Source organism: Mobula birostris, chromosome 13 (genome assembly GCF_030028105.1).
Source record: "Mobula birostris isolate sMobBir1 chromosome 13, sMobBir1.hap1, whole genome shotgun sequence".
NCBI lineage: Eukaryota > Metazoa > Chordata > Chondrichthyes > Myliobatiformes > Myliobatidae > Mobula > Mobula birostris.
Window position 1 is genome coordinate 31,226,994 of NC_092382.1, and position 108,045 is coordinate 31,335,038.

Sequence of the window (108,045 nt, forward strand, 5' to 3'; positions counted from 1 at the left end):
GGTGAGATTATTTTTACGAAGTGGGGCTAATGTGTCTTTGAATTCTCTTCTTCAAAAGAAAAGAGAAGCAGAGTTTTTTTTCGTGTTTAATTCCGCAGAGCACATATTCTTGACTGGCAAGTGAGTGAAGTGTTGCAGGCTGTGGCCGGTTTGGGCCGCTGAGATCACAGTTCAGTCGTGATCATAGAATCAGAGAACAGCGGAACAGAACTGAGAGTCCGAACGCCCTGCTACTAAGTCAACAGGGCCAGCATCAATCTCAGACAAACAGGCCCTGTGTAATTAATGTTTACATCGTTTTCTATTAGTCAATGAGGAGAAACCGTTGATGTATACGCAAAGTAAATACGCTGTCAGACAAATTCACCAGCGGGAAATGATCCAAATCTCATATGATGGTGCTGTGATCCTGCAATTTGTTTCCAGTCAGTGAGTAATAAACTGAAGGAGAAGGGTATCCTTATCTTGTTAACGACTTTGACTGGTAGTTATCTCTGGGAGATGGTAATCTTGGCACAGCCGCTCCCGAGTTGTCCATTACCCTAATGTTACAACTGCGGACAACTGTTAACGATCGCATTTAAATGGGCCAATTTAAAATCAGAGCAGGTCCAGGCTACGGGGGCACAGTTAAATCTGGGAAAGGGATTGTCCACTGTTCAAGAGAGAACATTATTCCAAATTTATAATGTTTCATCAGATTTGAGAGCGCCCTTCCTTCTGCTGTCTCTGTGCAATAAACCCACAGCGATCTTTGCCCTGAGCTGTCGCTGGAGTTTATAATCTGACAATAAACTGGGCCCAAGGTGAACAATAACTGAAAGCGACGGCACCAACCGAACGGAACCGGGATGCGAGTAGTGATTCCTCTCTGGAGGTGGTAAAATTTCTCGCACTGAAGTATTAATTCTGGGTCGGACCACAAGTTAGAAAGACTCATTCAAGCAAGGTGAATCTTTGTGTGGTTTAACAAAATCGTTGTGGAGGAAGGTGTGGCGTTACATGCCGAATAGCGTGAAGTTCAGGTTTATGAGCGTGTTACCAACTGAACATTGCTCAGGGTGTGTTCACTTACTGTTAGAGTCCATAAAATTCAGATACTCGGATCCCCTGAAACCAGACCCATGAGTTCTGCATCAGGTAGGAACATGGACTGTATTCGGCAGTGTTATGGTATTTTAATAAGCACACTTGTAACGACAGTATTACTAATATTTCTACTATATCAGTATTGTCATTGAAATTGCGCGGCTGTACGGATCTGTGTGCTCGATTATTTTGTATGTGTTTTTTTTTTAGCTAAGACCAGGTAGATCTGGCAGTGATATTTATATTAACAAATATTGTGGTAATTCTCACTGGCCGTAGATTAAAATAGCAAATTCTGCACTCATTAGGCACTTTGCTATGAACTTCCTGTACCTAATAATGTGGCCACTGAGTGCACGTCCAGGGGATTCTGCTGCGTTCCCCGTCCGCTTCAATGCTGACCACTGCGCTGTATTGGCTGGTATTCGATAAAGACGGGGATTTTATTGTATTCGCTGTTACTGAGATGAAGGAGGGGAGATTTTATCCACTAGTGGTTAGATAAATGAATTGAGTCCTTGCTGGGGACACTGAACATCACGCGGAGTCTAGACAGGAATGTGGAAAACATGTTTGCTGCTGTAGGGGGAGATGAAACAGGTGAAGATAGATGAGGTTATTTTACTGAGGTGGAACTAGTGTGTCTTTGGAATTCTCTTCCGCAAAGGGAAAGAGAAGCAGAGCTTTCTTTCAATGTGTTTAATTCCACTGAACACAGATTATTGACAGTCAAGGGAATGGTTTGTTCCAGGCGTTCGCAGGGATGTGTCACTGAGATCACAGTGCGCCTGTGATAATAAAGAATGGCGGAACAGGACAGAGGGAGCGAATGTCTTATAACTATTTAAACATGCCAGCAGCGCACTCTGAGAGATCAGAGAAAAAGTGAATTTAATGTCTGGTGTTTCTCCATCGATCTCAGACGAGGAACGGTTGATGTATTTGTAAAATAAGTGCGATGCCAGGCAAATTCGCCATCGGGAAATAATCATAATTTCTTATGATTCTACTGAGACATGGTAGCTTGTTTCCAGAAAGTGAGTAATAAACTGAAAGGGAAGGGCGTTCTATCTTACTGTTGAATTTCACCGGTTGTTATCTCTGGGAGGTGGTTATCTCGGCACAGTTGCCCCCCAATCGGCCCATTACTGTAATGGTACAACTGCGGCCTTCTGTTAAAACTGGCTTTCTAAACAAGCTGACATTGACTTACCTCCTTCAGGCAGCACTTACAGAATGCCCAGTGTTAAAAAAAAGCAAAAAATACTCCAAATGCATAGTATTTTACAAGAGTTGACGGCGCCCTTCCTTCTCCTCTCTGTGAGTAACAAACCCACAGCGATCTTTGCCTTGAGCTGTCGCTGGAGTTTATAATCTGACAATAAACTGGTCCCGAGGTGAACAATAAATTAAAGCGACGACACCAGCGGAACCGATCCAGGATGCGGGTTGGGCTCCCTCCCTGGGGCAGATCAAATTTTCCAGACAAAGGCAATCATTGCATGGCGCACTGAAGTCGTACTTTTGGCTCGAACCACATGTTAGAAAGGCTCATTCAAAGAAAATGAGTCTTTGCGTTTTTCACTACAAGCGTTGTGGAACAGGGTGCGGCGTGACACGCTGAATAAGCTGAAGTTCAGGTTTATGAGCGAGTTATCAACTGATCATTGCTCAGGGTGTGATCACTTACTGTTAGGGACATAACATTCAGATGCTCGGATTCACTGAGAACAGACTCGGGAGTCCAGCACCAGGTAAGAACAGGAACTGTACTGGGCTGTGTTATGGTGCTCTAATAACCCTATTCGTCACGGAAGTATTTCTAACTTTTCTACCGTATACATACTATCAGTTGCTGTTCCCGGGGAAGCTGAAGCAGGTGAAGATAGATGAGGTGGAACAGTTTTCAAGGGAAACGACACGCAGAGTTTTTTTTTCCCAATATGTTTAATTCCGCAGCGCACAGATTCGAGAATGACAAGGCAGTGAATTATTCCAGGCGGTCGCAGGGATGTGCCACTGAGATCCCAGTCCTGTTGTGAATGGCGGAACAGGACTGAGGGGGTGAATGTCCGGTTACTAATTCAACATACCAGCAGAGCACACTGAGAGATAAGAAACGCAGTGAATTTAATGTTTTTTTTCCCCATCGTTCTCTGAGGAGGAACGGTAGAAGTATTTGTAAATAAATGCGATGCTGGTTGATGTATCTGTGAAGTAAATGGTTTGCCAGGTAAATTCGCCGGCGGGAAATGATCATAATTTCATACGATTGCTGCTGTGACATGGTAACCTGTTTCCAGTCAGTGAGCAATAAACTGAAGGGGAAGGGTGTCCTTATATCGCTGTCGACTTTGGCCATTTGTTATCTCTGGGAGATGCTTATTTCGGCACAGTTGCTCAGTTACTGTAATGGTCCAACTGCAGACAACTGTTAAAAATGGCTCATTATAAACAGGGTGACCTTGAAGTCAGCTCCAGGCAGAGGGGGCACAGTAAAATCTGGAGAAAGGGAATGCGTCCTGTTCAGAAGAGAACATTATTCCAAATACATAATATTCCATCAGAGTTCAGAGCGCCCTTCCTTTCCCTGTCTCTGTGCAATAAAACCAGGGCGATCTTTGCCCTGAGCTGTCGCTGAGGTTTATCATCTGACAATAAACTGGTGCTAAGGTGAACAATAAATCAAAGCGACGGCACCAGTGGAGCGGACCAGGATGCGGGTTTTCTTCCTCTCCGAAACAGTTCAAATATTCGAGAGAAACGTAATCTTTGCACCGCTTGCACTTAAGTATTAAATCCGGCTCGGACCACTTGTTAGAAAGACGCGTTCAAGCATAATGAGTCTGTCCGTGGTTTAACACAAGCGTTGTGGAACAGGGTGCGGCGTTACAAGCTGAATAGGCTGAAGTTCAGGTTTATGAGCGAGTTATCAACTGAACTTTGCTCAGTGTGTGTTCACTTACCGGTAGGGATATAAAACTCAGATGCTCAGATTTGCAGGAAACTGAATCAGGAGCCTAGCAACAGGTAAGTACAGAGACTATACGGGGAAATGTTATGGTGTTTTATTACGATAGTATTTCTCGTGTTTCTACCAGTTCAATATTGTGGATTAACGGATTCGTGTCTCTTTTTTTTATTCTGTGTATTTTTTTTTCATTGGCAAAGACGGTGTATATCTGTCAGTGATAAAATAAAAATCCCAGCAATAAAATTCGCCGGCAGTTTAAGTAAATATGGAAGTCTGCTCTCAGTGGGCATTTTACTTTGTACAACTTGCACCTAATGGTGTGGGCACTGAGAGTGTTCGGGGTCTCCTGCTGCTCTACGCCGTCCAAAATCAATGTTCGGCGTTCAGTGACGCCCTTCTGCACCCCGCTGTTGGGCGCATGGTTATTTGAGTTACTGTCGCCTTCCTGTCAGATTATATCAGTCTGGCCAATCTCCTTGATCTCTCTCATTAACAAGGCGTTTTCGTCCGCAGAACTGCCGCGATTTTGTGCGTGCAAATCCAAGGAGAAGGGCATCCAATTTGATAACTTTTTCGCTGTTAAAATAAAGAACTATATAAAGGAAATGTGTCATATAAACAGATAGTATTTAAAATGATTAGCAAACTGAGGAACATCTGTAGCGGCCAATTCTAACCAAACCAAGTTGTTATTGCCTGCGATCCCCACGGACTTGATATACTTGTATGACGCGCCCTCGGCTCCAATAAAGGTTGTTTCAAAAGTCAAAGGCATGTACTCGATCCTTTATTAGCGATCAGCAAACGTACAACCTTGAAGCAAAGACGCGTACAAGTACACAAGTGTAACCTCAGCGTAAACGAGCCGATGATTGCAGAAGATACGCCCCCCGGCTGAATACTGCGCCGAACAAAGCATAAATATGTAACTGATCCCTTCGCGTTTACCACGTCGCCACTGATGCGACAAGTTACCATAAAAAGCATCATAAATACACAACGCAGAATACAATGCAGATAGAGAACAGATACGTGGCTCCTACAGACAGGCTCAGCTCTGATACGGGGTTTTCCACCTGGAATATTAACAGGCTGTCTGTTTTGTTGAATAATTCTAGTATTTTGTTTATTTATTTTAAAAGCGTTTTTGTCAGCTCGCTCTTTTGGATGCATGGCGGATCTACATTGTGTTTAACAAGTGTCATGTAACTCTGATAATGGCCATCTGAATGCTCAAAGAAATCTTGACCGGAGTTTAGGCATTAATTATGTTCTTAAGGTCCTGCTGGAGAAACTATAGTGCTTCAGGACGAAATGTCGCGAAGTTATGGGTGATTCTGCGTTGTTCAGGATGTCAGAGGGTTTCTATATAGACTCAAACCGCATATTGCCAGAAGCGTCAACGTCAGGCGATGTTAAACTGAAATGAGACGGGGAGAATCAGGTGTGACTGAGAAACCTGTATAATTCAGTGACGAGAGGAATAGGTGTCCCATTTGTCCATTACTCACCATAGCACCACCAGTGGTAGGAGGACCAAAGCAGTCTGCTCAGCCTGTCTAACCATTCCATTGACACATCACTCCCGGTCCAAGACACAGGATTGGTTCCTAAAACAGAATTGCCTACAATATAGCGAGCAGATACCCTGGAGAATCCTGGCCCAGTGTACAATCCATGGAGAGAGTGGAAATGGACATTGTGTGGCTGTGGGTAGCTGGCCGCGGGTAGGTCAGGCCATGTCGAGTGTTCGGTGGATAGGCCCAAGATGTTTGGAAGAGAGCGACTCAGTTAAAGTGCTTTCATTTACACCTCAAATAATATCTGAATTTTCTGTTAATCTTGTTTGTTACAAAGCAGAAAAATCTGACCAGAACTGTCCTCAAAATGGATAACGGAATGAGCAGTGGAGGAGTTCCAGTGACGTCAACATCGGGAAAGGACACGGGTATGTTGGCGAATTATTTTAATTTATAAATATTGCCTTGACTACGTGTCTGGATTTAATTCAATATCGGCAAGTCACAAAATATTTGTGAAAACTGAGCAGAGAGATGAGAGAGAGAGTTACCATCTCTGGGGGAAACACAGTCACACGTGGAAGGGGTACAATTACCGTCTGCTCCTGCTCCTCCAGAAGATTGAGATACACATTAAAACAGTGAGGTGTTCCAGAGCACAGGAATTCTGCAGATGCTGGAAGTTTCGAGCAACACAAAGACACACAAAATTTTGGCTGAACTCAGCAGGTCAGGCAGCATCCATGGAGAGGAATAGACAGTTAACGTTTCAAACCAGGACCACAAGGAATAGAAAGTAATCTGACAATATCCAGAATTTCTGCCCCTTCATTTCCAGTCTGATGAAGGGCCTTGGCCCGAAACGTTCATTGTTTATTCTTCACCGTAGATGCTGCCTGGCATGCTGAGTACCTCCAGAAATTTGTGAGATATCCCAGAGATTTTCCGAGGAAGGGGTTGACCAGAATTGCAGAAAGTAACCCAGGGCAAAGCAGTGGTGATGGGCAGTACCAGGAGAGTGATGGTGATGGGTTACTACTGTATATTCTCAGCAATAGGCAGAGTCCTTTCCAAACACGGAGGTATATTCCCGGGGACACGAAAGAGCAGCCTTCCACAGATGGAACTATACCCCCTTCTATACCCCTGGTGCCCCCCAACACGCACCCCCCGGCCCAAGCCCTTTCCTCTCCCCCCCCCCCCCACCCAACCAATGTATATATATTTGGACTGTATTTGTTGATCTTGTGGGCACATGGCCAAGTGGTTAAGGCATTCGACTAGCAACCTGAAGGTCATGAGTTCGAGTCCCAGCCGAGGCAACGTGTTGTGTCCTTGAGCAAGGCACTTAATGACACATTGGTCTGCGATGACACTGCTGCCAAGCTGTATGGGTCCTAATGCCCTTCCCCTGGACAACATCAGTGTCGTGGAGAGGGGAGACTTGCAGCATGGGCAACTGCTGGTCTTCCATACAACCTTGCCCAGACCTGCGCCCTGGAGTGTGAAGACTTTCCGGGCGCAGATCCATGGTCTCGCAAGACTAACGGATGCCTTTATTATTTGGTGATCTTTAGGTTCCAGAGAGAAAGTTGCTGCCCAATATGGGGTCGGTAAATTCTTTAATTTTTGCCATTGTGCTTCACAGGTCCGGGCTCAGTGATCACCGAGCTCCTGGCAAGCTGGAATGATTCCCAGCTGCTGCAGCTGACGGATTTCTACCGGGACAGGCTGGAGCAGGCGATGGAAGGAGGGGTGCACGAAGTGAGCCTGGGGTTAACGGCCGAGAATCAGTTCAGTGGAGAGGAACATCGGGTGAGTGGGAGGGAGAATGTGTTTGAATGTTCACACGTCACAGGACTGATGGGTGTCGGAACTCTGACTCAGCGGATAATAAAGCATAAAAATAAATCAGAAATGAATATATATAATTCTTAAAACTGTGAATTTGAAGGAATGATTAAAAAAGGTGTAAACACTCCAGTGGCGGCTCAATGTTCAGAGCGAGGGGAGCCGGTAACAATTGTATGAGGTAGCAGTAAAGGAGCTTAAATGGAAATATGGTAGGAACTTTCATCCTGGGAAGACTGTACAGCGTGACAGTACGATGTCAGTGAGAATTGGGACATCATCAGTGCTTGCCGCAGGAGCTGGAGTGTGTTCTGTTCTGGGTGGAGATGATTGTGTTACAATCTGTAACTGCACAGTGTGGATCGGGGAACACTGTCATGTTGTAATGTGCAATCACTGAATAAACCTCCACCAGAAAAGGCAAAGGAAAGGCGTCAGGTGTCAGCCGGTAATCCGCTGTCATGTTGGACACTGGCCGACTGAGGAAATGAATCACAACATCTTTTCTGCAATTTATCTGAGACTGTTCGCTCTGTTATAAAAATCTTCCTAACTTCTTCATCAGTGATCGTTATTTTCTGATTTCTGTTTACACCATCTAATCCAGTGAGGAATTATTTATGGATTTTGACTGCTCAGTGTGATCCCGTTACAGAGCACATCATTTATTTCTCATTCTCTGTGTGAATCTGTCAGTCCCCAATATGTTCACTGTTACTCTTCACAGAAAATCTCTGATCTCGCTGATAAGGGAGAGCGGGCGGACAGTTCTAAACTCCTCCTGAGCCTGGTGATGGAGAAAGGCTCCCGCGCCCGGAGGGTGATGTGGGAAACCTTTGTGAAAATGCAGATTGGTGTCCCAAAGTTGGACAAAATACTGAAAGAAATACAGATATATGGTGAGATAATATCAGAGATTAATTTAAATTTGGATCACACACAGCACACTTTACAATTTTAGAAAAATGACTTCCTCAATTTGTTTAAATTCATCAGGTTGTGATCCCTCCCATCGACCAATTCCAGCTCAACTTTTACTAGAGTTTCTCAGTGAGCTGAAAGGTAAGTGACCGTGCATTGAACATTGCAGAGTATAACACAGGAATAAGCCATTAGGCCTATCATACTGTGCCAAACCAGCTGAGAAGTAAATCAAACGTACCCAAACTCTAACCTCTCCTTCCTACACCATGTCCATATGCGTCCATCTTCCTTACATCCATGTGTCTGTCCAAACGTCTCTTAGAAGTCTCTAACAATTTGCCTCTACTACCTTACCATGCAGTGCATTCCAGGCAGCCACGACTCTGTGATTAAAAAAAAAATATTCCTCACATCCCCCTTAATCCAACCCCCTCTCACCTTCACTGCAGGCCCTCTAGTGATAGACATTTGAATCCCCGGAAACCGATTCCCTCTGTCCACTCTGTCTAAGCCTCTCATAATGTTGTCAACCTGTGTCAGATCCCTCGGCCTCCGATGATCCAGAGAAAGCAATTCAATTTTCTCCAGCCTCTCGTGATAGCACATGCCCTCTGAACCAGACAGCATCCTGGTGAATCTCTTCCGCACCCTCTCTAAAGCCTCAACATCCCTCCGGTAGTGGGGCAATCGGAACGGTACGCAATGACCCAGATGAGGCTGAAGCAGAGTTTATAAAGTTGAAACTTGACCTCTGTTTCCACCAACGGTGGTACTTTACGTCGGGCGGTTAAGTTGTTGAGCCACAAAGATCTGACCAGGTAAATGTTGGCACTGTGACAGAGAACACAGTGAGATACAGGGAAACGTGTTTGCTAGAGGGAGAGTTTTCAAAGGACACTTTGAGGAAAGGGGCAGAGAGCTGGTGAGTTTGACTAAAGTGGTCACACCGCTCTGGGACCTGCAACTACAGATCCCCACCGGAGTCTGGCTGGAGAAGGGGGCGATCCGGAGAATGGGAAAAAAAAAACACACGAAAAAGTCAAAACCTTCTCTTGCCAGCCACTGTCCCCTCCTGAACAGCCTCATCCTTAACCATTTTCTAAACTCCCCCAGTTCCTGCAGATTATCTTTTCTTAGAGTTGGGCGTCCACTGAAGTTCCAGTCACAGAATAGTAATAATAGCATCACTTTAATTAGAAAAGCAGGTAACATCCCAACCGGTCTGTTCAACCACAGAGCAGCATATGAACACCGCTGTGTTCACATCTGCACTCCCCAGTACAAACACTGTTACAGTGTTAGAGAGGGTGAGATTGGGGGACAAATTCCTCAGCTCAGTCTACAGAAGCTGAAATTCCTGTCTGCCGGTGTTGTGTGATGGATACTGTGGAAGGGTGAGAGATGGGAATTAGGACAGGGAAACCGAGAGTTGTGGGATCGCGGCAAGGAAGGTGAAAAGGACTGATATTATCTGTAAATAATTTTACAATTTGTCAAATTGTGACCTTCTGCATGGGAAGCTCACTACATGCATAAACCCATCACGTCAGAGAAAATAGAGCCTGGGGCAGTGCATGGGCTCAGAGATTGTGAGGCTTCATCATCGCAGACTGAGTTGGACAGAGGAGAGAGCGTAAGAAAGACAAATATCACAAAACTTATTAACATTGCATCAGCCCGTGTTTCACTGATTATTCGAAGCTCTTAACAGAAATATAAGGAATCTCGGCCAGAATCCTGGTTCAGACTCTTTCATTTACAAGAACAAATCCCAAAGACAATAATTTAAATCTGGGACCAGAGATAGACGAATCAGGAAGTTTACAAACTACTCACGTCTCTGCCACCTCTGTTAATGATGTTCCAGTCCACACCCGGTCAATGAAACCCCTCAGTTTCCCTGCACCATGGGTTTGGTAAATCGCCACAAGCTTGTTCTTCACTAATCCTCATGTTGTTTGCCGAGGGAACAGACATGACAGTGAATTTCCCACAACCATTTTGGAATATCAAACAGATACACTCCCTGATTATTGAAGAACATCATTTCTCCCATTCCCACACTCTCTAAAGTAAATATGTCCACAATCAATGATTTCCTACGCTCCCAATCACAGCCAAATACATTGAATGGAAACCCCATACATCCTGACAGCGTCCCGACACACTGTGAGACACCACATACCCCTGACAGGGTCCTGACACACTGTGAGACCCCAGACGTCCCTGACAGGCTCCTGACACACTGTGAGACGCCACACACCCCTGACAGGGTCCTGACACACTGTGAGACCCCACACACCCCTGACAGGGTCCTGACACACTATAATACCCCACAGACCCCTGACAGGGTCCTGACACACTGTGAGACCCTACACAACACTGATAGGGTCCCGATACACTGTGAGACCACAAAAGTCCCTGACAGGGTCCAGACACACTGTGCGACACCACACACCACTGTCAGTGTCCTGACACAATGTGAAATGCCACAAGTCCCCGACAAGGTCCTTACACACTGTGAGACACCACACACTCCTGACAGGGTCCTGACACACTGTCAAACCCCACACACTCCTGACAGGGTCCTGACACACTGTGAAACCCAACACACTCCTGACAGGGTCCTGACACACTGTGAGACCCCACACCCCCCTGAGAGGGTCTTGACACACTGTGAGACCCCACACACCCCTGACAGGGTCCTGACACACTGTGAGACCCCACACACCCCTGACAGGGTCCTGACACACTGTGAGACCCCACACACCCCTGACAGGGTCCTGACACACTATAATACCCCACAGACCCCTGACAGGATCCTGACACACTATGAGACCCCACACACCCGTGACAGGGTCCAGACACACGGTGAGACACCACACACCACTGTCAGTGTCCTGACACAATGTGAAACACCACAAGTCCCTGACAACGACCTTACACACTGTGAGACACCACACCTCCCTGACAGGGTCCTGACACACTGTGGGACCCCACACACTCCTGATAGGTTCCTGACAGCCTGTGAAAAACTACACACTCCTGACAGTGTCCTGACACACTGAGAGACCCCACACATCCAGGACAGGGTCGTGACAGAGTGTGAGATCTCACACACCCCTGACAGGGTTCTGAAACACTGTGAAACCCCACAAGTACCTGACAGGTTCCTTACACACTGTGAGACCCCACACACCCCTGACAAGGTGCTGACACACCGTGAGACCCAAAACACCCATGACAGGGTCCTGACGCACTGTGAGACCTCACACACACCTGACACTGACACACATTGAGACCCTACAGACCCCTGATAAGGTCCGTACACACTGTGTGACGACACACACCCCTGACAGGGTCCTGACACACTGTGAGATGCCACACACCCCTGACAGGGTCCTGACACACTGTGAGACCCCACATCCCCTGACAGGGTCCTGACTCACTGTGGGACCCCACATCCCCTGACATGGTCCTGACACACTGTGGGACCCCACACACTCCTGACAGGGTCCCAAAACACTGTGAAACCCCACAAGTTCCTGACAGGTTCCTGAAACACAGTGAGACCCCACACACCGCTGACAGAGTGCTGACACACAGTGAGACCCCATTGACCCCTGACAGGGTCCTGACACACTGTGGGACCGCAGACAACCATGACAAGGTCCTGACACACTGTGAGACCCCACACACCTCTGACAGAGTCCTGACACACTGTGAGACCCCACACACCCCTGAGAGGGGCCTGACACACTGCGAGACCCACCACTCACCTGACAGGGTCCTGAGACACTGTGAGACCCCACACACGACTGACAGGGTCCTGACACACTGTGTGCCCCCACACACCCCTGACAAGGTCCTGGACACTGTGAGACCCCACACACGACTGACAGGGTCTTGACACACTGTGAGACCACACACAACCCTGTGAGGGTCCTGACACACTGTGAGACTCCACACAATCCCCTGACAAGATCCTGTCACACTGTGAGACCCCACACACGCAAAACAGAGTCCTGACACACTGTGAGACCCCACACACCCCTGACAGGGTCCTAACACACTGTGAGACCCCACACACCCCTGACAGGGTCCTAACACACTGTGAGACCCCACACACCCCTCAGCGTGTCCTGACACACGGTGAGACCACACACAACCCTGTGAGGGTCCTGACACTCTGTGAGACCCCACACAACCCAGGCTGGGTCCTAACACACTGTGAGACCCCACACAACCCAGGGAGGGTACTGACACACTTTGACACCCCACACACCCCTGAGCGTGTCCTGACACACGGTGAGACCCCACACAACCCTGTGAGGGTCCTCACACACTGTGAGACCTACCACTCACCTAACAGGGTCCTGACACACTGTGAGACCCCACACAATCCCCTGACAAGATCCTGTCACACTGTGAGACACCACACAACCCTGTGAGGGTCCTGACAAATGGTGAGACCCCACACAACCCTGTGAGGGTCCTGTCACACTGTGAGACCCCAGACACACATAACAGGGTCCTGACACACTGTGAGACACCCCACACACACATAACAGGCTCCTGATATACTGTGATACCTCACACACTCCTGACAGGTGACTGACACACTGTGACACCCCACGCACGCCTGACAGGGCCCTGACACGCTGTATAACCCAACACACCCCTGACAGGGTCCTGACACACTGTTAGACGCCACACACCCCTGACAGGGACCTGACACACTGTGAGACCCCACACACCCCTGACAGGGCCCGAACATGCTGCGAGAACCCACACACACATGACAGCCTTCTGACACACCTTGAGACCCCCAACTCACCTGACAGCGTCCTGACACACTGTGAGACCCCACACATACAACTGACAAGATCCTGTCGCACTGTGAGACCCCAGACACACATAACAGGGTCCTGACACACTGTGAGACACCCCACACACATAACAGGCTCCTGATATACTGTGATACCTCACACACTCCAGACAGGTGACTGACACACTATGACACCCCACACACGCCTGACAGGGTCCTGACACACTGTATGACCCCACACACCCCTGACAGGGACCTGACACACTGTTAGACACCACACACCCCTGACAGGGTCCTGACACACTGTGAGACCCCATACTCCCCTGACAAATTCCTGACATTATGAGACCACACACACCCCTGACAGTGTCCTGACACACTGTGAGACCCCACACACCTCTGACAGGGTCCTGACACACTGTATGACACCACACACCCCTGACGGGATCCTGATACATTGCGAGACCCGACAAACACCTGAGAGGATTCTGACAGATTGTGAGACCCTACACACACCTCACAGTGTCCTGACACACTCTGAGACACCACCCACACTTGACAAGTTCCTGACACACTTTAAGTCCCCACACACTCCTGACAGGTTCGTGACACACTGTGAGACGTCACACACCACTGACAGGGTTCTCTCACACTGTGAGACCCCAGACACACATAACAGGGTCCTGACACACTGCGAGACACCCCACGCACATAACAGGCTCCTGATATACTGTGATACTTCACACACGCCTGACAGGGTCCTGACACACTGTGAGACCCCACACAACCCTGAGAGGGTTCTGACACAATTTGAGACCACCAATTCACCTGACAAGGTCATGACACACTGTGAGACCCCACACAAACAACTGACAAGATCGTGTCACATTGTGAGACACGACGCACATATAACAGGCTCTTGATATACCGTGATACCTCACACACTCCTGACAGGTGACTGACACACTGTGAGACCCCAAATACAACTGACAGGGTCCTGACACACTGTGAGACCCCACACACACCTGAGCGTGTCCTGACACACTCTGAGACCACACACAATCCTGAGAGGGTCCTGACACACTGTGAGACCCACCACTCAACGGACAGGGTCCGGACACACCGTGACACCACACACACACCCCTGACAAGCTCCAGTCACACTGTGAGACTCCACACACGCAAAACAGGATCCTGACACACTGTGAGACCGCACACAGCCCCCAAAGGGTCGTGACACACTGTGAGACACCACAAACGCATCACAGGGTCGTGACACACTATGAGACCACACACATACCTGGCCGTGTCCTGGCACACTGTGATACCTCAAACACTCTTGACAAGTTTTGGACACACTGTGAGACCCCACATAACTCTGAGAGGGTTCTGACACACTTTGAGACCACTAACTCACCTGACAGGGTCTTGACAAACTCTGAGACACCCCACCACACCTGACAGGGTCCTGACACACTGTATGACACCACACACCCCTGACGGGATCCTGATACATTGCGAGACCCGACAAACACCTGAGAGGATTCTGACAGATTGCGAGACCCCACACACACCTCACAGTGTCCTGACACACTCTGAGACACCACCCACACTTGACAAGTTCCTGACACACTTTAAGTCCCCACACACTCCTGACAGGTTCGTGACACACTGTGAGACGTCACACACCACTGACAGGGTTCTCTCACACTGTGAGACCCCAGACACACATAACAGGGTCCTGACACACTGCGAGACACCCCACGCACATAACAGGCTCCTGATATACTGTGATACTTCACACACGCCTGACAGGGTCCTGACACACTGTGAGACCCCACACAACCCTGAGAGGGTTCTGACACAATTTGAGACCACCAATTCACCTGACAAGGTCATGACACACTGTGAGACCCCACACAAACAACTGACAAGATCGTGTCACATTGTGAGACACGACGCACACATAACAGGCTCTTGATATACCGTGATACCTCACACACTCCTGACAGGTGACTGACACACTGTGAGACCCCAAATACAACTGACAGGGTCCTGACACACCGTGAGACCCCACACACACCCCTGACAAGCTCCTGTCACACTGTGAGACTCCACACACGCAAAACAGGGTCGTGACACACTATGGGACCATACACATACCCAGCAGTGTCCTGGCACACTGTGATACCTCAAACACCCTTGACAAGTTTTTGACACATTGTGAGACCCCACACACCCCTGACAGTCTCCTGACACTCTGCGAGTTCCCACACACCCCTGACAGGGTCCTGACACACTGTGAAACCACACGCACACCTGACAGGGTCCTGACATATTGTGTGACCCCACACAACCCTGAGAGGGTTCTGACAGAATTTGAGACCACCAACTCCCCTGACAGGGTCATGACACACTGTGAGACCCCACACATACAACTGACAAGATCCTGTCACACTGTGAGACCCCCCACACACATAACAGGGTCTTGACACCCCACACACAAAACAGGGCCCTGACACACTGTGAGACCCGACACACATAACGGTCCTGACGCACTGTGAGACCCGACACACACATAACAGGCTCCTGATATACCGTGATACCTCACACACTCCTGACAGGTGACTGACACACTGTGAGACCGCAAATACAATTGACAGGGTCCTGGCACACTGTGAGACCCCACACATACAACTGACAAGATCCTGTCACACTGTGAGACCCCACACACACATAACAGGGTCTTGACACCCCACACACAAAACAGGGCCCTGACACACTGTGAGACCCGACACACATAACGGTCCTGACGCACTGTGAGACCCGACACACACATAACAGGCTCCTGATATACTGTGATACCTCACACACTCCTGACAGGTGACTGACACACTGTGACACCCCAAATACAACTGACAGGGTCCTGACACACTGTGAGACCCCACACACACCTGAGCGTGTCCTGACACACTCTGAGACCACACACAATCCTGAGAGGGTCCTGACACACTGTGAGACCCACCACTCAACGGACAGGGTCCGGACACACCGTGACACCACACACACACCCCTGACAAGCTCCAGTCACACTGTGAGACTCCACACACGCAAAACAGGATCCTGACACACTGTGAGACCACACACAGCCCCCAAAGGGTCGTGACACACTGTGAGACACCACAAACGCATCACAGGGTCGTGACACACTATGAGACCACACACATACCTGGCCGTGTCCTGGCACACTGTGATACCTCAAACACTCTTGACAAGTTTTGGACACACTGTGAGACCCCACATAACTCTGAGAGGGTTCTGACACACTTTGAGACCACTAACTCACCTGACAGGGTCTTGACAAACTCTGAGACACCCCACCACACCTGACAGGATCCTGACATACTCTGAGACCCCACACACCCGTGACAGGGCACTGATACACTGTGAGACGCCTCACACCCCTGACAGGGACCTGACCCACTGTGAGACACCAGACACAACTGACAGGGTCCTGACACACTGTGAGACTCCACAAACACTTGACAACATCCTGACACACTCTGAGACGCCACACATCACTGACAGGATCCTGACACTCTGTGAGACCACTGACAGGGTGCTGACACTCTGTGAAACCCCACACACCCCTGACAGGGTCCTGAGACACTGTGAGATGCAACACACCATTGGCATGGTCCTGACACACTATCAGGCCCCACAGGTCCCTGACAGCTTCCTGACACATTGTGCGACCCTATACACCTCTGACAGGTATTTGACACACTGTGAGATCTCACACATCCCTGGCAGGGTCTTGACAAATTGTGAAGCACCACACATCCCTGACAGGGTGACGATGAGAGGGGAGGGGGAGCTGTGATTCCCTGACCCGTTTCTCTCACAGAATGCCCACTATCCTTTCCTCCATCTCCAGATGCCACATCAACACTGGGGACTAAAAGTTTCTTCCACAGGTAGAAAATGACAGCTGTGACAGTAGAGGGAGTTTGTCCAGTAGGGGACAGTCGGGGGTCAGTGAACTACCAGGGTAATACTCACCTTCACAGCACAGTTAATTGTGAAATGTGATGATCTGGTGTTTATCTGGACCAGGCCTCTCTGTCCAGTCAGGGGTCTGTTTATCAAATTTACTGTTCGAGCATCCATTGATGAATCCAATTCATGCAAGAACTTTGAGCTAACTCTTGTGTGCTTAAATACTGAGTTCTGAGTTCAGACATCTGACAGTTTGTCCACTGTCTGTTCCCATGGAAGATGTTCAGCAGAAACACAAGGAGACTCTGCGGGCACAAACTGAAACACTGAGAGTGAACACGATCCTGATGAGGGAGAAGGTGAAGGTTTTCCAGCTGGTTGATCGATACGCTGAGCTCACAGTCATTTCTACTGTTCGAGATCGGAGACTGGTGGAACATGAGCTGCTGGCAAGAGGCAGAGACCACGAGGAGTGCAGAGAGGAACATCTCCGCGGAGAGCTGGAAAAAATCCGGACTGATCAGCTGTTCCAGAGCAGCTTTTCCCGGAGTAAATCCAAATCCAGGAGTTCGGCAACAGTGGCCGGAGTCGCGGGGATCGGGAAAACAACAATGGTACAAAAGATTGTTTATGACTGGGCCACAGGGAAAATATACCAACAATTCCAGTTTGTCTTCAGTTTCAAATTCCGGGATTTAAATGCAATTAACCAGAGGATAAACCTGAGGGAACTGATTCTGGATCAGTATCCTTACTTTGGGAATATCCTCAGAGAGGTCTGGAAGAACCCAGAGGGATTGCTGTTTATATTCGATGGTTTGGATGAATTCAAACACAGAATCGATTTTGCTGACAGTCGCAGAGATACAGAACCCAAGCACCAGTGCCCAGATCCCGAGTGGTGGTGTGAAGTGTCTGACATTGTGTACAGTTTAATCCAGGGCAAGCTGCTCCCAGGGTGTTCAGTGCTGGTGACCACCCGCCCCACTGCGTTACATTTATTGGAAAAGGCAGAGATCAGTGTCTGGGCTGAAATCCTGGGATTTGATAGTGAGGAACGGAAGGAATATTTCATCAGGCATTTTGAAGATCAGACAGTGGCAGCAGCTGTTTTCAAACACGTGAAGGAGAACGAGATCCTGTACACCATGAGCTACAACCCCTCCTACTGCTGGATCCTCGTTCTGGCACTGGGCCCCTTCTTCACACAAAGAGTCAGGGACCCGCAGCGAGTTCCCAAGACCATCACCCAACTGTATTCCTACTATATTTACAACATCCTGAAAAACCACGGCCGTGAGATTGGGAACCCCCGTGATGTGTTTCTCAGGGTTGGTCAAATGGCCTTCAGAGGAGTGTACGATAAGAAGATTGTGTTTACAGATGGAGATTTGATCAACTACAATCTGCAGCCTTCCCAGTTCCTGTCCGGGTTCCTGATGGAGCTTTTGGAGAGAGAGGATTCTGCCCGGAGCGTGGTGTACACATTCCCACATCTCACCATCCAAGAGTTTATAGCTGCAGTCGCACAATTCCTGAATCCACATCCCGGAGATATCCTGAAATTCCTCACTGAAGCCCACAGCACGACAGATGGGCAATTTGAGGTATTTCTCCGCTTTGTTGCTGGTCTCTCCAACCCAATGACAGCTCGGGGCCTGGAGGAGTTTCTGGGCCCATTTCCTCATCAAACAACCTGCCAGGTGATTGACTGGGTGAAGGAGGAGGTTAAACGGCAGAGTGGAAACACGGGGAGTGTAGCTGGTAAAAGGAGCCTCCTGAACACATTGCACTACCTGTTTGAGTCTCAGAATCGTGGACTGGCTCAGGCCGCACTGGGATCTGTGGAAACACTTTCATTCAGTGGAATGACACTGACCCCGATTGACTGCACGGTCCTGTCTCATGTCATCGGACTCTGTGATACAATAAAACACCTCGACCTGGCTGTCTGCCACATTCAGTGTGAAGGAATCCAGCGGCTGGGACCCGGGCTGCACAAGTGCCAGGAGTTGAGGTAACTTGATTTATCTCTCACTCTGAACTGTGAAACTGTCCAGTTGTGTTGTTTCAATGTAAAGGGATTTGGGTAAAACTGTGATAAATACGATTGTGAAGAATTGTGACAAATGCCATCACCCTTCGTCCTGTGGGATCTCTGTTCCCCATCCCCGTTCCTCCTTCATCCCTGCCCCTCCCGACCCTCTCAGGTCAGGAACACGTTTCTAAACATCGGGGAATGAAACAGGATATGTGGAGTTTACAGGGTCACACCGACAGACTAAATTACTGACATTCGGTGAATACCCTGGAGCTGGACAGTGACGGACATTGACAGTGATGGGAACTCCGATCAGTGATTTACTGCAGGGTTTAATGTTTCCTGAAATATCCGAGTGAGAGAAATTCCCTCAGACCCGCGGTTTGAATCACTTTGTTCATCAATTTGTCTGTTTGTCTTTAGACTGAGTTTTAATAAACTGGGAGATTCAGGAGTGAAACTGGTGTCTGCGGCTCTGAGGAACCCGGAGTGTAAAATACAGAAACTGTGGTAAGTACCAGACCGTGGGAGATTGTGTTTACAGTCACTGGGTGTCTGACACTGAACATTAATGTGATCAGTAATTGTGTTACTGATAAACACTGGGGATTTGTACCGTCTCCTGTCTCTCTGTGTCCTTCACCCTCACTCTCTCTCATCTCCAGGCTGGACAATGTCGGTCTCACTGATTCTGGTGCCGAGGATCTTGTCTCCGCTCTCAGTACAAACCCATCACTGACGGAGCTGGACCTGAGTTATAATAAACTGGGAGATTCAGGAGTGAAACTGGTGTCTGCGGCTCTGAGGAACCCGGAGTGTAAAATACAGAAACTGGAGTAAGTACCAGACTGTGGGAGATTGTGTTTACAGTCACTGGGTGTCTGACACTGAACATTACTGTGATCAGTAATTGTGTTACTGATAAACACTGGGGATTTGTACCGTCTCCTGTCTCTCTGTGTCCTTCACCCTCACTCTCTCTCATCTCCAGGCTGAGGGATGTCGGTCTCACAGATTCTGGTGCCGAGGATCTCGTCTCCGCTCTCAGTACAAACCCATCACTGACGGAGCTGATCCTGAGTTACAACTCGCTGACAGACCGATCTGTCCCCGGTCTCCGCCGCCTCATACTGACCCTCCCGAGTCTGGAGCGGATCGGGTGAGTGTTTGTGTTAATGTTCAATGTGATAAAATATCAGCGGATCCGCGGGTTTTCTGGTGATATTTGTCTGTGAGTGTTGTCCCCTGTTACTGACACTGTTGTGTAATCTGTTTATTTCGTCTTTATTCTCCCATCTGTTTCAGGCTGGGGAACAATCTGTTCAGTGAGACCGGGAGGAAGGAACTGAGATCTCTGCAGGAACCCAGACCCAGACTGACAGTGACCGTGTGAACATCTGAATGTGTGAACATCCCCGCCCGCGGGATGCCGACAGTTTGGCCGATTCCCCGCCCTCCCCTTTAACCCCACCCCACCTTCCCCTTACCTTTAATGTCCGCGCGCCAGGTTTAATTCCCAACCGTTTTTAACGGAACTAGCTTCAGGCTCGCGCTGTGCGTCGCTCTCTGGTCTCCCGTGGTGACGTATTTCCGCCTCCTGTCCAGCGGCGCTGCTTCTGCCGGATGTGCGGGTTCGAGACCCCGGGGAATGACACAGACAGGAAGAGCCCGGGGGCCGGGGCTCAGTCTGGGATACCGGTGTCCCGGGTTGGGATTATCCTGGGAGTACGTAATGCTGGCTGGCCTGCTGCGTTCACGGGCAACTTTTACGTTTCATGCCGGGGAATTACACAGACAGGAAGGACCCGATGACGGCCGGTTTTCTTCTGAGACACGGGTGACTCCTGACCGGCGTGGAGAACTTCACTCACATCAGCTCCAAACTGATTCCACAACCTGCGGACTCACTTTGAAATAATTTACAACTCGTGTCATTATTATTTAATATTTTATTTGCACAAATTTCCCTTCCTTTGCACGTTGCTTGTTGGTTAGTCTTTGTTTTTGTATAGTTTTTCATAAATTCTGCTATATTGATTTATTGTCCTGTAAATGACTGCAGTAAAATGAATCTCGGGGTAGTATATGGTGACAAATAAGAACTTTGATAATAAACAACACACATCAAAGTTGCTGGCGAACGCAGCAGGCCAGGCAGCATCTCTAGGAAGAGGTACAGTCGAGACCCTTCGTCAGGACTAACTGAGGGAAGAGTGAGTAAGAGATTTGAAAGTTGGAGGGGGAGGGGGAGATCCAAAATGATAGGAGAAGACAGGAGGGGGAGGGATGGAGCCAAGAGCTGGACAGGTGATTGACAAAAGGGACATGAGAGGATCATGGGACAGGAGGTCCAGGGAGAAGGAAAAGGGGGAGGAGGGGGAACCCAGAGGATGGGCAAGGGGACAAAAAAGGGAAATAATAAATAAAGTCCCATCACACACTCGTGGGGTCAGACACAGCATGAAACTCCCTCCACACCATCCCATCACACACTCCCGGGGTCAAACACAGAGTGAATCTCCCACCACACCGTCCCATCACACACTCCCGGGGTCAGACACAGAGTGAATCTCCCACCACACCGTCCCATCACACACTCCCGGGGTCAAACACAGAGTGAATCTCCCACCACACCGTCCCATCACACACTCCCGGGGTCAGACACAGAGTGAATCTCCCACCACACCGTCCCATCACACACTCCCGGGGTCAGACATAGAGTGAATCTCCCACCACACCGTCCCATCACACACTCCCGGGGTCAGACACAGAGTGAATCTCCCTCCACGCCGTCCCATCACACACTCCCGGGGTCAGACACAGCGTGAAGCTCCCTCCACGCCGTTCCATCACACAATCCCAGTGACTCCCTTGTCCATTCGTCCCCCCCACATCCCTTCCCACCGATCTCCCACCCAGCACTAATCCTTGTAAGCGGAACAAGTGCTGCACATGCCCTTACACTTCCTCCCTCACCACCATTCAGGGCCCCAGACAGTCCTTCCAGGTGAGGCGACACTTCACCTGTGAGTCGGCTGGGGTGATATACTGCGTCCGGTGCTCCCGATGTGGCCTTCTATATATTGGCGAGACCCGACGCAGACTGGGAGACCGCTTTGCTGAACAACTAAGCCCTGTCCACCAGAGAAAGCAGGATCTCCCAGTGGCCACACATTTTAATTCCACGTCCCATTCCCATTCTGACATGTCTTTCCACGGCCTCCTCTACTGTAAAGATGAAGCCACACTCAGATTGGAGGAACAACACCTTATATTCCGTCTGGGTAGCCTCCAACCTGATGGCATGAACATTGACTTCTCTAACTTCAGTTAATGCCCCACCTCTGCTTTGTACCCCATCCCTTATTTATTATTTATTATCATTATTATTTTTCCCCATTTTTCTCTCCCTTTTTTCTCCCTCTGTCCCTCTCACTATAGTGGGTTCACCTCCCCTTTCTTTTTCCCTAGGCCTCCTGTCCCATGACCCCCCCCCCTTCTCCAACTCTGTATACCGTTTGCCAATTAACTGCCCAGCTCTTGGCCCCATCCCTCCCCCTCCCCCTCCCACTTTCCAATCTCTGACTATCTCTTCTTTAAATTAGTCCTGACGAAGGGTCTCGACCCGAAACGTCGACTGTACCTCTTCCTAGAGATGCTGCCTGGCCTGCTGTGTTCACCAGAATTTTTGTGTGTGTTCCTTGGTTAATGTGGCCGCCAGGGATGGAGTGAGACACTGACTTACAATGGTCACAGTCGCACACAGAATCTATGGCGAAGGAACATGCGGTGCCCGTGGATACAATCCCGGGATCGAGTGTCTTATTGATTATAATAACAGTATTTTAATTTGTGTTTTATATAGTCTTGGGTATTTCATGTATGTTTTAATTCTAATAATTTTGTCATTGAATAAACTAATGTATATATCTCAGATATTCACACATACACATATACATGTGGGTTTTGGGGAGGAGGGGTGAGGGGTTTGGGAGGAAGAGGAGTGACGGGACGAGGAGTGGACTGATGAGACGGTGACCGTGGCGAAGTCATTGACTCAATAGGGGACGAAAAGGGGAGGCGAAAGTTCCTGTCACAAACTGGTGGTGACGTGGATAAGATAGAGTCGGGGTGAGGAGGAGTGAAACGACAGGAAGGGAGCGGGAGTGATCTGACCAGGAAGGAGGGAAAGTAATGGGACGAGGTGGGAGGGGATCTGATGGGACGGGAAGGGAGGGGAAGTTGCAGGACCAGGAAAGAGGGGTCTGAAAGGAGAGGGTGGGCAGGAACAGGATGGGGCGTGTGGGGGAAGGGTGGGTGATTTCGATCCTTCGCAAATAAGACGGACGGCAAGAAGGAGAGCGCGGACAGGGGAAATGGGGAGCGAGAGGTCGAGACGCGATCTGGGCTGATGGGACGGAGAGTTGAGTGTCTGAACGGAGGGAGAGGGGAGAGACTCACTCAACGAGAGAGGGAAGGGATCGGGTGAGGGAGCGAAATTTCCCATCGGACAACGTTCACCACCCAGAATGTGTTGGATGGCAGGAGAAAGGACAAGGGGACGGAGAGGGGAGGGTGTCAGGAGTGATGGAGTGAGTAGTGGAGAGACTCACAGGGTAACTGAAAGAGAGGGCGATGAGGAGTTGAGATTGAATAAACAGGGAGGGAAGTGAGTGGGAGGTGAGGAAAAGGGTGTGACTATTTCTACGATGCTGGGAGAGCGGTTTCAATGATAACCATCACAAAATGGCCACCAGCCAGGGTGAGAGGGGCGGTGATAGAGGGGACAGAGAGCGGAGTGTGTCAGGAGTGACCGGATGCCGCGGGTGGGACAGGGCGACTCGTAACAAGGGAGCTTGAACTGGGGGGTTCCCACGGGGAGGAATGTGACCACGGGAATGTTACCCACCAACCCCCACCCCCAACTCCGTCTCCAAAATCCGGCCTTGATTTTCCTTTCAGGCCGCTCGGCCCGAATCCTTTGGGCTGTCCCGTGGAGCGGGGAACGTGTCGTCACTGGGGCCCGTCAGAGGCCGGGGTGGGCGCCGGTTCGCTGGAGAAGATGGAGGCGAGGTCCGGCGGTGCGAGCTGGTTAGCGTGGATCACCACCATTCTCTGTGGGTGGGGGAGAGGGAGGGATCAGATTGAGGAGGGGACGGGAGAAAGAGAAGGTGAGGAGAGGAGACAGGATCCACTACCCACTCCCACAGCCTCTCTCTCCCTCCGTCCCTCTCTCCACACCCTCTGTCCCTCCATCTCTTCCTCCCACCTCTCTCTCCCCCTCCCTATCCTCCTCTCCCCACCCCTTTCATTCCTTTTCTGCCCCCATCTCTCTCTCTTGCTCCCTCCCATCTCTCCCCACCCTCTTTCCATCTCCCCCCATCTCTCCCACCCACGTCCCATCCCCCGCCGCCCACCCCCCCCAGGTGCACAGGAAGATCCCACTCACCACCGGAGGCCGCACGGCGCAGCACTCGAGGTTCCTGCAGTTGACGATGGCCGTGAGGACGGACATCACCAGGGAGACCAGGCAGTTCACCAGCAAAATCACCGTCACCCCGCTCACAGACCTCTGCCAGACGGAGAGAGGGAGACATGGGGTGAGAGAGGGAGAGAGAAGGGCTCGGGCCGGGGAAGAGAGAGACAGAAGAGGGGGGAGAGAGGGTAGGGTCGGGAGCGGGAGTTTGGGGTAGGCGGAGGTGGGAGACCCAGACGGGGAGGAAGAGACTGGGGGGCGATGGGTGAGGAAGAGAGGGGGTGGGTGGGAGAGAGATGGGGAGAAAGAGGAGAGGCGGCAGAGAATAGTTGATAAAGGGAGAGTCAGACGGGGGGGAGAGAGCGGTGGAAGTCAGAGGGTAGAGAGAGGTGGGAGGGAAATGTGAGAGGCTGGAGATGAGAGAGGTCGGACAGGGAGGGAGAGAAAGGTGGAGAACAGAGGGGGGAGAGACGGAGAGGGGATGAGGGACAGAGAGGGGTGAACGAGGCAGAGGGGAGAGAGGGGGTGAGAGACGGAAAGGGGGAAAGGGGGGTGAAAGACAAAGTTGAGCAGAGAGGAGAGATAGAGTGTGGGAGAGTTGAGAGTGTGAGAGAGAAGAGGGGTAGTTCCGAGGGAGGGGTGAGAGGGGAAGAGATAGTGAGGGGGGGGAGTGAAGAGGGAGAGATGGCCGGTAAGAAGGAGGAGGGGAAGAGTTGTTTGGGTATGGGGGTAAAGTCGGGGGAGAGGGAAGGAGCGCGTTGGGTGGGGAGAGAGGGGGAGTGTGGGAGAGGGAGATGTGTTTACAAGTGTTGGGGGGAGTGGAGAGAAATCTCTGGTAACTCCTGTCTCGGGAATGTAGCTTTCTCTTCACGGAACACATCAGGTTTCGGGTGACGGTTCCCTGAAAGTGGGGAGACGGAGAGGGGGTGACAGGGGTGACAGGTTTTGGGTGACGGAGAGGGGGTGACAGTGGTGATGGAACACACCAGGTTTCGGGTGACGGTTCCTTGAAAGTGGGGTGACGGGGAGACGGGGCGGTGAAGGCGGCGTTCGGCATCCCCGCCATCGTCGGATCGGACACCGGGAACAGGAGACCGGAGATCCTGGGGATTTACGGGGATGTCGCCGGGACTGGAGGGACTGAGTTACGGAGAGAGGTCGGGCGGGTTGGGAATTTATTCCCGGGAGTGTCGGGGTGACCTGACAGGGGTGTGTAAAACCACCAGGGGCACAGACAGGGTGAACGAACACAGACATTTCCCCAGGGTCGGGGAATCGAGAACCAGAGGGCGCAGGTTTTAGAGATTTAATAGGGGACTCCGAGGGGAAACTGTTTCACCCAGAGGGTGGCCCGTCTGTGGAAGGAGCTGCCGGGGGAGGGGACGCTACAACCGAGGGGAGGGGGGGTTCTGAGGGAGCTTGGCGTGGAGGGAGGGAGCGCTACCGGGAGAGAGGAAAGCGTCGCGGGAGAGGGGAAGGCCGAGTGGAGATCTCCGGGGGTTGAGGGGGTGTTGAGGGCTGGTTCGCCAGTGTATTGGGTGTGCGGGGCGGGGGGCGGAACACTCACCATCCGGCACCCGGTGTAGCAGTACCCGATGCAGGGGAAGACCCGGACGGTCAGCGAGTACAGGATGACGGCGGGAGTGCAGGCGAGAGCGCAGATCACATTCGCGACCAGGCAGGCGATGGTCTGTCGCAGAGAGAGAGAGAGAGAGAGAGAGAGAGAGATAGACTGAGAACGACAGAGAGAAGGGGGTGGGGAGGGACAGTGATGGGACAGAGAGAGATAACGGACGGGGGGGGGATGGACGGAGAGAGAGAGAGAGACTGGAAAGGAGGAGAGCGGCGAGAGGAAGGCAGGAAAACGAAAGGAAGAGCGGATGGGAACAAGGGAGAGAGAGAGAGAGAGAGAGAGAAATTGGAAGGGAGAGGGGGAGAAAGGTGAAAATGGAGAGGAATGAGAGAGTGTGAATGAAGGGAGGAGGGACAGAGAGGGATAAAACCTGAGAGGGGGGAGAGAGAGGTGGAGGGATGAGAGAGGGGAGGGAGGGGGGATGGGATGAAGGGGGGGATGGGATGAGAGGGGGATGCGATAAGGGGGGAGGGGGGATGGGATAAGGGGGAGGGGGGATGGGATGAGGGGGGGGATGGGATCTTAAAACTATGCCCTCCCCTCGTATTAGCCATTTCAGCCCAGAGAAAAAGATTCTGGTTATCAATATGATCAATGTCTCTCATCACCTTACACACCTGGATCAGGTCACAGAAAATACGTAACAGAAAATGGAAAGTTGTAAGACAAAACGGTTTTGTCAAGGGAATTTTTTGAGAGCTGCAACGGAACTGGTCTATCGGAATGTGTAAGAACTTCGGGTAATTAGAAGTCTACAGCCTAGAGAATAGAAGATGATATTTGTCTGGAAAAGTACTGAGATCTTGAAAGGTATAAATCGGGCATTTTTTTTTCTTCTGTCGTTGGGCAAGGTCTCTTATGCTGGGTTACAACATAAGATTTGAAGATAGAGACAAGGACATGGAGAGAGAGGAAAAAATACCGTTGGCATCTGCGTTTCTATGCAGCACTGTGTTGTATAGAGTTGCACAGTGATTGCGACACATATGTTTCGACTGTACCTCTTCCTAGAGATGCTGCCTGGCCTGCTGCGTTCACCAGCAACTTTGATGTGTGTTGCTTGATATTCCAGCATCTGCAGATTTTTCGTGTTTGCACAGTGATTGGTTGGGAATATTGTTTTGTCTCTTTTTTATATGTATCGTTATTTTTTAGCTTATTCATAATATGAATCCGCTGAAGCAATATCTTTTAACCTGTACTACGTGTACCGTGCCTGCTTTGCGGTACCTTTGCTGCTGAAACAAAAATGCACAAGGGACGAATTTTAAAATATTTTCGTCACGCATTGGTCTAGTCGGCAGGGTTGACCACAATGTTCCAGAAATAGCATGACGTAACCGAAGGGAAGACTGAGTTTAACGTAGTGGAGTGGACGGACAGCAGTCATGGATTGGGAGAACCGGCCAACATATTGCCCGTAAGTTGCCTTCCCGTGAGTTAAAGTGCAGTAATATCAATATCAGGGTATAGTCTCCACTGTGTTAAATAATAATCGGTTTTCTGATCAGGAGACGAGCAAGGATACGGCCTTATTGGACATGCTGTTGAAAATTAGTTACAACAGGTATCAGAAGCAGAGCACCGACTGGCTACCCTCACCTCGAAAGTGAGGGCACTAGACCAGCGAAACACCACCTTGACACAATCTGTAAAATAAGCCCTCGAAGGGCTTGACAGAGGTAACAAAATACAGCAAACCGCTCGGACAGCATATTGATGAAACTCCTCTGCTCCCTCGTCAGGGCCTCCATGTCCATCTGCAACTGCAGTCCGCCGTTTAAGGTCAACAACTCGACATCTGACCAGAAAAACGCCTTATGCCTTGTTTGGCTCCTCATTTACTTGGATTGTCATTTCAGAGAGCGATACATTTGCACCACGAGATGCCCCTGTTCGTAAATGATACAACTGTTTACTGCAGGCCTTCAATTAATATTAGAACTCCCAAGTGCAATACCTCACCTCCTAACCTAATTTAAATCCATCTGCCATTTCTCTGCCCATAGCTGCAGGTAACGCGCTACATAACCGGGGTGTACGGGGTTTCAGGGAGGAGCAGCCCCTCTGGTGCGAAGACCTGTCCGACCTTACGGGGCAAGTTTTCCACTTTTGGTCCCAACCAGGTTCAGATAAGGACGAACTTCGGTGTTCTGATCTGTATATTGTGGAATCTGTGGAAGGTTCAGGACGCTGTGTAATTTACCCAATTTATCCCGCACGTTGGAAACGGTTTCTCGGCTGCACAAACTCACTAAGCCCGGTGCAGCTTAACACGCTCATTGCTTCTTGCACTGATTGCTTCTTACATTCGTTGCTTCTTGGTAATATTTCGTCATTGTTGCTGATGATACCAAGCACTGTAGAATATGGCAGTGCAGACGTCATTCAACAATTTGGAGAGCAGCGGTCTGAGTACAAAACCCTGAGTGGGTTTGGAGAGGGGTGATCAGCTCTCAGCGTAATGGAGCTTGTGATGTTTCTGCCAACACGGACTGGGTGGGGCTTTCGGTCAAGAAGTTTAAGCTCCAGTTACAGAGAGGAGTGTTGAATCTCAGCGAGGGTAGTTCACCCACCAGCCTTTGAGGGATGATCGTGTTAACGCCGAGCTGAGATATGTGAACAACATCCTAGCGTACGAGGCATCGTCTTCTCGGTGTGACGAATTGGGTAGAAGGGCAAGATCATGACAGCATCAATGGAACCGTTTGAGCGGAAGGCGAACTGGAAATGATCCCATGTAACCGCGCGATATTTTATACGACCCATTACCACCCGCTCAAAGCACAGAATTACTGTTGAATTCAGAGCCACTGGGCGTTATCATTTAGCCCAGTTACCGTTGTTCTCCTGGGCACCGGAATCATGGCGGCTGCCTTGAAGCTTGAAGAGACAGTGGACTCTTTCGGAGAGATATAAAAGTTGTCTGTTAAGTCTTCTCTTTCCTGGGCCACATGGCCCATTGGCCACTAACTGGGTAAATTGTCCGACTCTGCGGATTTGCTTTGTATTTCCCTCGGTAGTGTCCTCCTCACCTCGGCTGCGGCCAGACAGAGTCCCTGTTCCTCTGGACAAAAGGAGGCTTTTCTTTCATTGTTCAATTGGTCAAATCGTGCATTGAAACGTGCATTCAGCCTACCAGAAATGGAGGCGACGCAGTTATTGACCTGTAGGGTTCACGGGTAATCTGTTCTGGTGTGTGTACCTTGTCACGTGCTCCGCGTGGCCCTGGTGTCACAGAGGAGTCTGCGCATTTTCTGTGCGCACTTCCGCATCTCCTCCCTGTTGCACGCTATCCGCTCTCATGCTTTCTGCAGGTTTGTTACATGGGAACATGAATGTTTAAGGGCAGACAGATTTGAGAAGGACAGAATTAGCTGGAACAGAGAAGCAGGACATGCTGGCAATTTCCCTGAGCAGTGGAGACAGGATCAAATAGAGTAGTTGCTGGAAATAGCGAATGCTTGCAGGAATGTGAAAATCACGGCAGTCCCGATGATTCGTATTTAAGTACTTCTGGACAGATATTAGAATCTCAGCAGTACACTTTCACTGGCTTTTTATTCTACTTGGGAGCAACGAAATAACCTCGCGCATAAAACAAAAAAAAAAAGAAAAAGAAGCACATCCGAAGTTGCTGTTGTTGAGAGAAATTGCGTTTAACACCATCATCCTCTCAGTACGAATCAACAAGCTTCAGACTTGGGCTCTGCACGTCTCTCTGCAACTAGATCCTTAGTTTCCTTAGCGGGAGAACACAGTCAATGCAGATCAGTACAAACGTTCTTCCTCGCTGAGACTTAACCCAAGCACACCAGAACGATGTGTGTTCAGTCGAATGCTGCACAATCTGTCATGTCTGTGTATGTGTATCTAAACATAGCCACAACATCTGTTGATATATTCGCATGTGCTTATGTACTTTTATTGGTAGAATCACAGCTGACGGCGAAAATTGCAAATACTTGTAAAATGTCATAAACCTATATGTATGTGTACATCCCGTGAGCCCTTTTCCCGCTCCCATTTTACCGCAGCTCTGCAGACTCTGCGGGTTTGTTTCCGAGGCCCCGCCCCCAGCTCTGGTGACGTATCAACTACAGTCCCGGCTTTCCTTCAGTTCTGTGTGGAAGCAGGTCGGCGGCGGCGGATCGTCTGCGGGGTCGGGATTGGGAGAGGACCATTACCCCAAGGGTCGGGAATCCGGGAAAGGATCCATTCTCCGTCCGTGAAGGCATCAAGTTCTCATTGGTGAGTATTGAAACTGGTCTCAGCGTGCTCGCCTGTTATCGGGTAGTGATTCCCATTCACTTCTCCGTTCTGGCGGCCTCTCCACGCTTGCTGGTGAGAACATACCGGGGTCGGCCCGCGAAGTCGGACTTTCACACCGAGCCGCATGAGGTGAGCCGCCGCTCAACCCCTATTGCTCTGGTCCTAGCAGCGGAATGAGGTGGTGATGCCGGGATTAAACCCATCCGTTGTGATATATTCCGGGAATTTTACTTCCATTACTCGCCTCGGTATCGGATCCAACGTTCATATGGATCGATAACTCTTTCACTTAATTACAGGGCTTAGGAAGCGTCCCTTCGGCTTGTTGTGTTTTTGCTGTCAGTGTTGCTTAAGCAGAGTAATTGCACCTTCGGGACACTGTTCCACGTATACGTTTCACCTTTATCCCGTTCAGACAAGACAGTGAGATCGAGGTCTGTCGCGACCTTTCGTTGTGGGATGACATCGTTTTGTTTTTGTTGTTGAATCCTTTCCACTGTTACGACATGCCGAATCGCAGCCAATATCTATAACCCAAATAATAAGGGAAATAAGCCTTTTCCATTTTTCTGGGTTTCTGAATAATTTGTAAACTTCAGTTAAACATCACTTCAGAATCCGTTTATTATTATCATGTACGGAGATACAGTCAAAATCCTGTCTTAAATACTATTCATTCAGATCAACACATTACAACAGTTCTTCGAGGCAATAATAGGGTATTATAAAGCACTTTTGCTGCAGAGAAAGTGCAGTGTAGTTCGGCATACGGTGCAAGATCAAATGGAGTTATATTCTGAAGTCAGGAGACTACCTTGTCGTAGTGGGATCAATTCAGTTTGCTTCTAACAGCAGCGTGGAAGCGGTCCCTGAGATCTGGTCGATGTGTTTTCCATGTTTTCAAGTCTTCAATGTGGGTGAAAGGCGAGAATGCCCAGGGTTATAAGGATCTTAGATAATGCTGTCTGCTTTATCGATGCCAAAGGAAGTGCACGCACAGTTCAGGGAGGGGAGTCTGGCTTCTGCCATGTCCTCAGCTGTGCCCACGGCTTTCTACAGTGTCTAGTAGTCAAGTGTAGAGCAGTAGCCGTATGAAGTCGTTATGTATCCCGATGGGATACTTTTTATGGGGTGTTAATAAGGTTTGAGGAGGGGTAAAAAGGATAAGCCAAAGTTATTGTTATTTGATCTACAAACGTAGTTTTGTCATTTTCGTGTTTTTATATCGTATTATGAGCTACTATTTAGTATCTGTGTATTGCTGAATGACCACCAGTGATTGTCCTTGATCCCTCACACACGTTGTTTCATCTCCTCATTCATACACATCTTGTGCAAATTCTATCCAGCCCGTGACTACCTTCCTCAATGTCATATCAGCAATGACTCCTCTATCCTTTCTCTTACCTTGCACCGTTTATCTCGTTGAGCTTCCCAGGAATCGTTTTTTGTTAGCTGGAACTACCAGAGGTTTAATTGAATGCCGCACCTGGTAGGGTAAGAGCTACAAGCTACAAGCCCAGGGTATGACAGAAAACATTCCAGCATGGGTAAAGCAGTAGTTGATAGGCAGGAGACAAGGAGTGGGAATAAAGCGAGCCTTTACTCTTTGGCTGCGGGTGACAAGTTGTGTTTTGCAAGGGTCTGAGACAGGACCGATTCTTTTTAGCTTGTATGTCAATGATCTGGATGATTGGATTGAAGATTGTTGCAATGTTTGCAGACGATATGGAGAGAAGTGGAGGGGCAGGTATTTTTGAGGATGTAGAGAGGTTACAGAAGGACTTAAGAAGATTAGCAGAATTCGCAATGACGTGACGAGTGAAATATAGTGTCGGGAAGGGCATGGTCATGCACTCTGGTAGAAGAAATGAAATGGTTTCCTTTTCTTTTAAATGGAGAGAAAATACAAATAACTGAGACGCAAAGGGGAACTTGAAAGACCTTGTACAGCATTCCCTAAAGGTTAATTTGCAGATTGGGTCTGTGGTGAGGAAGACAAATGCAATGTTAACACTCATTTCAAGAGGACTTGAATATAAAAGCAAGAATATAACGTTGAGACTTCATAAAGCACTGGCGGGGCCTCACTTGGAGTATTACGAACAGTTTTGGGCGGCTTATCTTATATTGGATGTGCTGAAACAGGAGGTGGTTCAAAGGAGGTTCACAAAAATGATCCAGGATTCAGCGGCTTGTTAAATGCGGAGCGTTTGATGACTCTGGGCCAATATTCACTGGAACCCAGAAGACTGAGGGGTGACCTAAGGAAAAACATATCGAGTGATAGATTGGCTGCGGACAGGACGCTTCCTCTGCCGGAGTAGACTAAGGCCTGACGTCACAGCTTCAGAATGGAGGGACGCCCTGTTAGAACGGGGATGAGCCGGAATCTCTTTAGCGAGAGAGTGGTGAATCTGTGGCACCCTTTGCCGTAGGCAGCTGCGGGGGCCGTTTATATGAATATTTGAAATAGTGATCGAAGGATTCTTCATTGGCCAGGGATTAAATGGAGGAAGGTAGAAGATTGGGGCTGAAGAAAAATTGATCAGCTGGGAGTAAATGCTAGGAGCAGACTAGATGTTCCAAATGGCCTAAATCTGCTCCTATATCGATGCTCTTACAGTGTAAAAGCAACTATTACTGTTCTAGAGATTTACTTTTACAAAATTGCTGCAGCGTTATTATTTGTCCCAACGACCCTCGCAGCATGTGAGATTATTTGTTATTTCCATTTAGGTTTATTTTCGGTTCATTATCTTGAATATGTTTCTTGCATTTGTAGCTTTTGAAAACATTGTTTTGAAATGGACTTCGGTAGAATGCTCAGTTGTGATTTACTCCCCTACAGCGCAGAAACAGGTCTCTCAGCCCATCTAGACCGTTAAGTTTTCTGCTTGGGCCATCCACTTGCACCCAAATCACAGCCCTCAATACTTCTCTCATCGATGTACCCGCGCAAACTGCGCTGAAATGCTGCAAATGAACCTGCATCTACCAGTTCCGCTGGGAGCTGATTCCACATTCGCAACACCTTCTGAATGAAGTAGCTCTGATCTGATTCCCCTTAAATATTTCAATTGTCACCCTAAATTCATGACCTTACCAAAACTAAGGGGAAAATACCTTCATGCATTCACTCTATATAGACCGTTATAATACGGTATACCTCTATCAGGGGCTCCCAACCTGACGACAAAGGACCACTCGATTAATGGAGGGGGACCTTGGCGTAAACAAAAGGTTTTGGAACCCCTATCTAACTTGCTGCACCAATCCCTGAGAAGCGAGATTGTCCAGGGCTGTGAGGTTATGCTGGCTGCTTTGCTGAATCAGCGGGAAGTACAGACAGAGTCCATGCAGGGAGGTTTGTTTCTGTGATATGCTCAGCTCTGTCCACAGTTCTCTGCAGTTCTTCGCAGCCATAGGCAGAGCAGTAGCCAAATGAAGACGTGAAGTATCCTCTTATGGTACCTTGATGAAAGTTGGTGAGGGGCAAAGGTCATAAACCAAAGTTCCTATTATTTCTTCTATCTTCGTCATTTTAGGATCTTTCATGCATTACTATGAACTATTAATTCAGTATCCGTGTATTGCTGGAGGAATAACAGTGATTGCCCTTGATCCCTTTACCCCTTGTTTCCATCTTCTCATTCACTCCCAACTTGTTCAACATCTGTCAAGCCACTGTCATTCCACCTTAATATCAACCATCTTGTTCAACCGCTGTCCAGTCTGTATCCCACCACCTCAATGATCTATATCAACCATCTTGTTCAATCGCTGTCCAGTCTGTATCCCACCACCTCAATGATATATATCAACCATCTTGTTCAATCACTGTCCAGTCTGTATCCCACCACCTCCACGATATATATCAACCATCTTGTTCAATCGCTGTCCAGTCTGTATCCCACCACCTCAATGATCTATATCAACCATCTTGTTCAACCTCTGTCCAGTCTGTATCCCACCACCTCAATGATCTATATCAACCATCTTGTTCAATCTCTGTCCAGTCTGTATCCCACCACCTCAATGATCTATATCAACCATCTTGTTCAATCACTGTCCAGTCTGTATCCCACCACCTCAATGATCTATATCAACCATCTTGTTCAATCTCTGTCCAGTCTGTATTCCATCACCTCAATGATATATACCAACCATCTTGTTCAACCTCTGTCCAGTCTGTATCCCACCACCTCAATGATATATATCAACCATCTTGTTCAATCGCTGTCCAGTCTGTATCCCACCACCTCAATGATCTATATCAACCATCTTGTTCAATCTCTGTCCAGTCTGTATCCCATCACCTCAATGATATATATCAACCATCTTGTTCAACCTCTGTCCAGTCTGTATCCCACCACCTCAATGATATATATCAACCATCTTGTTCAATCTCTGTCCAGTCTGTATCCCACCACCTCAATGATCTATATCAACCATCTTGTTCAACCTCTGTCCAGTCTGTATCCCACCACCTCAATGATCTATATCAACCATCTTGTTCAATCGCTGTCCAGTCTGTATCCCACCACCTCAATGATCTATATCAACCATCTTGTTCAATCTCTGTCCAGTCTGTATCCCATCACCTCAATGATATATATCAACCATCTTGTTCAACCTCTGTCCAGTCTGTATCCCACTATCTCAATGATATATATCAACCATCTTGTTCAATCACTGTCCAGTCTGTATCCCACCACCTCAATGATATATATCAACCATCTTGTTCAATCACTGTCCAGTCTGTATCCCAACACCTCAATGATATAAATCAACCATCTTGTTCAATCACTGACCAGTCTGTATCCCAAAACCTCAATGATATATATCAACCATCTTGTTCAATCACTGACCAGTCTGTATCCCGCTATCTCAATGATATATATCAACCATCTTGTTGAATCTCTGTCCAGCCTGTATCCCAACACCTCAATGATATATATCAACCATCTTGTTCAATCACTGTCCAGTCTGTATCCCACCACCTCAATGATATATATCAACCATCTTGTTCAACCTCTGTCCAGCCTGTATCCCATCACCTCAATGATATATATCAACCATCTTGTTCAACCTCTGTCCAGCCTGTATCCCATCACCTCAATGAGAAATATCAACTATTTTGTTCAACCTCTGTCCAGCCTGTTTCCGATCAGCTCAATTATATAAATCGGCAAACTTGTTTAACCTCTGTCCAGCCTGTATCCCACCACCTCAATGATATATATCAACCACGTTGTTCAATCTGTCAGTCTGTATCCCATCACCTCAATGATATATATCTGTAATATTTCTTCTAACATTTGCTTTCATTGTGATGTATTTTCTTGCCACTTTTACCTCACAGAATCTTCCAGGAACTTTTTTTTTTTTTAACTAGAGCTACCGGAGGGTTAATTGAACGCAGCTCAAGGCAGGGTAAAAGCAGTCATTGCAATTTTTAGTTTCACCATTACAAATTGGCTGCAGTGATAATTCTTGCCATAATGAAACTCACAGCATGTGATGTTGAGTTTGTTATTTCTCTTTTCGGTTATTTTCAGTTCTTTAACTTTTGGGTGTTTCTTGCATTTGTAGCTTCTTATGATAATACTCTGGAATGATTAAATTCTTCTTGGAAATGGACTTGTGTAGAACGTTCAATTTAGATTCATTCTCTTACAGCGCAGAAAGACGTCTTTCAGCCCATTCGTCCGTGCCATTCCCAGCATGGTCCCATCCACATGCCTCCATACCATACTCTTCCATAGCTCTTTCATCCATATAGATGTAAATAACTATTCTTAAATACTGATCTGCACCGACCACTTCTGCTGGGAGATGTTTCCATGGACCCCTCGTTAATGGTAGTGTTGTATGATATTAAAAAGGCGGGTACCACAGCTGGAATCTCCGCTCATTTTCCTGTGCTCCAGGAAATCAAGTTCTAAACTGTTCAACCAACCCATGCCATCATTTCCTTAACTAGCAGCAACATCTGTGTAATTTCCCCTGGACTCTTTCACGATTATTGAGTTTTTTTTTTCAAGTAACTGATCGGAACTCCACAGAATTCTGCAAATTCGGATACACAGTGTCTTTTACAACTTTAACGTTAACATCCCAAATCCTCTTATTAAGGCCATCTCCTGTGCCTGTGGGCATTTTATATATCTCTGCCAGCATTCGCGCAGTTTCATCACTAGCGTTCCAAATGCACATGGCAAACAAGTTGTCATGCTCTAGACATTTACCTATGCAAATTCACCTCAGGAGAGCAAGCACCTGTTCTGTAAACTGGATACAATCTATGACTTGACTCATGTTTCCTCACTTCTATCGTCTTTATATCTTTCTCCAAAGTACGTGCAGACTCAGATAAATCCTTCAAGAATTCCCCCATCTTGTAAGGAAACAACAGATTTTCTCATTTAATTATACGGCCAATAAATAGTTTGTTATTCGTGGAAATGTGCTTATTACTCTGGTTGTTTACAAAGTTTACAAGAATGATTTGTGGAATTAAAAGCTTTATGTATGTAGTACCTTTGCTGTCTCTGGGGCTGTTCTCAAGCAGGCATGGGGCGCTGGTAGTAGGAACCTCATTGAAACATAGCAGATACTGAAATCTCAATGGGGTGGACGGATGAAAAAGTTTTCATCAGCAGTGGAGTGTAGGAACTGAGAGGATAACCCCACAAGCCATTCAGTTTTATCTGTAAATCTACTCCTCCAACATTTTATCCAGTAGCAGGGTCCGAACCTGGCTGTATTGTCAACTGCAGTTTTATGTTATTTGAAGGTACAGAAATTTGACAGCATTTTGAGTCGCTTAACTAAGCAAAGACAGAAACCTCATAAGTATCACCTCAATGTAATGCCTTTTCAGAATAATACATTACCGACGTTTGAAGCAGACTGGTCATATTCAACAAAGTGCTTTATTTTGGACCAGCTTCTGCACTGCTGAAAGTTCTGTGGAGCTGCAGTTAACAGCAGATTTACTGGATGCACCTCGACAGGGTTAAAACAACAACTGGCATTTTAGTTTCACCATTACAAAATAGCAGAGTGTTCAGTGTTCGTTGTGGTCATAAGGAAATTCAGAGCATATGAGGTTGAATGTTACTTCCTTTTTCGTTTACTTCTGGTGGGCCTCTTCCTCAATCACCAGGGTAACAGCCCACCAGAACTGCAAGGAGTGTTGAAGATTTTTATCACTCTGTAGTCAGAGCCGTTTAACGGAGAGACAATGGCCTCAGGATTCAGTGTGGATTCGAGGAAGCTTTGAGAATTTTCTGTATGGAATATACGATGTCTGTGTTGAAATACAGAGATGACTAATGAATATTGAGATTGCATTTGGTCAAATCTTTTCAGGATGTCACAAACATCCTGCAATCGGTCAATAGCTGTGAATCAAAAGAAAAGACAAATCTGCTCTACTGAGCTTCCAGGGCTATATTTACTATTAACTGTTAAAACATGTTCTTCCTGTTCCACAACGGGAAATGTGGCGGCTAACTAACCTGGTCTAGATCTCACTTACCAATAGAATAATCAACACGTATGTTCAATTCAGCTGTGGAGACAAGTTGAAACGTATCCACGTCCACGTTGTGACCCAAGGCCTGGAGTTCAACCACAATCTCCGTCCGGGCAAAGGTTGTTCAGGGTCCAGTTCAGACATGAGTTTTTCAGGAGTGTTAGTTTGTCAACCGGGAACAGCTGAGACACTGCAGCACATTGCCTGTAACAAAGAATTCTGGGAGTGCTAGGCCATGGTTGTAATCCTGGGATGGGGATGCCAAGAATATGGAATTTGCAGTGTTTGAGTTTAAAACATAAAAACATAAGAAATAGGAGCAGTAGTAGGCCATCCGGCCCATCCGGCCTACCCCGCTATTCAATAAAATCGTGGCTGATTTGTCCGTAAACTCAACTCCATCTACCTGCCTTTTCCCCATAACCCTTAATTCTTACAATGTTAAATCTATCTAACTGTATATTATACATATTTAGTGAAGAAGCCTCAACTGCTTCCCTGGCGGAGAATTCCACAGATTCACCACTCTGTGGGAAAAAAAAACAGTTTCTCCTCATCTTCGTTCTGAATCTTCCCCTGAATCTTGAGACAATGTCCCTAGTTCTAGTTTCACCTACCAATGGAAACAACTTTCCTACTTCTACCTTATCTGTCCCTTCCAAGCTTCGCCCGAGTTTATTGCTTCTACTGATGGTGCTGGAGATTTCACCTTCCGCAAGGTAGCAGAAGTTTCGGACAGATGGGTACGGGTTGCGGGGAATCTCTGATTACACCATCCTGTGTGAGACGTGGGGAAGATGTGCGAATCTCTTGGGGGTGGGTTGGGATCCCGTGAGGACGGGTCCTGGGATACCACACAAGTGTAGACACATATATAATGGACCCATCGATCAAGCTGCCCGGGCGTATCAGGTGATGAATTAGTATTTATGTTCTCTGCTCAGATGTTTGGGTCTGTGGCTCATTTAGAAGCAAAGAAGAGAATGAGTTGCCATTCCCTCCACCACAGTGAGTGGCTGTGAGTTAATGGGCTGTTCCGTGTTTGCAGCAGTAAACGTTGGTCCGGGGTTTAGTGTTCAATCCAAGTTTGGAAAGTCCCTCACACTGTCCCCTGTCTGTCAGCTAGTGAGAGTCAAATAGAAACTCGAGAAGGAGAAGCTAAACTCAGAAGTATCCATATTACAGTGGTGTAAATGGAATTACAGAGGCCTGAGAGAGGAATTGGACCGAATTGTTTGGAATTGATCACTTACAGCAGAGCATCAATTTGTGGGAAGTTAAAGGGTCGGTAAGGCTATAAAAACAAACAGAAGGCAACAAAAGTTGTTAAGAAGGTAAAGGAGGAATACTAAAGTAAAAAAGCTAATAATATTAAAGAGGTTACTAAACGTTTATTCAGATACATAAACTGTGAAACAGAGACACGAATTGATATCACAACGCTGGAAAACGATACTGGAGAGGTAGTAAAGGGGGACACGTCATGGCGGACGAACTGAATAAGTATTTTACACCAGTCTTCATGGAGGAAGACACTAGCAGTAAACTGGAAGTTCCAGGTGTCAGGGGGCATGACGTGTGTGAAATTACCATAACTAGAGAGAGGTCTCTTGGGAAACTGAAAGGTCTGAGGTTAGATATATCACCTGGACGAGATGGCGTGTACCCCAGAATTCTAAAAGCGGTGGCTGAAGACATCGTGAGACATTAATAAATTTATTTCAAGAATCACTAGCTTTTGAAATGGTTCCGGAAGAGTGGAAAATTGCAGATGTCACTTCACTCTTCAAGAAAGGAATGGGGCAGAAGGGTGCCAATATGCCAACTTGTCTGAGCTCAGTATTTGGGAAGATATTGCAGTCGATTATTAAGGATGTGGTCTCAAAGGACTGGGAGACCCGTCATAAAATAGGTCATGATCTTGCCGGACAAATCTGACGGAGTTCCGTGAGGAAATAACAAGCATGATAGACAAAGGAGAACCGGTTGATGCTGTGTATTTGGATTTTCAGAAGGTCTTTGTAACGCTGCCACACATAAGGTTGCTTAACAAGCTACGATTCATGGTATTACAAGAAAAATTCTGACCTGTATAAAGCCGTGGTTGATTGTAAAGGGACAAAGCGTGGGAATAAAAGGAACCTTTTCCAGATTGCTCCCGGGTACCAGTGATATTCCACAGGGGTCTGTGTTGGAACAGATTCTTTTCCGTCGTTTGTCAATGATTTGGACGATGGAATTGATGGCTTTGTTGCAAAGTTTGCAGACGGAATGAGGATAGGTGGAGGGGGATGTGGTTTTGAGGAATTAGAATGGCCACAGATTAGGAAACTGGGCAGAGAAATGGAATACAGTGTTGAGAAGTGTATGTTCATGCACTTTGGTAGACGAAATGAAAAGGTTAGTTACTTTCAAAATACAAAAGAAAACTGAAGTGCAAACAGACATGGGGGTCCTAGTGCAAGAATCCCTAAAGATTAATTTGCAGGTTGAGCCTATCGTCAGAAAGGCAAATGCGATATTAGCATCCATCTGAAAAAGAATAGAATATAAAACCAAGGATCGATTGTTGAAACTTGATAAAGCACTGGTGAGGCCGCACTTGGAGCATTGTGAACAGGTTTAGGCCTCTTAACTTCGAAAGGATTGTGCAGAAGCTGTATAGGGTTCAAAGATTGTTCACGGAACTGACTCCACGACTGAAAGGCTTGTCATATGAACAGCGTTTGATACCTCTGGGCCAGTATTCACTGGAATTCAGAAGAATGAAGAGTGACCTGACTGAAACCGATCGAATGGTGAAAAGACTTGGTAGAGTCGATGTGGAAATGATGGTTCCTCTGCTGGGATAGTCTACGAGCAGATAACACTCCCTCAGAATAGAGGGGCGTCCTTTCAGAACGGGGTGAGCAGGAATGTATTTTGCGAGGGAACATTGAATCTGTGGAAGTTTCTTTCTTTGCCACAGGTAGCTGTGGAGGCCAAATCTTTGTGTATATTTAAGACGGAGGTTATTAGGTTCTTTATTGGTCAGGGTATGAAACTATGTGCTGAGAAGGCAGGAAATTGGGAATGTCAGGAAAATTGGATCAGCAATGAAGAAAGTGCGGAGCAGACTCGAAAGGCCAAATGGCCTAATTCTCCTCCGACATCGTATGGACGAAGGGAGATAGAACATAACATCACGGGATCTTGCTCTTTGGAATCAAATGTTGAAACATTTTCCTGAACCTCCTTTTAACCCTCTCTATTTCTAACGCATCCTTTCTCATGTTAGGGGCCCAAACCTGCGCACAATACTCTAAGTGACGGAGGAAAGGGAGGTTGGCGCACAATAGAAAAAGCTTGGAGACAGTGAGATAGGGAGGATAGGCAGGTGATAGACAAGAGACACGCTCAGTCCGATGGTTTGAGTTGTGTCTATTTTAATGCGAGGAGTATCATGAATAAAGCGGATGAGCTTAGTACATGGATTAACATTTGGAGCTATGATGTTATGGCTATTACAGAGACGTGGATGGTGCAGGGGCAGGGATGGCTACCTCAAGGGCGTGAATTTACATGTTTCAGAAAGGATAGGGAGGGAGACAAAAGAGGTGGGGGCGTGGAACTGCAGATCAGAGAGAGGGTCACGGCTGCAGAAAAGGACGAAGTCATGAAGGGTTGTCTACGGAGTCTCTGTGGGAGGAACTTAGGAATAGGAAGGGGACAATAACTCTACTGGGTGTTTTTATAGACCACCCAATAATAACAGGGAAATGGAGGAGCAGATAGGGAGGCAGATTCTGGAAAGCAAAAATAATAACAGGGTTGTTGTGGGAGATTTTAATTTCCCAAATATTGATTGGCATCTCCCTAGAGTGAGGGGTTTAGATGGGGTAGAGTTTGATCTGTGTGTCCAGGAGGGTTTCTTGACACAGTATGTAGATAAGCCTACACGAGGAGGGGCTGTACTTGATCTGGAATTGGGAAATGGTCTGGTGTCGGGTGTCTCAGTGGGAGAGCATTTTGGAGATAGTGATCACAGTTCTATCTCCTTTACCACAGCATTGGAGAGGGTTGGGAACAGATAATGTTAGAGAAAAGTTTAATTGGAGTAAGGGGAAAAACGAGGCTATCAGGCAAAACTTGGAAGCATAAATTGGAAACAGATGTTCTCAGTGAAATGTACGGAAGAAATGTGGCAAATGTTCAGGGGATATTTGCGTGGGGTTCTGAGTAGGTACATTCCAATGAGACATGGAAAGAATGGTAGGGGACAAGGTGCGTAGTGTACAAAGGCTGTTGTAAATCGAGTCAAGAAGAAAAGAAGAGCTTACGAAAGGTTCCATAAACTTGGTCATGATATGAATATGGAAGATTATAAGGCTAGCAGGTATGAGCTGAAGAATGAAATTCGAAGAGCTAGAAGGGCTATGAGAAGGCCTTGGCAGACAGGATTAAGAAAAACCCCAAGGCATTCTACAAGTATGTGAAGAGCAAGAGGATAAGATGTGAGAGAATAGGACCAATCAATTGTGACAATAGAAATGTGTGTATGGAACCGGAGGAAATAGCAGAGGTAATTAATGAATTCTTTGCTTCAGTATTCACTGTGGAAAAAGATCTTGGAGATTATACGTATGACTTGCAGTGGACTGAAAAGCCTGAGAATATAGATATTAAGAAAGGGAATGTGCTGGAGCTTTTAGAAAGCATCAACTTGGATAAGTCACCGGGTCCAGACGGGATGTATCCCAGGCTACTGTTTGAAGCGAGGGAATGGATTGCTCAGCCTCTTGAAATGGTCTTTGCATCATCAACGAAGACGGGAGAGGTTCCGGAGGTTGGAGGGTTGCGGATGTTGTTCCTTTATTCAAGAAAGGGAGTAGAGATAGACCAGGAAATTATACACCAGTGAGTCTTACCTCAGTGGTTGGTAAGTTGATGGAGAAGATCCTGAGAGGCAGGATTTATGAACATTTGGAGAGGCATAATATGTTTAAGAATAGTCAGCATGGCTTTGTCAAAGGCAGATCGTGCCTTCGGAGCCTGATTGAATTTCCTGAGGGTGTGACTAAACACATTGATTAAGGTAGAGCAGCAGATGTATTGTACATGGATTTTAGCAAGGCATTTGATGAGGTACCCCATGCAAGGCTTATTGAGAAAGTAACGAGACATGAGAACCACGGGGACATTGCTTTGTGGATCCAGAACTGGTTTGTCCACAGAAGGCAAAGGGTGATTGTAGACGGTCATATTCTACATGAAGGCCGGTGACCTGTGATGTGCCTCAGGGATCTGTTCTGGGACACCTACTCTGTGCGATTTTAATGAATGACCTGCATGAGGAAGTGGAGGGATGATAAATTTGCTGATGACACAAAGGTTGGTGGTGTTGTGGATAGTGTGGAGGACTGTCAGAGGTTAGAGCGGGACAGTGATAGGATGCAAAACTGGGCTGAGAAGTGGCAGATATAGTTCAACCCAATAAGTGTGAGGTGGTTCATTTTGGTAGGTCAAATATAATGGAAGAATATTGCATTAATGTTAAGACTCCGGCAGTGTGGAGGATCAGAGTGATCTTGGGGTCTGGAGTCCATAGGTCACTCAAAACTCCGACGCAGGTTGACTCTGTGGTTAAGAAGGCATACCATGCATTGGTCTACATCAATCACGGGATTGAGTTTAAGAGCCGAGAGGTAATGTTGCAGATATACTGGACCCTTGTCAGACCCCACTTGAAGTACTGTGTTCAATTTTAGTCGCCTTACTATGGGAAGGACGTGGATATCATAGAAAGGATGCAGAAGAGAATTACAGGGATGTTGCCTGGATTTGGGAGCACACTTTGTGAGAATAGGTGGAGTGAACTCGGCCTTTTCTCCTTGGAGCGACAGCGGTTGAGCGGTGACCTGATAGAGGTGTATAAGATAATGAGAGGCATTGATCGTGTGGATAGTCAGAGGCTTTTCCCCAGGGCTGAAAGGGCTCGCACGAGAGGGCTTATTTCAAGGTGCTTGGAAGCACATACAGAGGAGATGTCACGGGTAAGGTTTTTACGTAGAGAGTGGTGAGTACGTGGAATGGGCTGCCGGCAGCGGTGGTGGTCGCAGAAACGATAGGGTCTTTTAAGAGATTCCTGGATGGCTACATGGAGCTTAGAAAAATAGAGGGCTTTGGGCAAAGCCGAGGTAGTTCCACGGTATATGTTCGGCAGAGCTTGGTGGGCCAAAGGGCCTGTACTGTGCTGTATGTTTTCTATGATTCTATATGTTGCATAATCAGGACTTCATAAATTCTCAAGAGTTCATCATTCCTTTTATATTACAGTCCTCTTGAAATGAATGCAGAGATCGCATTTGCTTTCTTCACCACCGGCTCAGCCTGTATATTAATATGTAGGAAACTACACAAACTCTCCCAAGTCTCCTTGCACCTTTTTAAAATTATTTTTGGCCCAGCTTGTCCATTATCTCCACACAACTAAACTGGGAAATGTATTATTATTTTACAGACAATTTCTTCACTGTCTATTACATCCCATCTCGGTATAATCCACTTATTTGCTGCTCTCGTTTGCCATATTTTCATCGGTATTCTCTATCATTACTATCAGTGCCAAGCACCCAGTCGCTTTCCCTGCAGCACCTGGCGAGTCTCAGCCTGTATTCAGAGAGACAACCATCTGCAATCTCTGTCTTCTACTTGACCCTACGCACCTTTCCCTTTTGGACCAGCCTTCCATGCAGAATAATTTGATTAGACATGACCTGCCAGTCTGATCAATAAGCCCAGTCTTTCGAAATACTATCAATTCCATTTCGTAAAATACCTTCCAAGGACATACCCAAGACTGATGTCAGGATCGCGTGCATATTGTATCCCTTCGAGCCTTTCTAACACAATTGTGGAAAACCAGCTCTCCTCCCATCTTCTGGCATATCACCCACAGCTCTGTGCATTTTACATGTCTCTGCCAGATTTCAAGCAGTTTCTGCACTGACCTCCCACAGGGTCTGAGGGAACACCTTGTCAGGCCCTGGGGATTTATCCATTCTAATTCAGCAAGCACTTGTTCTGTAATCTGTATACAATCCATAACAAGGCTAACATTTCCAGATTTCTATAGTCTCTGTATCTGTCTCCGAAGTAAATACAGGCAAACAAAAACATTGAAGATCTACCCTATCCCATTCGGTTCCTTGGCTAGATAGCACGCTAATCTTTTTTGACAGTTAATTGGGCAGTAAGAAACAATACATTTGGCTCAATAAACTATTCCGCCACCAAATTGTCTGTATCCATGGAAATGTGCCCATTACAGTTGTTATTTACAAAGTTGAGAAAAGTGATTCTGGAATGAAAACCTTTATGTATGAGGAGCAATTGGTGTCTCTGGGCCTGTTCTCAATGGAGGGGTGGTGACTCTCGGAACAGGAACCTCAATGAAATCCTGAGGTCTGGATAGAGTGAATAGGGTCAACAGTATTCAACAGTAGGGGAGTCTAGTAACTAAGGTCACAATTTCAATCTATTCAATTGTATCTGTGTACCTTCCCTTCCATCATTCTGTCCAGTAGCAGTATCTGAATTGAACCTGTATCAATGCCTGGGGTTGATCATAGATATAAGCTATTTGCAGACACAAGAATATGATGGAACTTTAACCACTTAATCAAACAAAGAAGTAAACTTTATGGTTATCACCACAATCTATTCTGTGATATTTTTTTTAAAATATCCCGTAGTTGCCATTTGGACCGGATAGGTCGCATCAAATAACATGTTTTGATTTTGGAACAGCTTCTGCACTGCAGGAAGTTCTGTAGGGATGGAAATACCAACAGATTTACTGGATACGCCTCGAGATAGGGTTAAAACAGCCACTGAAATTTTAGCTTCCCCATTACAAAATGGCTGAGGGTTCAGTATTCATCTTTGTCATCATGAAACTCAGAGCATGTGAGTTGTTCCTTATTTCCTATTTTCAGTTAGTTCTGCTGATCCACTTCCCCCATCACCAGGGTAACACCCGCCAGAGCTGCAAGGAGTGTTGAGCATTTTTATCACTCTCTGGTCACCGCCCCTCAGTGACCTCAGAAACCGGGGTGGATGTCTGGATGCCTTGAGCATTCACTGTACGGAATATATGATGTTTCTATTGCAATAAAGAGATAAAGAATTAATGCAGGGATTGCATTTATGCAAATATCTTCAGAATGTCACAAACATCTTGCAGTCAGCAATATTTGTGATTCACAATGACAAAAACCCGTACTGAGTTTCCAGTGATTTATTTTCAATTTTATATTAAAAGCATTTTCTTATTGTTTCACTATGGGAGATGTGGCGGCGAATTGCATTGATCCAGGTCCCGCTCCGCAATAGGACAATAAACATATGTGCTCAACTCACCTGCTGAAGACAAGTTAAAATATGTTCCCACCCACTGGTGACCCATGGTCCGGGTTCCCCGCCCAGTTAAAGCATCATCAGCTTCTAGGTCTATTATGGGATGGATAGGAGTGTTAAGTTTAGAACTGGGATTAGACGTCTTGGGGGTGTTGGTGCTTGGGCTATAAGCCTGGGATGGGAACTGGCACAGCGTTCACCTCTGTAATCTGTTCTGTAATCCGTATCTAATCTACAAAAAGACTAACTTTTCTGGATTTCTATATTCTCTGTATCTCTCTCCCAAGTAAATACAGACATACAAAAGTCATTGAATATCTACTCCATCCCCTTCGGTTCCTTGTCTAGATACCACGCTGATCTTTTCTAACAGTTAATTCGGCAGTGAGAAATATTTGGCTCAATAAATTATTCTGCCACCAAATTGTCTGTATCCGTGGAAAAGTGCCCATTATAGTTGTTGTTTACAAAGTTCACAAGAGTGATTCTGGAATGAAAAGTTTTATGTATGAGGAGCACTTGGTGTTTCTGGGCCTGTTCTCAATGGAGGGGTGGTGACTCTCGGAACAGGAACCTCAATGAAATCCTGAGGTCTAGATAGAGTGGATAGGGACAAGATGTATTCAACAGTAAGGGAGTCTTGTAACTGATGTCACAATCTCAATCTATTCAATTGTATCTGGGTACCTTCCTTTCCATCATTCTGTCCAATAGCAGCATCTGAATTGAACCTGTATCAATGTCTGGGGTTGATCATAGATATAAGCTATTTGCAGACACAAGAATGTGATGGAATTTTAACCACTTGATGGAACAAAGAAATAAACTTTATGGTTATCACCACAATGTATTCTGTGATATCTTTTGTAAATATCCCATAGTTGCCATGTGGAGCAGATAGGCCGCATCCTACAATGTGTTTTGATTTTGGAACTAGCTTCTGTACTGCTGGAAGTTTTGTAGAGGTGGAAATACCAACAGATTTACTGGATGCACCTCGAGATAGGGTTAAAACAGCCACTGGAATTTCAGCTTCCCCATTACAAAATGACTGAGAGCTCAGTATTCATCTTTGTCATAATGAAACTTGGAGCATGTGAGTTGTTCCTTATTTCCTATTTTCAGTTAGTTCTGCTGAACCACTTCCCCCATCACCAGGGCAACACCCACCAGAACTGCAAGGGGTGTTGAACATTTTTATCACTCTCTGGTCACCGCCCCTCAGCGGAGAGACAGTGACCTCAGGAGTCCGAGTGGATGCAAGGATGCCTTGAGCATTCACTGTCTGGAGTTTATATTGCAATAAAGAGATAACAAATGAATGTAGGGATTGCATTTATGCAAATCTCTTCCGGATGCCACAAACAACTTGCAGTCAGTAATGTTTGTGCATCAAAAACACAACAACCTGTACTGAGTTTCCAGTGATTTATTTTCATTTTTATATTAAAGGAATTTTCTTATTGTTTCACCATGGGAGATGTGGCGGCGAATTGCACTGATCCAGGTCGCGCTCCGCAATAAGATAATAAACATATGTGCTCAACGTACCTGCTGGAGACAAGTTAAGATATATTGCCAGGCGCTGCTGACCCACGGCCCGGGTTCCCCGCCCGGTTAAAGCATCATCAGATTCCAGTTCTGTTATGGGATGGAGGGGAGTGTGAGTTTCAGAACTGGGATTAGACGAGACACTGCTGAATATTACCAGCAGGAAAGAGTCCTGGGAGTGTTTTTGCTTGGGCTATAATCCTAGAATGGGACTCCAGGATTACGGAACTGGTACTGTTCTCCACAGAGATATTACAACTAAACATATCTTTACCTTCCTCGCTCGCACCCCGCCTTCTTCTTTCAACAGGGACCACTCTCTCAACAATTCCCTTGTTCATTCATCCCTCCTCTCTAATCTCCCTCCAGTCACTGATCCCTGCAAGCGGCCTGAGTCCTACACCTACCCGGACACCCCCTCCCTCACCTCCATTCAGACACAAAACAGCCCTTCCAGGTGAGGTAACACTTCACCTGCGAATCTGCTGGGGTCACCTATTGTGTCCCGTGCTCCCGATGCGGCCTTATTTACATTGGTGAGACCCGCCACAAATTGGGAGACCGTTTTGTTGAGCATCTCTGTATCATCTGCCACAAGGGGGACTTCGCAGTGGCCAAACATTTTAATTCTGATTCCCATTCCGACGTCTCGATCGATGGCCTCCTCTTGTGCCGAGATGAGACCGTCCTCGGGGTGGAGGAGCAGCACCTTATATTCAGTCTGGGTTCCCTCCAACCCGACTGAATTATCCTTCCAGTAAACAAATACCCCCCACCCACTTCTCTATTCCCCACTCTGAACTTTCATTTCTGCTCACCAGCCTATTACTTCCCCCTGGGTCCCCTCTTTCCCTTTCTCCCATTGCCAAATCTCCTATTCTTTATTCTCCAGCCCTTGACCTGTCCATCACTTGACCTCACCGATCACCTTCCAGCTCGCCTCGTTCCCCTCCCCGACCTTTTTATTCAGATCACTTCCCCTCCTCCTCAGGAATGAAAAAAGGCTCGTGGCCCAAAATGTTGACTGTTTACTCTTTTCCATAGATACTGCCTGTTATGCTGAGTTCCTCCAGCATTTTGTGTGTATTGTTTGGATTTCCAGCGTTTGCAAGCTTTCTCGCGTTTAAATATGGTAATTACCGTAACAATTATGTAGGCTTTGTTCAGATTTTACCTCCGTCACCCGGCCCGGAATCGGATCCAAACTTCACCATGATCGATGCCTGGTGTCGATAGTAGTTTTACATAACTCCAGCCCACCGGAAGCGGCCGTTCGGTCTGTTGTGTTCTTGCTGACACGAGGGTTAAACAGAGAAATCGCACCCTCGGGACACTGAATCACGTGTATGAGTAGTTTCATCTTTCCCCGTTCAGACAGGACAGTGAGATCCAGATCTCTCACGTCCTCTCGGGGGACTGGGAAGTTTATTTCCATCTTGTTTCCATGACTACGACTTGCCGAGATGCTGACAGTGTTTTCCGATAAGTGTCCCTAGTAATGAGAGAATTATGTCTTGTTCATTTATCCGGGTTTCTCGGAATTGTGTACATTCCCTCCAGAATTTCCGAAGGAGCAACCCGGGCTGTCTAATATTCCCACATGAATAAAATGGGGAATCTTTATTTTGTTTTACATGTACAGAAGTAGAGTGAAAATCGTTTCTTCGGTATTATCTACACAGATCAATACATTACAGCAGTACATTGAGGTAAAACGATACCAGAGTGTGACAACTCATTCTGGTTACAGAGAAAGTGCAGTGCCGGTAGATATGTGGTGCAAGGTCAGATCGATTTAGACTGTGAGCTCCATCTCATCCCGCTGGGGAACATTCAGTTCGCTTATCACAGCCGAATGGACACCATCCCTGAGCCTGGTGGTATGTTTCTGTTTTACTTTATCTTCGCCCTGATGGGAGGGTGAGAAGTGAGAATGTTCGGGGTTGTGGTGATCTTTCATTATGTTGGCTGCTTTACTGAGGCGGTGGGAAGTGTAGACTGAGTCCATGGAGGGGAGGTTGGTTTCTGTGATGTGCTCAGCTGTGTCCACAGTTCTCCACTACTTCATTCCGTTAAAGGAAGAGCAGTAGCCATGTGAAGATGTGAAGTACCGGGATGGGATACTTTCTGCGGTGAATTGATAAAGTGTGTGAAGTAGAAAAGGGCATACACCAAAGTTCTTATTGTTTGTTCTGGCTTTGTTATATTGGAATCTGTTATCTACTAGTGCGTACTATTATTTCAGGATCTGCGTATTGCTGGAGGACCATCAGAGATCGGCCATGATACCCTTCTCCCATCCGGCTCTATCTACTCACCCCCTGCCCAACTGGTTCAACCTCTGTCCAGCCTGCATCCCATCACCTCAGTGACATATATCAACCATCTTGTTCAACCGCTGTCCAGCCTGTATCCTACAACCTCAATGATATATATCGACCGTCTTGCTCAATCTCTGCCCAGCCTGCATCCCATCACCTCAGTGACATTTATCAACAATCTTGTTCAACCTCTCTCCAGCCTGTATCCCACCACCTCAATGATATATATCAACCATTTTGTTCCACCTCTGTCCAGCCTGTATCCCACCACCTCAATGATATATATCAACCATCTTGTTCAACCTCTGTCCAGCCTGTGTCCTACAACCTGAGTGAAAAAATATCAACCTTCTTGTTCAATCTCTGTCCAGCCTGTACCCTACCACATCAATGATAAATATCTACCATCTTGTTCAACATCTGCCCAGCCTGTATCCCATTGCCGCAATGATACATTTCAGGAATCTCTCTTTCAAACTTTGCCATCATTGTGAAGTTTTTTTTGGCATCTTTTCCAGGATTTTTTTTTTGATAGTTAGGACTACCAGAGGTTTAATTCAACACAGCACGTGGCAGGGTAAAAGCAGCCATTTCAATTTTAGATTCACTGTTACAAACTGGATGCCGTGTTAATCTTTGACAGAATGGAACTCATAGAATCTGATGTTGGGTTTATTATTTTCTTTTTCTGTTTTTTTTTTGCAGTGAGCCACGTCATCCGTTTCCAGGGTAACAGCCCGTCAGAGCTGCAGCAAGTGTTGCACTTTTTATCGCTCTGTGGTCACCGGCTCTCAGCGTAGAGACAGTGGCCTCAGGAGCAAATGTAACAGAGTGACAGTGGGAGGAAAGGATGCTGTGAGCATTGACTGTATGGGATGTATTACACCAGGGTCAGGATGAACTGAGGAACTAACAAATGGGTTGGGGTGGGGTGGCATTTAAAGTTTAGGGTGTTGCTGATATTTTACAATCAGTTACTATCTGTGCATTAAAATGAAGAGGGAGAGAATACTACAGTTGCAGGAAATTTAAAGTAAGGAGGAGAAAATACTGGAAACGCTCAGCAGATCGGCAGCACCTTGCACAGTCTCATTTCTGAAACTGGGTCTCCCACCATTTGTCCTTTCAGAGATGTAGTCTGATCTACTGAGTTCCCAGCATTTTCTACTTTATAATTTTACATTTTATTCCTGCTACACTGCAGGAAACATGGCAGCTAGCTATGCCGGGCGAGATCCCACACAGCAAGAAGATTGTAATCAAATGTGTTTGGTTTAGCTGCTGGGGACAGGTTGAAGTGTATCCGCATCCTCCATACAGACCGGGGAACCAGCCGGAGCCCCGGCCCCGGCAGAGGGTCATGAGGTTCCAGTTCCACCTTAGTTTGTGAATCGGAAATGGCAGGAACACCCACAGCAAATCGCCGGCATCAAAGCGTCTTTGTACGGGTGATAATATTGGGCTGGTGACTCTGATGATATGGAACTGGCAGTATACGGGCTTCAGTCCAGGTTGGTAATTCGACAGCCGGGATCGGAATTTTCTCAGTCCGCAGTGAACCTGAAGTCTCGGGCGGTTGGACATGGGTTATGGGGAAATCACCGTCTCCACTGCCCAACAGGACAACATATCTGTCAAGTATTTTTGGAGATTATTTAAGAGTTAACTAGGGAGTTTGGTGAATTAGGCCAGTGATGTTGTTCTTCTGAACTTTGGTAAAGTCCGTAGCAAGATCCCACATGGCAGCTGATCTGGAAGGTTCGGTCACGTTGGATTCACGGGGAGCTGGCGAGGTGGATTCACACTGGGCTCGAGAACAGGAAGCAGAGGGAGATGATTGAAGCTGGTTTTAGCGAATGGAGGCCTGTGACGAGTGGGATGTGTGTGTCAGTGTAGAGACCTCTAAAATTCATTATTCATGCCATTGATTTGTATGTATGGCACGATTAGCAAGTTTGAATTGAATTGAACTAAATAGAATTGATTTCTTACATCCTTCACATACTTGAGGATTAAAAATCTTTACATTATGTCTCGGTCGAAATGTGCAACGTGCAATCAAATTAATTTATAATAATTTGTAGTAAATTGAACAGTCCATACAATATAGAGTATACTCAAATCAGCGTGAATTAATTAGTCTGATGGCCTGGTAGAAGAAGCTGTCCCGGAGCCTGTTGGTCCTTGGGAATTGGGATATAAACCGTTTTCTTTTTTACAGTCTAAAGGCCACTGCTAGGTTTTCCAGATCTGCTGGCAAATTGCATGCAACACTTTTACATCATCACCTTTGAAAGTTTTAAACAATTCAACTGGACTCCTGTCACATCCTGTAGCCTTATTATTAGCAACGTTTTCTATCGCCCATTCGACTTCACTTTCCAGAATGTCCGGCCCTATATCGTCGAGGGAGTCACGGCAGGTGTCTTCCTGTTGGGATATTTCCTGTACAATTCTTCAGTATATTTCTGCCATCTCTTTTTGATGTCTTCTGCTGTAAGGGCTTCTTTGTCTTTTACTATAGTTATTTTTGCATGAAATGTTCCTTTGATTTCTCTAATCGTCTTGAATAGATCTCTTGTTTTTCTTTTTCCAATTCTGTTGGATTCTTCAGCTTCTTTGCATTGCTCCTTTAAGTATGTTTCCTTACTTCTCCTTTCTATCTTATTCAACGTTGTGTTTATTTGGAGGTGTTTGTTTCAATCTCCATTGTCCTTCACTTCTCTTCTTTTCGCTGCTCAGCTTCCACAGGAATCTATTTTGCTTTCCTGATCTTTTTTTTGTTTGCAATACTTTTTGTTGGCACCTCTTGTGAAATGCTCCTTGCTTCTCTCCATAGCTCTTCTGGTTTTCCCTCTACCGGCTTTAATCCATGAATCTGTTCTTCACCTCCACTGCTTATTTTTGAGGGATGCTATCACCATCAAACTTTGCTGGTACGTTGGTTTTCCTGGCACTCTTCAGTTTCATTCTGAATATTGCAATATTGCAGCTAATGGTCTGAGATTGTCGTAGGACAGAGGGACCGAGGAGTCTAAGTGCACAGTTCGCTCAAGGCGGTGACACGGGGTGGTGAAGAGATGTTTACCACGCCGTCCTTCAACAGTTAGGGTGCTGAGTGCAGGAGTTAGGATATTATTTAATTTATTTTGTTTATTGAGATACAGTGAGACACGCTGCTCATTTAGTCCCCCAATTTGATCCTAGTCTTGTTACAGGGCAATTTACAATGACCAACTAACCATTAAGACGGTTGGGGGTTGGGGTAGCCGGATCACCTGGAGGAAACCCATGCGATCACGGCGAGAACCTGCAAACTCTGATTGGCAGCGGCGGGAATTGCAACTGGGTCGTTCGAACTGTAACGACTTGTGTTACCACTATGGGGCCGTTGTATAATTCATTGGTGAGACTGTGTTTGCAGTATGAAGTATAGTTCTAGCCGCTATATGTTTGAAAAGACTTGGTTAAAGTGGAAAGAGTACAGAGAAGACTTGCGAGTGTGCTGTCCCAGTCCTCAGTGCTGGAGGGAGGATGGCCACTCTATGACTTTACTCCCTGGAATGTAGGAGACTGAGCAGCGACCTCACAAAGTGTTTTAAATTTGAAGGGCAGAGTAACTGACTCACTCTGTTTTATTTGTGTAATTCAGATCATCGCCAGCAGGTGGTGCTTTCTTCCACCCGGACGGCAGACAAGCAGCCGACAATCAACCAACTCAGTCAGAGTCAGAATGTACACAGGTATGTTCACTGGACTCTTTCTCATTAAAACTCTGTCATCATGGTACACGCGTAGTCAAATGTTCAGAGGAATAAAGGTAGGCGCTAAATGGGCGCAGAAAAACTGTCATCATTGATCCTACTGGTAAAGCGACCTTGAGCACTGGAACAATTCACCAGGCCCAGCGTGGGGAATCACTCTGTGCAAATCTTCACCTGAGTGAAGGGGAAGGAGCTCCTGAAAATACAGTCGGTGTGGGTGAAACTCAGAGAGGAATACAACAGCGGGCAATGTAACAGTCCAGGCAGCAGACAGCCGGTGAGAGAAACAGATGTTTCTTTAGGAAGGGCAATGCTGAATTCTTCCCGGATTTTCAGGTTGTTGCTCAAAGGAGATGAGGGAAGTTTCCCGGTGTCTGTTTTCTGTTGTCGAGTTAAAGAATGTTATATTGTGGGAGAACAGGCTGGGTGCGGGGGGCAATGAACAGGAGAAATTTTAAACAGGGAATCTGGGAGAGGCTACCGAGGCAATGAATGTCCTTGGTGAATAAGGTTAAAGTAAATCAAGAGGGTAAGTAGAGAGGGCAACGCACGCAATGATGGAGGAGCTCACAGGTCAGGCAGCACCTATAGAGGGAAATGAACAATAGACGTTCTGGGTTGAGGAATCTTCAGCGGAGACTTTGTACATTGAGTTCAGTGTTGTCTTGGACACATAAAATAGAGAAGGACTGGAGGAGCATTCTTCTGGGCGAAGGTCTGTGACCAGTAGTCTCCGCAAGGATCACTGGCTCGCTATGCGTCATATGGGATGTAAGTAACTTATTACTCAAAATAATTCTATATATAGAAACACATAGGCGGACTGATTCGTTGATTTACAGACTCGGCGGAGTTGTGTAAATTGGGACTGTTGTCAAAATGTTCAGCATCCAATTAGAAATATGAACGGAGAGACACCAAGTACAGATAGTTCGGGCAAATGCGAGGATTTGAACCTTGGGAGGTCAAGTTCCCGAACGAAGTGTGCAGTGAATGCTGGGGCGATTAGGAAGGCTGATGTATGGACCGGTCTTGTGATGGATGTGCATAGCTTCCTGAAAGTGACAACATAACTGGCAGCGTGCTAAGGACGGGTTGAGGTGTGAGTATGTATTTTTTAAAGTTGTTCTGTAACTGGATAAACTTTGGTTAAGAGACAGTCTCGGTAATGTGCACAAATATGGTAGCCATATCATGAGAATAATGTGGAGGGTCTGGCGAGGGTGCAGACGAGTTTCATCACGATTACAGAATATAATCAGTTACCCAGATTACAGGATATTGGCGGCCAGGAGAGGTCGAACAAACCTGGATTGCTTTTTTGGAGTGTCGGAGTCTGAGGCCTTATCTCAGAGAACTTCATAAATTTACGAGAGGCACAGCACACTTCGATAGTCTGTGACTCAGTGCAAATATCAAGCACTGGAGTGAATAGGTTTAAGGTGAGGGGGTAAAGTTTAAAGGAGATTTAGGACGCATGTTTTCCACAGAGAGTGATCGGTGTCTGGAATGAGCTGCCGAGGGAGGGACTGGAAACAGATACTCAGCAGCATCTGAGAGGCGTTTGAACTCATGAGTAGGCCGGGAACGGAGGGATATTGACCATGTTCCTGAAGATGGGATTGGTTTAAATTGGCATCGTGTCCGCATACACATGGTACACTCTACTATTTTATGCTCTGTGACTGACTACAGATCTGAACTCCGCAATCTCCGCCTTCCTGTCAAATTGTGAGGATCACCAACTGTTCCTGTTGACGAGATTCTACATGGAGCGACTGGAGCAGGCGATTGAGGAGGGTGTGGAGGGAGTCGGCTTCATGTTAATGGCCGAGGATCACTTCACCGGGCGAGACTATCACGTAAGTGGGAGGGATATAGACTAACTGTAGATTCTACTGAATCAATCACGGACCGACAGAACGGGCGCAACGGCACCTCTGGGATATTAAAATCCTGCAATGCTTGTGGTGAGCATCAGGAAAAGAATTTTGGTTTTCAGAAACACTGAACCTTCATTTACCAATATAAGCCTCTGTCCAATTTTCTGAACACATTCACTTTTAGACAGGTTAGGATACAGACAATGATTGAGAGCTGATTTTAGTGCTGTGATACTTGACGGACATTGCAAGTAGACAGAGAACCACTTTACACCATTCAGTCTGACATCACATCATGTTCCCAATGCTCGACCTTAATGGCCATTCACCAGAATCTTTTCATTACCCGCGGGCTTCCCACAAATCTAATATATACTGATTTATTTCTCAGATCATTCTCGAGTCAACCTTCAACCCCATCGTCAATTGAACAGGCAGTGCTGAATATCGTCTCTCTTTTCAACAACTGACGCTCTTGCTTTCGATCAATATCCCAACATGCCTTATGGTTCAGTTACCTTCTGTTTCTTGTCACTGTTCCATTTGGAGTCTCTAATTGCTACAGCATATACTGTTAACACTGGGAACTGCAAAATAATACGATTGAAAATAGTCCAAGAACTGCAGCTAACACGGAATTACCAAGAAACTCCTTTCTAATGGTCCTCGTGTTACTGGGGCGCATTCACCTATAGCTTCGTATATATAATTATCTGGATAGACAGGGTATGATTAGGGACAGTCAACATGGATTTGTGCGTGGAAGGTCATGTTTGACAAATCTTACTGAATTTTTTGAAGAGGTGCTAGGAAAGTTGATGGGGTAAAGCGGTGGATATTGTCTATATGGACTTCAGTTAGGCCTTTGACAAAGTTCCACACGGAAGGTTAGTTAGGAAGGTTCAATCGGCAGGTATTAATATCTAAGTAGTAAAATAGATTCAGCAGTGGCTAGATGGGAGATGCCAGAGAGCAGTGGTGGATAGCTATTTGTCAGATAGGAGGATGGTGTCCAGTGGTGTGCCTCAGGGACCTGTACTAGGCCCAATGTTGTTTGTCATATATATTAATGATCTGGATGATGGGGTGGTAAATTGGATCAGTAAGTATGCAGATGATACTAAGATTGGTGGAGCAGTAGATAATGAAGTAGGTTTTCAAAGCTTGCAGAGAGATTTGGGCCAGTTAGAAGAGTGGGCTGAAAGCTGGCAGATGGAGTTTAATGCTGATAAATGTGAGGTGCTACATTTTGGTAGGACTAATCAAAATAGGACATACATGGTAAATGATAGGGCATTGAAGAATGCAGTAGAACAGAGAGATCTATGAATAATGGTGCATAGTTTCCTGAAGTTGGAATCTCATGTTGATAGGGTGGTGAAGAAAACTTTTGGTATGCTGGCCTTTGTAAATCAGAGCATTGAGTATAGGAGTCGGGATGTAATGTTGAAATTGTACAAGGCATTGGTAAGGCCAAATTTGGAGTATTGTGTACAGTTCTGGTCACCGAATTATCTCAACAAAATTGAAAGAGTACTAGAATGTTGCCTGGGTTTCATCTCCTAGGTTACAGAGAAAGGTTGAACAAGTTGGGTCTTTATTCTTTGGAGCGTAGAAGGTTGAGGGGGGACGTGATAGAGGTATTTAAAATTATGAGGGCGATAGATAGAGTTGACGTGGATAGGCTTTTTTTCCATTGAGAGTGGAGGAGAGTCAAACAAGAGGACATGAGTTGAGAGTTAAAGGGCAAAAGTTTAGGAGTAACAGGAGGGGGAACTTCTTTACTCAGAGAGTGGTAGCTGTGTGGAACGAGCTTCCAGCAGAAGTGGTTGTCATTTAAAGTTAAATTGGATAGCTATTCGGAGAGGAAAAGAATGGAGGATAATGGACTGAGTGCAGGTCGGTGGGACTAGGTGAGAGTAAGAGTTCGGCACGGACTAGAAGGTACGAGATGACCTGTTTCCTTGCTGTAATTGTTATATAGTTATATGCTTACCAGACTGAATTTTAGTGAAGAGCCACACGTTATTCCTATCCCTAACATTCCACATGAGACAGCTTGTCATAGTTTGACTTAGCCATAGTCATCGAACTCTACAGTACAACAACAGGCTCTTCGGCCCATCAAGTCCACACTGACCTATTATATGTCAAGTCGCATTGATCTGCACACCGATTAGATGCATCCATACCCCTCTCATTCATGTACTTATCCAACTTGTTTTTAAATGTTCAAATCGAATGCAAATATACCACTTCCGACGGCAGCTCGTTCCGGACTCTCACCAGCTTCAGAGGAAGAAGTTCTCCCTCAAATTTTCTTTCATCTTTCCTCCTTGATCCATGACCTCTAATTCCGGTCTCACCCAACCTCAGTAACAGATGCCTGTTTGCATCTACTTTATCTGTACAATTTATAAACTTTTTTCCCTCTATCACATCTCTTCTGGTCCTCCTACACTCTATGACAGTCCTAACCTATTCAAACTTTCCCTATATCTCAGGCCCTCAAGTCCTGACAAAACCTTGTATTGTTTTTCTGCACTCGTTCAATCATATTGATATCGTTCCGAGAGGTAGGTGCTCCCATTGCTCCCAATTAGTCCCTGCAAGATCAAATTTGACATAGTATTCCAACTTCTGTCTTCAATACTTTGATTTATGAAATCCCATATTCTAAAGTTTTTAGCAGGACATCTACCTTTGACAAAACTTTTAAGAAATTTTGCATCGGTATTCCCTGATACCTTGTTTTTACCGCACCGCTCAATGCCCAACCAGTCAATGTCTTAATGTTATCGTGGCTTGGCCTCAAATAGTGCACACTTCACACTTGTCTTCATTAAATTCTATCTGCCGAACTCCATTCCACTTCTTTCCAGCTGTTCCAGGTCCCGCTGCAAGCTCTGATAAACTTCCTCGCCATTAATACGTTGATGTCATCCACAGATTTGCTGACTCTGTGTACCACATTGTCATCCAGAGCATTTATATACAGTATATGACATACAACACCAGGTCCAGTACAGATCCCTGAAGCACACCACTGGTCTAAGACCGCCAGTAAGTCAAGCAAATTTCTACACGAATCCAATATCTAAACTAACTTACTACCATGTCATGAATGCCAAGCAATTTAATCTTATTGACCAGGCTGCCATGAAGGACCTTGTCAAAGGCCTCGCTGAAGTCCATGTATACAACATACACTCACTTGCCTTCATTACTCGTTTGGTAACGTCATCGAGAAACCATAAGACTGGTTAGACAGGATATACCAGGTACAAATCAGTGTTGACTATCCCTAATGAATCCTTACCCATCCAAATACTCATATCCAGTCCCTCAGAATACCTGCCAATAACTTTACCATCACTGGTGTTAGGCTCATCAACCTGTAATTCCCTGGCTTTTTCTTACAGCCTTTTCAAACACCAGAACAACATTATCTACCCTCCAATACTTCCACATCTGACGTTCTAAATATCTTTACTGGAGCACCTGCAATCTCTGCACTCACCTCAGACAATTACGAAGGAAAACCTTGGGGATTTACCCCCCTAATCTGACTCAAGACAGAAACCACCTCCTCCTCTGTAATCTGTATAGAGTCCATGATCTCACTGCTGTTTTGCCTCACTCTAAAGACGCTGGTATGTCTCCTGAGTAAATATAATTGCAAAAAATCAATTTTAAATCTCCCCCACCTACTTCGGCTTCATGCACAAATGCCCACTCTGAACTTCAAGAGGACCAATTTAGTCCGTTGGTATATTTTTGTTCCAAATATATTTCATGAAGGATTTGGGGATCTGTTTTCCCTTGTCTGCTAGAGCAAACTCATGCCGTACTTTCACCCTCTTGATTTCCTACTTTAGTAACTCTTGCATTTCTTGTACTCATCAAGTACCTCATTTGATCCTTCGAGCCTATACTTGTGATGTGCTCAGGGCCTTGATATCTCTAAAAAAACAATGTTCTCTAAACGAAGGTACCCCTGCCTTTCATTCTGTCAGGAACTTTCAAACTCTGTACTTGTGGTCATTTATGCATTTGAACTCTGTACTCTCAAAATATCAGTTTTGGAGGGTTCACACTTACCAAGCACATCTGTACCAGAAGACAACCAGTCCCAATCCACTTTCATCAGATCCTTTCTGGTACCATTAAAATTGGCCTTTCTCCAAATTAGAATCTTAACCCGAGGACCAGACCTATCCTTTTCCATAATGATATTTAAACTAATGGCATTATGATCACCAGATCCAAAGTGTTCTCCTGCACACACCTCTGCCGCTTGCCCTGTCTTGTTCCCTAATAGTAATTCCAGAATGCGCTCTCTCCAGTTGTGACCTGAGTATATTGATTACAGAAACTTCCCTGGACACGTTTGACCTGCACTATCCCATCCAGCCCTTTAACCCAGTGAGTCAGTCAATAAATGGAAAGTCAATTGTCTACCATCAGAATCTTATGTTTCTTGTTTCTGTGATCTCCCTGCACGTTTGTTCTTCTAAACCCCATTGATTATTGGGTGCTCTATAATATAATCCAACTAACATGGTCATCCCTTTCTTATTCCGTAGTTTCACCTATGTAGTCTCATTGGACCAGCTGTCCAGTTTGTCCTGTCTGAGCAATGCAGTGACATTTTCTCTGACTAGTTATGCCACCCGTCCCTCTGTAATCCCTCCCACTCTATCGAATCGTGTCTAATGCAACGGAACACTGGAATGCTGAGCTGTTAATCCTGCACCTCCTCCAACCAAATCACAACAATGGTTACAATGCTGTAATTCAATGTGCTGATCCACATGCTAGGCCGATCTGTCTTTCATACAGTACTCCTTGCATTGAAATAATACGTATTTTGGGAAAAACAATTCTCATCCTTTAGTTTCCTGACTTTGTATGTTGGCTTAACAACATCTTTCCCACACAACCACTCCACCATCCATGCTGGTTCCTCACCCCCTGCAACTCAAGTTTGACACCTCCCCCCTCTCCATGCAGTGCTAACAACCCTTCCCACAGGGGTATCAGTCTGCCTCCAGTTCGGGTGTAAAACGATCACGGCTGTCCAGGCCACAACTTCCTTGGAAGAGAGCCCAAACATCCAAACATCTGAAGCCCTCGGTCATGCACCATCTCATCAGCCAGACGTTAAACTGTATTATCGTCCTATTTCAGTCCTCCCCAGCATGGGGCACGGGTAGCAATCTTAAGAACACAACCCTGGAGTTCCTGCACTTCAGTTTAGCATCTAACTCCATGAACTCACTTTGCAGGACCTCATCACACTTACTACTCTTGTCATTGGTACCAACGTGGACCATGACCTCTGGCTGCTCACACTGCCCTTAAGAAAGTTTCAGACTCGAACCGAGATATCCCTGACACACCATCCAGAAATATTGTTCTCGTCAACAGAATCTCCAGTCTGTTTTCCTAACCGCGGAATTCCCCCTGTTAGTTCAGCTCACGCTTCTCACTCGTTCTGAGTCACAAAACCAAACTCGGTATCAGAGGCTTAATGACCGTGGCTTTCCTCTGCTAGGTCATACCCCGAAACAGAAATCTGTATACCTGTTACAGAGGAGTTTCCTGCAGTGGCTGCCTCTCAGTTACCTGTGTCCTGCGCCTTAGGTATAGCTCCATCCCTGTATAGCCTGTCAGTCAACCTCTCATCCTCTTGAATGATCCTGGGTTCAACCAGCTCCAGTTCCAATTCCTGATCACAGTCTGTAAGAAGCTGCAGCTGGATGCAATTCCTGAAGGTGTAGTTATCTGGGACACTGGCGGTCTCCCTGCCTTGCTACACGCAGTATGAAGAGCATTCCACTATCCTGCCTGGTATTCTCACTGTTCTAACCGTGAAAAGGAAGGGAAAATACTATCCAAAATCTACCTAAAGCCTCCACCTCGCCTCACTGAACCTTCTCTGACACAAAGCCTCAACTCCCCACTCTATCCCTGGCTCACTCACACTGTGTCTACTCCACTTAAAACTTGCCAAGCGGATGTTTCCCGACAATCTGTGGCGTTGAGAAGGACATGACTGACCCCGCTCACTTCTTTTAAATTCTTTCCCCCACTATGAACACTTCAATGGCTGTTAGTGATTTGCGGCGAGCAGAATGCACTGGGTCAGTCCATGTTCAGGGTAGATTTGTACCCATCCCTCCGCTCCTCAATATATTCCCCATTGTTCATTACAGAGCGTGACTGAGCTGGCGGAGAAGGGAAACCGAGCGGGCGCTTCCAAACTCCTCCTGGACCTAGTGATGGAGAAGGGCTCCGGGGCCCGGAGGGTGATGTGGGAATCCTTTGTGAAACTACACCACCATTTACCGAAGCTGAGCAGAATATTGAATGAAATATGGGAACGTGGTACGGTGAACAATACACTGTGTGTTACAGATGTAAATGCTGATGAATTTACAGTATTACACAGACCAGACTTCATGCAGGTTAATCTGTTGAACAGGTGACAGCCAGTTCGCCTACATGGACACTGAGCGGGGTTTATCTGAAATGCCGGTGCATCTGAAGGGTAAGAGATGGAACGGAAATCTCAAAGTCTTTATTTCACTCTGACAGTCTGAATACCTGTATTTAGAGGCCGGTTTAGAGACTGCCAGAGTCGGGAAGACAGGTTTTTGTTGCTGTGGCTGAAGGACAGAAAGCGATTTTCATTTGTCACAACACCCGACACCTTCCGGGTCTCAGGCTGTGCACCCAGAGGCCTCTACGAGTTTGATAAACAGACATTCCAGTCAGTCAGAGATGAAACCACGGCGTTCCCCTTTCTGTAGGGCCGAATATCCTGGGATCTGACAAAACTGAAGGCAAACCATTCCCATTGGAACATCCAACTTCAGCAAGGGAAATCTCATACCTCCGATCCAAAGCGAAGCCGAGAGTTGTTGTTATTCCTCCAAAGCCCACAAGACGTAGCAGCAGAATTAGGCCATTCAGCCCATCAGTCTGCTCCGCCATTCCATCATGGCTAATCCCAGATCCCAGTCAGCCCCATACACCTGCCCTCTCGCTATATCCTTTGATGCCCTGACCGATCAGGAACTTCTGCCTTAAATATACCCATGGACTCGGCCTCCACTGCAGTCTGTGACAGAGCATTCCACAGATTCAGTACTCTCTAGCTAAAACGAAATCCTCCTTACCTGTTTTAAAGCATCGCCCCTCAATTTTGAGGCTGTGCCCTCTAGTTCTGGATATCCACCCTGTCTGGTCCTTTCAACATTTGGTAGGTTTCAAACACATTCCCTCGTATTCCTCAAAATTCCAGTGAGTATAGGCCCAAAGTTGCCAAAACACACCTCATATGTTAACCCCTTCATTCCCAGAATCATCCTCTTGAATCTCCTCTGGACCCTCTCTAATGACAACACATCTTTTCAGAGGTATGAGGCACAAAACTGTTGACAATACTCCAACTGCGGCCTGAATACCGTCTTGTAAAGGCTCAGCATTTATATTAGATGCATCATCGAACATTTACAACACTCTATTCCATCTGCCACTTTTTGCCCATTCTTCCAATTTGTCTCAGTCCTGTTGCAATCGCACTACCTACCCCTGCACCTATCTCTGTATCATCCTCAAACTTTCATTCCATCGTCTACATCATTGACAAACAATCTGAAAGCCAGTGGTCCCAATACTGATCCCTGTGGAACAGCACCAGTCACTGGCAGCCGACCAGAAAAGGCCCCTTTTATTCCCACTCGCTGCCTGTCAGTAATTCCGCGACACATGCCAGTATCTTTCCTGTGACGCCATAGATTTTTATCTGGTTAAGCAGACTCATGTGCGGCACCCTATCAAATGCCTTCTGAAATTCCAAGTAAATGCCATCCACTGACTCCTTTGTCCACCCTGCTTGTTACTTCCATAATGAATTCTAACAAAACCCACGCTAACTTACTTTGTCATTAGTCTCCAAGTACCTTGAAATCTCAACCTTAATAGGAGACTCCAACTCTTTCCCAATCACCGAGGTTTGGCTAACTGGCCTATAATTTTCTTTCTTTTGCCCTCTTCCCTTCTTAAAGAGTAGAGGTACAATTGCAATCTTCCAGTCCTCCAGGACCATGCCCGAATCAAGTGATTCTTCAAAGTTCATGACCAATGCATCCGTCAACTCTTCAGCATCCTCTCTCATGACTGTGGGATGTAGTCCATCTGGCACAGGTGACTTTGCACCTTAAGAGCTTTCAGTATGCCGAGAACTTTTTAATTTGTAATAGAATGGCACTCACTCCTACTGCCTGTCACTCGCAGACCACTTCACGCTGCTAGCGTCTTGCACAGTGAAGATATATGTAAAGTACACATTAAGTTATTCTGCCATTTGTTTGTCCACCATTACTATGTCACCAACATCATTTTCCAGTGTTCCAGTATCAACTCTCACTTCCTTCTTACTGTTTATATAACTGAAAAAAGTGTTTAGTGTTTATTATCCTGCTTTATATTATTGGCTTTTCTGCCCTCATATTTCATCTTTCCCCTTCTTATAGCTTTTTTAGTTGCCTTTTGTTGGATTTTAAAAGTTTTCTATTCATCCAACTTTCCCTCACGTTTGTTGTTTTGTATGCCCTTTCCTTGGCTTTTATGTAGTCTTTAAATTCCTTTGTCAACTATGGTGGCCTATACGTGCCACTTGAGAACTTCTGCCTCCGTAGCCCATATCTATCCTGCAACTTGTGACCTGTTCCCGGAAGCTTCAGCCATCTCAGCTCTGCCGTCATCTCCACTGGTATCCTTCTCCAATCTACCTGGGTAAGCTTCTCTCTCGTGCCTCTGTAATTCCCTTTATTCCATTGCGATACTGATACTGTAAGTTATGCTTCTCCCTCTCAAACTGCAGAATCAATTCATTCAAATGATGATCACTACCTCTTAAGGGTTCTTTTACATTAAGCTCCCTCATAGGATCAGGGTTATTGCACAACACCCAATCAAAGATAGCCCTTCCCTGAGTATTCCTAAGCACAAACTGCTCTAAAACGCTAACTCATCGGTATTCAGTAAAATCCCTCTCTTGCGATCCAACTCCTGAAGTTTGTTTGATTTTCTTATTCCGCGAGCATATTGAAGTCCCCCATTACAATTGCGTCATCACATTTATTACATGCCTTTTCCAGCTCCCTTTGCAATCTCAACCCCACACCTTTGCTACTATTTGCAGGCCAATAAAGGATTCCCATAATTTTTTTTTTTAACCGTTGCAGATTCTTATGTCCACCCACAAAGATTCAGCATTCTCTGACCCTATGCCACCACTTTTTTAAAGATGTGATTCTATCTCGAACCAACACAGCTACAATACCACCGCCTATGCCTTCCTGCCTGTCCTTTCGACAAGACGTACATCCTCTACCGTTAAGCTCCCAACTGTGGTCTTCTTTCAGCCACGACTCAGTGATGCCCGCAACATCATTCCAACCAATCTCTAATTGCGCCAAGCGTTCGTCCACCTTATTCCGAACGCTGCGCGCATTTAAATACAATGCGTTCAGTCCTGCATCTGCGCCCTTTTGAATTTTGTCTATGTGGTACAATTTAACACTTTGCTCTGTCTGTATGTGAACCCAGTCATTGGCTTGTCCTTCCTTACATTCATGTTACACCCATCGTCTACTTGTAAACCTGCTGGTTCATCCACAACTCTATCGTCCGAGTTCCAATCCCCCTGACATTTTAGCTTAAAACACTCCCAACAGCTCCAGTAAATCTGCCCGTAAGAATATTGGTCCCTATCGGATTCGTGTGCAACACGTCCCTTTTGTACAGGTCTTACCTGCCCCAGAAGTGGTCCCAATTATTGAGAAATCTGAATCACTGCCCCCTGCTCCAAATCTTCAACCACAATTCCTCTGCCACCTCATTCTATTCCTATTGCCACTGTCGGGTGGCACAGGCAGCTGTCCTGAGATGACTACATTTGAGGTCCTGCTTCTCAGCTTTTTACCTAACTCCCTGTGTTCTGTTTTCCAGACCTCCTCCCTTTTCTCTTCCTATGTCGTCGGTACGAACGTTTGCCCCGACCTCTGGCTGCTGAACATCCTTTCTCAGGATACTGTGGACGCGTCCAGAAACATTTTGGACAATGGCACCTGAGAGGCGAAGACCATCGGTGTTTCCATTTTCTGTCCACAGAATCACCTACCTGTCCCCCTGACTTTAGAGTTCCCTATTACCGCTGCCATCCTCTTCAGCTTCCTGCTCTTCCGCACATCATCGGGGAATTGCCTGAGGTCATGTACCAGCTCCTCAGAGAGTAAGAGACTGTAGACTAGTGCGGGGTGTGTTACATTGAGACTGGTACAGCCTGGAGAAGGAAGCAGAAATAGTGTTCCTTTTCTGTGGCTCAGTACTGACAGCTTAATCCTAAAGGACTGTCAAGAACATGGGGTCCATTGTGAGAAAAGTAAAAGTCAGTAGAGCAAGTAGATGCCCCCCTCCCCCCACTGTTACCATCTGCAGTGTTGCCCAGTTCAGCAGAAGCTGAGCAGTGAAAGCGGTGAAACCAGCCGCTCCACACAACACTCTCCTCTCCAGAATCACGTGTGCACTTGGTGCTCGCTGGAACACCAGGGAATCTGCAAACTACGAACAGAGGGGAGAGGAGAGCCTTTCACAGTGAAACTGAATCAGATCAGAAATGTTTCTGGGCCATCGTTCATTCTCAGACACTCTTAGCTCTGACCTCCCAATTTTACCCAAACAATGCCTTTAACAAGTTTTTTTATTTTTATTGAAGAAAAACTGTTGTGTGCTCCATGTTCATCAGATTGGGCATTGACAACCTATTTCTGTCCATCCAAAGATGTTCGAAGGAAACACATGGAGACTCTGCGGACACAAACTGAAACCCTGAGAGTGAACACGATCCTGATGAGGGAGAAGGTGAAGGTTTTCCAGCTGGTTGATCGATACGCTGAGCTCACGGTCATTTCTACTGTTCGAGATCGGAGACTGGTGGAACATGAGCTGCTGGCAAGAGGCAGAGACCACGAGGAGTGGAGAGAGGAACATCTCCGCGGAAAGCTGGAAAAAATCCGGACTGATCAATTATTTACGAGGAGTTTTCTGCAAAAATTTAAAAGATCTGTCTTTGGAAACAAAACAGGAATGTCGGCAGCAGTGGCCGGAGTCCCAGGGGTCGGGAAAACAACAATGGTACAAAAGATTGTTTATGACTGGGCCACGGGAAAAATATACCGACAATTCCAGTTTGTCTTCAGTTTCAAATTGAGAGATTTAAACTCCATTCACTGCAGAATAAACCTGAGGGAACTGATTCTGGATCAGTATCCTTACTTTGGGAATTCCCTGAGAGAGGTCTGGAAGAACCGGGAGGGATTACTGTTTATATTCGATGGATTGGATGAATTCAAACACAACGTCGACTTTGCTGATGGTCGGAGAGATACAGAACCCAAGCACCAGTGCCCAGATCCCGAGTGGTGGTGTGAGGTGTCTGACATTGTGTACAGTTTAATCCAGGGCAAGCTGCTCCCAGGGTGTTCAGTGCTGGTGACCACCCGCCCCACTGCGTTACATTTATTGGAAAAGGCAGACATCGGTGTCCGGGCTGAAATCCTGGGATTTGTTGGTGAGGAACGGAAGGAATATTTCATCAGGCATTTTGATGATCAGACAGTGGCAGAAGCTGTTTTCAAACACGTGAAGGAGAACGAGATCCTGTACACCATGAGCTACAACCCCTCCTACTGCTGGATCCTCGCTCTGGCACTGGGCCCCTTCTTCACACAAAGATTCAGGGACCCGCAGCGAGTTCCCAAGACCATCACTCAGTTATATTCCTACTATATTTACAACATCCTGAAAAACCACGGCCGTGAGATTGAGAACCCCCGTGAGGTGTTACTCAGTGTTGGCCAGATGGCCTTCAGAGGAGTGTCCGAGAAGAAGATTGTGTTTACAGATGGAGATTTAATCAACTACAATCTGCAGCCTTCCCAGTTCCTGTCCGGGTTCCTGATGGAGCTGTTGGAGAGAGAGGATTCTGCCCGGTGTGTGGTGTACACATTCCCACACCTCACCATCCAAGAGTTTGTAGCTGCAGTCGCACAATTCCTGAATCCACATCCCGGGGATATCCTGAAATTCCTCACTGAAGCCCACAACACGACAGATGGGCGATTTGGGGTATTTCTCCGTTTTGTTGCTGGTCTCTCCAACCCAATGACAGCTCGGGGCCTGGAGGAGTTTCTGGGTCCATTTCCTCATCAAACAACCTGCCGGGTGATTGACTGGGTGAAGGAGGAGGTTAAACGCCAGATTGGAATCACGAGGAGTGAAGTTGGTAAAAGGAGCCTCCTGAACACATTGCACTACCTGTTTGAGTCTCAGAATCGTGGACTGGCTCAGGCCGCACTGGGATCAGTGGAAAAACTTTCATTCAGTGGATTGACACTGACCCCGATTGACTGCGCGGTCCTGTCTCATGTCATCGGACTCTGTGATACAATAAAACAGCTCGACCTGGAGAACTGCCACATTCAGAGTGAAGGAATCCAGCGGCTGGGACCCGGGCTGCACAAGTGCCAGGAGTTGAGGTAACTTGATTTATCTTTCACTGTGAGCTGTGAAAATGTTCCATTGTGTTGCTTCAATGTTAAGGGATTTGGTTAAAACTAGCAAAATCAGATTGTGATGAATTGTGACAAATGCCCGGGGATCGGTCAGTAATTCCCCAAGGACAGGAGGGTTCTGTGGTTCCTTGTGAAGGGATGTTGGAGACTTCATCAGATCAGTGAACAACGGTCATTGGTTTAATGGTAGTAAATCACAGGAATGGCCGTGTTTCTCGCTGCCTGTGACACGTCCATTGACAATGTTCCTTCTCACTGTTACCAACACTGACTGCAGCAGGTGGGTCAGAGATTCACACCCCCTTCCCAGTGAGGAACAAGAGACCGTCAGCAGACTGTCCCAGTGAGAAGGAAATAAATACCATTGTGAGATTGTCCTCCCCTGCCCTTCCCCGTGTGTGACTATCACCATCAGTCCACCTGTGTGACTGTGCTGACTACCAGATACCCAGAACCCATGGGCGCATCTCCACTCCCGATTGTGGGCCTCAGTTCAGACACACCCCTCCCGTACAATCTGTGGAAATATCCGCCGTTTGAATCACTTTGTTCATCAATTTGTCTGTTTGTGCTTAGACTTGGGGAGAATAAACTGGGAGATTCAGGAGTGAAACTGGTGTCTGCGGCTCTGAGGAACCCGGACTGTAAAATACAGACACTGGGGTAAGTACCAGACTGTGGGAGATTGTGTTTACAGTCACTGGGTGTCTGACACTGAACATTATTGTGATCATTAAATGTGTTACTGATAAACACTGGGGATTTGTACCGTCTCCTGTCTCTCTGTGTCCTTCACCCTCACTCTCTCTCATCTACAGTCTGGACAAAGTCGGTCTCACAGATTCTGGTGCCGAGGATCTCGCCTGCGCTCTCAGTACAAACCCATCACTGACAGAGCTGAACCTGGGTTTTAATAAACTTGGAGATTCAGGAGTGAAACTGGTGTCTGCGGCTCTAAGGAACCCGGAATGTAAAATACAGAAACTGTGGTAAGTACCAGACTGTGGGAGATTGTGTTTACGGTCACTGGGTGTCTGACACTGAACATTAATGTGATCAGTAATTGTGTTACTGATAAACACTGGGGATTTGTACCGTCTCCTGTCTCTCTGTGTCCTTCACCCTCACTCTCTCTCATCTCCAGGCTGGGCGGTGTTTGTCTTAAAGACTCTGGTGCCGAGGATCTCGTCTCCGCTCTCAGTACAAACCCATCACTGACGGAACTGGACCTGGGTTTTAATAAACTGGGAGATTCAGGAGTGAAACTGGTGTCTGCGGCTCTGAGGAACCCGGAGTGTAAAATACAGAAACTGGAGTAAGTACCAGACTGTGGGAGATTGTGTTTACAGTCACTGGATGTCTGACACTGAACATAATGTGATCAGTAATTGAGTTACTGATAAACACTGGGGATTTGTACCGTTTCCTGTCTCTCTGTGTCCTTCACCCTCACTCTCTCTCATCTCCAGGCTGGGCGGTGTCGGTCTCACAGATTCTGGTGCCGAGGATCTCGCCTCCGCTCTCAGTACAAACCCATCATTGACGCTGCTGGACCTGGTCTCAAACTCGCTGACAGACCGATCTGTCCCCGCTCTCCGCCGCCTCATACTGACCCTCCCGAGTCTGGAGTGGATCTGGTGAGTATTTGTGTTAATGTTCAATGTGATAAAATATCAGCGAATCCGCGGGTTTTCTGGTGATATTTGTCTGCGAGTGCTGTTGAAACATTAACCCCAGTCCCCTGTTACCGACACTGTTATATAATCTGTTTATTTCGTCTTTATTTCCCTGCTGTTTCAGGCTGGGGAACAATGAGTTCAGTGAGACTGGGGAGAAGGAACTGAGATCTCTGCAGGAACCCAGACCCGGACTGACCGTGATCTGTGAACATCTGAATGTGTGAACATCCCCGCCCGCGGGATGGGGTCATTTTGGCCGATTTCCTGCCCTCCCCTTTAACTCCTGCCCTTACCTTTAATGGCCGCGCGCCGGCTTTAATTCCCAACGTTTCTGACGGAGCTGACTCCCGTTCAGCGCTCTGTGACTTCGGAAGCGGTCCCTCAGTGACGTATTTCCGCCTGTTGTCCAACGGCACAGCTTCCGCCGGATGTGCGTGTTCGAGACTCCCCCACGTGAGACCCCGGGGAATTACACAGACAGGAAGAGCCCGGGGGCCGGGGCTCAGTCTGGGACACCGGTGTCCCGGGGTGGGATTATCCCGGGAGAGAATCCTTTTGCTCCCTTTGCTGAGGACGGTGCATTCGGCAGTCTGGCTGATATAATGATGTTAAATTGACAAATACCTCGGCAGTGACCCTGGATCTGCAGCGATCTCGGACACGGCCCTGAAGTGTGATTTTGTAATCATCGGTTCCCCGATGCAGAGTGACGGTGAGAAACGGGACTGATTATTCAACCAGTCTCTCATTGTCACCGGTCAGTTAATTGTGTGTGACTGTGAGTGAATCGGGAGCAGCTTATTTATTTCCGCACGTCAGCAGCTCACACATTGTTTAATTTACATTTGTCCTGATGAAATCAATAAACCGCTGTAACTTCCTGTCTTGGTGTCGGACTCGAGTCTCACTAGAGGAGAAACAGTGACCTGGGGTTCCTGCTGCCCCCCGCACCCGGTGTACTGCAAGAATGGGTCTGAGCTCCTCACACTGGTACAGCTGCCTCTCAGCTCCAAGCTCAGGGATGTCAGTAAAATAGTGTCTGGTCCCCAGGATCTCTTCACTCCCCATCCCCATCCAGGCTGACCACTGCTTCCTCATTCCCCAGATACTTACACTACCCTGACCTCCACCTCCCTGCGCACTCTCCTTGCTCTCGCAGAAAAAAAACGACAAAGGAGATCAGAAAATGCAAACACGGGGAAATCTGCAGATGCTGGAAATTCAAGCCACACACACAAAATGCTGGTGGAACTCAGCAGGTCCGGCAGCACCTATAGGAAAAGGTACGGTTGACGTTTCGGGCCGAGACCCTTCGTCAGGACTAACTGAATGAAGAGATTTGAGAGGGGGAGGGGGAGATTCAAAATGATTGGAGAAGACAGGAGGGGGAGGGATGGAGCTGAGAGCTGGAAAGATGATTGTCAAAATGGATACAAGGCTGGAGAAGGGAGAGGATCGTGGGATGGGAGGCCAAGCGAGAAAGAAAGGGGGAGAGGAGAGGCAAGGAGTTATAGTGAGAGGGACAGAGGGAGAAAAAAGAGAGGGGAAACAAAAGAAAAAAACATAAAGGGTTAAAAATAAATAAATAAATAAACAAGGGATGGTGTAGAAAGGGGAGGTGGGGCATTAACGGGTTTGAGAAGTCAATGTTAATGCCATCAGTTTGGAGGCTACCCACTCAGAACATAAGATATTCTTCCAACCTGAGTATGGCTTCATCTTGACAGGAGAGGAGGCTGTGGACAGACATACAAGAATGGGAAGAGGACGTGGAATTAAAATGTGTGGCCACTGGGAGATCCTGCTTTCTCTGGCGACAGAGTGTGGGTGTTCAGCGAAACGGTTTCCCAGGCTGAGTCGGGTCTCGCCGATATATAGAAGGCCACATCGGGAGCACCGGACGCAGTATATCACCCCAGTCGACTCACAGGTGAAATGTCGCCTCACCTGCAAGGACTGTCTGTGGCCCTGACTGTCCTATCACACACTCCCGGGATCAGACAGAGAGTGAACCTCCCTCCATACCGTCCCATCGCACACACCCGGGGTCGGACACAAAATGAATCTCCCTCCACTCCATCCCATCACAAACTCCCGGGGTCAGACACAGAGTGAATCTCCCTCCACACCGTCCCATCAGACACTCCTGGGGTCAGACATAGACTGAAGCTCCTTCCACACCGTCCCATCAGACACTCCCGGGGTCAGACACAGAGTGAATCTCCCTCCACACCGTCCCATCATACACTCCCGGGGTCAGACACAGAGTGAATCTCCCTCTTCACGTCCCGTCACACACTCCCGGGGTCAGACACAGAGTGAATCTCCCTCTTCACGTCCCATCAGACACTCCTGGGGTCAGACACAGAGTGAATCTCCCTCCACACCGTCCCATCACACACTCCCGGGGTCAGACACAGAGTGAATCTCCCTCTTCACGTCCCATCACACACTCCCGGGGTCTGGCACAGAGTGAAGCTCCCTCTGCACTGTCCAATCTTGCCATCTCTTGCCCAGACATGGAGAAAAGGTCTCTGTAGAGTGAGATATATCAGCTAAATTCTCGAGTTGAAACGGATTAGTGAGGACACTCTCAGCTTGTAGCACAGGGACCACCGCCCCCTCCCCCCCACACACACACAGAGGAATCTCTGTAGAGAAGGTCAGAGGGGCAGGAAGAGAAGTAGTGTAACGAAGGGGTGCACGGAGTGGGCAAAGGTGTGAGGGGGCACACACGGGCAGGGGAGTACAGGTCGATATTAGAACCCCTGCAGTTAACAATCACATTTGATTTCTAGGGTCCAGAAGTAGCTGAGGATGAAATTGAAGATGAGGAAAATTTTGCAAAACCGGGACCCCACCCCTTCCTGTCCTCTCCCACCATCCGCACTCCTAGGAGGACGCGGTCCCTTCCAGTCCGCTCACATGGGGTACGCTCCCAATCAAACTCCACCCTTGCCTATTCATCCCCATCGCCTGAACTCCAAATGGACCCCACCCCTTCTCATTCCTTCCCATCTTCCGCACACCCAATGGACCCAGTCCTTCCCAGTTCACTCCCAATGGGACCCACCCCTTCCCGTTCACACCCAATGGGACCCACCCCTTCCTATTCACGCCCACTATCTGCCTCCCAATGGGGCTCCTTCCAGTTCATTTTCAACGGGTCTGTGAACCTGGAAACTGGCGGGGACGCCCGAATTCCGTGTTTGACAGAACTCAGGGCGGCGTTTACGGAATTTGACATGGACGCCGATGGGTTTATTAGTTACAAGGAAAGTCGAGGGTCGTGTGGATGTTGACGACTTTGCAAAACGGACTATGTTCCTTCTCCTGGCGGAGGAGGTGGATATTATCGGACTTCAGGACTTCCTGAAGATGGTAGGAGGTGAGGGAGGTTTATGGTGTGAAGGGATCCAGGAGTGTCCACATTAACTGTTTGAAGAGTTACAGGAGAGTCATTTATCATTGATGGTTTGTTTTGAAGAGAGAGAGAGAGAGAGACAAAGAGTGATGGTTGGACTGTCACGGGAGCTAACTTTGGAGATAACACTGAGCAGCTCGAAGGTGCTCGACAGGACATTATTGATGTTAATTCCAAGGACTTGTTGCTTGCTTACATGTCCTCACAGACAAAGGTAGGAGGGACTCTTTGAATGACAGGTGATGCTTAGCACAGGGAAATAAATAGGAGGTCAGATAATACAAACCTCAGACACATGATCGGGACACTAAATGAGCTTTGTGGTGCCCACAGAGAAAGTGGGTTTTTGGAGGACTGATCAGGCAGATCGATCCAAGTGCTCTGCCAGTGAAGATTCAAAGGCAAGACCGGTGGGGAGTTGTCTATGTATCCAACCCTGGCCTGGGTAGACAGCTCAACCACACCGAAGTACGGTCCTCTTTGTTGTTAGTTCACAGTCAGTGACTTGTGAAGGATTTCGGAGGACAGCAAGAAAATCGACGGCAACAGCTCACCTCAAGACTCAACTCTCTCTCTCTCTCTCTCTCTCTCTCTCTCTCCATCGCCATCTCCATCGCCATTCAACTAAATTCCACGAACTGAACTGAACTTTACTCAATATCGTAAGACTGTATCTTTTTACCCCTAGACCTAAAGAAGCTTGGTTTTTCACACGTATATATATTCCACACTTACTTACATCTACTTATTGCTACCCTGTTTGATTTATGTTCACTTAGTTTTCTGTATTGTGTAGTTATTAATAAATATTATTAGTTTCTAGCAATACTAGACTCCAAAGTGGTTTCTATTTCTGCTGGTACTTTATTCCTGTCATGGGGTACGTGACAAAATTGGGGCCTATGTCCGCGATATGAACAAATCGGTCGGGAGGCTGGTTTGAATTGATTGGGAAAAATCCCTTTTGATTTGGAATTTTGATTTGGTTGTGTGGAAAAACAGCAGAAATGGAAGTTTCGGGATTTCTGGAACCGCCAGACCCCGTGTCCGTGAAGAAGGCTAGAAAATATGAGTTGCGGGACCTTGCTAAAGAAGTGAATGTAAAGAGAGGTATGATGAAAGCAGAAATTCAAAGGAAAATAGCTGAATATTATGTCTCTATACAGACACTTGAAGAGGGGAAGTTAAGGAGGTTTCCTGTAGTGAATGAGGAGGTGGAGGTACACCTGGAACAGTTAAAGTTAGAGAGGTTGAAATTGTAGATGAGAGAGGCAGAGAAACAGAGAGCGTTTGAAAGGGAGGGATGGCAACAGAACGCTCAGGTGGTGAACCGTGAGGAGAAGTTTAGTGTCAGTCGGGAAGTTAGGTTAGTGCCTCCATTTGATGAAGCAGAAATTGATAGGTATTTCCTACATTTCGAGAAGGTGACCCGTAATCGGGAGTGGCCGCGGGAGCAGTGGGCGGTGTTACTACACAGTGTGGTAAAGGGAAAGGCCCAGCAAGCATATGCAGCCCTGTCTCTTGAAGACGCAAAAGATTACGATAAAGTGAAGGATGCTGTGTTTAAGGCTTATGAGTTAGCCCCGGAGGCCTACAGCCAAAGGATTCGAGGTTTGAGAAAATCCTGGAACCAAACGTATCTGGAGTTTGCCCATGAGAAACGCGTATACTTTCATCGGTGGTGTGCTTCAAAAGAGGAAAATGAGAATACTGGTAACTTGAAGAATTTAATATTGATTGAAGAGTTTAAAAACTGCGTCTCGGCGGAGATAAGAACGCACTTAGATGGAAAAGGGGCAGCGACACTGTCAGAAAATGCTAAGTTAGCAGCCGAATATGCTCTAACTCATAAAGTTAAGCTTTTCCCCACTGAGATTAACCCACAAGGGAGTAGAGATAATCCACAGGCTAAACCAGAGAGTAAACCGGGGATTAGTGATAAAACTAAGGAGGAAGGGAAGCAGTCGGGGAGAAAATTTCCCAGTTTTAAGTGTTACTCTTGTGGAAAACCTGGCCATGTGGCGTCAAATTGTTTTGCTACGAAAAGGGGAAAAGGAAAGGAGAAAGAGAAAACCCCAACTGCCGGCGTTCAGACGGTTAAAATATAAGAGGGACTCGAGAGATTTATTTAAGAAGGGTTTGTGTCTGTGAAGGAGGGGTCAAACCCAGTCCCGGTTAGAATATGGAGAGGTACTGGAGCTTTCCAGTCACTGATATAAAATAATGTTTTGGAATTCGGTGCTGAGACAGACACTGGGAAAGTAAACATCTTTAAGGGCCTTGGAAAAGGAACAGAGGTCGTGCCTTTGCATAAGATAATCTTGAAATGTGACTTGGTAACGAAACCAGTCAGAAAAGGGGTCCAATCTGAACTACGGATAGACCATGTTGATATCTTACTCGGTAATGACTTTGCAGGTGGGGATATTTATCCAGCAGTTCAGCTCACAAGTAAGCCTGCTGCTGCTGAGGACCCGCCCAGAGACGCTGATGTGTATCCCGCATGCGCAGTGGCACAGAAAGGCTGCTGCTGCTAATATTGATTTATCCGAGACTTTCCTACCGTCCTTATACCAACAGGATTTAGGGGTAGTAAGGCTGAGGAAAGCAAGGAGGAGAGAAAAGACCTGTCCTTGTCAAGGAAGGAGTTCATAGAGGAGCAAAATAGAGATCTAGAAATTGTGGATTTAAAAGAGACAGCTCTCCCTGAGGAGGAAATCCAGAAAGAAACAATGGGGTATTATCTTAAGGATGGGGTGTTGATGAGGACGTGGAGACCAGCCACTGTGCCTGCCATTGAGGATTGGGCTATTGTGCACCAGGTGGTGGTTCCAAAGGTTTGCAGGGTTGAATTTTTAAACCTGGCCCGTAAGATGCCTTCAGGGAGACATTTTGGAGTAAAGAAGACGGTGCACAGGATCATGAGGGAGTTTTATTGGCCTAACGTGAGGAAGGATATTGTCAATTACTGTAGAGGGTGTCATACGTGTCAGGTGGTGGGAAAACCTAACCAGGCCATTCCAAAAGCCCCACTTCGGCCAATCCCTGCTTTTGGTGAACCTTTTCCCGGGTCATAGTGGATTGTGCAGGCCCTTTGCCAAAGACTGCAGCTGGTCACCAGTATTTGTTAGCAATAATGTGTGCTGCATCTAGGTTTCCGAAAGCTGTGCCTCTCAGAAACATCCTGGTCAAGACTGTGGTAAAAGCACTCAGCAAGTTTTTTGCACTGGTAGGTTTACCCAAAGAAATTCAATCCGACCAGGGCAGCAACTTCAATTCAAAAATGTTCCAGCAAGTAGTGCCTGAGCTGGGAGCTCAACAGATTGTGTCATCTGCCTATCACCCGGAGTCTCAAGGGGCTCTGGAGAGGTTTCATTCCACTTTAAAAACTATGATTAAGACCTACTGCCATGAGAATGAGAAGGGCTGGGATGAGGGGATACACTTACTACTTTTTGCTGTGAGGGACACTATTCAAGAGTCCCTGGGGTTCAGCCCGTTTGAACTCATTTTCGGCCATAGGCCCAAAGGACCTTTGCCCCTGCTCAGAGAGCAATGGTCTAACCCAGACGTGTGTGTCGGCGTGTTAGACTATGTTTTAAAATTCCGAAAAAAGGCTTAACAAGGCCTGCGACCTTGCCAGGAAGAATCTGCAGCACTCCCAAATTAAAATGAATCAGTGGTTTGATAAGAGAGCGAGGGAGCAAGTGTTTGAAGTGGGAAACAAAGTACTGGCAACACACATCAAAGTTGCTGGTGAATGCAGCGGGCCAGGCAGCATCTCTAGGCAGAGGTGCAGTCGACGTTTCAGGCCGAGACCCTTCGTCAGGACTAACTGAAGGAAGAGTGAGTAAGAGTCAGTAACAAAGTACTACTGCTTCTTGTGTCCAACCCCCTCCAAGCAAAATTCCATGGGCCATACTGCATAGTGAAGAAAATTGATTCTTTGAATTACGATATTGAAATTCCTGACAGGAGGAAGGCCACGCAGTTTGTTCATGTTAATATGTTGAAACCGTATCATGAGTCTGAGGTGGTACCAGTAGGTATGACCACGAAAACAAGGGGGGGGCTGAGGAATTTGATAAAGAGGAGAAAAATCGTTTCACTAAACTGAGTATCGTGTCCACGAGACTTACAAATTCCCTTATCTTAAAAAAACCTTACTGATAAGGTTGGTCACACACAACCTACAGGAATTCTGCAGATGCTGGAAATTCAAGCAACACATATCAAAGTTGCTGGAGAACGCAGCAGGCCAGGCAGCATCTCTAGGAAGAGGTACAGTCGATGTTTCAGGCTGAGACCCTTCGTTGGCCATTTGGGGCCTGCACAAAGAGAGCAATTGCAGGAGCTCATTAAGAAACATAAAGATTTATTTCCTGACAAAGCAAGACGATCCACCAGGGCAGTGCATGATGTCATTCTGAATTCAGCTCAGCCCATTAAACAGCATCCTTACAGAATGAACTTCAGGAAAAAATAGAGAAGTTGAAAAAGAGATCGGGTACATGCTAGCAATCGGTATTATTAGGCCATCTACCTCAGACTGGGCGTCACCATGCGTCCTTGTACCTAAGCCGGACGGTACCATGAGATTCTGTACTGACTACCAGAAAATTAATGCCATAACCAAGACGGATGCTTATCCTATCCCCAGAGTGGATGACTGTGTTGATAAAGTGGGAAAGGCTAAGTACCTCACGAAGATTGATCTGTTGAAGGGATACTGGTGTGTTCCATTGACCGACAGGGCCAGAGAGATCTCAGCGTTTGTTACACCCTCAGGGCTGTATGAATACAATGTTTTGCCCTTCGAGATGAAAAATGCACCAGGGACATTTCGGAGAATGACCAATTCGGTGATTAAAGGGTTAGAAAACACAGAGGCCGGTATTGATGACCTGGTGGTCTGGAGTGACACATGGGAAGAACATAATGCAGCAGTAGAGCAACTGTTTGATAGACTTTCCAAGGCCAATCTTACGGTGAGCCTGGCTAAAAGTGAGTTTGGCCATGCCATGGTCACATATCTGGGGTATCCGGTGGGCCAAGGCCAGCTGGCTCCCGTACAGGCCAAGCTTCAACCCATTGCTGAAGTTTCTGTTCCAACTAGCAGGAAAGCTTTGAGAAGGTTTTTAGGGATGGTTGGGTATTATCGAAAATTCTGTAAGAACTTTGCTGGCATTGCTCTCCCCGTAACAAAGCTCTTAGGGAAGAGTGAAAGGTTTTCATGGAGTGATCTTTGCCAGGAGGCGTTTGAACATTTGCAAACCATCCTGTGTTATCAACCTGTGCTCAAAGCGCCGGATTTCTCGAAGCCATTCTCAATCGCCACAGATGTTAGTGACGAAGCTGCTGGGGCAGTACTGTTACAGAAGGGTGCGGATGATATTGAACACCCAATAGCTTATTTCTCAAAGAAATTTAATGTACACCAGAAAAATTATTCAACTGTTGAAAAGGAGTTATTGGCACTTATTCTGGCCTTACAACATTTTGAAGTTTATATTTGCCCTGCCAAAAGACCTCTTTTGATTTACACAGATCACAATCCGCTGATATTTTTAAATAAAATGAAAGATAAAATAGGAGGTTGTTAAATTGGAATCTAGTATTGCAGGAATTTGATTTGGTAATAAAACATGTAAAAGGTACTGATAACATCATAGCTGATTGCTTATCCCGATGTTAAGTTGAAAACTGTACACATTTTTGCTTTGTCATCTGATGTTTTTTTTTCCCTGTATTGTTTAAAACCCTGTGATGGACATTTAAACAAAAAAATCGTCTTCGACATTTTTTTCCCTTGAGGAAGGGGAGCAGGAGGGGATCCAGGGCTGCCCTATTAACTGTTTGGAGAGAGACATTTATCATTCATGGTTTGTTTGGAAAGGAGCGAGAGACAGAGTTATTCACCACCAATATGTTGCTTTTGAAAAGAGAGAGAGAGACGAAGATTAACGGTTGGACTGTCACTTTAAGGCATTGGAAGTAACTTTGGATTTTTACTGAGTTTGGAGTTGGAGACAGCACCGAGCAGCTCGAAGGTTGCTATGGTGACCGAAGGCTGGTTGTTGATGTTACTTTCAAGGACATGCTGCCTGCTTGCACTCCTTTACAAAGGCGGGAGGGACTCTTTGAATGACAGGTGATGCTCAGCCTGGTGAAATAAATGAGAGGTCAGATAATACAGACCTCAGGACAGATGATCTGGACACTGAGTGAGCATTGTTGGCCGCAGAGAAAGTGGGTTTTGGAGGATCGATCAAGCGGATCGATCCAAATTGCTATTCCATCGGTGAAGAAGGGGTTGACTGGTGGGGAGTTGTCTATGTGGCCACCCTCGCCTGGGTGATAGCCCCACCACAGAAAACCAGTGCCCCTGTTAAAGTCACAGTCGGTGACTTGTGAAGGATTTCGGAGGACGACGAGAAGATCGACGGCATCAGCTCACCTGAAGACTCAACTCACTCTCTCTCTCTCTCTCCCTGTCTCTCTCTCTCTCTGTCTATCTCTCTGTCTCTCTCTCTCTCTGTCTCTCTCTTTCTCTCTGTCTCTCTCTCTCTCTCTCTCTCTGTCTCTCTCTCCATCACTACTCAACTAAATACCACGAACTGAACTGAACTTTACCCAACGTCGTAAGACTGTATCTTTTTACCCCTAGACTTAAAGAAGCTTGGTTTTCATACACAAATATTCCACACTTACTTTTATATATAATCATTGCTAACCCGTTTGATTTATCTACATTGATATTACTGTATTGCGTAGTTACTAATAAATATTAGTAGTTTTTAGCAATACGAGACTCCAAAGTGTTTTCCATCTCTGCTGGTTCTTTATCCCCGTCACGGGGTCCGTGACAGTGTTAAGAGAGACTGGGCTAGGGATAATGACAAGGGACGAAAGAGACAGGAAAGGAGATGGGAAGGGAGCGAGACAGGCGAGAAGATGACGGGAAAGGGAGAGGGCGAGAGAAGACAGAGAGAGAGACGGAGGGGAGAGAAAGATAGGAGGAAAGGCATGCCATGGAGCCGTACTATGGGAGAAAGAAACCAGGGAGAGAGCGAGAGACAGGTGAGAGAGTGGTCGGGAAGGGAGGCTGGGGGAGGAAGAGAGAGACTGGGTAAAAGCGAGAGGCAGATTTGGGGATAGAAAGAATGGGTAGAGGAAGAATCTCAGAGATAGAGACTAGAGGGGAGAGTGGAGAAGCGAGACGGGAGAGAGGCCAGTGAGGTAGGAGAGAGCAACGGGGACAGAGTGATCGGGATAGAAGGATCTTGGGTGGAGAGAGAGAGGACGGGGTGATGAGAGATTTCGGATGTGTAGAGAGGCCGGAGTTGGGGGAGGGCTAAGAGAGTGCTGGGGAGAGACGGGTGGGTGGGGAAGACAGACTGGAAGGAGTAGAGACAGGGAGAGAGCGAGACTGGAAAGAGACAGAGTGAGGAGAGACAGGGCACTGTGTACGGCGGGAAGGGGGAGAACGAGTCTGGGGAGAGCGAGATGGGGGTGTAAAGAGAGACTGCGATGAGAAAGAGACCGGGGTTTGGCAGAGAGACGGAAGAGAGAAACTGTGGGCGCGGGAAAAATTCTGTGATGATTGTGTGTGGGGAAGTAGAGTCAAAATCCAGAAAAAAAAATGTACCGTGAGGGGCTAGAGGCTTTCAAACACGCAGATTGCAGATCCTCCATTGTAATGTGTTCCCAAATCACCCAAACCTTTCCGTCTTGGTGACTCCTCCCACTGAGCCCACTCCTTCCAACCCGCATCCACGATCTCCCTCACTCCAAACCTTCTTAGGGATATGTAAAGGGAAAAACGATAACGACGGAGATAACGTTATCAATGGATCGGGGTGAAAGGGGACCCTGTAAGGCTGCAATTGTGCGGCATCACGGCAGCATAGTTATTTCCGCGAGGTTACCAGGTGCAGGCAAAAACTAAGAGGAAACATAACTGACTGTATTTCCCGTTTCTGACTGTATTAATGATAAAACTCTTGGCAGTGTGGAGGATCAGAGGGATCTTGGGGTCCGAGTCCATGGGACACTCAAAGCTGCTGTGCAGGATGACTCTGTGGTTAAGAAAGCATACAGTGCATTGGCCTTCATCAATCGTGGGACTGAGTTTAAAAGCCGGGTGGTAATGTTGCAGCTATAGAGGACCCTGGTCTGACCCCACTTGGAGCACTGTGCTCAGTTCTGGTTGCCTCACTACAGGAAGGATGTGGAAACCATAGAAAGGATGCAGAGGAGTTTGCTAGGATTGCCTGGATCAGGGAGCATGCCTTATGAGAATAGGTTGAGTGAACCCGGCCTTTTCTCCTTGAAGCGACGGAGGATGAGAGATGACCTGACAGAGGTATATAAGATGATAAGAGGCCTTGTTCGTGTGGATAGTCAGAGGCTTTTTCCCAGGGCTAACATTGCTAGCACGAAAGGGCACAGTTTTAGGGTGCTTGGAAGTAGGTACAGAGGAGTTGTCAGGGGTAAGTTATTTTTTATGCAGAGAGTGGTAAGTGCGTGGAATGGGCCGCCGGCGATGGTGGTGGAGGCAGATACAATAGGGTATCTTAAGAGACTCCTGGAAAGGTACACGAGCTCAGACAAATAGAGGGCTAAGGGTAACGCTAGGTAATTTCTAAAGTAAGGAGATGTTCGGCACAGAATTATGGGCCGAAGGGCCTGTATCGTGCTGTAGGTTTTCGATGTGTCTATGTATTTCCCGTTTCCCTGACAGATGGCAATCTTCTGCTGGAATAGTCTTGCAGGACAGCTCCGCGCTACCATACAGATGTAAGCACCCTCTTAAACTGCCTGACGATGCTTATTATCAACGGCAGCTTATCCTGACATGCCAACCCCTGATACATTTACACTGCACCGCCCGATACACTGAAACATCTCAGCCGAGCAATCACCAAAAGCCCCTTTCCGTGTGTAACAGAGCAGAAACTCTTTCCTTAACCGGACGCATCTATAATGACCCAGAGGGCGTAGTGGCAGAAGTGTTTTTGAATGCAGAACAGAATGAGCGATTTAAATTGCCGAACTCAATTCCTCATGTCACTAGAGCCATCAAAACCCCTGCAACTTCTGAACCGCTGGAACCCGTGCTGCAGACTTTTCAGGAGTTAAACTGAACACAGCGCATAAATCTGTTCAGTACTAATGCTACTCTACAACTTCATTCCGCTCAGGTTGGATGTATAATATTTCCCTCTTCATCGTTAAAACAAAGTTTGACCCGTTTGTTCCCCCTGCTTTGCCTGAATATGTCGTACACGTGTTGCTTTCGCAGGTACCTCCCTCCTTGTGGGCGATTCCCAAAAATCACGAGGAACTTGTACATTCCGCCCCACCACTCAAAGATTTATGCTATTCTACCCTCTATACTTCAGTATGATTTTTGACTGGAGGCAATGGAAAGTATGAAACCTGTCATAAAAGCACTTTTCGATCAGGAAGTGTTACTACCAACCTGTAGTCCCTGTAATTCTCTTATATCACCAGGTCATGATAATGAATGACTGTTTTTTGCAATACTTAAGGGCGATTATCAAGATAGCACGTCAAGGGTTTACTAATGGCAATTTAACAGAACGACTCGGGGCCGCAGACAACCCACTGCATGGTGTTCTGCACAATTACCAGCAGCTGTAAGAGACATGATTGGCTGTCTAACAGCGGTCACCGACACGACAATTAGATAACATACAACATAGAAAACTACAGGACATTACAGGCCCTTCGGCCCACAATGTTGTGTTCACCATATGACCTACTCCAGAAACTGCCTTGTATTTCCCTGGCGCATAGACCTTTAGTTTTCTGAGTTCCATGTGCCTATCTGAGAGGCTATTGTATTCGCTTCCATCACCGCCGCCGGCAGTGCATTCCACGCACCCAACACTCTCCGTGTGAAAACTTAACTCTGACATTCCGTCGGTACCTATTTCCAAGCACATTAAAAGTACACCTCACGTGTTAACCATTTCATCCCCGGGAAAGAAGCCTCTTGTTATCCACACGATCAACTCCCCTCATCATCTTATACATATAATCATGGTAGAAACGTCCAATCCTATTAAATTGGATCTCCCTGCTGAAGTGTGCAGGCCCGAAACATTGACTGTTTACTCTTTCGTATAAATTCTACTTGGCTTGCTGAGTTCCTTAGGATTGTGTGGGTATTATTTTGCTTTCCAGCTTCTGCACATGTTCTCATATTTGCGATTAGACTCGGACAACAGTCAACAACATAAGAACCTGCGCTGCAGACAAGAGACAAAACTGACCCCAGTTCATTACCAGCTCCGGAATGCTCTGGTTTTATCATTTAATCTGGCCAGGCAATTATGTTGTAGTCTTTAAGCCACTCAATCTGATTGGGAGTTAAATTGGCCAAGACTAGAATGAAGCCGGAAATGGGACATAATCCTTACGTATCATTGGAAATATTATTTATGATAAGCTTTGAGTTGGTAATAACTGACGCGAAGTGCATTGATCTATCGTGCGCTCGAAAAGATATTGGCCGTGACATCTCTTACTTCCGTCAGCCCCGGGCGAGGAGGATCACCGGTGTTGTATAACGCTGATCGGTGGCAGGGAAGACATCAGCATCACGGAACTGGAAATGCAACAGAGTGAGTAACGTTCCGTCAGAAAGCGGTACAACATCTTTTAAAGCAATTTTAATTCGGATTTCCAGTGTCACTCTTTTATTTTTCAGACATCGATAAACCTTCCAGTTCGTTCGAGAGAGAGAAAAAAAAGCACAAATAACTTCTTCTTCTTGCTCTGGAAGTTCATTAAATTTCAGTGTACGCTTATTATCAATATAAATATATGTTCCTGCAATGAGATTTATTTTGTTCAGTACCAGACAGAAGGTGTAGTCAGAGAGAAACAATGAACGGCCGGGGAAGGAAAGAAGCAGACTGTGACGAGGCCTTGGGATGTGAACAGAGATGAAGCCGGAGATATGCAGGGACAACATGGGAGCAGGTCGAGACAGAGACACAGAGAGAGAGAGAGAGAGAGAGAGAAACACACCACCCCCCCACCCCCCCACCCCCCCACCCCCCCACCCTCCGCTATGTTGCAGTCTGATAACGTTTCAACGTTCCCCTCACCGGTGTAGGAGAAGGAGTAAGCGATGACAACGTGAGAGATATTGTGAGTAAAACACCGCCAACATTACTAAACAGGATAAATCAGAAACAACGGAGAGAATGGACAAAGGGGAGCGGATTCTTCCTAAATAAACGCTGTCAGATGTAATGGAGATGATTAAAATAAAACTGGCGGGACCTGACGATAGACCTTCCATCGGGGTGAATTACAGCTGAGGCGATCCTTACTTATTTCATATCTGATGAAGGACACATTTCACGTGTACGGGGTAAACAGCCAGTGACATATATCACCACAAAATGCAGGCGTATTTCAGAGCGCTCAGTTGTTACCCGTGGTCCTTCATATCGGCAAGTGGACAGCTTATGGTGGAAACATGGTGTTTGACTTAAATCTCCTGCAGAAACCAACAAGTCGCTCTATGATTTAATGCATTTGGGTAACAGTTTCAGCGGGTATTTCACCGCGTTTTTCAGCTGCTGTCTGAACTTGCTCTGAGTCACGGCGTAAATACACGTGTTGCTGCAGGAGCTGAGGATCTGCAGCATCGTCGCCGTGGAGTCTGCGATATAAATCGGATCCGTGTCCGTGTAACGAGAGATGTTTGCAATCTCTACGTAGATATCAAATACCAGCCGCGTTAACCATAGGAATATAAAACTACCGGTTATACTGAATAGTAAAACGACCGATTTCCTGCGGTTCTCCATCTCCGGGTCCTTGTCTTTCTTTCCGTTGCTGCGGCCCCGGAGCCCCATCCGGACTTTACTGGCGGAAACAATCCGTCTAACTGTCAGAGCATTGAACAATAAAATCAGAATAAACGGCAGACAAGGTATTAAAATGCGATGAATAATCTGAAGTGCGGACCACGAGGGGGACATATAGAAGCTCTCTTTGGTCACACACCCATAGAAAACTCCATCAATTGTCATCAACCGATCTAATGTAAAGTAGAAAGGGATACTTTCTGAACAGCCCAGAACACTCACTGTCCCGATAACCACAGCCGCCGTTCGTTCAGTACAATATTTCGTTTTCAGCTTTTCACAACAAATGGCCACAAATCTGTCAAAGGTGAACGCGACTGTCAGCCAGACAGAGACCCCGGTGCTTGCTAAAAGCAGACAACGAACAACCCTACAAACGGGAGTCCAATAGAGGAAGGAAGACCAAAAGTATATGTAAACAGTCCACTTCAGCAGAGGGTCAGAGATAACGACCAGGAGATCGGCCGTTGCCATTCCCAGAAGGTAGCGAGTGATACATTTGGAGAGATCGCACTTTCCTCGGGACAGGATAACAATCGCCACCAGGTTAACTGCAAGAGAGGGAAAGAAGCAGAGAAATTACTGACCTGTCATGGCAATAGAGCAAAATTATAACAGTATTAGACTTGATATTGTGTTTTTTTTTTCTGCTACAAATGGTGGAAACCGGACCAAGAACATATGAAGCCACTGACATGTGCAATATCGGGGTGACAGAGAACTTGTTGCGAGTTTTGTAAATGGGTTATATCTGGGTGAAGTCCCACACCGCCGAGATGACAGCTGTCTAAATGCACCCTCGGCCGCAGTAAGGGATGGGCATTAAATACCAGCATCACTGGCTCTGAGCAGCACAGGAATGAAATGAAATCCATACCGGCAGTTCCCTCTGATCACATTTCTAAAATAAATAAGCCATTCAGGTTCTTGCATCACCCAGTCACGCAATTCACTGACGGACAGAACAGAAGGTCGGCCGGCTCCCACGAATGCAGTGTAGCCCGGTGTCCTCCTGTACAATTTACAATTATTCCATGACATCGAGACAGCGGAGAGGATTTCAGTCACAGGAAGCATCTCGGCTCCAATATGGAGCGCTGCCAGCTACGAAAGCAATGGGATTAATACTGTCATCGCCTTCCGCCCATGACTGAAATGCGGGATCTGGGCAGGTGTCTGTGGAAACAAATAGCGAGAGAAACACTTCAGAACATCCGAATTAACTCTCAGTTCCTGCCGTTTGTAGGCGTGACAGCGGCTTACCGGGAATTCCAACGGCTGAAATAACGGGGTAGTAAATGTCTTCAATCCGTAAGATTACTGGATATCCCATTTGAGTGAGGCAGTGAACGCTATTACTCTGAATTCCACAGCTCGGCAAGACACTCTGGGCTGACGTACTGCAACAGGCTCTGATTTATACCGGGGATCAATCTCCAGTGACCAGGTCCCACCTCTTTACATCACCGGCAGTGTCTCAGGTGTAAATGTTGCGGACGTGTAACACGATCACGTCAATATCATTGACATTACCGCATTCAGATCCCTCTGTGTAATTCGACCAGAATGTGTAATGAGACCAATAAGTGAGCAATGAGGATCTCTGTTTACAACATCCCACAGTTGTATTGGCAGCGGTCACGACTGTTTCCATCTTCCCACCTGAAACTTTCACTGTGGTTCTCTTTCCACAAGCATTCCGGAATCGATGTTTCCAGCATTTTCTGGACTTCTCACTGTCATGCCTGTTGTTTCATCTACAAATAGATCCGCTTTCCCTTCAGTGTGCTCTGGATCCCGGGACACATGAAAACCCCTCCCAGTCTCCTCCTGCAGACTTTCATTTTATTTTTACTCAACAGCTAACCCATCCCATCCTGTCCCACTATGTGCTCTCAGATATGAAGCATACCCGCTGTGTACACAGACACAGACATTATCAGACCTGGAGGACAACGATGTTCACGACATTTTGATCAGCTTTTCCATGATTCTGTTTATTTCCTATACTTTGAAGTCCAGAGCTGTCCATGTTCCGCTCCACCCCCCACCCCCATCTCTTAAACTGTTTTCTCTGTTGAATCTACCAGCGGAACAGTTGGATGCTGAATACTTCGGCGTTCAATTAGCCGTAGGAATATAAGACCTATGGGTTACGAGAGCAACTAGCAACACGTTTGTCTCTGGTGTAAATACCGGCATGATTTAACAGAATATTTTCTGCCAAGTATAGATTCCACTCGGTACACAGAGGTCTTCATCTGCTGCTTTATCATAAAAAAAATACCCGACTCCGTGTCATTCCCTACGAGGTACCCTCGTAGATATAAATGCAGGACCGCCAGGTAAGGTCACATCATCAAATAAGGTCATATTACAAACCATTATATTCACCTAGACATACTCAGACACATACACTTCTTCTTCGGTTGTCCATCGAAATCCGATGACGACGTTCACTCCATTAACGGTGAGATCTTTGATGACTATACAGTCCTATCCTGGACCCACAAGCTCTATTGCAGGTGGGACGTGTATATGTGGTAGTTGTGCCAATCATGGCTGCATTTCTCCTGGCTCACTTCGGCTGTCTTCTGGTTGTTCATTCCATCTCCAGAATACCAACCCCGTCCCATAACAGCTGTCGCCACGTGTTACGGTCAGCAACAACATCCTCCAGGTCCTCGGGTCTGATCTTGCACTTCCTTAAAGAATTCTTCATCTGATCCTTATAGCGCTTCTTCGGCCCTCCAGCTGAGCATCGACCATGATGTAGCTGGCCGTATAACACTCTGCGGGGTGGCCGACATGGGGGCATCCTTATCACGTGTCCCAGCCACTGCAGCTGACGCTGGGTGATCATGGCCTCGATACTCCTGCAGTTGGTCTTTACAAGTATTTCAGTGTGAGGCACCCGCACACGCCAGGTAATCCCCAGAATGTGCTGGAGGCAGCTTATGTGGAAGCGCTCCAAGGACTTGATGTGACGGCTGTAGGTTACCCAAGCTTCACGGCTATAAAGGAGGGTGGTGACACAGACCGCTTGGTATACAGCGACCTTTGTGGAGAGACGAAGGCTCCTGTTCTGAAAGATACATATATTATATATATACATATATATACACACACACACACACACACACGGACTAGAAGGGCCGAGGTGTGTACACACACACACACACACACACACACACCTCGGCCCTTCTAGTCCGTGCTGAACTCTTACTCTCACCCAGTGCCAGCGACGTGCACTCAGCCAATAACCCTCCATTCCTTTCCTGTCCATATATTTATCCAATTTAACTTTAAATGACAATATCGAACCTGCCTCAACCACTTCTGCTGGAAGCTCGTTCCACACGCTACCACTGTGAGTAAAGAAGTTCCCCCTCGTGTTACCCCTAAACTCTTGCCCTTTAACTCTCAACTCATGTCCTCTTGTTTGAATCTCCCCCACTCTCAATGGAAAAAGCCTATCCACGTCAACTCTATCCATCCTCCTCATAATTTTAAGCACCTCTATCAAGTCCCCCCCCAACCTTTTACACTCCAAAGAATTAAAACCTAACTTGCTCTGACTTATTCTTAGACGAAACAGCCTTGCATCAAATGGTCGCCAATAATGGACAACACGCCTCTAAATGAGAACAAAAGGCCATTCCCAAACATATCAGACAGATTGCCAAACTGTGGAATTTAGCTTCAATAAGTGGCGCATTCACCTAGTAGTCACAAACCATAGAAACCATAGAAAAAACTACAGCACAGAAACAGGCCTTTTGGCCCTTCTTGGCCGTGCCGATCCATTTTCTGCCTAGTCCCACTGACCTGCACACGGACCATATCCCTCCATACACCTCCCATCCATGTATCTGTCCAATTTATTCTTAAATGTTAAAAAAAAGAACCCGCACTTACCACCTCGTCTGGCAGCTCATTCCATACTCCCACCACTCTGTGTGAAGCCCCCCCCCCACTAATATTCCCTTTAAACTCTTCCCCCCTCACCCTTAACCCATCTCCTGTTTTTTTTTTCTCTCCCCTTGCCTCAGTGGAAAAAGCCTGCTTGCATTCATTCTATCTATGCCCATCATAATTTTATATACCTCTATCAAATCTCCCCTTATTCTTCTACGCTCCAGGGAATAAAGTCCTAACCTATTCAACCTTTCTCTGTAACTGAGTTTCTCAAGTCCCGGCAACATCCTTGTAAACCTTCTCTGCACTCTTTCAACCTTATTTATATCCTTCCTGTAATTTGGTGACCAAAACTGAACAGAATACACCAGATTCGGCCTCACCAATGCCTTATACAACCTCAACATAACATTCCAGCTCTTATACTCAATACTTTGATTAATAAAGGTCAATGTACCAAAAGCTCTCTTTACGAACCTATCTACCTGTGACGCCACTTTTAGGGAACTTGTCTGTATTAAACTCCATCTGCCATTTTTCAGCCCATTTTTCCAGCTCGTCCAAGTCCCTCTGCAGGCTCTGAAAATCTTCCTCACTGTCTACTACACCTCCAATGTTTGTATCATCAGCAAATTTGCTGATCCAATTTACCACATTATCATCCAGATCATTGATATAGACGACAAATAACAATGGACCCAGCACTGATCCCTGTGGCACACCACTACTCACAGGTCTCCACTCGGAGAAGCAATTCTCTACCACCACTCTTTGGCTTCTTCCATTGAGCTAATGTCTAATCCAATTTACCACCTCTCCATGTATACCTAGCGAATGAATTTTCCTAACTAACCTCCCAGACGAGTCTGAGATCACATTAACTCCACTGTTAAAATAGTATTCTGCCAGACAAATGATGCTTTAAAGATCAAACATGATGCATTAACTTTTGAATATTTCCACCTTAAAGACATAAGAGAATTAGGCCTTTCAGCCCATTGCGCATTTCATTATGGCAGATCCATTTCCTTCTCAGCTTCATTCTCCAGCCTTCTTCCGATAAAGTACTTGTCAATAAAAATGCACTTTGCGGCCTGAATACAAGTAGACTGAGTATTCTGTTAATATTCTTGTCATTTTCTTGATTAAACAATTCAATTCACAACTTATTAATTACATAATGATTAGCAGTGAGTTCACAGCAGGCTGTACGTAATAAATACTATTTTCAATAGAGGACAGTTTTCTTCACAACAAGAAAGCAGGTGAACTTGCTGATTGGAAATACTTTGTGCAAAATATAAGTTCTCCTGAAATTGGTATTTAACTGTTATTGGCATAGTCAGCTGGGTTCTTTCTCATTGACAATTTGTGTTCACCGTTGCCCCAAGTGTAAATGAGGTACGGCGCCACAAATGGAGCGCACACACACAGTCTCTCTGTCTCTCTCTTTCACACACACACACGCGCACTCAGGCAAATAAATGCCAGTGCAAGGATTAAATTATTTGCCTATTTCTCCGTCCGTTCCTTTCTCTTCCCTCACTGAACCCGTAAAACAGGGTACTTTACGACCAATCGTATCATTGATAAAGGGACAGAAGGAACAGAAGAGATATTTAAACAGCCGCAGTTGCAGAAACTAGAGGAAGAGAATGAATCGTGAGTTGGGAGAATATAGCGTAATTGCTCAGTCTGCCGGAGAGCAAAGTAGTTATTATGCAGCAGGCTTCAAGCTGAAAATGAAGAGAGAGTTTATATGCATTTCACATGAAATGAATTTGAGAGAGAGAACGACAGCAGTGTAGAGACAATCAACCAACGGGAGACATTCAGTCGGATAATATGAGAGTGTTGGTTTAAATTTCTACTTGATTGTCGCCGGTATACTTTTGAAGGGTCGTTCATTTTGTAGCCACCTGTCTCTGGTGCAATGTGAGAGTGCGGGGTTCATTTTGTAGACATCAGTTCCAGGTTCAGATTGAGAGTGTGGGCTTCTGTGTGTGTCACTCTCTGGTTCAGTGTGAGAGCATGTATTTCATTCTCTATATGCCAGTCTCTGCTGCAGCGTGAGATTTTGAGGGTTATTCTTTATCTGTCAGTCTATGCTCGAGAATTACGCGTGTCGTCTCAGTGCTGTATCTGTGAGCCTCTGATTCAATGTGAGCGGGTGTATTTTCCTCGTTCCTTCCTGCTGTTCCTCAAATTCAGTAAATATTCTTAAAATAGATTAATGCTCCTAAAATGATCTTAAAATAGATTAAAATAAATTCTTCAATACTCTTAAAGTAGATAAATGCTCGTAAAATAGATTCTGCATTCGCTGAGCTATTTTTAGAAAAAGAATCTCCTGCAGTTGGTTTATGAAAAAATACAGATTCTGTATTCCCTGAGCTATTTTTAGAACAAGAGTCTCCTGCAGTTGGTTTATGTTAAAATTGTGAGGGAGACAGTGCACCGATGAATGATGACGGTTGTACGGAGCAGTACATCCTGTGTAATAGAGTCATATGCCAAACAGACCATTCGGCCCGGCATCATTCTGCATGCCATTCGTTGCTGAACCAAATACAGCCAATCGAACAACACCTGATCCGTAAATTTCTATGCTTTGGCAAAACAATCTGTGATGTTGAATTAAAATAAGGAAAATAAAAGAGTTTGTGAGTGGGAATGCGAGGGACGTTCAAGTTTCACATTTGGGATCATCCAGAGCTACACACCGCAGCACGCGCTTGATCGAAGAATCCTGAGAATGTGACGTCACTGATTACGTCACTGCACAGCTGGGAGTGTTCCCCTCGTCAGGGACAGGGTGTGCGGAAGTGTTGCTCCTGTGCTACAGGATGCAGGGTCCTATATTACACCCATCAGTGCAGAAGAACGAGATCAATGGAGGTGAATGGACGGAAGATCATGAATGGATTCATATTACAATGTGAATACAATACCTGGACATGTTGGGATCGTGGAGATAGTGGAGTACAGGAACAAGCCCTTTGACTCATTACTTCTGCGCTCAACAAGATACCGAATGAGACTAAACTCTGTTGACTGTACATGATCCATCTCCATCCATTCACTGCATGCTCATGTGCTAAGCCAACAACTTTATAAACAGCAATGTATTATCGACTGCCACACTTGACAGATTTTCCAGGCACCCTCCATCATCTGTGAAAAAAAAACTTGTCCCGTGCATCTTCTCTAAGCTACTCTCCTTTCACGTTATATACCGACCATCACGCACTTGATATTTCTATCTTGGCCACAACAATTCACCTTATAGGCCTCTGATAACTCTATCACCTTCTGCCAGATCTCCCCTCAGCCTCTGTGCTCAGGAACGGGAGGTCGAGGGACCATCCAACAGTCCCCTCGTTGACGGACCAGAAGTGGAAAGAGTGAGCAGTTTCAATTTCATTGGTGTTAACCTCTTTCAAGATCTATCCCGGGCCCAAATATATTGATGCAATCTCAAAGAGAGCACGACTGCGGCCATAGTTCATTCAGAGTTTGAGGGGAACTGATATGTCACCGAAGGCTCTATCACAATGGGCGGCCATTGGGAGCAAGGGTGGACCCAAATGCAAGACACATCTTGTGAGGTTACTTAGATTTAGTTTATTGTTCGATATCAGGACAGCTAGGCAGGAGTAGGAGTAGCGAACTGGACAAGGACTGAGGGCAATGACTAGGCCGGGACCAAGGGTCTGGGCTAGGACTCGGAATCGGCTCCCAGAACTAGATGAGACATAAAGAGGCTAGGGTATGGACTCCGGTCCCGAGAGTGGTCAAGGACCCAGTACCTGGGTCTTGCCTCGGGCTCGGACCCCAGAACCAGGCATGGACATGACATGGGCTAGGGAGAGGAGGAACATAGGAACACAGAGCCTCGGTCTCGGGAGATCAGGTACATAGAACCATGGACACATACACAGAATACAGAGTCGGGACCTCTCCTTGGGTACAGGACATAGAGCCGGGACTCATGACCCTCCGCGGGACAATGGCACGACGGCTTGACTTACCCCAAGGAGGCGAGGACGACAAGACAAGACCAACACGAATGAACAAGAGACAGTACCTATCTATCTCCAGTGATGGAACTAGATCGAAGTGCAGGCAGGGGCTGCAGACCAGAGCTAGAGGCGAGAGGGGCAAAGAAGGGATTCAGACAGAGGGATAGGACAAGAATCGCAGACCGCCGGGGCCAGGACGTGGACGTGGTGCTGGGACGCCGCCGGGGCCAGGACGTGGACGTGGTGCTGGGACGCCGCCGGGGCCAGGACGTGGACGTGGTGCTGGGACGCCGCCGGGGCCAGGACGTGGACGTGGTGCTGGGACGCCGCCGGGGCCAGGACGTGGACGTGGTGCTGGGACGCCGCCGGGGCCAGGACGTGGACGTGGTGCTGGGACGCCGCCGGGGCCAGGACGTGGACGTGGTGCTGGGACGCCGCCGGGGCCAGGACGTGGACGTGGTGCTGGGACGCCGCCGGGGCCAGGACGTGGACGTGGTGCTGGGACGCCGCCGGGGCCAGGACGTGGACGTGGTGCTGGGACGCCGCCGGGGCCAGGACGTGGACGTGGTGCTGGGACGCCGCCGGGGCCAGGACGTGGACGTGGTGCTGGCTCGCCGCCGGGGCCAGGTCCTGGTGCTTGGAACCTCCGGGTAGTGCCGAGCTCTCGACTCGGCCCGGGAATAGTAGACAGCGGCTCGTGATTCTCCCCGGCGGGATAACTGACGGACCCACCTTGATGAGGAAACTTTGCAGGCTCGCTTCGGCGAGGTAACTGGACAGGATTGCTCCTGTGAGGAAAGGCGAATTACTGACACTCGCTTTGGGCCGAGACAAGCCTTGCTCCAGCCAGATAACATTGGCACACCGTAACTTTACAGGCGCTCCCGCACCGAACGGCTGAAACCTGGAGGCTATTAACTACCGGTTCAGCTGAGCGTTAATTGTCTCTAATCACCAAAGTCGAGGGACACGGGAAAACAGGGAATTAACCGTCCGGATCATAACATAAACAAGTTAAATTAAAAGGAACCCCGATCCGGACCATGACAAACTTTCGCACATTTCAATCCGTGGAGAGCATTCTAACTGAAAACATCACCTTCCGCTATGGAGGGGCCACTACACAGGATGAGAATAGTCTGCGGAAAGACGTGGACTCGGAAGGCTGCATCATAGGCACCAGACTCCCGAACCCGCAAGACACCTTCAAAAGGCGATGCCTCAAAAAGCCGTATCCGTCAGTAAAGAGCTCACCCCACTCCCCCCACCCCTCTCTCTCGCCTGGAGTGCACAGGGTCCCGACGACACACCATCCCCTCCCTAACCTAGCTGGTACAGGGGCCCGATGACAACCCCATCCCCTCCCTTGCCAGGAGAGCACAGGGGCGCGACGACATCCTCACACCCTCCCTCGCCTAGAGGTTACAGGGGCCCGGCGGCACATCACCCCCTCCCTCGCCTAGCGGGTACAGGGGCCCGACGGCACATCACCCCCTCCCTCGCCTAGCGGGTACAGGGGCCCGACGGCACATTCTCAGCGTTTCAGGAGCAGCTTCTTCCCATCGCAATCAGATTTTTGAATGGAGATCGATCAGTTGTTAAAATCTTCCTCTGTATTTTTTCTCTTTCATCCTGCACTATATATTTAATTTATTTCTGTACATGCTGTAGTTTTTGCATCGGACAGCTTAACTCCTCCGTTAAACCCTCCTGCGAGTGAGGAGTGAGGGACTTCGGACACTCGAAGCCCAGATGTCGAAGCAGGAAGATATTGGAGCAGAGCCAGGCACAGCTGGACTGTGGCTCCCAATTCTTTTCTAATCAAGTTAGGATGGACGTGGACGTCTCCGTCATGTAGCCGAGAATATTCCTGGGAATATTTCCACCGGTAAGAAACCTCAGACCCAGGTTTGACTGGAAAAACTGTTATGACTCGTCCTGCAGCAGAGAAGCCGAAGAAGTGTACAAAGGTTGTTTTAAATCTCGTCAAGAAGAAAAGAACTTACAAAAGTTTCAAAAAACTTGGGTAATGACAGAGAGCTAGAAGATTATAAGGCTAGCAGGAAGGAGCTCAAGAAAGAAATTAGGAGAGCCAGAAGCGACCATGAGAAGGCCTTGGCGGACAGGATTAAGGAAAACCCCAAGACATTCTAGAAGTATGTTAAGAGCAAGAGGTTAAGGAGTGAGAGAATAGGACCAATCAAGTGTGACAGTGGAAAAGAGTGCATGGAACCGGAGGAAATAGCAGAGGCACTTAATGGATATTTTGCTTCAGTATTCACTACAGAAAAATTATCTTGGCGATTATAGTGATAACTTACAGCGGACTGAATAGACTGAGCAGTAGATATTAAGGAAGAGGATGTGCTGGAGGTTTTGGAAAGCGTCAATTTGGATAAGTCACCAGGTCTTGTACAAAGCCTACAGCAGCAACGTTCCCCAAATCACCCAACGTTACACCGACGATTGCATTTTTGCTGCTTCCCGCACTCGTGCTGACCTCGTCGATTTATTCAACTTTGGCTCCAACTCCCACCCTGCCCTCAAATTCAATTTCGACACCTCTCTTCTCTTTCTTCATCTCTGACTCCATTTCCGGAGACAGTCTATCCACTGGTATATTTAAGAAACCTACAGACTCACAGCAGTCCGGAGGGTACCTCTTTCCACCCTGTCATTTGTAGAGAACACCACCCCTTCTTTCAGCTCCTCCGTCCCCGCTGTTTCTGCTCTCAGGTTGAGGCTTTTCATTGCAGAGCAACTGAGATGTCCTCCTTCTGCAAAGAAGGGGGCTTCCTCTCCTCCAACATTAACGCTGCTTCACACGCATCTCTCCCATTTCACGCAGATCTGCCCTTACACCACTCTCCCGCCGCCCCATCACGGATAGAGTTCCTCTTGTCCTCACTTACCGCACCACAAGCCGCATTCAGCACTTAATTGCACGTAACTTCTACCACTGCCGATGTGATCCCACCACCAAGAACATCTACCCATCCTGATATAGACCCCGACCATTTCTGCTTTCTGCAGGGATGACTCCCTATGTGACTCCCTTACCCCTCCCCACTGATCTTCCTCCTGGCGCTTATCATTGCCGCAGGAACAAGCGCAGCATCTGTCCTTACACCTCCTCCCTCAGGGCCCCAAACAGTCCTTCTAGGTGTGGTGTCACTTTACCTGCGAGTCTGTTGAGGTCATCTGCTGTATTCGGCCGTTGAGAGCTCCTAGATATCAGTGAGACCCAACGTAGATCGGAAGCCTCTCCCCCTCGTCGAGCACCTGCCACGAAAAGCGGTGACCTCCATTTCAATTCTACTTCCCATTCCCATACTGACACGCCAGTCCGTGGCCTCCTCTACCGCCAAGTCGGCGAGACACCGGTTCGAGCACTGACACCTTGCATTCCGTCAGGGTAGCCTCCAATATTATGGCATGAACATCGATTTCTATAACGTCTGGTCATTGCCCACCCCCACCCCGACAAACTCTTCACCATTCCGCATTCATGTCTCCCTTTCACAACTTTTCTTCTAACCTGATCATCCCCACCCTCTGGTGCTCTCCCCTACCCACCCCAGGTCCCTTTTTTTCCATGGACTTTTCTCTGCTCGATTCAGATTCCCTCTTCTCCAGACATTTATTTCTTTCACCAATCAACTTCCCAGCTCTTTATTTCGCCACTCCCTCTCTCCCGGTTACATCCATCAGCTGCCACCTGAACTATTTTTCCCTTCCCACAGATTTTTAAGCTGACTTCTCCCCTTCCTTTCCCGTAGCGATGAAGGGTCTGAGTCCGAAAAAAAAGATTGTTTGCTCTTTTCCGTAGATGTTGCCTGACCTGCTTAGCTTCTCCAGTATTTTGTTAGTGTTGCTTTGGATGTCCAGCATCTGCAGACTCTCTGGTGTTTGGTATATCCGTTTGAATTTATTGACCCGCGCCTCCACGGAGCGGACGAAAAGGCCGGCATAGCTCGGACCCATGCGAGTGCTCATGGCCACACCTTTTGTCTGAAGGAAGTGGGAGGATCTAAAGGAGAAATTATTGAGAGTGAGGACACGCTCCGCCAGACGGAGGAAAGTGATGGTGGAATGGAAGTCGTTGGGTGTGGTGTCCAGATAGAAATGGGGGAGCTTCGAGAACTTCCTGGTGAGGGATAATGTGTATAGGGACTGGACATGGGCCAGGGCACCTGAAAACATTGAACAGATCCAAAGCGTGAGAGCTGTCGTGGATGTGTATAGGAAGGGATGAACCATGGGGGATGAAACTGAGTCAGGTTATACAGATATGAGTTCAGTGGTGCGGAACAAGCTGTAACAGGCATGTTTGAGGCTATTGTGTACGAGGTAGAAACGGGAGTCGCCGGATGCGGAAATTATGAGGGTGTTACAGTGGAAGTTGATTCCCAGAGCTAATAACGTCAGTGACGGTCTGGAGACAATGGCCTGGTGCTTCGTGTTGGGATCCCGTTGGAGGAGTGAGTAAGGGAAAGTGTCTGAGAGATAGGTAGATCCGTCTGAAAGCAAATTAATCTGTCTGAATTTTAAAGCAATAATCAAGCACTGATTGCACCGAAAATTAGAAGTGAATTCCGGATTTTGCTACACGTCAAGTTATAAATATTCTCATAGCGATAAGTAAACTGAAATTACAGCTAATCTAACCTTTCTGCAACTTCGTTGCTGGAGAGGGCAACGTGAAGCAAAGTGGTACAACATATTGAGGAATTTCGAGAGAATTTTGGCATTCAAGTCATTGGAAACAACTTGTTACTAGTTCAATGTCTTTAAAGTGAGATAGCAATTCTGGATTGCGCAATATGTTTCCAGAAATTCCGAATTGGGCGAACGGGCAATTTAAACGTTGGGACTCGATCGTAATATGTTGCTCTAGTGATTGGGACGTTTGTGTAAAGTGATTTGGAATGGGGTTAAATTGTCCGCTAAAGTGGCCATAGTTCACTGTCAGCACGTCACATTTGTTTTGAGTTAATACTGCATAGATACACTTAAGAAAAAAATAACTGAATTGAATTGGCTATATTTCTGACATCCTTCGTATAAAGAGGAGCAAAATTCTTCACGTTTTTTTCCGTCTAAATGTGCAATGTCTAATTATGGTAATTTATAATAAATCGTGTGTAGTACTACTTCTTAGACAATCTGTACTGCTCTTGCTTATTTTAACATAACGGCGGTCAATGTTTTACGAGAACAAGGACAGACATCCGGATTTCCAGACGCGTCACGCTCTTTTCACGATAGCCTGATAACACATGCAGCGTGACAGAGAGTGACCAGAGTGATTTTGATCGAGCGAGAGGGAGGCATCGAGCTTTTGGAAATACTGTACAATGTGAATTTCGCGTCGCACACGAGCACACAGAAATATTTGAATAACTTGTCAGGGAAAATACAGTTCAGAAAAAAAGATTGGGCAATGACGTTTTTGATCCGAGATTTGCAGCTTAAAATCAAAGAACAGGTGTTGAAGACTTGAGAAACTGACGGGATGTGACGTGGAATCAAAACAAGTTCCAGTAGATCATGAAACTACAGTAGCAGAATTAGCCGTTCAGTGAATCGATTCAATTATATTGTGGGCTTCGACGTTTGCTGAAACTGGAAAGGTTCAGCCAGACAGAGAAAAGAGCAATAAATCTCCCGGTTACATGCTGGTATATTAGGCAAACTGGAACATTAAATAAATGGAAAACGCCGAACAAGATGGAAAGAGAACGGATGTCGAGATGACAAACACGGCAGGGTCACTCCAAAGGTTTGGATAATGCACACTTCCAGACTAGATCTCTTTGTTTTCAATACCGGATATTACAGTGATATAATGCGCGAGGTAAAATACATTTTACAGAAGGGAAATATCCAAGCAATCTAATCTGTATTATTTTATTTATTTTTTTTTTTGAAATGACGGAAAGGCAGAACTGCTGGGAATAGCAACGTTTTCAGGAAGTTCAATTTATATTTGTTGAAATGCGAAAATTATTTCACTCTTTCAACTGACCGGTATAGACTTCTAAAATGTTTCCAAACTAAAATAGCGGGGTAGAATAGAACAACTTTCAACTGCTCTCTGAATTTTGTCTGGGGCACTCCGTAAATAAATGTATTTGTGCAACTGCTGAAATTCTGAATCACAGAACCCCAAAACTGTGCCTGAAAAAGCCGAATAGACATTTCCAGGTCTGTGTAGAGGCATCGCATGAGAATGAAGACCAGAGTGCTTGTCGCCCAACAGAGAAAGAAACTCGCCGACAGGCTGAAGAGCAGAATGATGGATTGTCTCCGACTCTCCATCTCCGGATCTCGCTGTTTCCCGCAATTTCCCCGTCCCTTGAGTCCCCTGCGGACTCTGCTCGCCGCCAGTATCTGTCTGACGGTCAGAGCATTGAGGGTCAAAATGAGGAAGAAAGGAAGTAGCGGATTCAACAGACGGTCCACCCAATAAAACCATTCAAACCCTTCCGTGAAAGGAAGCGCGGGTCTACCGAAACAGACCCAGTTACCCTTCAAAAAACCTGTTGTTTCCATATACAGGAAGTAAAATGGGATGTTTTTTAAACAGAGACGGACAAATACAGCGCCAATCACCAAACCCGCGATTTTGGGGATGCAGTATTTCGTTTTAAATTTAGCCGAGCAAATGGCCACAAAGCGATCGAAAGTGAAGGCGACAGTGACCCAGACTGAGCAATCCACGGCCACGTGACACATGACGTAGTGGACAAGGCAGAACGGAGCGTTGTCCAGGACTCGGTGAAGTCTGTACGCTTCACCCATCCGGTAGAACAGGACTTCGATCATCACCACCATTAGATCCGCCGCAGCCATCGCCACCAGGTACCGCGTAACACATTTGGAGAGACCGCATTTTCCTCGGCAGAGAATGATGATTGCCACAAGGTTAACTACAATGAAACATAAAAGACCAAAAATAAGAATAAAGAAAATCAAACGCATTTTGCGTAGAAATACAGCCATGATTTGTTCACTTGAAATAACATCCATCCTTCATCTCTGCTGCAATTTATTAGTGGAAGTAAAGAATAGCTGTGTTTATGCGGTTTGTTTGAAAACCTGACCGCAGCATAAAGGGCTTTACAGTAAGTAGCACATGCTCACATTATCTCCTGACGATCACAGATGCAGCAGCGATGAGTAGAGTCCAGGAATTATAGAGCACAGAAACGCGCCCTTCGGTCCAATATCTCCATGCCGACTGACATGTCCATCTGAGCCGGTCCCGTTTGTTCGCGTTTGGATCACATATCTCTAAGGATGTCACATTTGTAGACTGTCCAGGAGTATTTTAAATATTATTAATGACCCTGTAAGCACCGATTAAAATCACATCAGCAGTAGCTGAGAACAGCGTGAGGGCTCTGTTTCTGCATAAGTAACAGAAAGGTACTTACCCGGGATACCGACGATTATAATCACTGTGTAACAAATAGTCCTCTCATCAAGCGTTGTTAATCCAGACTGTTAGTATTTACAGTTCTGTTCCGAATGTTCCCAATTTCTAAATGTTATAAAAGTTGTAAATAGCCAGTAAATAAACTCAAACGGTTATATCAAAGCCCAGATAGCAAATTTCTGTTGCGCCTACTGGGTAAAACTCTTCACCGATCACACATTGTTGAGAGTCCACCGCGTCTGAATGTTTCCGTCCGAAATGTAGCTAAAGTACGGAATGACATTCTTTTATAGAACAATCGGTTACCAATGATGAAAACAACTTGTACATGGACCTGTGTTAATTACTGCTAATTAGCAGTTATTTCTCTACTTTAACGAACCGTAATGCCAATGGGAAAATAACACGCCTTATTTCATTGAACTGGACGCAACACCAGTCTTAAAGCCTCAAGAGACGGCCGATGCTGGGATTGCAACACCAAGAACGATGTTGTCAAACTACTCCGGTAATGATAGGTCATTATCTGAGCATCGCTGGTGGCGACAGTAGTCTGTAATCCTGTTGTTGAGTCCACCTCATCAGCGCTGATTCCACTCGAACATTGCGAGTGGATTCTCTGCTTCGTTATTTCTCTGTGATGGCGCACTTTAATGTCATCCACTTACTCTGCTCCGGTGATTTATTTCTGGAGATGATACATTAACATCGTTTTTTTTTTCTGGCGCAAACCCTCACTGTTTGCACTGTAAATGAGTCAGTAGCAAACATAGATGTTGGGAAATATGCAGAGCGAAATGCAAATCAATGACCCCAGCATTACAGACATTATCGGCTGCTGCATCAAAGACAGAGAAAAATAGAAAGCATTGTATCAACACCAGTTTAAATGCAAATAAGTAACAGTAACGATATTACAGTGCCACCAGCGGATTTTCGAAATTGGATTTCAGAAAGAAATTGATTCAGGGAAAAAGTGCGTATTAAGCTGTTAAAGTTACGTATGTAAGAGTGTACCTCTTATATATCCATAAGACCATAAGACCATAAGACAAAGGAGCAGAAGTCGGTATTCGGCCCATCGAGTCTGCTCCGCCATTTTATCATGAGCTGATCCATTCCCCCATTTAGTCCCACTCCCCCGCCTTCTCACCATAACCTTTGATGCCCGGGCTATTCAGATACCTATCAATCTCTGCCTTAAATACACCCAATGACTTGGCCTCCACTGCTGCCCGTGGCAACAAATTCCGTAGATTCACCACCCTCTGGCTAAAAAAAAATGCTTTGCATTTCTGTTCTGAAAGGGCGCCCTTCAGTCCGTAACTCATGCCCTCTCGTACTAGACTCCCCCATCATGGGAAACAACTGTGCCACATCCACTCTGTCCATGCCTTACAACAATCGAAATGTTTCTATGAGGTCTCCCCTCATTCTTCGAAACTCCAAGGAATACAGTCCAAGAGCGGACAAACGTTCCTCATATGTTAACCCTCTCATTCCCGGAATCATTCTAGTGAATCTTCTCTGTACCCTCTCCAACGTCAGCACATTCTTTCTTAAATAAGGAGACCAAAACTGCCCACAGTACTCCAAGTGAGGTCTCACCAGCGCCTTATGGAGCCTCAACATCACATCCCTGCTCCTATACTCTATTCTCTAGAAATGAATGCCAACATTGCATTCGCCTTCTTCACTACCGACTCAACCTGGAGGTTAACCTTAAGGGTATCCTGTACAAGGCCTCCCAAGTCCCGTTGCATCTCAGAACTTTGAATTCTTTCCCCCTTTAAATAATAGTCTGCCCGTTTATTACTTCTGCCAAATGCGTAACCATACACTTTCCAACATTGTACTTCATTTGCCACTTCTTTACCCGTTCTTCCAATCTATCCAAGTCTCTCTGCAGACTCTCAGTTTTATCAACACTACCGGCCCCTCTTCTTATCTTCGTATCGTCAGCAAACTTAGCCACAAAGCCCTATATTCCATAATCCAAATCGTTGATGTACAACGTAAAAAGAAGCGACCCCAACACGGACCCCTGTGGAACACCACTGGTAACCAGCGGCCAACCAGAATAGGATCCCTTTATTCCCACTCTCTGTTTCCTGCCAATCTGCCAACGCTCTATCCACGTATGTAACTTTCCCGTAATTCCATGGGCTCTTATCTTGTTAAGTAGCCTCATGTGTGGCACCTTGTCAAAGGCCTTCTGAAAATATCTTACAACGAATATGTATAAAATTTCCTACTCCTGCTGTGGAGTTTGAAACGGTAAAGTGACGGACAAAGCCGATGTTGAATCCACCTGTGGGACATTTAGATACTGATATACTGTTTTGTGTAATTAGCTGTAGGAATACAATAGGCTGATAAGGCTACCATTCATTGTCCTGTGGGTCAAGAGCACAACCATCAACACGTTTCTCCCTAGTGTGACACCGGCATAATTTAACAAAATACTTTCTGCAAACTATAGATTCCATTCCGATTTTTCTCATGGTTGAACCTAAAAATGCCCGTATCATTGGCATTCCCTTCGCAGTGCCCTGCAGAAATAAATGCAGGGCCGACAAATAGGGCCACACCATCACATAAAGACAGAGTAGGAAGGCTTTGGTTCCTGAGGCTTCGGCGAGCAGAGGCTGAGGAACAGCTTCACTCCAAGTGAGGTAAGACCGGGTATTAAATGTAATTACCTTAGGAGTAGGTAATGGAGGCAGCAGTTAAGGCAGTTGAGTGCTCCGTTTACAGGATGTGGGAAGTCAGGGCGAGCACAATCGTCCCTGATTGCTGCACCTACGAAAGGCGCATCCAGCTGCAGCTCCTGACAAACCGAGTTAGGGAACTGGAGCTGGAGCTGGATGAACTTCGGATTATTCGGGAGGCAGAGGCAGAGATAGAGAGGAGCTACAGGGAGATAGTCACCCCTAAGAGTCAGGAGACAGGTAGCTGGGTGACTGTCAGGAGACGGAAGGGGATTTGACAGAATGAGCACAGCACCCCTGTGGCCGTTCCCACCAATAATAAGTACATCGTTTTGGAGACTGTTGATGGGGACGACCTACCAGGGATAAGTTGCAGTGGTTGTGTCCCTGGCACCGAGATGGGACCCTCAGTTCAGAAGGGAAGGAGGGAAAAGAGGAGAGCAGTAGTGATAGGGGATTCGACAGTTAGCGGGACAGATAAGAGGTTCTGTGGAAGAGATCGAGAATCCCGGATGGTCTGTCGCCTCCCTGTTGCCAGGGTCCGTGATATCTCCGATCGAGTTCTCGGTATTCTCAAGTGGGAGGGTGAGCAGCCGGATGTCGTGGTCCATGTAGGGACCAATGACGTGGGTAGAAAGAGTGAGGAGGTCCTGAAATTTTAGTTTAGGGAGTTAGGTGACAAATTAAAGAACAGGACCTCCAGGATAGCAATCTCAGGATTGTTACCAGTGCCACGTGCAGGCGGGTTTATAAATAGTAAGACAGCGCAGATCAACAGGTGGCTGAAGCCATGGTGCAGGAGGGAGGGCTTCAGATTTATAGATAATTGGGCAGTTTTCCAGGGAAGGTGGGACCTGTTCCGGCGGAACGGTCTACATCTGAACTGGAGAGGGACAAGTATTCTTGCAGGTAGGTTTGCTAGAGAGGCTTCGGTGGATTTAAGCTAGATACGAGTGGGGAGGGGAACCAGAGTGTACGAACAGATGTAGGGGAGAAGGAAGAAAAAGAAAATAGTAAAGTTGTTTGCACAGTTAGTGATAAACAGAGAGTAAGACGTGGAAAATTTCTTAAATGCATTTATTTTAATGCTAGGAACATTATAAGAAAGGTGGGCGACCTTAAAGCATGGATTGATACCTGGAAGTATCATGTGGTAGCTGTTAGTGAAACATGGTTACAGGAGGGGTGTGGTTGGCAACTAAATATTCCTGGATTTAATTGCTTCAGGTGTGATAGAATCCGAGGGACAAGATGGGGAGCTGTTGCATTGCTTGTCGGAGAAAATATTACAGCGGTGCTCTGGCAGGATAGATTAGAGGGCTCGTCTAGGGAGGCTGTTTGGGTGGAATTGAGGAATAGGAAAGGTGGTGTAACTCTTATGGGGTGTATTATAGACCACCAAGTGGGGAGCGAGAATTGGAGGAGCAAATTTGTAAGGAGATAGCAGATATTTATAGTAAGCACAAGGTTGTGATTGTGGTAGATTTTAATTTTCCACACATAGTATGGGAAGCCCATACTGTAAAAGGGCTGGATGGTTTGGAGTTTGTAAAATGTGTGCAAGATAGTTTTTTTGCAGCAATACATAGAGGTACCAACGAGAGAAGGGGCAGTTTTGGACTTCCTGTTGGGGAATGAAATAGGTCAGATGACGGATGTTTGTGTTGGGGAGCACTTCGGGTCCAGCAATCACAATGCTATTTGTTTCAATATAATTATGGAGGAGGATAGGTCTGGACCCAGGGTTGGGATTTTTGATTGGAGAAAAGCTAACTTTGAGGAGATGCGAAAGGATTTAGAAGGAGTGCATAGGGATAATTTGTTTTATGGGAAGAATGTAATAGAGAAATGGAGGTCATTTAAAGGTGCAATTTTGAGAGTGCAGAATCTTTATGTTCCTGTTAGGTTGAAAGGAAAGGTTAAAAGTTTGAGAGAGCCATGGTTTTCAAGGGATATTGGAATCTTGGTTCGCAAAAAGAGAGATATCTACAATAAATATAGGCAGCATTGAGTAAATGAGGTGCTCGAGGAATATAAACAATTTAAAAATAATCTTAAGAAATAAATTAGAAAAGCTAAAAGAAGACCTGAGGTTGCTTTGGCAAGTAAGGTGAAAATAAATCCCAAGGGTTTCTACCATTATAGAAATAGCAAAGGGATAGTGAGGGATAAAACTTGTCCCTTAGAAAAACAGAGTGGACGGCTATGTGTGGAGCCAAAAGAGATGGGGGGGGGGGGTTTGAACATTTTTTTTTTCTTCGGTGTTCACTAAGGAGAAGGATATTGAAGGATGTAAGATAAAAGAAACAGGTTGGGAAGTTATGGAAACTATGATGATTAAAGAAGAAGAAGTACTGGAGCTTTTAAGGAATATAAAAGTGGATAAGTCTCCGGGTCCTGACAGGCTATTCCCTAGTACCTTGAGGGAAGTTAGTGTGGAAATAGCAGGGGCTCTGACAGAAATATTTCAAATGTCATTGGAAACGGGGATGGTGCCGGAGGATTGGCGTATTGCTCATGTTGTTCCATTGTTTAAAAAGGGTTCTATGAGTAAACCTAGCGATTATCGGCCTGTGAGTTTGACGTCAGTGGTGGATAAATTGATGGAAAATATTCTTAGAGATGGTATATATAATTATTTGGATAGAGAGGATCTGATTAGGAACAGTCAACACGGATTTGTGCGTGGAAGGTCATGTTTGACAAATCTTACAGAATTTTTTGAAGAGGTTACTAGGAATGTTCACGAGGGTAAAGTGGTGGATGTTGTCTAAATGGACTTCAGTAAGGCCTTTGACAAGGTCCCACACGGAAGGTTGGTTAGAAAGGGTCAATCGTTAGGTATTCATATTGAAGTAGTGAAATGGATTTCGTGTGGCTCGATGGCAAACGCCAGAGAGCGGTGGTGGATAACTCTTTGTCAGATTGAAGGCCGGTGACTAGTGGTGTTCCTCAGGGATCTGTTCTGGGTCTAATGTTATTTGTCATATATATTAAGGATCTGGATGATGGGGTGGTAAATTGGATGATTAAGTATGCAGATAATACTAAGATAGGTGGAGTTGCGGATAATGAAGTATGTTTTCAATGCTTGCAGGGAGATTTAGGTCAGTTAGAAGAGTGGGCTGAAAGGTGGCAGATGGAGTATAATGCTGATAAATGTGAGGTGCTACAATTTGGTAGGACTAATCAAAATAGGAAATACATGGTAAATACGAGGAATTCTGCAGATGCTAGAATTTCAAGCAACACACATCAAAGTTGCTGGTGAAGCAGCAGGCCAAGCAGTATCTCTAGAAAGAGGTACAGTCGACGTTTCGGGCCGAGACTCTTCGTCAGGACTAACTGAAGGAAGAGCTAGTAAGAGATTTGAAAGTGGGAGGTGGAGGGGGAGATCCAAAATGATAGGAGAAGATAGGAGGGGAAGGGATGGAGCCAAGATCTGGACAGGTGATTGGCAAAAGGGATATGAGAGGATCATGGGACACGAGGCCCAGGGAGAAGAAAAGGGGGGAGGGTGGGAAAAGCCCAGAGGATGAGCAAGGGGTATAGTCAGAGGGACAGAGGGAGAAAAAGGAGATACATGGTAAATGGTAGGACATTGAAGAATGCAACAGAATCAGAGAGATCTAGGAATAATGGTGCATAGTTCCCTGAAGTTGGAATCTCATGTGGATAGGGTGGTGACGAAAGCTTTTGGTATGCTGGCCTTCATAAATCAGAACATTGAGTATAGGAGTTGGGATGTAATGATGAAATTGTACAGGGCATTGGCGAGGCCAAACTTGTAGTATTGTGTACAGTTTTGGTCACCGAATTATAGGAAAGATGTCAACAAAATAGAGAGAGTATAGAGAAGGTGTTCTAGAATGTTACCTAATGTTACATAATGTGAAGGTTTTCATCACCTAAGTTACAGAGAAAGGTTGAAGAAGTTAGGTCTTTACTCTTTGGAGCGTAGAAGGTTGAGGGGGGACTTGATAGAGGTGTTTAAAATTATGAGGGGGATAGATAGAGTTGACGTGAATAGGCTTTTTCCATTGAGGATGGGGGAGATTCAAACAAGAGGACATGAGTTGAGAGTTAAAGGGCAAAAGTTTAGGGGTAACATGTGGGGGAACTTCTTCACTCAGAGAGTGGTAGCTGTGTGGAACGAGCTTCCAGCAGAAGTGGTTGAGACAGGTTCAATGTTGTTGTTCAAAGTTAAATTGGATAGATATGTGGA

At 46.6% G+C, this 108,045-nt stretch overlaps 2 protein-coding genes across 4 annotated transcripts; both read left to right on the top strand.

The window, feature by feature from the left end:
• Positions 1 to 5,914: 5,914 nt before the first annotated feature.
• On the top strand, positions 5,915 to 20,912 carry LOC140208688 (NACHT, LRR and PYD domains-containing protein 3-like). Its single transcript, XM_072277548.1, has 9 exons — positions 5,915 to 6,011; positions 7,232 to 7,398; positions 8,162 to 8,333; positions 8,431 to 8,496; positions 17,465 to 19,202; positions 19,650 to 19,736; positions 19,892 to 20,062; positions 20,218 to 20,385; positions 20,532 to 20,912. Exons 1-9 carry the CDS (start codon positions 5,951 to 5,953, stop codon positions 20,617 to 20,619), a joined length of 2,718 nt encoding a protein of 905 aa, XP_072133649.1. The 5' UTR covers positions 5,915 to 5,950; the 3' UTR covers positions 20,620 to 20,912.
• A 9,504-nt stretch (positions 20,913 to 30,416) lies between these two features.
• Positions 30,417 to 75,333, top strand: LOC140208698 (NACHT, LRR and PYD domains-containing protein 3-like). Of its 3 annotated transcripts, XR_011888877.1 has the most exons (12): positions 30,418 to 30,586; positions 54,072 to 54,162; positions 55,879 to 56,045; positions 62,285 to 62,456; positions 62,554 to 62,619; positions 66,922 to 68,677; positions 69,290 to 69,376; positions 69,532 to 69,702; positions 69,858 to 70,028; positions 70,183 to 70,350; positions 71,498 to 71,675; positions 72,120 to 75,333. XR_011888877.1 is itself a non-coding variant. In XM_072277572.1 (11 exons), exons 2-11 carry the CDS (start codon positions 54,153 to 54,155, stop codon positions 70,614 to 70,616), a joined length of 2,871 nt encoding a protein of 956 aa, XP_072133673.1. In that variant the 5' UTR covers positions 30,417 to 30,586; positions 54,072 to 54,152; the 3' UTR covers positions 70,617 to 71,273. The 3 variants fall into 3 exon arrangements, 2 of the variants coding, with proteins under 2 accessions (XP_072133673.1, XP_072133674.1); XM_072277572.1 differs by lacking the exons at positions 71,498 to 71,675; positions 72,120 to 75,333 and adding an exon at positions 70,514 to 71,273 and having other exon boundaries at positions 30,417 to 30,586; XM_072277573.1 differs by lacking the exons at positions 55,879 to 56,045; positions 71,498 to 71,675; positions 72,120 to 75,333 and adding an exon at positions 70,514 to 71,273 and having other exon boundaries at positions 30,417 to 30,586.
• Positions 75,334 to 108,045: the final 32,712 nt, after the last annotated feature.

What these genes read in the sequence shown, in the direction of transcription:
- LOC140208698 (XM_072277572.1), top strand. An exon ending in TCACCGGGCGAGACTATCAC is followed by an intron (nt 56,046 to 62,284) that starts GTAAGTGGGAGG and finishes TGTTCATTACAG; the next exon opens with AGCGTGACTGAGCTGGCGGA. An exon ending in TGTAAAATACAGAAACTGTG is followed by an intron (nt 69,703 to 69,857) that starts GTAAGTACCAGA and finishes TCTCATCTCCAG; the next exon opens with GCTGGGCGGTGTTTGTCTTA.
- LOC140208688 (XM_072277548.1), top strand. Translation starts at nt 5,951, where the DNA reads ATGGATAACGGAATGAGCAGTGGAGGAGTTCCAGTGACGTCAACATCG. An exon ending in AACATCGGGAAAGGACACGG is followed by an intron (nt 6,012 to 7,231) that starts GTATGTTGGCGA and finishes TGTGCTTCACAG; the next exon opens with GTCCGGGCTCAGTGATCACC. An exon ending in TCAGTGGAGAGGAACATCGG is followed by an intron (nt 7,399 to 8,161) that starts GTGAGTGGGAGG and finishes TACTCTTCACAG; the next exon opens with AAAATCTCTGATCTCGCTGA.